Genomic DNA, 126,488 nt, shown 5'->3' on the forward strand with positions numbered 1-126,488 from the left:
TCGCTTTTGTCTCCGTCCACCAATCTTTGCAGCTCGTCGATCAGCCCCTCTGCATATGGCATATCAATGAGTAGTTGAGACGTGACACGCTTCAGTGAAGACGAGCAGTCGAGCTTCATCTTTTCCATTTGGTCTGGGTCGATCCAAACCACACCGGAGTCCATGAAATTGACAAACTCGAAGCTTTGTTCTCCTTCCCGGAGAGGCACCGAGAATGTTTCTTGAGAGGATGGTGTCTCTTGGGTTGGACGAGTGGAGGAAAGGCGCGGGGTGACGGATTGACCGGGGAGCTCCGAGGTCGCTGCCGGAGGACCGCCGCGCGGGGATTGGACTGCCCTGCTGCAGGGGCAGAGATGCTTCCTGGCCTCGATGAGGCGAGCGCGGTTCTTCTTGGGCGCCATGCGATCGCCAAGACAGAGAATTGTCCGGTAACAATTCTTTGACGAATATTTATTACAGAGAATTGTATGGTAACAATTTGATATTTTTGATCCATAAGTTCATAATTTCCTGACTTGTCGGCCGTTTACATGTAATTTTAATTGATCGACCCAATCTTAAGCTAACCGAGCCCGAGCCAACTCAATTCGCCCCAATCAGTGTCGCAGATTGGATCGGTTCTTCAATTCGCCCCAATATTAGAACATTAATATTGTTATTGACAATACTTTATTTAATATAATTATCTAAATATTTAATAATATATAATTTTATTTAATATGACAATAACGTTGATAGAGATCCAATATGTGATGAAAGCATGTAGTCGAGGCTTCATGGGGTATGAGGTTGGGCTTGTATGAAATACCCTTACAAACGAAAGTGGTGACCATGCTAAGGGGCAAAAGCAATAGAGCCTCGTGATAGATTCTCACTGCTAGAGCAATGTGAGCTTCATGAAGAGGCCTTAGGTTGTCATTACCAGATAAAAGTGGCAACTAATAAGACAAAGGTTATTATTATTGAATCGGTTATGTTCTTCCTATGGTTTAGCCATTTCTTATTTGATAGTGGCTCTTCTATTCTACTTAATTCTACTTAATGTCATGTCCAATGAATTATTTATTCATACCCTACAAGTCATTATGATGGAGAATAAAACAAGGACATTGATATTGTTATTGGTAATCCTTTACTTAATATAATTATCTAAAAATTTAATAATATATATTTTTACTTAATATAGCTCCTCAATTATCAATCACATTGATAGCGATCTAATCTAAAATGAAAGCACATAGTCGAGGCTTTATGGGGTGTGAGGTTGGACTTGTATGAAGTGCCCTTACAAACAAAAAGGGTGACAAGGGCAAAGGGCATTGCGATAGATTCTCACTATGGGGGCAATGTGGGCTTCGTGAAGAGGTCTTACTATGGTTGAAGAGGACCTCAACATAACTCAAAGGGGTGAAGGCGATTAAGGGACATAAGTTGTCATTGTGAGATGAAGGTGACTATTGATAAGACAAAGGTCAAGATTAATATTGTTCTTTTATAAAATATTATCTTTTATAAAAATAAGAGGTGCTCTAGAAAAAAAATAAAATTTTAAAGTTTTTCTAATTTACCTAATAATTATTAAATATAAGAAAATTTTAAAATTTTAAAAAGTATTATCATATATATATATATATATAATTTATTTATATATATATATATGACAGGGAGTATACTATTAACTAATCATCATTCGACACGTAGTCACCATATGGAGTCCTCGGTGGGAGGAAAATATCTAAGTCACCTTCCACCCATCTACTCGCATAGACAAGAGTCCAAAGTAGGTCCAAGGTAGCAATTCAAGATTGTCCCCTCAGTCACCCAACATTGGACAAGAGACTAAGAGGGGACTATTAGAGGCAGTTAAAGGCTACCTCCCCATTGAATATTTCATGAAATATTTTGCCCCTTTGTGACCAAGTATAAAAGCTCGTCTTCAGTACGATAAGAGGGGTTTACTTCTTTTGACTACTCATGTCCGAACTTATATACCTTGGGTTACTAACTTAGGCGTTCAAGAGACTGGATCGGGAAACCTCTCTCGATTCTGGTCTTCATGCATAAAGCACCTTGGGAGCTTAGCAATTTCATCTTGAATGCACTCTGGATAACCTTACACATATGAGTCTGGATCATGTTTAGGTATCACAAACATCAACGATATTTTTTCTTATTATTGTGGCACTAAAAGGAGGGCATGACATACTAGAAATGCTCATCCACTAACCTTCTCAATGAATGCTCGAGCGAGAAGGCTTTATCACCCACCCATAGTATATTCACTCGGGAGGGCAACAACCACCCTTTTCATATATGGATGCATCAATTTCAACGTAAACGTCAACATGGTACTCGCATTTGTTCAATGACCTAGGCCTCTCACCCTTGAGTATAATCTTGAGCCACTTACTCGTCCCTATCGAAGTGTTCTTGAATCTCATCCAATATGTGTAAATGCTAATATGCATGATATAAGCTATCGTTTCACTTTTATACTAACTAGCCCAATAAGTGACGCTACTAACTCAATCATAGTCAACAACTCAACAGCCACCAACACCGATACCCATCGAGGTTCCTGCACCCGACGTGGTGCCAACATCGCTAGAGCACCCTTGAGTATAATCTTGAGCCACTTACTCGTACCTATCGAAGTGTTCTTGAATCTCACCCAATATATGTATATGCTAATATGTATGATATAAGCTATCGTTTCACTTTTATACTAACTAGCCCAACAAGTGACGCTACTAACTCAATCGTAGTCAACAACTCAACAACCACCATCACCGATACCTATCGAGGTTCCTACACCCGACGTGGTGCCAACAACGCTGGAGTACCTGAGGCTCGTCGAATTGCTAGTCGAGGGGGCACTTCGCTCCCTAATTATAGAATTTAGTAAATTACACCACCACTTTACCCTATCCAAATTTAAGACCCAATTAGTAGATTCAACATAGGATTTCTTGCAAATCTAACTACGACAGATGAACCAATGCTTGGAGGAGATGCAATAAGAGTTTCAACAATTCAAAGAGGAAGCGATGGCCAACACCACCTTGGGTCGATCCTCATTCATTCAGAAAATGCATGAGGAACCAATCCTAGTGAACTTTCGCCTCCCATCGTTAGAGGCATTTTATTACAGTACCGACCTGATGATTACTATTTTTTGCTCCTAAATTTCATTGTACGACACTTTAGATGTCTTAATATGTCATGCATTCCCACCCATATTAAGAGACCTGACATGAGAATGATACATCCATCTAAAGATTCTATTGTTGGGAAATCTAAGGTGACATCACATATGCAGCAGAAGAACAAAAAAATAAAATATCAGAATTCCTGTAGAAAAGAAGGTTTCATCATCATGTAAAAGTTGATGCACAAAAACTTGCGAAACTGAAAAACTATGCATAAGAGAATTACCTAGGAAGATCGTATATCTTTGAAAACTTACAGATCTATAGGAGAGGATAAATGAGGTCAACTGTCCTCCTCTCTAGTGGTGATCCACATAACAAGGGATACAAAGATACTCCTCAAATCACTGTCCAAAACTTTTCCTCGTGTGTATCACATAATCAAGAAGGGTTTGCCCCTTCTTGTTATCCACACGCCCCAAATAGGAGCTATAGTATGAGTACCTCTAGCCTATGGGTCTTTGGATCCCTCCTATTTATATATGCCTCCTATCAAATTAACCTTAATAGATCCTACCATATTGGGTACTAGATCTTCATCTAACTAACCAAGCCTCTTAGATTAATGGGTCTCTACCCAATAATCCCTTATTTGATCTCATCCATAGGATCTAATAATTCAAGGGCTTATTGGATATCCAATAAGATAGGGGCTCCTGTGGATATCTTATATCCGAACCTTTATTCGTCGCAATACCTAACATATGTGAGTGACCCTCTAGGCTCAATATTGAGCTAGTCGTGAGTTATACATGTTAGAACTCCTTCTAGCTCAGTAAATTATTATCTCTATAACAATTCACTCGACTTATCGATTACGGACATACTAGTCCATTACGCTGCAATCCCCAAACGATACAGGAAAATTTAATCCTTTAGACCTATCTATCCTCAGTTACCATGTATTTATAGTCCTCTATCTATCTAATATCCCGAAGACCGTATACCGGGCATGGTACTATTAGGCCCATACAATTTTTACACGAATTTCACTCTAATCGGATTCTCCCAAAGAACTCTTTCTTTTTCAATTTGAATGACCAAGTCTAGGGATTTGTGAGCAAGAACATATGAGATATTCTTCTCATGACATCGAGAGAAGATGATCTTCTATCGATACTCAATAGCCCTCGTAAGGTTAGCTACCACTCCCGATGACTAGTTGTGCTATGTCTAGAACCTCCAGACTCATATGTTTGGTATTAAAGAGTGGAGTACTCATACAGAACATTCTTAGTGTCTCAAGTCTAAGGACCAGATATAACACTGAGATGGCGGAATCGTTGTCTAATAATAAGACATCATCAACCATCCAACATTTCGTAAGTGGATCAATCAGTAAACTCATTCTCCAATGAGCACCTGTATTATATCCCTAGTATCCCTACATAAGCAGCTATGAGACATACTACATTCATCATACGGACGGGTATGCAGTACACCAATCTGTTTGGTTATCTCGATGTCCCTCTCGAGTAACATATGATCAAGATTATTTAGAATCTATATTTAAAGGTAAATCGATCTCATTATCATGATCTCATTATGATCTGATTCCCATTATACAGATACATGGACATTACAATATATTCATGTAATAAGTAATATAAAATGATAAAATACTAAATAATAATAATAAGTAAAAAGATTGTATGTCAAATCACACGTGTCATCACTCACGTGATTAGCTTTTAGGGCACCTATGACTGGCAACTCTCTATCAGTTCTTTTGCCCAGCTTGCAAGGGAGTTCAAGCTTCACTTCCTCAAGAACATGCACCTGAGGCCATCGATGATAGTGTTTCGCGAACTTAGGCAAGGGGAGGAGGAAATGCTCTTAAACTTTATTACTCGGTTCACCAACAAAATCTAAGGTGTGGAAAATGCCCATCCATCACTCATAATACAAGTTTTCATAATGTGACTCAAGCCCTCTAGGCTTTTCTAGTCATTGGTAGAGAGGCCACCGATGATGATACCATATGTACTTCTGAGGGTCAATCAACACATTACCATTGAGGTAATGGTTTCGGATAAGCATGAGAAGTTACACAAAAGGCCAAGATAGGAGCGACTACAATCCGCCCCGACCCCAAGGTCATCACGGTGAAGGCGAAATGAATGACCCTAGTTGCCTTGCCCAATGTCTAAGTTAAACCCCTGAATATGATTAGAACTGAAGTTTTTGTATAGATAAAAGAGAAGAGAAGAGACTACAAGCCACCCTTTTCGTATATGGATGCATCCATTTCGACGTAAACGTCAATATGGTACTGGCATTTGTTCAATGACCTAGGCCTCTCACCCTTGAGTATAATCTTGAGCCACTTACTCGTCTCTATTGAAGTGTTCTTGAATCTCACCCAATATATATAAATGCTAATATGCATGATATAAGCTATCGTTTCACTTTTATACTAACTAGCCCAACAAGTGACGCTACTAACTCAATTGTAGTCAACAACTCAACAGCCACCAGCATCGATACCCATCGAGGTTCCCGCACCCGACGTGGTGCCAATATCGTTGGAGCACTCAAGGCTCGTCGAATTGCTAGCCGAGGGGGCACTTCGCTCCCTAACTATAGAATTTAATAAATTACACCACCACTCTACCCTATCCAAATTTAAGACCCAATTAGTAGATTCAACATAGGATTTATTGTAAATCTAACTATAACAGATGAACCAATGCTTGGAGGAGATGCAATAAGAGTTTCAACAATTCAAAGAGGAAGCGATGGTCAACACCACCTTAGGTCGATCCTCATTCATTCAGAAAATGCAGGAGGAACCAATCCTAGTGAACTTTCGCCTCCTATCGTTGGAGGCATTCTATTACAGTACTGACCCAATGATTACTATTTTTTGCTCCTAAATTTCATTGTACAACACTTTAGATGCCTTAATATGTCATGCATTCCCAACCACGTTAAGAGACCTAACATGAGAATGATACATCCATCTAAAGCTTCTATTGTTGGGAAATCTAAGGCGACATCACATATGTAGCAGAAGAACAAAAAAGTAAAATCTCAGAATTCCTGCAGAAAAGAAGGTTTCATCGTCATGTAAAAGTTGATGCACAAAAACTTACAAAACTGAAAAACTATGCATAAGAGAATTACCTAGGAAGATCGTATATCTCTAAAACCTTAAAGATCTATGAGAGAGGATGAAGGAGGTCAACTGTCCTCCTCTCTAGTGGTGATCCACATAACAAGAGCTACGAAAATACTTCTCAAATCGCTGTCCAAAACTTTTCCTCACATGCATCACATAATCAAGAAGGGTTTGCCCCTTCTTGTTATCCACACGCCCCAAATAGGAGCTGTAGTATGAGTACCTCTAGCCTATGGGTCTTTGGATCCCTCCTATTTATAGATGCCCCTTATCAAATTAACCTTAATGGATCCTGCCATATTGGGTAATAGATCTTTATCTAACTACCCAAGCCTCTTAAATTAATGGGTCTCTACCCAATAATCCCTTATTTGATCTCATCCATAGGATTTAATAATTCAGGGGCTTATTGAATATCTAATAAGATAGGGGCTCCGGTGGATATCTTATATTCGAACCTCTACTCGTCGCAATACCTGACATATGTGTGTTACCCTCTAGGCCCAATATCGAGCTGGTCGTGAGTTATACATGTTAGAACTCCTTCTAGCTCAGTAAATTATTATCTTTATAATAATTCACTCGACTCATCGATTACAGACATACTAGTCCATTACGCTGCAATCCCCAAACGATATAGAGGAATTTAATCCATTAGACCTATTTGTACTCAATTACCATGTATTTATAATCCTCTATCTATCTAATATCCCAAAGACCATATACCAGGCATGGTACTATTAGGCCCATACAATTTTTACACGAATTTCACTCTAATCGGATTCTTCCGGAGAACTCTTTCTTTTTCAATTTGAATGAAAGTCTAGGGATTTGTGAGCAAGAATGTATGAGATATTCTTCTCATGATATCGAGAGAGGATAATCTTCTATCGATACTCAATAGCCCTCGTAAGGTTAGCTACCACTCCCGATGACTAGTTGTGCTAGGTCTAGAACATCCAGACTTATATGTTTGGTATTAAAGAGTGGAGTACTCATATAGGACATTCTTGGTGTCTTAAGTCTAAGGACCAGATATAATACTGAGATGACGAAATTGTTGTCTAACAATAAAATATCATCAACCATCCAACATTTCGTAAGTGGATCAATCAGTAAACTCATTCTTCAATGAGTACCTGTATTATATTCCTAGTGTCCCTACATAAGCAGCTATAAGACAAACAATATCCATCATACGAACGGGTATGCAGTACACTAATATGTTCGGTTATCTCGATGTCCCTCTCGAGTAACATATGATCGGGATTATTTAGAATCTGTATTTAAAGATGAATCAATCTTATTATCGTGATCTCATTATGATCTAATTCCCATTGTATAAATCCATGGACATCACAATATATTCATGTAATAAGCAATATAAAATGATAAAATACTAAATAATAATAATAAGTAAAAAGATTATATGTCAAATCACACATGTCATCACTCACGTGATTGGCTTGTAGGGCACCTATGGCTGGCAACTCTCTATCAGTTCTTTTGCTCAGCTTTCAAGGGAGTTCGAGCTTTACTTCCTCAAGAACATGCACTTGAGGCCATCGGTGATAGTGCTTCGTGAACTTAGGTAAGAGGAGGAGGAAATGCTCTTAAACTTTATCGCTCGGATCACCAACAAAATCTAAGGTGTGGAAAATACCCATCCATCACTCATAATACAAGTTTTCATAATGTGACTGAAGCCCTCTAGACTTTTCTAGTCAATGGTAGAGAGGCTACCGATGATGGTACCATATGCACTTCTGAGGATCAATCAACACATTACTATCGGGGTAATCGTTTCAGATAAGTATGAGAAGTTACACAAAAGGCCAAGATAGGAGTGACTACAATCCGCCCCGATCCCAAGGTCATCACAATGAAGGAGAAATGAATGACCCTAGTTGCCTTGCCCAAGGTCTGAGCTAAACCCCTGAATATGATTAGTGTTAGGATCGGAGCGGCACTAAGATGGGGGGGGGGGGGGTGAATTAGTGCAGCGGATTAAAACTTCGGTTTTAGAAAAATCTTTCGTACGATAAAAATCGAAATCGGAAGTGATTAACTTGAAAGCGTATTCGCAAAGTTGAGCAGCAAAGATAATGATGAAACAAAGCAAGTAAGAAGGTTTGCAGTAATGTAAATGACAATAAGAAATGCAAACCAGAGATTACGCCATTTTTAAAGTGGTTTGGTCAAGTGACCTACATCCACTTGCGAGGCCCCTCTTCGATGAGGCTCCCACCTTCCACTAGCAAATCTCTTGAAAGGGAAGGGTGAATACCCCTCTTACAATTTTTACAACCGGTTCACTCTCTTACAGATTTTCAGCAAGAAAGAAGGAGGTGAACACTAGCAAATTGAAAACAAGACTATCTAAGACTTTTCTAGGGCCTTTCTCTCAAACACTTGCTGCTCAAAAAGTTGTTATCTCAGTTGAGATTTGAGGGGTATTTATAGGCCTCAAGAGGATTCAAATTTGGGCTCCAAATTTGAATTCTCGTGGAGTTCCCGATGCTGGCGGTGCCACCGCCTGTCACTGTCAGGCGCTGACAGTGCTGGCGGTGCCACCGCCCAACTCTCGGGCACTGGGCGGTGCCACCGCCTACAGTGTTTTCAGCCCACTAGTTGGGCTTCAATCTTGGCCCAAACTAGTCCGAACTCGGGCCCAATTGGCCCCTACTTGGATTATAGGATTAATACCTAATCCTAACCCAAATTAACATGCTAACTATGAATTTAAAGACATTTTCTAAGCTATTACAAAGTCTGTAAGTCAAGACTTCTTCCAGCGAGCTTCTGGCGAACTTCCGATGGTCTTCCGATAAACTCTCGGAAACCATTCTGCGGACTCCCGGGAAGCTCCTAGACTTCACGATTTGATCTTGGCGAGTTCCAACGAGCTTCTTCGGTAAGCTCCGATCTTTCTCGATGAGCTCCGCGTACTTCCCACGAACCTTTCGGTGAGCTTCCAAAAAACCCTTCGGCAAGCTCCCTACTCATTCTCGGCTAGTTCCGGCAGCATTCCCGACGAACCTTCGGACTTTCGTCGAACTCTCGAACTCCCAATGAATCCTTCGCGCTTGACTCCGCACTTTGTTTCGCTTTATGTCTTTCTCATTATCATAGTTATTCCTGCACACACAAACTAAAACTCTACTCCGATGTAGACAATTATTACAACACGAATCGACATTCCGTTGCCCGGCACGTCATTAGTTGGCGCTTCGTCCAATTCTTCAGCGCATCGTCCTCTCTTGCGGCTTGTTGGCCAATCGACAATTGACCTCCGCAATCCCGATATCCTTGGCGCAATTCCGCTCTCCTAGGCCCGATGCCCGACGTCCGAAGCCTTCTGCCGTCCAATATCTTGACGTGATCTCCTCGGGCGCAACGTCAATTCCTCCTGCGTCAACTATCTAATCCTGATCGAGTAGACCTACATCACTCAAAATGCAGTTAAACATCTAAACACAATCAATTAGTTTCATCATCAAAATCCGAGATTCAACAATCTCCCCCTTTTTGATGATGACAACTAATTAATGACTAACGGAGTTAACCTAAACTCCCCGGAGTTTAACCAAACTCCCCCTATCAATATGCCATTGATAGAATACTTTAGATTATCCCAAATCCAAGTAACATTCATCACATGTTATGAAAAACATTTAAACCATCATGCAAATTTAAAATATTCAATTCAATGCATGAAGTCATCAATATACTTCTCCCCCTATGTCATCAACAAAAAGGAGAAGTAGCTCTAGCTATTTTAAAAGATATGTAAGTTTTTGCAACTTGAAGCTAGATTTATGATGTTTGATATAGCAAATTTCTTTATTACAATGATCGAGCTAGCAAGTTCTTTGTTCAAGTGTGCAAGCTAGCAATAACTTTCTCCCCCTTTGTCAATGTCAAAAAGGAGAGGAACCAATGATTTAGACTTTTACACCAACTTTGCATCAATCAATATTTCAATCATCACATGATGCATACAAGACAATAATGCAATGAAATCATTTCACGAAGGATACCAATGTGAAAATTCACTAAGGATCACATGAAACAATCACAAATCATGATATTATTATGCGATACATCATGATATGATAATAGTCTAAAATTAATTTGTGATACATGTGATACATTACGATACACTAAAAAATTCATTGCAATGCTTTTAAGGATATCAACATATTTTTGATACAAAGCATGGCAAGAGCAATTTTGTTGCAAGTTTTCTAAGTTTTACAATTTTTTACTTCTTTCAAGATAGCAATTCTTTGCTTCTCTATAAGCTAGCAACTTTTACGATATGCAAGTTTTACTACATATAAGCTAGCAAATTTAAAGATTTGCAAGTTAGCATATTTGCTTTTTTTGCGATGTGCATGATAGCATTTCTTTGTAATGTTTAAGATAGCAAATTGTACATTATACTAGCTAGCAAATTAAAGATGTTCAAGAAAGCAAGCACTTTCTTCTCTTTTGAGAAGTGTCATTTTTTTTTGCTTCCTTAGCAAAATGTCAACCTAACAAGGGACAATGTTTTACATGAGGCAAGCAAACAATTTGGCAAGTGTTACATTTGCATCTTCTCTTTAGATGTGCAAGAAAGTAAGCAAGTTTTTGCATTTTCTTGACTTGTGCAAGGTAGCTAATTTCTCTTTGAGATGACCCTTTACATCAATTCAAGATAGCACATTAGTAACTCTTTCTCTCCCGTTGTCATTGGCAAAAAGAAAGGAAGATTCAAGTCATGAATATCAAAATAATAATTTTGTCATGAATATTTCGTCATTGCGTGTATCATTATTACATGCATAATACCAAATCATCATATATTCAAAACATATAAACTCATCATTATATGCATGATTCCAAATCATCATTCATATCATTTCAATCATCACTATAACTCATCATGCACAAAATGTAAAATCATCTAACCTGATACAAACATTTATTTTTAAAATATTTATCACTATTTTCATGTATGATAATAAAGTATTCATGATATGCATATATCATCACAATAAAAAACAATTGCATGCATAATTTCAAATTATAAATTTTTCAAATCATGATGGTATTAACTTGTCAAATTTCATCCAACCATTCGTGATCATAACTTTTCATTTGTATGCATCAAAAGAATATCAAGAGTATTTCATGCATAATTTTAATCACCACATAAGGAATATCAAGAAGAAAGTAATTGGGTGATGCGATAAACATTTCATGAATATAAGGAATTGTATAAAAATCATATCATGAAAGATTAGAACATATGAATACCAAAAGACATGATTTCTTTTTGAAAAACCTACTCATAAATAATCAAAAGAAAATCTTAGGAGATCGATTAATGAAAAAATCTTGATTCATAATAAATCTTAATTTGTAAATATCATGGAATCAAGATCATGATTTTGAATAAAACTCATTCAAATTCAAATCATCCAAATCATCAAAATCTCAACATTTCTTTCAAGAGATTCAAAATGGCATAGATAGTTTTATTGGTCTCTTAGGTAGAAATCAATAAGATAGATGATTACATTTCATTTTTATAAATTTCTATTCATGTGATTTGCTTCTTATGAGCATGCCTTAGTCTTTATATGCCAAATCAATATAAGCATTAAAGTTCAAGATGTAAAGGCAAAATCTTATAAGACAACTCATTTATAAAATATTCATCATGTTTATTTTCATGAGATTCATAAGATTGGTAAAATAAATTCATTAATCTCAATAGAATAGAAAATTCATTTCCATTTCATACAATTGATTTCATGTGAGTGTTCAAGTCTTTTTGTGAAAACATTGTATCATCATTTAAGGTCAAAACATAAGTTTCGTCATAAAGCCGTCAAGACCAAACACATCAAAAATAAAACATCATGATATCACATCTATCATCAAAATACACATGCATGGATTAATCCTAAGCATTATCATATATCATATAACTATAATCCATAATGTTGCATACATCATTCAACATTTCAAAACATAACATGCATGAAACCTTAGCAATATACTTTTCATTGATCAAATTTTTAATTTTTTTCAAAGATGCTAAAAAGAAAAACAAGATATAATTTTTGAAAAATCAATTTTTCATTTCCTATTCTAAATTAAGCACTCATGAAACACTTTAACTAATTTCAAAATAATTCAAGAGAGTTGAGTTACTTACCTTGTAGTCGAAGCCAGTCAAAGCCCAATTCGCCGTTTCATTTTTGGAAGTTCTTGATTCATCCTTGGGTGCCTTCCTTTTCTTTGGCCTCTTCCTCCGTTCAAGTTCATTGTTTATTTTAGATTTTTGTTTAATAAACTTATTAAGAGTTAGTGTTCGAAGTTCAAGTTCATCATTGTCCTCATCACTTAAGTCATCACTCATGTGGTATTCATTTGTTCGGAGTTCCAAATCCTTCCTATTCTTTGGAAGGTAGTTCAAGTGTTCATTATGTTCATCATGTGCATTGCGCACCATTTCATATGTCATCAATGAGCCGATAAGTTCTTCAAGTGGAAAATTATTTAAATATTTTGTTTCTTGTATTGCCATAACTTTTAATTCCCAAACTTTAGAAAGTGATTGTAAAACTTTACTAACAAGTTCAAAATTCGAGAAACATTTGCCAAGAGTTTGTAAACCATTGATGACATCCGTAAAACGGGTGTACATGTCAACAATGGTTTCGCTCGGCTTCATTTGAAAAAGCTCGAAATCATGCATTAAAATGTTAACTTTCGAGTCTTTGACTCTACTAGTTCCCTCGTGTGTGATTTCAAGTGTTCGCCAAATATCAAAAGCCGTTTCGCACGTAGAAATCCGATTGAACTCATTCTTGTCCAAAGCACAAAATAAGGCATTCACAGCCTTTGCGTTTAAAGAAAACATCTTCTTCTCCAAATCATTCCAATGGTTCATTGGGAGAGAAGACATTTCATATCCATTTTCGACTATGTGCCATAAATTCAAATCCAAAGAAAGTAAGAAAACTCTCATTCAAGTTTTCCAATAAGTGTAGTCCGTTTCATTGAAAAATAGAGGACAAATGAGAGAGTGACCCTCTTGAAAGCCGTAAAGAGCCATTTCTATTTGAGTGTTAAACCAAGGTAGAAGAACGTGGCTATGATACCAATTGTTAGGATCGGAGCGGCACTAAGAGGGAGGGGGGGTGAATTAGTGCAGCGGATTAAAACTTCGGTTTTAGAAAAATCTTTCGTACGATAAAAATCAGAATCGGAAGTGATTAACTTGAAAGCGTATTCGCAAAGTTGAGCAGCAAAGATAATGATGAAATAAAGCAAGTAAGAAGGTTTGCAGTAATGTAAATGACAATAAGAAATGCAAACCAGAGATTACGTCGTTTTTAAAGTGGTTCGGTCAAGTGACCTACATCCACTTGCGAGGCCCCTCTTCGATGAGGCTCCCACCTTCCACTAGCAAATCTCTTGAAAGGGAAGGGTGAATACCCCTCTTACAACTTTTACAAGCGGTTCACTCTCTTACAGATTTTCAGCAAGAAAGAAGGAGGTGAACACTAGCAAATTGAAAACAAGACTATCTAAGACTTTTTTTGGGCCTTTCTCTCAAATACTTGCTGCTCAAAAAGTTATTATCTCAGCTGAGATTTGAGGGGTATTTATAGGCCTCAAGAGGATTCAAATTTGGGCTCCAAATTTGAATTCTCATGGAGTTCCCGATGCTGGTGGTGCCACCGCCTGTCATTGTCAGGCGCTGACAATGCTGGGCGGTGCCACCGCCCAGCTCTCGGGCACTGGGCGGTGCCACCGCCTACAGTGTTTTCAGCCCACTAGTTGGGCTTCAATCTTGGCCCAAACTAGTCTGAACTCGGGCCCAATTGGCCCCTACTTGGGTTATAGGATTAATATCTAATCCTAACCCAAATTAACATGCTAACTATGAATTTAAAGACATTTTCTAAGCTATTACAAAGTCCGTAAGTCAAGACTTCTTCCGGCGAGCTTCCGGCGAACTTTCGATGGTCTTCCGATAAACTCTCGGAAACCATTCTACGGACTCCCGGGAAGCTCCTAGACTTCACGATTTGATCTTGGCGAGTTCCAACGAGCTTCTTCGGTAAGCTCTGATCTTTCTCGGTGAGCTCCGCGAACTTCCCACGAACCTTTCGGTGAGCTTCCAAAAAACCCTTCGGCAAGCTCCCTACTCATTCTCGGCTAGTTCCGGCAGCATTCCCGACAAACCTTCGGACTTCCGTCGAACTCTCGAACTCCCAGTGAATCCTTCACGCTTGACTCTGCACTTTGTTTCGCTTTATATCTTTCTTATTATCATAGTTATTCCTGCACACACAAACTAAAACTCTACTCCGATCTAGACAATTATTACAACACGAATCGACATTCCGTTGCCCAGCACGTCATTGGTTGGCGCTTCGTCTGATTCTTCAGCGCATCGTCCTCTCTTGCGGCTTGTTGCCCAATCGGCGGTTGACCTCCGCAACCCCGATATCCTTGGCGCAATTCCGCTCTCCTAGGTCCGATGCCCGACATCCGAAGCCTTCTGCTGTCCAATATCCTGACGTGATCTCCTCCGGCGCAATGTCAATTCCTCCTGCGTCAACTGTCTAATCCTGATCGAGTAGACCTGCATCACTCAAAATGCAGTTAAACATCTAAACACAATCAATTAGTTTCATCATTAAAATCCGAGATTCAACAATTAGAACTGAAGTTTTTATATAGATAAAAGAGAAAAGACTCCTAAAAGACCCTCAACCGATAAAGACCTTGTTGGAGAAAAGAGATAGATCCAAATACTATTACTTCTATCAGTATTAGGCCATGACACGATGGATTGTTGCATCTTGAAATTGCATATTGAAGAACTCATATATCGAGGACACCTCGGGTAGTTCGTCTGAAGACACCGAGAACCTTCACCCCAACCTTAGGAGTCATTGGAGAGATAGATTGACATCATCATAGGTGAACCTACCTCGGGAGGAGACAGTTCCTTAGGTTATAAAACTTACACCCGAGCTACAATTAAAAAGTACCTGAGGATGGGGGACGATTGGGAGATAACCTTTACAGAGAAAGAGATGGAGTACCTTGACCCAAACCACGATGATGCCTTGCTAGTCTCTGTGAGGATGATCAATGCTCTAGGTAGCACTATTGATATCCTCTTTTTTGATACTTTCCAAAAACTAAAGGCTCTCAACTAACAACCTCAACCTAAAGCACGAGGCAAAATGTGCTTGTGGCATGTGAGTTAAGAAAACCCAACCCACGTTAGGAGAAACTAACCACAATGGAGGCAGAAGGAAAAATGTAATCGAGGCATGTGAGTTTGAGAAACTTGACCTATGTGAAGAGAAATCTACCATAGAAGAGGCACAAGGCAAAATACACTTAGGTGCATGAGTCGAAAAAATCCTGACTAGTGTGAGGAGAAACCCACCATGATGGAAGCACAAGTCAAAATATGTTTAAGATGTGCGATTTGAAAAAATCAAACTCGTATGAAGAAAATTCTACTATGATAGAGGCACGAGACAAAATGTACCTATGACATATGAATTAGAAAAATCTGACTCGAGAGAGAAGAAATCTACTATGACAGAAGCATGAAACAAAATGAGCTCGAGGCATGTGAGTCGGTAAAACCCAACATATATGAGTAAAAATCTACCATGGTAAAGGCACAAGGTAAAATGTGTCCAAGGAACATGAGTCAAGAAAACCCGAACTATGTAAGGAGAAATCTATTACAGTAAAGGCATAAAGCAAAATATGCCCGAGGCACGTGAGTCGATAAAACCCGGCCAGCATATAAAGCAATCCGCCATGACAAAGGCATAAGACAAAATGTGAGAAAAAATCTAGCACAATGGAAGCATATGACAAAATGTTCCTAAGGCATCTAAGTCGAGAAAGCCAACCCGTGTAAGGAGAAATTCATCATGGTGAAAGCATAAGACAAAAATGTGTCCGAAGTATGTGAGTTGATAAAACTTGACGCGCGTGAAGAAAAATTTGTCATGATAGAGCCACATGACAAAATGTGCCCAGGTTGCGAGAGTCGGGCAAACCTGTCATGCGTGAAGAAAAATCCGTCATGGCGGAAGAATAAGGCAAAATATGCTTGAGACACTTAATTCAGGAAAATTCAACATGCATAAGTTGATTTCTACCATGGCGGAGACACAAATCAAATTGTACTTAAGGCACATGAGCCATAAAAACCAGACCTACATGAGAAAAATTTGTCACAACGAAAGCACAAAGTCAAATATGTTTAAGGTGCATTAGTTGAGAAAACCCAACTCATGTTAGGTAAAATCCACCATGACGGAGGCACAAGGCAAAATGTGATAAAGGCACATGAGTTTCGAAAATCCGACCTACGTGAAGAGAAATCTATCATGGAGAAGGCACAAGGCAAAATATGTCTGATGCATATGCGTCAAGAAAACCTGACTTGTGTAAAGAGAAATCTGTTATGACAGAGGCATAAGACATAATGTGCCCGAAGTGCGTAAATTGAGAAAACTCAACCCATATGAAAAGAAATCTGACACGATGGAGGCATAAGGCAAAATATGCTTGAGGCATGTGAGTTAGAATAACCTAACTTGCATGAAAAGAAATATGTCATGGTGGAGGCACAATGCAAAATGTGCCTAAGGCATATGAGTCAAAACCCAACCCACATAAGGAGAAATCTCTCATGAAGGAGGCACAATGTAAAATATGCCCGAGGCACGTGAGTCATGAAAACCCAACCTACATGAGAAGAAATCTACCATTGCAGAGGCACAAGACAAAATATGCCTAAGGTGCATGAGTTGAGAAATCCGAACTAGCATGAAGAAAAATCCATCACAGCAGAGGATGAGGCAAAATATGTTCAAGGCACATGAGTCGAAAAAACTAGACCCATGTGAGAACAAATCCACTATGATGGAGGCACAATGCAAAATATGGCTGAGATACATGAGTCTGGAAAACCAGACTCACATGAGGAGAAATCTACTATGATAGAAGCATAAAGCAAAATATGTTCGTGTGAGTTGAGAAAATCCGACCTACATAAAGAAAAATCCGTAACGACAAAAGCATAAGGAAAAATGTGCTTGGGGTGCATAGGTCGAGAAAACCTGACCCGTTCGAAGATAAATCTACTATGGTATAGGCATGAGATAAAATGCGCCTGAAGTATGTGAGATGTGAAAACCTAACCCGCATGCAAAAACCTAACCTATGTGAGAAGAAATCTACCACAACGGAAGCACAAAGCTAAATGTGCCTAAGATATATGAGTCATGAAAGCCCGAACCACATACGAAGAAATTCGTCATAACTGAGGTATATGGTAAAATATGTTCAAGATACGTGAGTTAGGAATATTTAACCCTTATGAGAATAAATCCGCAATGGTGGAGGCATAAAGCAAAATATGTCTGAGCTCATGAGTCAATAAAACTTGACCCCTGTGTGAAGAAATCAACTACAATGAAGGCATAAGGTAAAATGTGCTCAAGTTATATGAGTTAGAAAAACCCAACTTGTGTGAAGAAAAATCTGTCACAATATAGGTGTATGGTAAAATATGTCTAAGACATGTGAGTCAGGAAAACCCTAACCTGAGTGAGGAGAAATCTGCAACTATGGAATCACAAGGAAAAATATGCTCAAAGTGCATGAGTTGAGAAAACCTGACCTATATAAATAGAAATCCACCATGATGAAGGTTTGAGGCAAAATGTGCCCGAGGCATCTAAGTCAAGAAAACTTAACCCATGTGAAGAGAAATCTATCATGGTGGAGGCACGAGACAAAATATGTCTGAGGCACATGAGTCAGAAAAACCCAACCCATATGAGGAAAAATCTAAATTAGTACAGGCATAATGCAAAATATGCTTGAGGCATAAGTCGGAAAAATCTGACCCTCATAAAGAGAAATCGACCACGACAAAGAAATAAGGCAAATTATGCCCGAAGCATATGAGCTTGAAAAAACTCAACCTATGTAAAGGAAAATCAACTATAGCAAAGATATAAGACAAAATATGCATAAGGTGTGGAGGTTGAGAGGGCTAACTCTCACCTTTCTCTGAGGTATGGAGGATAAGAAGACCGGCCCTCACCTCCATCCAAAGCATAGAGGTCGTGAAGGGACAAGGAGGTCGAAAAACCCACTCCGCCCAACCAACGTGCACCTTTGATGCCATGAGGGATAGTCGATAATGGATCACCACCAACATCGCTTGGGAGGCAATCCCAAATGCACTTATGTTGGATAAATTAAACGCTACACATTGAACTCCTCTCACAAGAGTCTTGAAGCATGCCATAAGGGTGGGGGAGGGGGTTGTGCAAATGATAAGGACTATACCATCAACTAATCATCATCTGACATATAGCTACCATGTGGAGTCATCAATGAGAGAAAAATATCCAAGTCACCTTCCACTTGGACACCTGCATGGACAAGAGTTCAAAGCATATCCAAGGCAGACAATTCGAGGTTATCCCCCCTAGTCACCCACGTAGAAAAGAGACCAAGAAGGGATCGTTGGGAGCGATAAGAGGCTGCAATCCCACAGAATATTTTATAAAATATTCTATCTCTTTGTGACCAAGTAAGCTTGTCTTCAACAAGATGAGAGGGGGTTTAATTCTTTCGACCACTTGCATCCGTATTCACGCATTAATACACCTCATAATATTAACTTGGACGTTCAAGAGATCGGGTCGAAAAATCTCTTCCGACCTCGATCATCATACAGAAGGCACATCGAGAGTTTGATGTGTCCGCGTTGGATGCATCTCAAACAACTCTATGCATACGAGTCCGGATACATACGTCAACGATATATATATATATATATATATATATATATATATAACGAGATTAGCTATTGAATATACTTGGAAGTTATAAAAATGTTTCGACTGATGAACTTTCACGTATGCAACCCAGAATCTCAATTTCTACAGGCACACAACTACAAGAAGCACCCAACAGTTCCCAAAGCTTTTGATCGAAACGAGGAACACATCCAATGCACTGCCTCAATCTTATGAACACAACAAGAAAACCACCACTGTGCACTGTAACAACATACCCAAGATCAAGAACGCTTGCAACCAACAGCAGTCCATTCATGTCTCCACCAATACCCCAAATCAAGAAGTGCAGATCCCTAGAGAGGGTACATCAAGGGGATCTCAAGTTCTACAGGCACAGAACAAGAACAGAGATCCAGTTACGGAAGCCAGCAGTCATTCGACACCAAGGACAGTTCATCTGTCAGCCGAAACACCGAATCAAGAAGGCGGAAAAGAGAGGATTCAAGTGCTCGTCGGACCACCAGCCTCACCGCCACCAGATGCACCGCCCCCTTCTGTCCCCTGTTGCCGCTGAACCTCCCAGGCCAGCTTCCTCATCGTGGAGCAGTAACCAAAGAGCAGCGCGTCCAGATCGGTCAAAATACGAATGATCGTCTCCATTACTTTCTCGTCTTTGTCTTCTTCCGCCAATCCGTAGAGCAAATTGGTCGCCGAGAATATAGTCGGGACACAGTGGCGTCGGAAGAGCATCTCCTGCTTCAGCGAATGTGGGATATCCAGTGTCATGTTGCGCATGGCCTCTGCAGCAGCCGAAACATCATCCACCAGCCGCTGAGGGCTGGCGGAGCCGGACTGCTCCTCGGTCTTCGAGCCGCTGCCGCAGTTCTTCTTGGGAGCCATGGAGCAGAGCGAGAGAGAGAGAGAGAGAGAGAGAATGGGAAATGGGAGGCTAATTAGGTTGACCAAATATAATTAAATCTAACCCTTTGTAATTTATATGGACAATAGCTACATATTTCAACCTACCAAAACATAAATGAGATGTTTACTTAGTTACTTGCGTTTGAAGCCAAACTCGATTCTGATACATACATTTGTTTCGAACTCAACCCGCACCCAATTGTGAACTCGATTTATGGTACCATTACAAAAAAGAATTCCAAAAAATAATAATAAACCAAAAATTATAAACAACTTAAAATTACAATTTTTGATATATATTTCTCCCCAAAAATTAGAAATATAAAATCATATTTTAAATATATAAAAATGTTAAACCAAGATATCTATTAATAGTCTCTCTCTGTTGTGGGCGTGCGAGCAGTCTTTTCTCTCTTGGCTTCCCATGGCACCCAAGAAGAATAAGAACAGCGGCCACCGCTCCAAGTCGAAGCAGCAGCGCGGCTCCTCCAGCACCGCCGTCCCATCGCCGCCCTCCGAACCTTTGGAGATCCTCGCTGAAGCCGCCTCCTCCGATGCTCCGTCCAGTCCCTCAACCCAACCACCGCCCTCTCAAGAACAACCCCTCTCTTCCACCACCCCTCCCGGCGCAACTCCCGCATGCCCCCCGGTCGCATCCTTCGGCCTCCACTCTCTCTCCGACGCAGACCGAGTCACCATCCAGTACTCCTTCTACATGGCCGGAGGCGCTTCCGCCGCTGCAGACCTCCTCGAGATGTCGAAGCTCGAGGATCGAAGCCTGGTCTGGCTTGAGCAGGGCCTGCGCATCATGAGTTCCACCTTCCCATATTTGACGTTGATGGTCAAAACCCTCAACGGTTTGTGGGACAAGAGAGAGGTCGAGTTGATGATGAGTGCGATCATCCGTACTTTGGAGGACATGGGGATCATTCTCGATGGTTACTCCATGATGACGAAGGTGATGGTGAAGAAGCTCAACCAGGGCCGCGGCGGTTCCTGCAGCCATGGCATAGAAGAAGGCGGCAGTTCATCTGGCGGCGATCGTGGAGGCGGCAGCAGTGCAACGGCCACTTGATCGCACATCTCTCTCTCTCTCTCTCCTCGCTCTCTCGACCTTTTCTTGATGTGGCTGACAGGTGAATCGGGTAATGGGTCCAAGTGTTCTCGATCTTTCTTGGAGCTTTCTTTGGCTCTTTGTTTGTAAAGATTTAGATGTGACGTACATGAAGCTTGAGACTTAATATGCATCTCTGTTCGACTTGCTCGGCTTATATCTCATGATGTTCTCTTACGTGTGAGTACGACATTGATTTGCTTGCTTAACATAACACATGAAGAACCAGTAAAGAACTGTGGATGATCGTTATATTGTTAAAGCACCAATTATAAGACCTTATGTGTGCATGTTTCAATTCTGATGACAGGATAAAAGATTGTAATAGGATAATAAACACTTAAATCCAATATTTTGAAAGCTAGATAAAAGCGTAAATCCAAATTAACAAAATGTTTGATTATAAAAGCAGAACTTACTCTAAGCTCCAAAAGAATTCCGGAACAAAGTACCAATCCTTCAGCTAATACAAAAATACAGAAGGAAAGAGTGCTCGACCTCGAATTCCCCCTCTCCTCCTCCCATGGGGTCGTGATCAGAAGGTCTGCTGCTTAAAGCTCGTCGTGTGAATCGTCATCATCACCGCCATCTGCGCCACCTCCGGGTGCTCCACCAGACCTCTGATACACTGCAGAGATGACCGGGTTGCAAACAGCTTCAACCTCCTTGAGCTTTTCCTCGTAATCCTCCTTCTCGGCACTCTGGTTGTCGTCGAGCCACTCCAGGGCGTCCTTCAGTGCTGCCTCTATCTTTTCCTTCTCTTCGGTCTCGATTTTGTCGGCAAGCTTGTCCTTCTCGTTGATGGTGTTCTTCATGTTGTAGACATATGTCTCCAACTGGTTACGAGCGTCGATCTTCTCCTTCACCTTCTTGTCCTCCTCAGCGAACTCCTCTGCCTCCTGAACCATGCGCTCGATCTCTTCCTGGCTGAGGCGACCCTTCTCGTTGGTGATAGTGATCTTCTCCGATTTGCCGGTGCCTTTGTCTTCTGCCTTAACATTCAGAATGCCATTGGCATCAACCTCGAAAGTAACTTCTATTTGAGGTGTGCCCCTGTTGTGTCATAACAAGAATTTTGAGTTCCCGGCAAGAACTAAGACATCAAGTGTGTAATATGAATGGCAGAAGAAAGGCAAACCTTGGCGCCGGTGCAATGCCAGATAAATCAAACTTCCCAAGCAGTCTGCAATCCTTTGTGAGACTCCTCTCACCCTCGAAGACCTACAGAACAGTGTGTCAAGGAGCAAGAAGAGACGTGCCTGAAATCAAGAAAGGATAAAGAAATCAGCAGTACCTGGATGGAGACTGTAGTCTGCTGGTCTTGGTAAGTGGTAAAAACCTGAGACTTCTTGGTTGGAATGACGGTGTTCCTTGGGATTAGCTTCGTCATCACCCCACCAACAGTCTCAATCCCGAGTGTAAGAGGTGCCACATCCAAAAGAAGAATGTCTGATTGCAAAAGGAGAATGTAATGAAGTTAGCACAGGATAAGAATCAAAATGGGAAAGTTCAAGGATGATCAACAATGATACCTTTGGTTTCTTCACCACCTTCTCCGCTCAGAATGCCTCCCTGCACAGCTGCACCATATGCTACAGCCTCATCTGGGTTGACCCCCTTGTTTGGCTCTTTTCCATCAAAGTAATCCTTCAAAAGTTGTTGGACCTTTGGAATCCTAGTGCTCCCACCAACGAGAACGATCTCATCAATCTGGTTCTTCTCCAGCCCAGCGTCTTCCATAGCTTTCTTCACAGGCCCCATGGTCTTCCTGAATAGGTCGTTGTTCAACTCCTCGAAACGGGCACGAGTCAGAGGCTCGGAGAAATCCAAGCCTTCGTAGAGTGATTCAATCTCAACACGGACTTGGTGCTGGTTACTCAAGGCTCTCTTGGCACGCTCAGACTCCCTCCTCAACTTCCCAAGAGCACGGTTATCCTTGCTGATGTCCTTTCCATGCTTCTTCTTGATCAATTTAATGAAGTAATCCATAATTCTGTGATCAAAGTCCTCACCTGTGACCACAAGGGGAAAAAGTATAGAGTTATGAACAATGTGCATGGCATAGTTTAACCAGAGGACCACTGACTCAATTGGGAAGCCATTTCTTGGTAATCTCAAATGCTTAGCATATCATTCAGTCTTTTCACAACACGAAAATTACTATTTGGCGAGGAAAAGATGATTATGTCAACAAACTACTGCTAAATTCTAGCTTTCAAGTTCCATAATGAATTTGCAGCCGTATCAAAGATCACTATATATGTCCGATTTCAAAGAGTATAATCTAGCAAATACTAAAAGTTCAATTGCAATCATTTCCTACAGACAGTTCATGTGAATGCCAACAGTTTTCATTATCTGCTTGACTTGAAGTTGTGCAATCTATATTGACCTTGCAGATAGAAACAAGTTGTTCAGAGACAAACAAGTACCTCCCAGATGAGTGTCACCATTTGTGGCCAGAACTTCAAAAACTCCATTGTCAATTGTCAAGATGCTAACATCAAATGTTCCACCACCAAGATCGAAAACAAGGATGTTCTTCTCACCACCCTTCTTGTCCATGCCATATGCTATGGCAGCAGCTGTTGGTTCATTGATTATTCTAGCCACATTCAATCCAGCTATTATGCCGGCATCCTTGGTTGCCTGTCTTTGAGCATCATTGAAATAAGCTGGAGCAGCAAATGGATGAAAAATAAGAATCCTCCCAGGGATAAAAACTTAAAATTCAACACAAGAAGGGAAACCATCATAGAATTCTTTATACCCGGAACAGTCACCACTGCATCCTTAATTTTCTTTCCAAGGAAAGCCTCTGCTGTCTCCTTCATCTTTGTCAGAACCATTGCACTGATTTCCTCAGGACTGAAAACTTTAACCTCCCCATCCTTGATCTTGACTTGGATATAAGGTTTGCCATCTTTGTTAATGATTTTGTATGGGACAAGTTTCATGTCCCTTTGGACTTCTTTGTCCTCAAATCTGCAGAACACAAATTTTTAAGCATCTAATAACATAAACCTGTTGGGATTACAGAAAGGATCCCAGGATAAACAATAATTACGAAAACAAACTCACTTTCTTCCAATAAGTCTTTTAACATCAAAAATGGTCCTTTCGGCGTTCACAGCTGCCTGATTCTTTGCAGCTTCACCAATTAATCTCTCAGAGTCAGTGAAAGCCACCCAAGAAGGGGTGATACGGTTTCCTTGGTCATTGGCTATGATCTCCACATGACCATTTTTGTAAACACCAACACAAGAGTAGGTGGTGCCAAGATCTATCCCAATAACTGTTCCCAACTTGATGGCCTCTTCTTTTGCAATTGAGAATGCAAACAAAGATCCTGCAGACATATTCAGAAAAATAATAAGACTCTGCCTAACCTAGGGCAACTATTCATGCTTTTCATATAACAGATTTGAGCAACTATGTGATCTAAAAGAAACACTAAACTGACAGACAGCTAAAGGAAAAAGTTCATGATGTTTAAGAAGACAACAGATTTTTCAGACAAAATTCTTTTGATGAAATCAGCAAGCTTCTGCCATAATAAATCCACTTAGTTGTCTACATATTGTTCTTGGAATTTTGGTATGAGACTTAATACAAGAACTATTGTGTATGATATCTGTGCTTGAATGACCTTCAACGATTGGGCTAGAGAAATGCTGTGTGCGCTATTTCAACACTCCATGTAAGTTTTGACCCAAAAAACACCAACAACAATGGCCACAAAAGATAAAAAAGTAATAAATCCCATACCTGCACAAATGATTGTCAACACTGATCATCTTATGTACAGTAAAGTAAATACCTATATACTTGCATATGAGGTTGTCAACCAGCATGACATAGCCCCAAGGATGAAAAATTGATCTCACATCAAACAAGGAGTTCATTTGTCCTTATGGATTTATAGAGGAAGGGATTTTTGCATATACACTATGTACAAACCTGGAAACATGCAGGACTGATCTGACACAAAAATTCACAAAACTTAATGGCAGAACCCCAAAGGTCCAATAAAGGTAATATTTCCAGCAGCCTATAGCAAGGCAATTTTTCAAGATTGTTTTAATCTATTAAAGTGATTACCTTATTGACAAGTAGAAAAGGCACCAATTAGATATCTCAAGTCCACTAACTAGAAGTACCTATAACTCTATAAGGTAGTAGCACCTTTGAACAACCAAATGATATTATGATACCATCACTCAAGGTAGTCAAAAGGCTTGGGTGATGCCAGACAGTGAACCTTTAGAAGACCTAGAAGGAAGACCTAATCAGGAAGCATTTAGGCATCATGGTTGCCTGGGCATCTAGGTGGCTTCCAAGAAAAATACTGCAATCAATAATTGGAGAAATCACCGATATCTGATAAATTGTCAGAGTTTAACAATCATGCAACATAATTCAAATCTATATGGTTTATGGAACCCCACTTGATTTTATCAACAAGAAAATTTTCCCTTTTATAAAAGGGGAAGCAGGTCAATATTTCTAAATTCCAGTTCAAATTAATTACAATACTTAAACCTGAGATTGCATAATGAACTGAGAAATAATTTATATTAACTTTAAGTTCATTGGAGAGATTCTCAGAAAAAAACTTTTACAGCAAATTGCTGAAAGAGCTAAAACAAGTCAAATCGACAGCAGAATCGATTTGCTTCTACCACCCTAAAAGAAATCATTTCTCTTGGTGCCCGCACCTAAAACTTATGTCAACCAAATTCGCGATATACTAAGCAAGGAACATAAATTAATGATGAGATAGATGTTCAATTCATAACAAACCATTATAACCGGAACATGTCTTTCTTCTAACATTACCCCGATTATCTGAAACAGCTCAAGCAATCATCAGACAATTTCAAGCATTAGGAGAAAAATCCAATGCGAAAGAATCTATCACACATTTCAGAGAAGGAAGAAATTTGAACTTTGTTGCAACCTAAGATCCATAGATCTAAAGGATCAATCATCCGAAACAAATAGAAGATGATACAGTCCACACAAGTAACCTGCTGCCTCGCTGTAGATCTTACTACAGTATGATACATCGAATCGATCTGAGGCTATAAACGAAACAAAGATCAACTCCCTGACATTCGTTCATCACAGATCGAGGCAGCCAGATGAAGATCGGAGCAACGAGATCAAATCAAAAGAGAAAGCGAGGCCTTGAGATCAGATCAGAAGAACGTACCAAGCAAGAGACCCAACAGGATCGCGGACCCGCGATTCCGCAACGATCGATCCATCTCCGCTTTCCCTCGAATGTCTCTCAGTCGCTCGCAACCCTCCCCTTGCTTTGTTGCAGTCTCTCCTCGGGTCGAGAGGGATCCGAGTGTTCTTTATACTGGGGTTGGAATCCAAGAGTTAGGGCCATTTGGATCCGTTTCAACGGGAACATGTCATCCGCGCAACGTGGACCAATAGGAACCCTAGTTTTGAACGAACCAACCAATGGGATACAGACATGTCGTTGGAACGATCGTAGCCGCTCGTTCCCAATCTCACGGCCACGAATCCTTTCGTGATCCTAACGTGATAGACCATCCTTGCCATAAGAGTTTCCAATATCTCCCATATATACACGACAATGCTTCTGACTTTGCATTTATGGCCACTACAAGATATTGTAATCATAATGTCAACAATTTCTCTCTGGATTACTTCATACAAGCTTACTATTAGCTTTCGATATCATCTCATACAAAGTCAATGACAAGAAAATAATAATAATGAAATCAATCCGTAATTTGAAAAAGATATTGATGTCAAATAAGATAATCTGAAAGTTTTGATATAAAGAAACTATTTTAACAAAGAAATGAATTTGTTCATGCATTTAATTTCTGTAGAATTTTTCTTTTTTAAGGAAAAAGTCTATTAAAATCTCAATAATCCACAAAAAGGACATGTTAATGTCATCGCACAAAATAGTAGCCAGGCCCGAGGAAAAGCAATCCATCACTCACAAAAAGTCAACTCTTAGACATCCTATCAACAGAGAATCCTGTTGTCTGTTGCCACCACCAAGAAAGATAAGGCTTCAGATATCATCTTACTCAAAGTATAAAGATGCAATAACCTGATAAAGAAAACCAGAATGTCACAAGCATACAGATCCAGCCCTAACCTATGATGGATCTCTACAAGATGAAGCATTAAAAAGTCAGAAATACAGTCAAGAAAGAAAAACAAAAAACCATGTCCCTGCTTCCAATTTCAGTCACTGCACTTTACACAACCTTAATATAGCATAAACGCTATTGCCTATTCAACAACATGCTTAAACAGTCATACTGACACTCCCTCTATGCCTGTCGGCCTTCCGAAGATGGCACAGGAGTTTCTTTTGAATTTGCGGGTGCTGCTTGTTTGGATCCAGCATTGGCACCAGTAGCACCATCTTTAGCTGCAGGAGGTGGTGGTGGAGGGGGTTTCATGTGCGGAGGGGGAGTGTGTTTCAGCTTCAGCAAAATATGACGCATTCTAGAGAGGTCGGTGGATTTGCCGGGCTTCGGCCCCTGAATGATGACAACTGATGGCTTCTTATCCTGGTCCTTCTTCCCTCTCTTCTTCTCAATGTTTGCTATCTCACGGGGGATCAGCTCCGCAATTGTTTTCCAGTACTGCTTGTCTGCGTTTGCATGGAAATTCTCCTGGTTGGCCAAGAAAAGCTGCCAACAAATCATAACAGAAGTGGGTTTCTTCAGCAAACTATCAGGAAAAGGTACTTTCTCTCACAAGTGTACAATAGATAACATCAATAGAGATACCTTCTCTCTTTCTCTGTTTTGCTTCTTATTTGTCTCACTGTTCAGTTGCCGTTTCTCATAAAAGGCATGCTTGTATTCCTCAGCTTCAACAATAATTTGGTTGCGCAGCTCCTTTTCCTTCCTTTCTTTCTCCTCAAGCAGAATGGCATTTTGGCTGCATGGCATTCGATTGAACAATATTAACACTTTGCTTCAACAAAAATAAAGTGGAACATATATGAAAAAAATCCTGGAAATAAGAGATCCTATTGGCTTATAGTTTCTTTCTTCAGACAGTAATGGAGCTAGCATAAATATTGATCTGCTCTCAATTCAACATTTTTAACCCAGAAAACTTCTCTTTCTCTCAAGAAAACAATAATACATGTTTAAGCTGATTTATAGAAAAACTCAAAAGGAAAAAATATTCCATGTAAAGAAAACACATCAATTATTCAATATTTCAGAGTTCCATAAATTCATAATAGTCTTTTTTTCCTTATCAATTACTCAATATTTCAGAGTTCCATAAATTCATAATAGTCTCTTTTTTTCGTTTCCATTGTCAATGATCCCACAATTTCTTTCCATTATCAGAGAAGCTACATGAACAAGTGGCCTGTTTGCACTTCAAGTAAAATATCACAAGCCAAAAAAAAAGAAAATTTTCCTAGGCAGAAAAGAAGTTTCTTACTTTGGTCTTAACCAATGCCAAACCTAACTGTGTAGAGGCAAATTGTTACCTTAAACTATGATACATGATCTATAACAAAATATTATTCATGGATTAGACATTTACTTCTTATAACTTATCATTTAAATAAGTTCCTAAACAAGTGCCTCGTATTTTTTTATTTGGTCTCAACATATATTTAACAATTAATGATAAAAAAAATTAATTGTACTTTTTATTTACATATGTATAACTATACATTTTTGAAAATGTGCGACCGCATATACCTTGAGCCCTGCCATACTATGGCCACATTTAAAAAATTATCCCTATAATCTTAAGCACCTAAATATGAGTTATCACAACCTAGGGCCTTAAATGAAAACCGCATCTATTAGTTCTACATTATGGTTCCTAAATCATATAAGAATCCAAAGCCATTTATCTTTATGCACTTATAACATGAAAACTCCTATCGAAAGATGTTACACATGTTACAGCATAATCCAAATGATACCAGTCCATCAACTGAAGAGATTTCGATTATAATGATTAGATGAAATAGATTGTAGATCCTTATTTTCTTTTCTAGATGACCTGAAATTAATAAAAAGGACAACATTTGTTTGATCAGTGCAAGGGTCTACCAGAAATGGTTAAGAATTGACTGGGATGAGCTATGATAGACCAAACCTGCCTGAATATACATGCAATCAAGAGGTATCATTGGTCAAAACAGCAAGAACCAATGGAAATCAGTCCAGATCAACTTTAGATCCTTGTCTTCAAAAGTTTTCCAAATTTGTGTGTAACTTCATTTACTGAGTAAGGCAGTTGCTTTTTTGTTGCAAACAGTTCATAGCTATCCCATAATTTTAGACACACTCCCAAATGACCAGTAGAATAATCAGCCCCAAAGAAATTAACTCGCTGATAAAACAAACTTTCAACTTCTACACATAGTAGATGAAGATAAAGTACTTTTAACCTAAATTAAAATGAAAATTCATAATGAAAAAAAAAAATCCTTGATGCATAGTATTAACTATGAAGATTGACATAGAATCAGGCCTGGCTGTGATGTTATCAAAAAGCCTATACACTTTTTCATTTAGATAGGGGGCAAAAAGATTATGGAGATAGCCACAGCAGTATGTCCAATTCCAATTCATCATGAACTAGTCCAATGACATGATCAACAGAAATATTAAGTTTAATCCCCTCATCTTGACAACCATTTCTCCCAAATTCTCTATCTTTTCATGCAATGTCATTTCAAAATTCCAAGAAATATAATTCGTACAACATATGACAAAAGAACAATCAGAGCAAATGTAATTTATAGAAGAACCAACTTTAAACATCAAAACACAGTAGATGCGGCAATAGTGACAGATAACATGTCAAAAAGAACACTCATTGACATATCAAGATCTTCCTAAACGCTATGGAGGGAGACAAAGTAGTAACTCCAACTTCAATCCATCATGTGTAAGCCAAAGTACCAAGTCCAACTTCAATCCATCATGTGTTAGACAAAGGCACCATGAGAAGATACGACATAACCGGATTAGGTTAAGAACTCCTTTTTCCCAAAAATAAATGAAAAACTAGTTCCAGTAGTATGGATGATAAATATTTAAATAAGTGAAGATTTTGCTCTCAATCACTTAACATTCATATTACCATCCACTATATACAAACAACTAGGTATCAAGAGAGACCTATAGATATAAGCAATAAGAAGGTCGTTGCTAAACCCAAAGCATTGCAGTAAGCACTCGATTCCGAGCCACAAACCGCGTGAACCTTCATCACCTTCCCTGTCTTCAGGAAATCAACTTGGACATGTGCAATACATCTCGATAAAAGCTAATCTTTTCATCATTCTTATGCCAATACTCCAACTCTAATCTATCCATGTAATACAAATCCGGAAGCAACCCTATAGCAACAAGAAAAACCGACACCAAAGACCGCATATACGATAACAACAAGCCAATCCAAGATATAGTAGAAAGAAATAGATCTCTATATAAGCACATCGAATAACAAGGGAGGACTAACCGGCGCCATTCCCGCAGAATAAACCCCTCGTCCGGCTGCATCTCCCCGGGCGGAGGCAGGATCGGCCCGTCTGAAGTGAAAGCTCCCCCATCGTCCACCTCCACGTATCCCTGGCCGTTGGAATCCAACATCGAGAAAGGGGCCGGCTCCGAAGTGAACTCCTGGATAGGATCGGCGACATACCCAAAGCCCTCAGGCGAGGGAGGGAATCCGGCGCTGCCGCCGACTTCCACGGTTGTTATGGGATCCTCCTCGATAACCTCGTCGACCTCACCATCGGCGGTGGCGGCGGGGGAGAAGGACGAGAAGGCGTCGAAGCGCTGGGAGGGGAGGCGGGGGTCGTAGCCGACGTAGCCATCGTCATCGAAGGGGCGGGAGGAACCCTTTGGCGTCGCGTCTTCGCCGTCGATAGCATCGAAAGAGGACGACATCGTCCTCCTCCCACGCTCTGCTCTCTCTCACCGATGATAGGGGGCTGCGATGGAAGCAGCGGAGAAAGGAGGATTCTTATGTAAGAAATTGAATGATACAAGTAAATATTACGCCTGCATCTTACTCGCCGGACGGAATTGGTTACCTGTGAGGTCGTAACGTGACCCTCGCATGGGGCCCACTGCTAACCATGGTGGCAATCGTCGGGGACGTGTTGAATACTTTTGCCTGTGAATTCCGTGGTAGGGAATAAGAACCTTTGGCTTCTTCCACCGCCCACCCGATCGCGTCTCTTCGACAATGAAAAGGGTCCCACGTAAGCCACGGCCAGTCACTGAAAAGGTAAGTGGAAGGAGAACTGATTCTCTAGTATGAAAAGTATTGCTCTTAAGCGAAGGGATCATCTCCAGTATACGGATGCAGCAACCGGCAATCAGAGTGTCTCTATTGGAAGCATACGTCTGGGGCTCACTAGTAAAGAATGGGACCCAGAGAAGCATCGGTTGTGATTGGAAATTGCAAGATTAGATTAGAGAATCGCTTTACAGGGGATCGGCGTACTCTTTGTCTAGTTGGATGAATGATTTGACCATTTTACCCTCATCTGGTGGAGGAAATTTTTGGAGGGCGGCTTTCGGAAGCCGATTGCTTCGACGCTAAGAAAGGCAGGCGAGGATCCTCTCCAATTAGGCTTTGCTTGCAACCGTACAATTCCAACATCAAAGCCGTTCACTTGTGGAGATCGTACGGGTGCACAAACTACGTCACAGACAAGTTTCAGAAGGTGTACCCTCGAGCCTACCTGTCCTGTGATTACCTATAGAAACGTCCTGATGCGAGTCGCACTTTGACCTCAGCATGGCAGAGAGAGGGCAAGTCCGCGGGTTGGTTGGAAATGAGTGCAAGGAGAAAGAAGGATTTACCAATTGCTAGACCGATATGCAGATGTGATCTAATTCAATTAACATAAATTAAAAATAAATTAAAAATATGAAGTGAAAGGATTCTGAAAAATAGAATTGGAAAGCGCAAAAAAAAATTTGGCAATTTTTCAGAATTTTTTTTCCCTATTAACATTTTTATCTATTTTTCAAATAATATTTATTATTTTCTAATATATAAAATTACCACTAACCTTTATTGTCTCCATCGCTCATAATGATCTTGACATCATCTAGTGTTGCATCGATGTCATTGTTGCCGGTATGTTTGCCCCTATCCGGTTTTACTGATGCTTACTATTACTCATTGGACTTATTATCACTCGTTATGATCTTGATATCACTACATCATCGTTATTAGAACATTCGTCTTTACTTGACCTCATTGTCATTCATTAGCGACCTTGGCATTGCCTAGTGGCACATCGATGTCATTACTATCAACATGTTAGCCTCTTACCTAGCCTCCCTCTTTAATTGGTCGATCAATGAATGTTGTGACGACGACAACACTAACGAGCAAGCATATCCTAGATGACATTAATGGTGGAGTGAAGTGAATGGGGGGCGAGAGGTCTTTGTGATGCCTCAGGAGTAGTGGACAAGGATAAGGGTAAGGACACAAATGGTGAAGATGGCCATGTACAAGTGAGGGTAGTAGAGAGAAGATGGTGGGGGCTAAGATTAGCCGGATAAAGGTGGTAGGGATAATATTAACACCCTCGTAAAGGCATGGGAACCAACGATTATTAATGACACAGCATACCTCAACTTCCCTAGATACCTCTTGGTTGACATCTCGACTCATGCCTCTACATAAATGGCTGATAGCAAGCCACCCTTATTAATGCATCCAACGTTCAGAGTAAGGGGGGGCCTTGGCTAACACATGATCAGACCGCTCGACGCTCAAGTATAAAAGTCATGCCCTAGGCTAAGCTAAGGAGACAAGCAATAGCCTCTCTACTCTCTCATTTATATAGCTCATACTATTGTCTTCCTCCCTCTCCATCTCTTGCTGACTTAAGCATCGGAGGGGTCGAGTTGGGAAGCTCCCAGCGTAGACCTATTGTGCAGGACTATCGGCAGCTAAGAGATGACCCTACAACAAGACCCTCATTCCTCTACCCGACCTCTCTGTTCTAAGACCAGGTCACCCCCAATGAACCTCCCTCGTTAGTCCTCCATGTCAGCACTAAATATTAGATACGAGGAGACACCTTGTCACGAACAGTCATCGCGCAATCGCAACAACTCCGTTCAACGAATCATTTGTCGCTCACACCTACATGTATAGCTGCTCGACAACATTTTTGTCTTGGTTTTGGGTCATTTTGCTTGTAAAAATGTAAGTTTGAATAAGCTGCAGCGTTACAAAGTGACCGCTCATCGAACCGAGCAAAATAGCCCTAAAACAGCTCCGTTTTCGTGTACCGCGAGCTGATTTCTGGAATCTACCTTCGCTTACCAAAACGTCAGCCATTTCAGTCCCTTGGAACCCCCCGGGTGGTACAGGGTTGGATGGGGCTTCGGTATAGTACCGGGCGTTGAACACTCTTTCACAAGTTCGCACGTTGCCTTGACAGGAACTTGTTGTCACACTCGGGACTCGCTGAGTAGCTGTTTGTGGGCTTGCAGTTATTCGTTCAACCTTCTAAAGCCATTGTTTTCCCTCTCTCTCTCTCTCTCTCTCTCTCTCTCTCTCTTTTCTCTTGTGCACCAAGGTGCTCGCTGATTTGCTTGTAAAGCTTCCCCTTTTCGTGAGACTTCGGGACTTGTCTGTTGCTCGTTCTTTCGAACTAATCAACTTTCTCTTTTACAGGTCCTTCGGGACCTGCGAGAGGTTGCAAGCGGGCTAATCTTTGTGGAGCAATATCGCAAGGGCGAAGCGCGACTTAGGCAACTCAAACTAAGTTCACGGCTTGGCTGCAAGGGTGCCTCACGCTTTAGGCAATTCCAACTAAGGCCTTGACATTGTGGTATCAGAGCGGGCAAGCACTTTGGGCGAGCAGCGAAGGAAATTCGCAACTTCACCATGACAAAGCATCATGGCAAATCAAGCAAGATGGGGCAAGCCAGACCCTTACCCCAAGCAGCCGCAGGTGGGCTGCATGTGCACACTCGCTCTCAGGTTGTTGGAGCCGCTCAAGAGGAGCGCGATGGCGAACATGATGAGCGAGAAGTTGGCTACTCTCCGCGAGCAGAGGAGGCGTAATCTGGAGCGCCAATTCAGAAAAAGGGTCACAAGGAGAGACTCACAATGGCGGAAACCTGCCTGGATGTTCTTGAAGAGAGGGTGGAGGAACTCTACCATGGCCAACAAAGGCTTGTTAGGGTAGAGAGCTCACAAGAGGAAGCAGAGTCCAAGATCGAAAAGGTCGAGGCCCTAGTCGACCGACTGTCAGATGACACCAAAGACTCCGTGCAACACCTGTAGGAAGTTGTGGCGGAACTCACTTCAAGAGTGGCCATGCTCATAAGAGCACTAAATGCGGGAGGAAGCAACACCCGCGTTGTACCATCACAAAATTTAAGGGCACCCGAGCCTCATGGATATAGAGGGGCCAGAGATGCCAAAGAGCTTGAGAACTTTCTGTTCGACATGGAACAATACTTTCGAGCTACGAGGCCCGATTTTGAAGATACCAAAGTTTCTATAGCAGTAATGTATCTAAACGGAGATGCGAAACTTTGGTGGCGAACCCATTGGGAGGAGATCCAACAAGGTCGGTGTTGAGTTGACACATGGGAGGACTTGAAGCGGGAGTTGAGAACTCAGTTCCTACCGGAGAACACAGAGTTCGTCGCAATAAGGAAGTTGAGACAACTCCGCCAGAGTACCACCATCCAAGACTATGTGAAACAATTTTCTGCACTAATGCTGGACATACAGGACATGTCCAAGAAGGACAAGTTGTTCAGCTTCCTTGATGGTTTGAAGCCATGGGCTCAACAGGAACTAAATCGAAGGAATGTTACCGATGTGGTCGGGTCAATTGCTGCTGCAGAAAGGCTCACCGACTTTGTTTCCTTCGAAGACCCAGGGAGAAGGAAATAATCTTCAGGCAATCGCCCTCCAAAACATTCTCGAGGGAAGGAGCTCGGGGGCAAACAAAAGAAGAAGAGTTCCCACAAAGGGCCGAACCCGAAAGCCAATGCCTCAAAACCTGGAGGATGCTTCTTGTGCGGAGGACCGTACATGGTAAGGGAGTGCCCACAAAAACAGGCACTCAATGCTTTGATGGCTTCCATCCATCCCCCCCCCCCCGATCGGACAAGGGTAAAGCTGTTGCTCTTAGTTCGAGCAGTTCTGAATCCAGTAGTGATGACGAGGAGTCGCAAGGACCCCGGATGGGAGCAATGCGTTTGTTGAATGCCATGCGGGGTCAAGTGGGGGAGAACATGAAGACAAAGCTACAAGAAGCAAGAAGTAGTGAGCTGATGTATGTGGACATCAAGCTAAATGGCCAAACGACCCGTGCAATGGTGGACACGAGCGCTACACACAACTTCATAGCCGATCGAGAAGCATAGCGACTCGGGTTGATCTTAGAGAAGAGCCCAAGCCGAATGAAGGCGGTGAACTCAGAGGCCAAGCGAATCTCCGGGTTGGCGAAGGGAGTTCCCATCAAAATCGGAACATGGAGCGGGAACACCAACATGATGGCAGTGCCACTGGATGACTTCCAAGTGATTCTTGGAATGGAGTTTATGCACGCGGCGAAGTTGGTGCTAATGCAGTTCTTGAACTCCCTGTGTATGATGGGAGGTGATGACCCCTGTGTGATTCCTGTCTCTCGGAGAGGAACCAAGGAGCCCCAACACATATCGGTATTACAATTGAAGAAAGGGGTGCGAAAAGGTGAATTAACATTCGTGGCTGCTATGAAGCTAGAGATACTCGACGAGAAGGTCATTCAAGAACCTACTATGGTAGCGAACATCCTGAAAGAGTTCAATGATGTTATGCCACCCGAGTTGCCGAAGACTTTTCCACCACGTAGAGGTGTGGATCACAGCATTGAGCTAGAGCCAGGAGTGAAACCTCCAGCGAGACCACCCTACCGCATGTCCCCGCCAAAGTTGGCAGAACTTAGAAAGCAGTTGGGTGAACTGCTAAGCGGTGGTCTCATCCGCAGCTCTAAAGCACCTTTCAAAGCTCCAATTCTCTTCTAGAAGAAACAAGATGGGAGCCTCCGACTATGCATTGATTACCGAGGCCTTAACAAAGTGACAGTGAAGAACAAGTATCCCATCCCGCTCATCGCGGACTTGTTCAACCAGTTGGGCAAAGCTAAGTATTTCTCAAAACTCGACCTTCGGTCGGGGTATTGGTAGGTGCGCATTGCTGAAAGCGACAAAGCGATGACTACATGTGTGACCAGATAAGGAGCATTTGAGTTCTTGGTGATGCCCTTCGGCTTAACCAACGCTCCGGCCACGTTCTACACTCTCATAAACCAGCTATTCAAAGAGTATTTAGATAAGTTTGCGGTTGTCTACTTGGACGATATCGTCGTCTACAGTCAAACGCTCGAGGAGCACGTCAAATACCTTCGGACAATTTTCAAGGTTCTCAGGGAGAACACTTTGTTCGTGAAAAGGGAGAAATGCTACTTTGCTCAAACTGAGATCTTATTCTTGGGGCATCAAATCGGTGATAGCTCCATTCTGATGGATAAGTCGAAGGTGCAAGCAGTTGCACAATGGCGAACTCCAAAGAAGGTGCTAGAGTTGAGATCCTTTCTTGGTTTCGTCAACTACTATCGACGCTTCATAGCGGGATATTCGAAGTGTGCAACTCCACTGACGGAGTTGCTGAAGAATGAGCAGCCTTGGAAGTGGTCTGACAAATGTGAAATAGCATTCCATGATCTGAAGGCTACTGTTTTGGAAGAACCGGTGCTCATATTGCCAGACTATGGAGAGCCATTTGAAGTCCATACATACGCTTCAGACTTCGCTATTGGGGGAGTACTAATGCAGGAGGATCATCCGGTGGCCTACGAGAGCCGCAAACTCAATGAGACCGAGCGGTGGTATCTAGTGCATGAGAAGGAGATGACAGCAGTGATCCATTGCCTACGAGTTTAGCGACACTACCTCCTCGGGTCGCGATTTGTGCTGAGGACGAACAACATCGCTCTGAGTTATTTCCAAACTCAGAAGAAGCTCTCCCCAAAGCAGGCATGATGGCAGGACTTCCTGGCTGAATTTGATATGGCAATGGAGTATAAGCCCGGGAAGGCTAATGTCGTGGCCGATGCGTTGAGTCGGAAAGTGGAACGCGTGAATGTCGTACAACTGGAGGGCAGAGGCCAAGCAAGTTAGTTGCATTCCAACTTCCTTTCCAAGATCAAGGATAGACTGTATAGTGTTGGGAAATCTTGGGGGTGACATCACATGCGCAGCGGAAGAACAAGAAAATAAAATCCCCGATTCCCAAAGAGATGTTCATCGTCGTGCGAAGATTGATGCGCAAAATCTGTGAAACTTAAAACTGCGTATAAAGTAGATTGTGTTACCTAGGGAGATCGTATATCCCTGTTTCCTCGCAGATTTTTAGGAGAGGGTGAAGGAGGTCAAGCGTCCTCCTCTTTAGCGGTAATCCACACAACAGGGCTACGACGACGCTCCTCAAAACTCCAGGCCTGCTCTGAGGTGGAGAGGGGAAGGAGAATATGAGAGGCAAGCAAAGGCTCTAGCCTATGAGGTTCTGAATCCCTCCTATTTATAGAGGTCCCCTATCAAACCCTAATGGATCCTCCCCTAGTGGGTATTGGATCTGCATCCAATAACCCAAGCCTTTTAGATTAGTGGATCTCTATCCAATAATCTCTCATTGGCTCTTATTAGATCTCGTCCATGGGATCCAATAATTCAAGGGCTTATTGGATATCCAATAAGACAAGGGCTCCGTCGCATATCTCATATCCGAACCTCTACTCATCGCAATGCCTATCATATGTGTGTGACCCTCTAGGCCTAATATCGAGCTGGTCGTGAGTCATACTTGTCAGAACTCCTTCTAACTCAGTGAATTATTATCTCTGCAATAATTCACTCGACTCATCGACTACGGATGTACTAGGCTACTACGCTGTAGTCCCCAAACGATACAGGGGAATCCAATCCATTGGACCTGTCTGTCCTCAGTTACCATGTACCTATAGTCCCTCATCAATCTAATATCCCAAAGACTGTATATCGAGCATGGTGCTATCAGACCCATACGGTTTCTACTCGAGTCTCGCTCTAATCAGATTCTCTTAGAGAACTCTTTCTCTCTCAACCCGAATGACCATGGCCAGGGATTTGTCTAAGCAAAAACACATGGGATATTCCTCTCATGATGCCGAGAGTGGATAAACCTCTATCGATACTCAATAGCCCTCGTAAAGTCGACTACAACTCCCAATGACCAACTGTACTAGATCTGGGATAGCCAAACCTATAAGTATGGTATCAAAGAGTGGAGCACTCATACAAGACATCCTTGGTGACTCAAGTCTAAGGACCAGATACACCACTAGGACTACAGAATCGTTGTCTAACAATAAGGCATCATCAACCATCCAGTATTTCGTAAGCGGATCAATCAGTGAACTCATTCTCCAATGAGCACCTGTACTGTATCCCTAGTGTCCCTACACGAGCAGCTATGAGACCAGCTGCATCCATCATATGGACGGGTATACAAAATACCAATCTGTCCGGTTATCATGATGACCCTCTCGAGTAACCTATGACCGGGATTATTTAGGATCTGTGTTTAAAGGCGAATCGATCTCATTATCGTGATCTCATCACGATCCGATTCCCATTTCCCAAATCCAAGGACATCACAATATATATATGCATATATGCAATAGTTATAAAGTGATATATGCCAAAATATAATAAACAAAAATATTCTATATCAAGTCACACGTGCCATCACTCACGTGATTGGCTTGCTGGGCACCTATGACTAGCAATCTCCCACTTGACCTAAAGCCAATCACCTATGTGTCTGATCCCCATCAGACCCCTGTGACGCTCAAAGACAATCTAAAACAATAGCTTTGTTAGTGGATCTGCAATGTTATCTTCGGATGAAACTCTTTCCACTGCTACATCTCCTCGGGTTACGATCTCTTTGATAAGGTGGAACCTCCTCAGAATATGCTTAGATTTCTGATGAGACCTAGGTTCCCTCGCTTGAGCAATCACCCCGTTGTTGTCGCAATATAAGGAGATCGGCTCCTCACTACCCGGCACGACTCCCAAATCTGTGATGAACTTCTTCACCCAGACTCCCTCCTTTGCTGCATCTAATGCAGCAATGTACTCCGCCTCTGTGGTCGAGTTAGCAGTAGTATCTTTCTTAGAACTCTTCCAGCACAATGCTCCTCCATTCAAGGTATACACATACCCTGAATTTGACTTGTTATCATCGACATCAGATTGAAAACTTGAGTCTATGTAGCCTTCAACCTTAAGGCTACTACCTCCATATACTAGTAAAAGATCCTTAGTCCTTCTCAAGTACTTAAGGATACACTTTACTGCTTTCCAGTGCTCCAAGTCTGGATCCGCCTGATACCTGCTCGTGACACTCAAAGCATGCGCTATTTCAAGCCTAGTACATAGTATGACATACATGATAGACCCTATTGCTGAGGCATAAGGTATCATATTCATGTTCGCTCTTTCTCCTGGAGTCTTTGGGGACATACTCGTAGAAAGCGATATCCCATGTCTCATCGGTATGAGACATCTCTTGGAATTTTTCTTGCCAAACCTTTTTACAATGGTTTCTATGTACCTAGACTAGGATAAGCCAAGCATCCTCTTGGATCTATCTCTATAGATTCTAATCTCCAAGATATAGAATGCTTCCCCTAAGTCCTTCATGGAGAAGTGTCTAGATAACCAAGCATTTACTGTGGATAGCATTCCTACGCCATTCCCAATGATTAGGATGTCATCCACATATAACACCAAAAAGGTGATAGCGCTCCCACTTACCTTCCTGTACACACAAGGCTCATCTTCATTCTTAACGAAGTCATAAGATCTGATTGCCTCATCAAATCTTATGTTCCAACTTCGGGAAGCTTACTTTAGTCCATAAATGGATCTAAGCAACCTACACACCTTATCTGGGCAGTTCTTTGACACGAATCCCTCAAGTTGCATCATATACACCTCCTCCTCGAGGTTCCCATTGAGGAATGTGGTTTTCACATCCATCTGTCAGATCTTATAATCATAGTGTGCTACAATAGCCAATAGAATTCTGATGGATTTTCGCATTGCTACATATGAGAAGGTTTTGTTATAGTCAACACCTTGCCTTTGACGATACCCCTTAGCCACTAGGCTTGCTTTATAGGTCTCTACCTTTTCATCTACTCCAATCTTTTTCTTAAAGATCCACTTGCAACCGATGGGTACAATACCTTCGGGCGTATCAACTAGGTTCCAAACCTTGTTGGAGTACATAGAATCCATCTCAGAATTCATGGCTTCTTACCACTTCCCGGAGTCTATACTCATAATAGCCTCCTCGTAGGTCTGAGGATCAATATCCTCAACATCCTCTCCTCTAATATGCCACACATATCTCTCAAGAGGATGGGATACTCTATCAAACCTACGTAAAGTTGAAATTTGTGTATTATGTATCAGACTCGAGCTATAGAGTGGTGCTTGAGCTTGGTTCTCTAACCTCTCTCAACTCTATCATTCTCCCACTATCTCTGCCAAGAATGTGTTCCTTCTCAAGGAACACTGCTCTCTTAGCTACAAAGACCTTTTGGTTCTCGAGATGATAGAAATAATACCCATAAGTTTCCTTGGGGTATTCTACAAATTTACATCGCTCTGTCCTTGATTCTAACTTATCGGGGTTATGTCTTTTAACGTGGGCAGGGCAGCCCCAAATCTTAACAACCTTAAGATCAGGCTTCTTCCCTTTCCATATCTCATATGGTGTATACACTACCGACTTAGTTGGAACTCTGTTCAGAAGGTAAGCTGTGGTTTCTAGGGCATATCCCCAGAATGAGATGGGTAGGTCAACGAAACTCATCATGGTTTGTACCATGTCTAATAGCGTACGATTTCTCCTTTCAGAGACACCATTGAGCTGAGGTGTATAAGGAGGTGTCCATTGGGATAACATCCCATGGTCCTTGAGGAACTGAGTAAACTCTATACTTAAGTTCTCACCTCCTCGATTTGATCGAAGAGTTTTGATACTCTTTCCAGTCTGGTTCTCCACCTCATTGTTATACTATCTGAATTTCTCAAAGGCCTTAGACTTTTACTTCATTAAGGACACATATCCATTCATTGAGAAATCATCAGTAAAGGTAATGAAGTATAAGTAACCACCAATGGCATGAGTTGACATGGGTCCACATACATCACGATGTATGAGTTCCAACAGCTCAATGGCTCTCTCTCTAGTTCCATTAAATGGAGAGTTGGTCAGTTTTCCACGAAGGCAAGATTTGCAAGTTGCATATGACACATAATCGAATGGATCTAGATATCCATCATTTAGCAACTTTTGAATCATTCCCTCATGGATGTGACCTAGCCTACAATGCCATAGGTATGCACTGTTCATCTCATCTTGTTTCCTCTTAGACACTTATATTCATGATATGTGGAGTAGTGTCTAGCATAAACAAACATTTATGCAATATTCCTCTCTCCAATCTCCCCTCGGCTTTGCTAGAATTTACAATAAATTGTAGATGTGATAAGCAATACTGGTATCAAATACCAATGCACTATCACAAAAATCTGACAATTGGAGATTGATTATGAATGTACCTGAAGCTTTTCCAAGCTTCTATTTCGCCCTCTCTGCAAGGTACTCTTTGCAATTCCTATTCTAGTGCCCATCTTTGTCATAGTGAAAACACTGGCCTTTGTCATTTGTTGGGTCTTTCTTAGCAACCTTTGCTTTACTTGGTCTCTTGCCCTTTCCCTTCTTAAGGGACATTTCTGCTTTCCTTTTCTTTCTGGTCTCACCAGTATAGAGAACTAGCTTCTCTTTCTTAATAGTACTCTTTATCTCCCTCAACATATTGAGGAGCTATGGGAGAGTCACCTCAAGCTTGTTCATATTAAAATTCATTATGAACTGTGAAAAGGAATCTGGTAGGGACTGAAGCACAATGTCCACACACAAGTTATCCTCTAGGACCATTCCTAGACCTGTGAGTTTCTCTATCCACTCAATCATCTTTAGGACATGGTTCTGAATCGGTGTCCCCTCAGTCATCCTAGCGCGGAAGAGGCTCTTGGATATCTCATATCACTGAGTCATTCCCTATTCCTCAAACAATTTGCGAACATGTAGGAGAATGGATCTGGCATCCATCTTTTCATGTTATCTCTGTAACTCAGGAGTCATAGAGCCCAACATATAACACTGAGCAAGAGTGGAGTCATCAATGTACTTCACGTTGCGAGCGATGTCATCCTCGCTTGCCTCTTCTTCGGGCGTAGGCATCATTGTATTAAGGACGTACACGATGTTCTCCACCGTGAGAACAATTCTCAAGTTACGGAGCTAATCCGTATAATTTAGACCAATGAGGCGGTTGACATCAAGTATGCCACGTAAGGGATTTGAAAGCGATATTTTTTTGAAAATAAAGATGCAGCAAAAATAAATAACATGCAGATTTTGTAAGAAATATACTATCAAGATATGAACTTCTATCTTAATATGCTCCCACTATTTTACTAACGAGTCACGCAACACCCTCAGCACGTGAAACGGAAGTCTCCGGCAGACTTCTAGTGGGGATCATGATCCAATCAGCGTCTTAGTGTAACCTCGAAGGACTCGACCAATCACACTAAGCCTAAAAGGTAGGCAACTCTTGCCGATCACAACTCTTTGTGATTCCCGTCCTGTTCGGCCTCTAAATCACTATGGTCTCGAGGGACTCGACCAACCATGAAGCTCGGTTAAGTCAACACCTTCATTACAAGATGAGTCTGATTTGATGATATACCCTCGAGGGACTTGACCAAGCATACCATGTCCTCAGGTCACCGATGACATCTCTATGTCGTAAGCAAGATAGCGAATCGCGATATAGGTGAGTCTCGAGGGACTCGACTAACTCAACCTACACCGGGAATCGGTTCCTACTTATAACGATGGAAGGCCACGTGGGTCAATCTAATTGCCTTATGTTTACCGACTTAATATTATCGAGAGAGATGGTTCTATGATTTAGTCTCCTAATATGACATGTCACACATATACATATTTAATATATATATATATATATATATATATATATATATATATATATATATATATATCTAGTATGTGTATAAGCAATCACACCAGATGATCATGGACCACAACCTAATGTGATTAGGCCCGAGCCAGTAGGTCTAATCACTCATATCAAGATCTATGTGTGCAACGGTGCATCTCCATGCCCTGTGATCATCCATCTCTTCCTCGTCGGTTTCGTTGACATCTTGATGCATCTTCATGCATCGCGATCGTCCGTCTCGTGGGTCTCGCTTTTGCATCCACGCTTTCGCTGTACCTCCTCATGTGATTACAACTTAATCATAAGCACGCAGGCCTGACAATAAACAAGAAATATAATTGAGGCTCGCAGACCCCAATAATAATAATCACAAGTACACACATCACACGGTCCATAATCATCCGTCCATACATCATACATCATATGTATAATTAATCATCATCATGTAGGACTACTAGATAATGATAAAAATAATAATCAACTAAACCTTTTAATTAATTAGTATTTTATGAAATCAGGGATTTATAAGGAATTTTTGAATTCATAGGGGTATTTTCATAATTTAGACAAGAGACAAAAACTGGAATTTCTCAAATTCCGAGGGGCAAAACTATCTTTTGCCCAGAAACCCCTAATGCCCTACTCCCCTTTGATGCTGGCGGCGGCCTGTGCGGTGGGGCGGGGGCGCCGCCCCTTTAGGTGGGCGCCACCATGGGTTGGCACCCTCGGGGTGGCGTTGCCCCCGCGAACGCTGTGCCCTTCCGGGCGGCCACCCCTACGGGGGGGTTTGCTCGCAGGAGCAGCGATTGCAAGCGTTGTTGCCCTGTGGCGCCTCAGCCTGCAGGCGCTGCGGTCGTAGGCGCCTCGCCCTACGGTGCCTCTGCCCGCGGGTCCAGCAACCGCAGGCGTCGCCCTTGCGCGCGGGCATAGTGCCCGCACGCAGATGGCCGCCTTGCCTGTAGCCCTGCCTGTCGGCGCCGTGCGGCAACGACCGCGGGTGGGGCACCCGCGGGCTGCAAGCCCCACCGGTTGCAAGCCTGCTGCAAGCAGGCCGTCGTCCGGCTGCTGTAGGCGCAACCCCTGTGTTGCCTGCCTTCGGCTGCGCTACATGCACATAGATCGAGGGCAACAACGATTGTTGCCCTTCCTTATTTTTGCGTCAACGATTTTGACGTCAAAATTCTTCCTAAACACAACACACGCAGTTCAAAACCAATCATTCGCACGAATAACCTGGCTCTGAAACCACTGTTGGGAAATCTTGGGGGCGACATCACATGCGTAGCGGAAGAACAAGAAAACAAAATCCCCGATTCCCAAAGAGATGTTCGTCGTCGTGCGAAGATTGGTGCGCAAAATCCGCGAAACTTAAAACTGCGTATAGAGTAGATTGTGTTACCTAGGGAGATCGTATATCCTTGTTTCCTTGCAGATATTTAGGAGAGGGTGAAGGAGGTCAAGCGTCATCCTCTCTAGCGGTAATCCACACAATAGGGCCACGACGACGCTCCTCAAAACTCCAGGCCTGCCCTGAAGTGGAGAGGGGAAGGAGAATAGGAGAGGAAAGCAAAGGCTCTAGCCTATGAGGCTCTGAATCCCTCTTATTTATATAGGTCCCCTGCCAAACCCTAATGGATCCTCCCCTAGTGGGTATTGGATCTGCATCCAATAACCCAAGTCTTTTAGTTTAGTGGATCTCTATCCAATAATCTCTCATGGGCTCTTATTGGATCTCGTCCATGAGATCCAATAATTCATGGGCTTATTGGATATCCAATAAGACAAGGGCTCCGTCGCATATCTCATATCCAAACCTCTACTCATCGCAATGCCTACCATATGTGTGTGACCCTCTAGGGCCAATATCGAGCTGGCCGTGAGTCATATCTGTTAGAACTCCTTCTAACTCAGTGAATTATTATCTTTGTAATAATTCACTCGACTCATCGACTATAGACGTACTAGACCACTACGCCGTAGTCCCCAGACGATATAGGGGAATCCAATCCATTGGACCTATCTATCCTCAGTTATCGTATACCTATAGTCCCTCATCTATCTAATATCCCGGAGACCGTATATCGAGCATGGTGCTGTCAGATCCATACGGTTTCTACTCGAGTCTCGCTCTAATCAGATTCTCTTAGAGAACTCTTTCTCTCTCAACCCGAATGACCCTGGCCAGGGATTTGTCTGAGCAAGAACACACGAGATATTCCTCTCATGACGCCGAGAGTGGATGATCCTCTATAGGCACTCAATAGCCCTCTGAAGGTCGACTACCACTCCCAATGACCAATTATACTAGATCTGAGACAGTCAAACCTATAAGTCTGGTATCAAAGAGTGGAGCACTCATACAGGACATCCTTGGTGACTCAAGTCTAAGGACCAGATACACCACTAGGACTACGGAATTGTTGTCAGACAATAAGGCATCATCAACCATCCAGCATTCTGTAAGCGGATCAATTAGTGAACTCATTCTCCAATGAGCACCTGTACTGTATCCCTAGTGTCCCTACACGAGCAGCTATGAGACCAGCTACATCCATCATATAAACTGGTATACAACAGACTAGACTGTCCGGTTATCACGATGTCCCTCTCGAGTAACCTATGACCGGGATTATTTAGGATATGTGTTTAAAGGTGAATCGATCTCATTATCGTGATCTCATCACGATCCGATTCCCATTGCACAAATCCAGGGACATCACAATATATATATGCATATATGCAATAGTTATAAAGTGATATATGCCAAAATATAATAAGCAAAAAGATTCTGTATCAAGTCACACGTGTCATCACTCACGTGATTGGCTTGCTGGGCACCTATGACTAGCATATAGTGACCCCCAGGTAGTCATCCTGATGCAGCTCATCAAAGAAGGCAAGGCCCGACGATTTTAGGTCCAGGAGGGACTCGTGTACACAAAAGGAAATAGGGTTTATGTTCCTCGGGTGGACAATTTGAGGCGTGAACTCCTAAAAGAATATCACGATTCCCTTTGGGCTGGACACCCCGGTATTCACCAAATGTTGGCTCTCGTGGAGAGGGCCTTCTATTGGCCAAAGATGGGGATTGATGTGGAGGAATATGTTCGAATGTGCCTCATTTGCCAACAAGACAAGGCGGAACAATGGAAGCCAGTGGGACTTTTGGAGCAGCTGCCCGTACCAGAAAAGCCGTGGGAGAGCATTTCCTTGGACTTCATATCGAGCTTGCCACTTGTAGGGAGACTCGGATCGATACTCGTGGTGGTCGATCGGTTTTCAAAGTATGCAACTTTCATTGTTGCTCCCCTACACTGTTCAGCAGAAGAGGCGGCCAAGCTGATAATAAAGGATGTGGTGAAGTATTGGGGAGTCCCGCACAATATCATCAGTGATCGAGATTGTTGGTTCCTAGGACGATTCTGGACCGAGCTATTCAAATTGTTGGGGTCAAAGTTATACTTCTCCGCAAGCCTCCACCCCCAGACGGATAGCCAGACTGAAAGGATAAACTCGCTCTTGGAGCAATATCTTCGGCACTATGTGAGTGCCAACCAATGAGATTGGGTGAAGTTGTTGGACGTTGCCCAATTCTCCTACAACTTATAGCGGAGCTCTGTGTCCAACAAGAGCCCCTTCGAGATTATTACAGGACAACAACCATCAACTCCTCACACTATGGCAATTGGGTGTACTGGGAGTAGTCCGTCAGCTTACCACTTCGCAAAGGAGTGGCACCAAAATGCAGATATTGCGCGGGCTTACTTGGAGAAGGCGGCAAGAAGAATGAAGAAGTGGACAGACTTGGGAAGGCGATCGCAAGAGTTCAAAGTCGGCGATTTGGTATTGGTAAAGTTCCAACCAGCATCACTCCAATTCTTCAAGAACAAAATCCACAAAGGATTGTTGCACAAGTATGAAGGACCCTTCCCAATTATCAATAGGGTAGGCAACATCTCCTATAAGTTGCAGTTGCCGGCGTAGTTCAAAATTCACAACGTTCTTCACGCTAGCAACCTAAAAGCCTCCTACGAGAAGCAAATTGAAACTATTCTGGTGGACCGTAAGATAAAGCTACCCAATAGAGCTGAGCAGACAGAGTACTTGGTGAAGTGGCGAAAGCTTCCCCGAATTGAAGCCAGTTGGGAGCCTAAAGATGCCCTATGACATGAAGAAGGAATCATCAACAACTACCAACAATCGTCGACGAGGGCGTCGACAGTTTAAGTGGGGGAGAATGTCACGAACAGTCATCGCGCAATCGCAATAACTCCGTTCAACGAACCGTTTGTCGCTCACACCTACATGTACAGCTACTTGACAGCATGTTTTATCTTGGTTTTGGGTCATTTTGCTTGTAAAAATGTAAGTTCGAATAAGCTGTAGCGTTACAAAGCGACCACTCACCAAACCGAGCAAAACAACCCCAAAACAGCTTCGTTTTCATGTACCGCGAGCTGATTTCTGGAATCTGCCTCCACTCACCAAAACGTCAGCCATCTCAGCCCCTTGGAACCCCCTGGGTAGCACAGGGCTAGATGGGGCTTCGGTATAGTACCGGGCATTGAACACTCTTTCGCAAGTTCGCACGTTGCCTCGACGGGAACTTGTTGTCGCGCCCGGGACTCGGTGAGCAACTGTTCGTTCAACCTTCTAAAGCCCTTGTTTTCCCTCTCTCTTTTCTCTTGTGCACGTAAGGTGCTCGCTTATTTGCTTGTAAAGCTTCCCCTTTTCGCGAGACTTCGGGACTTGTCTGTTGCTCGTTCTTTCGAACCAATCAATTTTCTCTTTTACAGGTCCTTCGGGAACTGCGAGAGGTTGCAAGTGGGCTGATCTTTGAGGAGCAATATCGCAAGGGCGAAGCGTGACTTAAGCAACTCAAGCTAAGTTCATGGCTTAGCCACAAGAGTGCCTTACGCCTTAGGAAATTCCAACTATGGTCGTGACAACCTGGAAGAGCCTGCACCTTCGGTAGTGAACCAAGTGGGCCAACTCACTAGTCAACGATATTTGTGACATATTATTTTGGTACTAGAATGAGAGTCAAATATCACAGGAACATCCTTCTACCACTCCTCCCAATGAACCCTCGAGCAGAGAAGGCATGTACATCATTTCAACAAAATGACGCCTCCACTTCAGCCTAGACATTGGGGCCCTACTCGTGCTTGCTCAATGATCCGAGGCTCTCACCTAGGGTTGGAGACAAACCCCTCACTCATCTCATCAAAAGCATTCCTAAGCCTCACTCAGCAAGTCCCAACTCTTACCAACATGATGCAAACCATCACCCCACTTCTCTCTCAATTGACTTAACTGATAACCATAGCATAACGACTGGCCCTCAAATCGTTGACTACACCTCTTCTTCCCAAAGTTCAATCGGGGAGTCCACGCCTCAACTTCCAAAGATCTCTTCGACCAAGAGGTGCGAGTGACCCCATGCTACACTTTTCAACTATGGAGCACAGTGTTGCGCCAAGCCATATCAAAGCCCTACCAAATTCTAAGGCTCAATCTGACGACTCCAAGGAACCCTCGATAAAAGCTCAACTCCAAGCTATGAACCGAAGGCTGGACGAGGTCCAATAGAACCCCGACGGGCTCTCTCCTAGCATTGCTGAAGCATCAACAATGACCCTCGATGGTTCCTCCACCCCCTTACTATAGCATGTCGCCTTGTCCTCGGTAGTGCCCTTCAGGCCTCCGCGAGTCTCCAACCGACCTCTTTTGCTCGGCCTCAGTGGCCCTACGCCAGTGCCTCATCCTCGGTAATGCCCTCCAGGCCTCCGCTTGCCTCTGCCTGACCTCCTTTGATTTGCCTCAATGGCCCTGCACCACCACCTCATCCTTGATAGCGCCCTCTGGGCCTCCATGATCCTCCACCCGACCTCCTTTGCTCGGCCTCAACGACCTTATGCCCTCGCCTCATCCTTGGCAGTGCCCTTTGAACCTCCACGAGCCTCCGCCTAACCTCCTTTGCGTCTCCTCAGTAGCCTTGTGCCATAGCCTCATCCTCAGCATTACCCTTCGAGCCTCCATGAGCCTCTGCTCGACCTCCTTTGCTCAGCCTCAACAACCCTGCACTATTGCCTTGTCCTTGGTAGTGCCCTCCAGGCCTCTGTTCGGCTTCATTTGCTTATAGGTGAGCCAACTCTAGTGCTTGAGACAACCTAGGGACCCATGCCTCGATGACCCTGTGCCCCCGCCTCGTCCTCAACAGCTCTCCCTCAACCCTTCGCTCGACCTCCTTTGCTCATAGCTAAACCAGACCCATGTCTCAATAACCAACCAGACTCAGGTCTCAATGACCTTACACCCCTTCATTGTCCTCGGTAATGCCCTCTAAGCCTCTGCTCGACCTCCTTTGCTCATAATTAAGCTAGACCTAAGCCTCAACGACCCTACATCCTTGCCTCATCCTTCGTAGCACCTCCTAGAGCCGTTGCTCGACCTCCTTTACTCATAAGTGAAGCCAGACCAAGGCCTCAATGGCCCTGTGCCCCCGTCTTATGTTGGGAAACCATCAAGGGAGTATTACATTTATAGTGAAAAAATAAAACAAGATTGTTTTTTGAATAAAGAGCATCGGATCGTCGGATGATGACTATGAGCATAAAACTCGAAATTATAAAAATCACACCAAGAGGGTGAGATGTTCTCACTTATAGGAGCTCATATATCCCCTAAAATGCATATTCTGGTCCAACGGATGAAGGAGTTCTCGCGAACTCCTCTTTAGAGGTAATCCACATGGTGGTCGACAACGATGACGCACCTCTTCCTTGTTGTAGGTTCTCTACTCGTGACAATGCACCACCTTGCAATAGTAGTAAGCAAGAAGGGGCCAATTGTTTTGTTGTCCTTTTACACCCAATGCAAGATAAATTATTATCTTCATAATAATTCACTCAACTCATCGATTATAGATGCACTATGCCACTACACTATACTCCCCTAGACGGTATAAAATGATTTAATCCATTAGACCCATCTGCTCTCAATTGCTAGTTATAGGTGCCCTACAAGCTAATCATGTGAGTGATGACACATGTGATACGCTGCATAATATTTTTTGTTAATATTAATAATAAAAAATTTTACTTTATATTATATAATAAAGTGGCCTAGAACATATATATATATATATATATATATATATATATATATATATATATATATATAAAGTAAAAAATTATAATTATTATATAATTATTATATATAATAATTATTATTATGGAAAGTATCATCTGAGGACTATGACGTAGTGACATAGAACATTCGTATTCGATGAATCAAGTGATAATTCATTGAGCTAGAAAGAGTTCTAATATGTATGATTCATGACCAGCTCGATATTAGGCCTAGAGGGTCACACATATATGATAGGTATTGAAACGAGGAAAGGTTTGGAGATGAGAAATACGTTAGAGCCCCTATCTTATTGGATATCCAATAAGTCAATGAATTATTTAATCTTATAGATAAGATCTAATAAGAGTCAATGAGAAATTATTTGGTAGAGACCCACTAATCTAATAGACTTATAGTTGTATAGAGATTTAGTACTCAATATGACAGGGTCCATTGGGGTTAAGTTGACATGAGTAATCTTTTGACAACAGTATTTATGTACCTAGATTGGGATAAGTCAAGTATCCTTTTATATCTATTTCTATCGATCTGATTCCCCAAAATGTAAATGGGAGAGGAATGAATTAATACTTACATAAAAATATTATTGATTTAAAAAACTTTATGTGCACCGTGACTAAATACAACGTGTGCCTTCTCATGTGGTGAAAATAAATTATAAGATAATTAAAATCATACACATTTGATTTTAATATTTTTAAATAGAATTTCGATTCATCTATGTTCCTTATCAAATGCTAACTAACCAAAAACTAATTGTTGTGCTACATATTTAAGAAATAATTATATTTTTAGTAATTTTAAACTTTATTTAGCGTATTCAAACCTTTAATTGAAGCCGAATATTGTTGGTCATTAATATAGCGATTTGGCTCGATTACCATTTGGTATGATGATTTAGATGTTACATGCTCGACACACGACAACATAAAACAAATGTGTTGTAAGAATTAAACATGAGTTTTTGGAAAGTAATTGGAATTCTTGGGAATAACCTATAAGTGATTCACGATCATGTATTAATTTGTCTTATAGCTACTTGATACAATAAAATAAAAATAAAATAAAATAAAACAAAACAAAATAACATAAAATATGATTAGAATGCAACCCCGAGCGACGGCGTCTACCGGACAACGATACATGGATGGATCGAACCAGCCGAGAAAACTTCTATGGGTGACGTCGTTTCCACGTGGGAACCGCATCGGATAAGAATGAGACCACACGTCGCCCCTGACTTATGTCGTATTAGTCTCGTGTCTCGTCTGAGCTACCAACCAGGAAGCCTAGCTTTCCTATCGGGTGTCTTTCGGGGTCGCACATAAATTTCTTCAGTAAGAGGACGAAGATCTTGTCCGATGGTTTGAAAGAGACAACAGATCCGAACGACTTACTCTTGCGATGCCCCTATCGAAACCTCACCTCGACGCACCCAAAAGCCTCGGCCAAGAACGGTGTCTCGTCCCAGGCTTCAACTGAGAAACAGTGATTTTCTATTGGCTTTAAAGCCGGTCCCATATCGTAAGCATCAATACCAGCCACTAGACTCCTTCTTGGTGGTTGGATGTTGACAGCTGAGCCGAATCCCTCACTCTTGCGATCTCCAAAATCCAACGTCAACACGGCAAATAAAAGACCAGTCGCCACGTGCCGTTTGGGGGGTGACCTGCGCGCACCCGAAAGCGTCGAGCAAACAGGAGACTTTGTTTTCACCCAAACCTCGGGCGACCGCCGCTGAAACCACCATCGCCGCGGCACTTTTCTCCCCTCCCATCCCCCCTTTCGATCCCCCCATGATTTCCTCTCCAATGCAATAAAGAAAGAAGACTCAACAGCGAAAGCGACTGGTGCGAATCTGAGGTGAATGGCGTCGTTGTTTCGACCGCTGATGTCGAGGGAGGGGGGGCGGTCGTACCCCCGCGTCTTCCTCAGCCGGAAGTCCTCCTCGCGCTACGCGCTCGCCCTGATGATGCTTCTCGTGCTCTCCGTTGTCCTTCTTCTCCTCCTTGCCCTCGGCATCTTCTCCCTCCCCGTCCGCTCCGACTCCGCCCCGAAGTCCCAGGCCGACCCTCGCCTCCGCTCCAGGTCCCTCCGCGACGTGTAAGTCCCATCTTCTGCCCGGTCAGTACTTGTCGTTTTGTGGATTGGTGGCGGATCTGACCGGATGGGCGCAGGGAGGGTTTGGGGCAGCTGGGGCACCAGTGGACGGAGGTAATCTCGTGGGAGCCACGAGCATTCGTCTACCACAACTTTTTGGTTAGTCAATTTTCCCCCCTGCGGAAAGTTCTGAACTTTGCCTCGTTTCTCTGATCTGTTGATGTGTGTGCAAATGTTAGTTAGATCAGTGGCTTTCTCCTCTCTTTGTAGTTTTGTGAGCGGGGATTTTATTTTTTGGTTTCTCCGGAAAAAAAAAAGGTTTGATTTTTTTTTTTTTTGTATTTGTTTCTCTATACTGCTTTACCGTGTGATTTTCGTCCTTTTCTGCGATTGATCTCTCAAAAAAATGTGAAGAATTTTAATTTCCTGCTTAAATTGTGGTTCAATGTTGGTGGTATTAAGCTAGCACAATGGACCGCAGCCCGTAATTTGATCTGGCCAGTCATATAAGCAATTAAATTCAATTTGGCGTTAGCATCTTCTGCGCCAGGTTATCGTTCTCTGACAGGAAAGGGACTTCCGGAGGCATTAATTTCGGCCTTCGTTCTTGAAAACATTTCATGGTTCCATTTTGGATCTTTCTCAGTCTATGTAGACACCTTTTGTTCATGCTTCTTCCAAAAAGATTAAAAAAAAAGAATTGTGTGTGTGTACATTTATAACATCTTAATGTGGGTTGAGTCCTTAAATTTGTACCAAACAATAACATCTTTTCTGTATAGGTTAATAGAAGCATCATTAATTTTTAATTCTGTTCTTCCATCATGATTTTTTAATGACGTTTGATTTAAATCATCAACATTAATGCATGATATGTGATTTAAATCATTCTAATATATTGTCTGCTTTAAAATTTTTGTCACATCAGATTATTTAATAAATTTGCTGAATACTTTGCTTCACTTAGGTCCTTGGATGACATCACCATTAATATCCTCATTTTTTCGGCCCCTCTGTGATTTTAATCAACATCATGGATTGTGGACCAATCTGGTGATATATCTGGATGCTTATTGCCTTACATTTAATGTTTTAACTTGTACCAAAGTGGATCACACTATACCTTTAAGAGCTTCATACCATCTTTATGTGTTATCATATACAGTTTTGGTACTCTTTTATGACATTGATGGCTGTCCATAATATACTTGCATAACCCTCTTGTAAAAATTCAGTCTAAGGAAGAGTGTGAATATCTTATTGAGCTGGCGAGACCTCATATGCAGAAGTCAACAGTTGCTGATAGTGCTACTGGTCAGAGTAAAGACAGCAGGTTGGCATATTTCAGCTATATGTTCATGTTGGAGAATTTTTTATCTGGACCAAAATTTCTCAGTGTTATGCATCTCAATTATTTAGGGTTCGTACAAGCACAGGCATGTTTCTCCATAGGGGACAAGATAAGACAATCAGGGCCATCGAGAAAAGGATAGCAGAATATACCTTTATTCCAATAGGTATCCTACTGGATGTCCTAAATGTGTTAGAACATGAATGTTCACGTATTTTCTGATTTTATACATGTCCTTTCTTTATAATAGATGTACCAGATGTTTAGTTTTGTAGATCAGGACAATTGAAAGAAATTCTCCAAGATTTGGGGAACCACTAATGAATAAGAAAGGAATTAGCGAACTTAAGCTTCTTCTAGTATAACAATTAAATATGTGAAAACTGAAAAGTATATTGAGGAAATTTTGGTAGCAAAGGGAATATAGGAGTTCTCGACCAAAATAAAAAATGGAAGGCCAATGAACAATGTGCGACCAGAAATGAGTTAAGCCATGTGGTGGGTTCAATTTTGGAAAAGATGGTACATATTACACCAAAATAAGTTCCTGTTGCTATGTACACATTTAAACCAATGAAGATCCTGAATAATTACTTCAGAGTTCTGATGTTCGCCTCTGTAATGGGCGTTTGGTATAAATATGAGGCAGGCAGAACTTAGTTTGATGATTACTAGTTAAGTTACAGTAATGGATCTACATATGCACTATAAGATAACTGCATTTAGCAGCTCCTTCGGTGAAGCTTTTTTATACAAACTTTGTCATTGCCCTTTGCTTGGTGTGAAGGATATAATGCTCAATTGCCTTGTAGACTTTGAGCCTTTAATCATTAATTACAATTTTAGATGCTAATCAATTAGTTTTGTGCATGATTTTGAATAACAATAATCTTTATTTGATACTTCCACCTTTTAGCATGTTTTGCACTTCTTTTTGTCTTTATTGTTTGTGAGCCTTTTTTAATTTAATATTTTATAGAGCATGGAGAGGGGCTTCAAGTTCTGCATTATGAAGTTGGACAAAAGTATGAACCCCACTTTGACTATTTCCTTGATGAATATAACGCTAAGAATGGGGGTCAGAGGATAGCTACTCTTCTGATGTATTTGTATGTATCTCCAGTATCTACATCTTTGTTATTTTTGACATTGCTTCAAGATAGATACCTGGAAGCAAAGTGTCATATCATTTTACATTTTCTTGATTTTTTTTGTGATATCTGTATTCTATAGATCAGATGTTGAAGAAGGTGGGGAGACAATTTTTCCCGATGCCAAAATAAGCAGCAGATCATTATCATGGTCCAATGAGTTATCTAAATGTGGAGAGAAAGGTCTTTCTATTAAGCCAAAGATGGGAGATGCATTGCTTTTCTGGAGCATGAAACCTGATGCTTCTTTAGACCCTTTAAGTTTACATGGTTTGTTGCTTCTTATTCCTGGTTAGGGAGTCGGTTATAAATTGACTAATAAAATCTACTTTGCTGTTCATGGTGTCTTCTTTTAGTTTTAAAGAAGTATTTTCAACCTTAACATGCTATTCAATTCTTGATTGATTCTTGCAGGTGGATGCCCTGTGATAAAGGGAAATAAGTGGTCTTGTACAAAGTGGATGCATGTCCATGAGTACAAAGTTTAATTTAAAGGTATCTTCTTGCTTCAACCAGTTAACAAAGTCTCTGTAGTTATACGTTTCATTGATATTTCTCCAAATACTAGTTGTTAAATGGAGCTAAATTGATTTTTCCTGATATGCCTTTTGAAACTGAGCGGTGACCAATGTTTCAATATGTTTCCTTCATCCTGGACTCTTTATTGTTGGAAATCTGGTAGTTCTCCTTCTGAACTTTGGTTCTTATTTGTCTTGGTTATTTCAACAACTATGAGAATATTATGTCTGCAAATATAAAATCCAGAATTGTCAACCTATATTAGTCTGCAAGAGTTGTAGACCTTCTTTTACCATTTAGCTCAGATTGAATTAAGAGCCCCATACACAATTGATAATGGATGTAAAGATTGTTGCCTCACATTCATGTCTTTCTCTTTTGACACTTTGAGATATTTAATATCCTTCTGTCATGGGAAACCTTTTATCATACATATCAGTGCTATGTGACATTAATAAATATAGCATCTACTAAAATTGTGAGAACAATAAGTTCTATGTGTCATTTGAGACTTAAGGTTGGTTTTTCGCTTTACAAAAAATGTGATATTGTGAACTTGCATGGAATGGTTTTGTGTGATTAATCCAATAGTGTCATTCATGTAACTGAAAATTGTGAAATGACATAGAACTGAAATTTTAAGTTCTAAGATGAATTTTCCATTAGGAATTTCATCTATCTTGTGTTCTGAAATATCAGAAAAGTTAAATGAGTGTTAAATGTGTAAATGTTGAAGTTGAGTTACTCCTTTCAGGACCTTCCTTACATTGTTGTCATAACATTAGAGTTTAACCACAAAGGATGGCTTCCATACATACAGGCATCACAACATCAAGCCAATAAGTCTTTAAAGAGCCATTCAACCAGTGACAGTGATCACTAATATGGTAACAGTATCAGAAAGATACTTCGTAAAAACAATTTTAATGTAAACACCAACATTTTCATCTATTAAGCAATATGATGTTATGAAACATGTTGCTAATTTAATCAAGGCATTACCACTCAAGGTACATGAATGCTAATGCACACAAATATTATCATAGTTTTTTGGATATTATCCATCCATGGAAGTCCTGGTTTGGTGTGGGAGTGAGTTCTTTATATAGTCTATATACTGTATACACGAAATGTAGAATGCAAGAACTTGTATCTTGATTTACAAAAAAATATTGAAGATATATGTCTTGGTTGTTTCTTTTTTGTCGAGTAGCCACATATTGTTTGGAGTATATACTGATTCTATCGAAGTAACTGTAAATAGCAATTTTTTAACTGTTATATATGATTTAGCTGTAAAAATCAAACTGTACAAATGTAAATATTATAAGAGTTGAGTAATCTCAAAGTCGGAATCAATATTGTAATATTAGTCTATTTGGTTTCCCATACCTTCCAAAAATGGATTCCAAGTTAATTTTATCCTCTTATTCTTGAATGAGCTGGCAGCTGCTGTTTCTGTCCATGTCGAGTGACTTTGTCTTCCTGTAGAGTCTATGTTTCAATCTTAATTTTTCCCCAGTTCTTGCAACTTGTATCGATTCAATGTCCCTGTACAAAAAGCTTAAGACTTCTAGAAGTTCATGTCCCAATTTGAACCTCTTTTAGCATGAAGAAAATCTCAAGGCACCTACCTTGCCAGTAGATCAGTGGAAAAACCTCACTGTATAAAGGATCTAATAAGCCAACAGTAATATTATAAAAAGCTTGTTTTCCTCTGCTGCATTCATATGTGAGGACTTGTGTTTTCACATGATTTATGTGATGCATGCCTAGATAAGAGCCAGAGAAACATGTTCATTGAGATTTAGTCAATGACGGAAGCTGAAATTTGTCTAAAGATCAGATTCCAGTTTTCAGAAAAGCTAGATGAAGAGAAATTTGTAATTGAATGCAATATCTAACTGTTATATCTACGAGTGAGATACATCCTGACTGGAGATGAGGTCTTGTATCTCAGAAAAGCTAGATGAAAAGAAATTATTCTCTGATATTTCTCGCTTGTGATTGTAACTTTGTGGACGAATGTAATATCCAACTTTTATATTTACCGGTCGTATGTATGCTGACTTGTCATTATTGTATGCCGTAATTCCAGGTGCTGATTACCGTTCAAATAGTCTACATTCCCAATGGTTCAATGACAATTTGTCAGCTCCACACAGCCTAATCAGACTAAAACATTCTTCGGTTGTACGAGCAGCCAGCAGCAGTGTTCATACACTAAGCATAGAATAAGCAGCTCTCTTTCTACTTACAATTAACATCCAGTCTGGTAGTTTTGTTAACGTAGTTATGAAATTTGCAATCCATCTGTAAAATGAACTCATTTTGCTCGAGCATTTACGATTGTGATGTGTTATTGTAATTTTCTTCGAAAACATAGTTGAAGTGGTTCTCTTTCAGCGAATGGCTGTATCTACTTGATTTATATATCGTTCTCAGTACAGTAGTGGGTGTTTAATGATTATTATCGTGAAAGCAATTTGTGGTCTAACCGAACACACTACTAACTTGGCCTACTCTCGAATTGGCTAAATGACAATAGATTGGGTTAGATATTGTTGGATTTGGTGAGACTGTATAAAGCCAAAATAAATATCAATTTTTTAGCTATACAAATGTAAGCTATTTTTTCTTTATTATATGTTAATTTATATTGCACAATTATGATGGTTTTTATCAGGTTAGGTTTAGTTGCCTTTTGCTTATATTTAAATTGAACAATGCTGGATTACAAATTATTGCGATTCCTAATCCCACTTCTTTCTAAGCTAAAAATCCAGAAAAGAAGAATATATATACATATCATAGTTAATATATGTTGTTTATTAGTTGTTGGTGATGAAAAGCTAATTAACAGTAACACCCCATCAAATTGATTGACTTCTTTGGGGCTTCATTTCTTTTAATGATATATAATATCTAAGATAGCTGTGATCAATAGTTGTCAATCAAAATTTATTGAATAAATGTTAAGGACAGCTACATATTTGCAAAATCTATTATCATGGCTCCACCTATGTGTCTTCTCCTCACTTTCTAATCGTCGTTCTTGTTCTCTTGTTGTCATGTATTTGAAGAGGGCGAAGGAGGATTACCTACATGTTCCTCCACGTATACGCCTTTGCACCCGGTCACCTTCACATATAGACCCCCTATTACTTTTATCTTTGTCTCATAACGTCATCTTAATCTTCTTGTATCATTGCCCTAAACTCTCCTCTCGTAATGAAGACGATGAAAATAACACGAGGAGAGAATGGAAGTTATCGATGATCGAAGGATTATAAAAAACGATATAGGGCTTATACACGGAGGCACAGGTTGTCGGGGACAAAAGTGCATGGGCAAAATCATCTTTTATAAAAGATGAGATACGTTCTAAAAAAATTCTTAAAATTAAGATTTTTTTTTCAAAAAAATTACCCATATATATATATTATATGTAATCAATAATTGCCAAAGTGGTTGTGACTACAATGCGACTCTCTAATGCACATAGGAACATTCACCTTTTCCTTTTGTGAATAATTGTACTCATTGATGCAATTGACTTTTGCCATTTATTTTACTATATATATATATTTATTTACGTTAACTCACTTGATATCATGATGGAGCGGAGATTGAACGCCCTTCTATTCTTGTTGATATGACTTTCCAAAGTTAGCATTTGCTTTTCATGTTGTCCTTTTTAACTCTTTAATTCTTTGTCTCGTACCAAACATTTTGTTTGATGCCTCCTCTCTTTCTCTATATTCTCTCTCTCTCAACATCAACTCAATTGTCTTATCGATCGATGCATGGATATGTTACTATCAAGGAAACAACATGACACATGAAGAAGTCACGTCTTCCATGCCACGCCAAAGCCTTTGGCTTCACCCCAACTTCAATTCCTAAGCCTCCATTGGCTCACGTAGGCCTACCTCACTTTGGAGCATATCAAACACCATGCGATGCTCTTTTTTTTCTAAGGCTAATTTGCATCATCCAATAATTGTCACAATCTGATTTGATAGGATCATTGATCCGTTAAACTGACGGGTCTAATTTATTGATAAAAAAAATATTTAAAATTAAATTCATAAAAATAGGTTCGTCTAACACTTTTATATCATATCGCTCAGCTCGTAATATATTGTGGTGTTAAAGCTCGTTCTTCCTTTTTATTAATCATAATTTCTTGATTTATTCTAAGCATTTCAGTGAAATTATTACGTCGATAAGTAACTAATTGTTTGAAAAATCTTCATCATGGAAACTTAGCTCACAAAGTATTTCTAAGTAAATGTTGAGTACAGTACAACTGATTAGTTGTCATAATCAATCAATCAATCTTAGCATGATCGATTCAATTCCTCACAAATTTCATTAATCTTGTCATCTCATCCATCCCATGTGACATTACAATAATTATATCATCCTCGAGAGAAACTCCAAATCTATGATGCAATCTTGCATCCGACCAACAAACCAACAGCACAGCATGTCTTTTCATTTGGTTTTCATTGTCTTGTCCAACTATATGTTTTGGCCAGTCTCTCTGTTCTTGTGATCATGGAGACATGCACGGCTCTCCGAAGGTGGTGGTTGCCATGTCGCACAGCAAACCCCAATCATGACCAGTTTCATACCCCATCATCATATGTGTTGTTCGAACAGCTAACTCACCGACACAGCTTCGATGTCAGTGGTGGCGAGGAGAACACAAGCATCTTTCATCCTCTAGTTCACGATCCAAGGTTTGTTCTGGTGTCAGAGAAAGCTACAGGAGTTCATCACTCGTCACTGCAACTGTGAGCAGAAGTAAAACCTGGGCAAGCATGCCTTTCGCAGCTTGATTTATGTGTCGGTGTAGGATAGTTTGATCATACGTGAAGAAAGTATTCCGAATCATAGAATCTTCCATCCTGTAGTTCACAACTTAGGGTTTGTTCTGGTCTCAGAGAAAACCACAGGAGTTAATTAGCAGAAGTAAAACTAGCTAATTAAGCATGTCTTTTCACAGCTTGATGCATGTGTCAGTATAGGATAGCCTAACCACAGGTGGATTAGTAGACAATAGATGTCATTGGTTTAAGCTAACTTTAATTAGTTGACCTTAAACTCTTAAGTCAAACAGAGGTCTCTCATAAACTATCTGAAGGTCACCACCAACCACAAGAAGAATGGTTGAGTAGAACCTGAAAGTGGCAGTCTGACAAGTTGTGATGGAAACTGAGTGCCATTAGGCCTGTCAGAGATGAATCATACTCCTCTTGAGAGCTCATATTTCCAAGTGTTTCATCAGCTTCAAATAGAAGAGGAAGACAGATGAAAGTGCTGTGGTTTCAAGTACAAGACATTCTGCTTAGTGTTGAGATCCACAACAGCTGATGCTTGAGAGATGGAAGAAGCATGTGATGATACACAATAGATGTCATTAAGAAGTATTGCTGATGATTGATGATGCATGAGATGGTCCAGCAGTCATTTCAGCTTCTTTTCTACTCTTGGTTGGAGGACTAATAATACTACAGGCCAACAGCATGTGCCATTAGATCATAACCCAAAACTTGAGACTTCTCTTTGTGATCATCCTCAATCAATACCATCTCCTCCCTTTCATCCCAAGGAAACTTGAGAAGGTTCACTGCTCTCCAATACCTCTCTCCTCTAACCACAAGTATGAACATTTATTTAGGTGACACCCCACTTGACACTTCCTCTCTCTCTCTCTCTCTCTCTCTGTGATCACCCCTCAATCAATAACATTTGGTTGTCTCTTTCATCTCAAGGAAACTTGAGGAGGTTTAATGCTCTTCAATTCCTCCAAGAACAAGTATGAATATTCTCATACTAATACTCCACTCCACAGCTTTGTTCCTTGCTTTGTTACTGCATCATTAGCTGAACATGGTCACAGACAGATGCATGTGTTGTGGAGGTGCTCTCTCCAATAAAATAAAGAGGGTTGGAGATGAAAGGATGAAGGAAGATCTAACCACAAGGGTACTATGGTTTGGTGATGGGGACTCTACAACAACAAGAGGGGCCCTTTTGTAACCTAATCTTTTCTTCTTCCTTTCCTAATGATCTCCACATGCAAACATGTTTAGCCCTTTGCAAGTCCACCACATCATGCAGATCTTGTGAGCTCATGTTCATGTATGTCTCAGCACAGTGAAAGTTCCTAAAGGTGAATCATATATGTAAGTTGATAATACTCAACAAAAATTTTGCCATTGTTTCTTATTTGTTCAACTTAACCATGATAACATAAATGTAATCACTGCAAATTATCAAGCCATGCATTGACCAGGGATGACTACTGTGTCCTGTTCTATGATTAAAGTCAACCCACCTTGTCAGAATCCATGATCACATCACCAAATCTGGGTAGAAGTCCTCACTGTCAAAAGAAAAATATTCATAGAGCAATAATTAAAAACAAATCATGAGTTTATTATTTAAATTACACTCTTTACCTACTAGAAAATCAATTTCTTCACTCATAAATATCCCTAAATTAACTCAAGTCAAAGTCCAAACACAAATCTATCTTATTGTACACCCTAGTGATAGATCCCAAAGAATTTCTCATTTTTCCTCTCACATTCTTTATCATTATCACATAAAAAATTAGAAACACTAAGAGTATTATGTCACATCATCCCAACAAATATTTAGATATATACATGAAATATTTAAAATTAATTAAATCATAAATAGGTTTTATATTTAATTTTTTTATAATATTAACATCAAAATTTAAAAATAATTATCCATCCCAATAAAATTTATGTATAGTGACACTAAGGCAAGATAAAAAGCCCACAACACATTATCTATCATTCCCTTAATTACTTGGGAAACATAAACCAAAAGGTTTAAGAATGCAGCACAACTGTATAAGTTATTATAGAGGAAAGGGGAACTATTTTTTAGTGGTAGTAAGAAGGAAAAAAATGTTTTTTTCTTTGGGGAGTGCAGCACAACTGTACACAGTTATGAGAGAAGGGAAATTATTTTTTAGTAGCAGTGGTAGTAGAAGAAGGAAAACGTTTTCTTTTTGAAAAATGTTTTTTCTTTTGAGAGAGAGGTGAGAGGAATTGGGGGGAGAGAAGGTTTATTAGTCTTATATTTCACACACAATCCCTTCGTCAAGAAATCTTCATTTCCTCTTCCCTCCCTCCCTCTTCCCCAAGATTGCACCTTTGGCCTTTCGTCGCAGGTTTATAGCGCGGTAGCGGTCGTGGGAGGTGCCACGGGCGGCGGCGGCGGCGGTCGGTTGTGGCCTGCGGTGGAGTGGTCTCTCGCTAGCGTGCCGATTGGTCGCGGGAGATTCGTCGAAGAAGGAAATGTTGGGGAGTCGGCATTTTGAGGTCCGCCGCGGGCTGGAGCGGCCCGATCTATGATGTGCGTGGTTGATTCCGCCTCGCAGTTCGTGGATTGTTTGGTCGTCCGCGCAGGGAGAAGAAGAAGGGGTTGCGGTTTGGTTCTCCGACGCCAGCTTCATGGCGACCACCAAGCGCGCCTACAAGTTACGTATCCTTTTGTTGCCCACCTTCTGTTGAATTCAAATTTTTTTTTTTTCCCTTAGGGTATTTTTCGTGGTAATTAGGGGAAGTCCATCTTTGGAATCAAAATCGTTTTTTTTCTATTTTCTTTGATTTTTCGAACATTATTTTGGCAAGCCTGTTCAGTCCATTCTTGGTCATTCGATCCGGTTAACTTGCTACACTCATGTTCGTAAGATCTTATTCTGTTTGAAGTTTTGGATCTCTGTGATTTATAGAAGTGATATTTGCAAGTCTTGACAAGAGTAAATCTAGAGGAATTTGTGGCACATTCTTCCAATGTCAACTGCCTAAAGATTGGAAGGAAGACTTCGAGGGTTCTTGTTACTGGAGGAGATGATAACAAGGTCAATATTTGGGCTATTGGAAAACCCAATGCCATAATGGTAGGTGCCCCTCTAGCTCGTCCCACCGGCCCAAACTTGTCTTACCTATCTGTATGTTAAAGTGTTCTACTTCTGATGTCCACTTGTTGTGTACCTTTTTGATCATTTGCAGAGCTTATCTGGTCATATGAGTGCGGTTGAGTCAGTAAGTTTTGATTCTTCAGAGGTGTTGGTGGCTGCTGGTGCAGCTAGCGGCTCAATAAAGTTGTGGGATTTGGAAGAGGCAAAGAGTAGGACACCTTATTTTATTTTAGCAGTATTTAGATAGATGATTTCAGAAAGATAAGCAAGATGTTTTATACGATTGGTTCTTCTTGTATTTGATTTGTGCAGTCGTTCGCACGCTAACTGGCCACAGGTCTAACTGTATAGCTGTTGACTTTCATCCATTTGGAGAGTTCTTTGCTTCTGGGTCACTGGATACAAATCTAAAAATATGGGATATCAGAAGAAAAGGATGCATCCATACATACAAAGGTCACACACGAGGGGTTAATGCCATTAAATTCACCCCTGATGGGCGGTGGGTTGTTTCTGGCGGGGAAGACAATATTGTGAAGGTTTTGCCTCAACCTTATGGTTCACATCTTTGATTGCGCTAATGAAATTCATAAGTAATACTTTCTTTCCACTTATTTGATTGAAATTTTTGATTAAGTGGTCACGTTTGGTGAGCATTTGAACTTATCATGCTGGAGAAGTACCTTAACCTGTTGCTTTATTATGATAATTCTTTCTTTATTATCATAATTGATTTGACTTGTTTACATATACATAGGCGGAATAAATTAAAAATCATAAGTACCTTAACCCCCCTTTATCTCTTATCAACAGCTTTGGGATCTTACTGCTGGAAAGCTTTTACATGATTTCAAGCTCCATGAGGGCCAGATTCAGTGCATTGATTTTCATCCTAATGAGTTTCTGCTGGCAACAGGTTAGCCTGAGTGTCAAACTGTGGATTATATTATGAAGAGACTGTGGACTTTCAAACATCTATTGCTTGCAAAATTGTATATAGATGAGTGTGGACTTTCAAACATCTGATATCTCATGCTAATGTCATCTTCTGCCTATATCTGATGATCAGGGAGCTTGAATTAACATATATGTATGTATTAGATTGTTTTGGTTGAAATGGATCTTCAAACATGTGGTGTGAGCTTTTAGTGGTTTGGCTTATTTGAATCTGTGGCCTTTCTCAAATCCATTAGTTACTGTTGTTTGGTTGGTAGGATGGCTCATTCTTGTTGTGAACTCTGTTTTTGGAGCGTTTAGTTATTCATTGTATTGGAAGAAAACTGTTTGTGTTGCATCAGATAAGCGGCCTTTGGTGCTCACTCCTATGGTACCTCTGCTTTGTGCTTTGTTCTGATGTTCCAAATCTCAATTATGAATACCTTATTTTTCCTCTTCATATTAGGTAGCGTTGTTTATTCTATTTGCTATTGCAAATACTGTAAATGGTTCTGAATTCAACATAGAGAAAGCAATTGTTGTATTTTGATGACGCATCTCCCACCAATTGAGATCACTAGATGTCACCTTTCTTTCAATGAAAATATTAAGGACATTGACCAAAACTTAAGGACAATTGATGTCAATTAATACAGTTTTAATGAAAAGTATGAATGTTAATACTACATGGTTAGACTGACTCTACAGTTTTTTATGGGCTACTAGGTAATTAGGTCATGAATCTTCCATCTATTGCAACTTTGTTGAATCATCTTATATATTAGTTGGATATACTGCATTGCATAGGCATTTTCTTGTTTTGTCAGCTAAGTGCTGCTAATAATGGTTTTAAGATTAAATTTTTAGATACATACATTTTATGTAGTTTACGAAGATTCTTTTGTACATTTGCTAATTTTTTGTTGCATATTCTTGCATTTGTATAGTCTTCTTTAATCTGCGGGCATATCTTTTGCTTGTGGATGAAGAATTGCATGATATACAACTTGAGCAAGATCTGTGTTGTAAATGTAGTTAGTTATTGTCTATGTTTTCAATTGTCACAAACTGAATTTTAAACAAATATTTTACAGGCTCAGCTGATAGAACTGTTAAGTTCTGGGATCTTGAAACTTTTGAGTTAATAGGGTCTGCTGGACCTGAGGTATTAAAAATTTACTGATATTTTCTTTTGGTTTTTCACCGAAACTGTTTGGTCAAAGTCCTGTATAATATTTCGTTGAAGCTCTGTTGACTTTTTTCTAATTGGACCCGATTTGATATCTTATTCAATGTATATAATTTGAATATTTGTGTCGCTGACTTTTTGAATTGGTTATACCTCTTAGGCATGCCGTGATGTACAGGGAATCGTGTGGTGTCAGGTCTCTCTGCTGATACAGTAGAAAGAGTCAATCCAGTACAACTTAAGCTCAGTCCATTCAGGGCTTGGTTTTAGTTTGTTCATTTGAAAAATAAGATGAGGCCTAGCTTGATTTCTCATACATTAGACTAGCTAGGACATGGGTTTGACATGCCTTGCTGACTAATGTGTGAGTCTGACTCTGAAAAGGCTGGTGCTTTCTGAATTGGACCTTGAACACACTAAAAAATTTGGGCCTAGGGTGTATAGTTTTCTGCTTGTCCACCTAAGAACTTCCATCAAGGCATGTAACTGCAAGTTTCCTTGTCATACTTGCTTTTCTTCTTGGAATCGTTACCATTCTTTTTTACATTTTCTTATATATTTGCCTTAAGGGTGAGCCTTGACATTGTGGTAAGATTTCTTTGGCCCATGTGATCAAAGTTCGTTCAATTCTGCTTGCAGAGGTAAGGCTGCATATTTTGACCTGTCCAAACCTCCCCGACCCTGCATTTACAGGAGTCCCTTGCTAGTTATGAATTATAGTAGACATCCTATCAGTTGTTCCCGCTTTCTGTGCTAGTGCTGTCCTCTTTGCACTAGCCTTTTGTCGTTCAACAAACTAATAAATTATGAAGCATTTGAAAACCACTTGGTTATCTTTTTTTTTTTTGAATAATTGATTTCATAGACTTCAGTATGGTTGTGCCATGTCCTATGCAGTTTTATTTTTTTCTAAGTGTAGTTAACTGTGCTGCTCACTTAATAAGATTGTCTCCAGACTTCTGGTGTGCGTTCTATGACATTTAATCCTGATGGGAGAACTTTGCTTTGTGGATTGCATGAAAGTCTGAAGGTAAACTCAGTTGTTTCTTTTTTTTATGATAAATCTTTTTGCACATGTAATTGGTGAGCTTTTACAGATCCTAACCTTAGTTATATCCAGATTTTTTCTTGGGAACCAATAAGATGCCATGATGCAGTGGATGTGGGATGGTCTAGACTATCAGATATGAATATTCATGAGGGAAAACTTCTTGGATGTTCATACAATCAAAGCTGTGTTGGAGTATGGGTTGTAGACCTCTCTGTGAGTTCTAACTCTTCATTCTTAATTTTCTTGTGTTCTATTGTTTATCATTTTTGGAGAAATATTGAGCATGGTACCTGGTTGTGTATGTAAATTGACAAAAGTAACACAATGTTATAAATTACAGCGTATTGAGCCATATGCAATTGCTAGTGCTGTTATAACAAATGGTCACTCAGAATTAAAGTCTACATCAAGTGGTAATCTGTCTCTGCAAGCTGATAACAACATAAAGTCTAGTATGGGGAGGCTATCGATATCGCAAAGTTCAGAACCAAATTCTAAGGAGACAAAACAAGTAGCATGTGGGTTTCTGGTCTTTTTTTATATATCTTTTGTTTAATTGTAAAGCTGCCATACTGAATATGTTCAAAGCACTAGAATATATATGGAAGAATTCACAATTTTTATGCTTTGAAACTGAAGCAGCTGCAGTCGTTCCTGGTACTCAAAGAATTGCAACAAGTGCTGGCCAAAAAGCAACTACAATAACAACAGCACCTGTTGTTACTTCTGTAAAAAGAAGTTCATCAAAAGCTCAGGCTACGACCAATCTTCCTACCATCAACAAATCTGAAATATTTCCTGTCGTTGTCCCAAGAACTAGCCCCAGATTTGAGCTGTCCTCTGATTCTACCAAGAGCACTGGGGTTGGAAGAACAGTACCATATGATATCCAATCAAAATTTGCTAATTTTCAGAAGGTATCAAACATCAGAGATGATTCAGACAAAGCAGATATGTCCGTTCAGTCTGTGGGTACTGAACATAATGAACTTTTGGAACAAACTGCTATTTCTTCTTGCAATGCTGTAACTCAACCAGTGATTGCTGGAGAAAATAACTTGAATGATATTAGACGTGTTAGAACAAGGAGGTTAGGAGCAAACCTATTCAGAGAATCAAGTGCAAATTATGATCAGGAAAACTGTAAGTCTGAATCCTATTGTTATATGTTGTGAGAGCCCTTAATCCTTGATCTATCTTTTATGTGTTACAGCTAGATATTTTGTATTATCATATTCTCTGTAGCATTTTCGTTTTTGCTTGTTACATCAAATTTTGTTGTTTAGTGGTGTATGTTGTTAATTCTCATGTATTCTCAAGCAACACACAGAAGTTATGTACCTTTTTTGCCTGGAATTAATCCTACTCGTAACTTTGTGTGTGATAAGTATGACAAGTGACACTTTAAACTTTTATCATTTTTAGTAACAGCAAATGTTCATTTTTAGTTTTCATTACAAGGTTTGCATGTTGTTGGTTGGCAAGGTATTGACAGGGTACTTGATCATTGATGCATGCTTATGTGTTATGCCAAGCACATAGCCTTGTGGCACATGTATACTATGATTGATATGAAGAGGCAACACATATGTATAATAAAAAATGAAATCATCATTTTGTTTTCATTATTTCATAACTTGGTACCTAGTACTAACTTCATAAACAAATATAAATGTATATTTAACTGCTCACTATCAAAGTTGTACTATCAAAGAACCAACTGGGGGTCAAAGTCCTCTCAGGAAGAAAGATCCACAATCATTTTGGTATTTCATAAATGGCATTGCATGGTCAACATTATGATGTTGCATGTACCCTGTATTGGCTTAAATAGCCTTTGCTATAATACAGAGGAGATTTACCAGTTCATGTCCCTAATATATTTCTAACAGTTGATATAGGTTTTTGATTATCCAAAAACAAACAGTGATAAACTAACATTGAATTTGGACATTTTATACTAAAGATGTTAGGATTTTTTGCTTCAAAAATATTGGTTTTAAGGGATTTTGAAGAGGGATTTTTTCCCTTTCCAGTTTTGAAGGGACATTTCAATCTTTATGATCAGTGAGGAACCCTCTCCTTGTATATGCTGACATTTCAATGTAATGCAATAACCAATTTATTTATTGAACTTATGCACAGTATATTGGATGTGTGATCGGTACTTATATAGTTTTTTTGTTATATCTAGATAGCATTAGAGTCCATAAGCCAAAGGAAGCCTGCTCTTTTGATGCTCCAAAAGGAGGTATATATGACCTGCTTATTCTAAATGGTGCTTATATAATTGTGTTTCATACTTTGTATAATTTTCTGCACTTGTAGGAAGAACTAAGTCACTTGTTGCAAACTGGGAAAGGAGGGAACGTTCTCCAACCTATGATGGACCAAGACTAAGTAGTTCCTCTGAGACAATGGCCGGTGCTAACTCCTTGTATTCTTTGGTAAAATTTTTACATGTCACTTTCTTTAAGTCTAGAGCTTTGGTTGTGCATCTGAATTTGACTTCTTAAACTTTGTATCAGATTGATTCTGCAAGCTTTAAAACTTAAAAGCATTTTTATGCATGAATTCTAAAGTATTGTTGATGATTCTTATCCTTCAGCTTAGTTGCATTTGTTTTATCCTCATAAAACTTCTTAGTCATTGGGGGTTGAGAACCAACAGGCTATGCCTTTATGCATCGGTCATTTCCTTATATTTTGTTGTACATTCGACCTAGTAACTTTTCCAGCTTTTTGTCTTATCTATTATTTCAGAATTTGGAAAAATAAAATTTTGAGTTGTTCTCAATCCACTGTTCTAATCATCTCTTTTCTTTCAGAAAAAAATCTAATACAGTATTTATCTTCATTGAATTGAACAGAGGGGTCACAATCGAATTGCTGAAAAGGAGATTGTACCTGCTTCTGATGAAGATGCTATTTCTTTTGTATTGGAAAAACATGACCAGTTCTTAAATGTGGCACAGTCTCGATTGACCAAACTACAGGTAAAATTTTTTATGTTGTTAATTTCTTATGCATTTTTAGTGGCTGAGAATGCCAATGGCATAACAGTGAAGATAATATGCATTATGTAGTCTAGTCAACTGAATTATAATTTTTTTACCTATTATCCCTCAGGTTAATGGAAATCTATGATTTTGCTGGCTCAGCTGCTTGATATTATGCACCTTGGATGTCATTCTTTTACTTGTTATATGTGTATAACAATTTTAGCCAAAAACTCATGTCCTATGTCTCCTCTTTTTCCTTTTATTGGTTGATTTGGCTTCCTAACAAGATTCTGAATCAGGAAAGGTAAAATAGATAGACATCACCAGATTTTTCGCAAAATTGATGATCCAACCAATTCTCTAAGAAATCCCTATTGGTTCTTGGCTGCTTTTTGGCTAATTTCCATCCACTTTCTGTTGACACCCAATTTGTTGGGATAGATTGAATTGCCTTTGGTCGGTCCCAATTCGATTTGGCAGATTCAGATCCAAATCAGTTATGAAGAAAAGTACATGTTGTTGTGTACTACAATTATTGCAATGTTCACTGTCCAATCACCATGTGAGAGACAAATAAGGAGAGGGAGAGGAAAGGGAAGGATAGAGTATAGATCTTAATATCGTTTATTCGATTGTATCATAAAAAGGAGAGATGCCATATGTGTATATATATATATACACACACACACATCACCCGACACTTCATCGTTGTTATCTTCAGTATTATAGGATGATAGATTTTGTATCTTCTATACTCAATAAGTGGAATAATTATCTCCATCAATATGATTATCTTTTTTTTTAATAAGTATTTTTAATGAATTTTATTCGTTTTTGTTGTTATAATTTATGTAATTTTTAGTCTCCATAATTTCATTACATGTATTTTTTAAGTTGTGTTGTGAAATGAGGATTAAAGAATATTTAAGTACATAATGTTTGTGTTGCCCAAAATTTTATTTTTCTGATATTATACTATTTTAATTCATTTTGAAGTTATTTTCTTGCCTGATCTTGATCTTATAAATCTAATCAGATTGATCTTGCCAATTCTGCTCATACGACCCTTAGCTAATCCTTATCCCAATTCCGATCTTGTAATCTATGAATGTACACCAACCTTGCTCTCATTGTTTGGACATCGATCTTGTTGTTGAGGTTCTTAATCACATCAATCGTCATGGTGGCCACTGTATTGGTTAAGTTCTGCAGGTACCGTACCACTACTGTGACTTCTCCGAAGGTTCCTGGCATTAGGTTTGCAGCAGACACCTTATCAGATCAAGGCCCTTGTTATCAGCATATACTAGTGCAGCCACTGTTGGCATGACCATTTTATTTAGGAAGACAAAATTCCAAGGCTGAATTACGTCAGTTCCTCACATGTGAGTTTAGCATGGCCTGGCTGGCGAATCTCTTCCAGCATGAGTAGAGTAAACCCAAAAAAATTCTGCACAATCTAGGCTTTGACCAAGACAAGCTAATTTGTCAGCCACCTTGTTACGACTACATAACCCAGCAGGCCATCGACATGGCCATCCGCCGCATGGTTACTGTTGCAACTCGCCCGTTTGGGTCCAGCTAGCATCCGCTTGTTATGAATAACTAGAACATGGTTGAGTTGACTGATAAAATAATATCTTAAAGCAAACCAGGTTATATTCTCAATGATCCTAGGCTAACAATTTGAGATGATAATTTTGCTAATATCTAACAATACAAAATGAGGGATGATGATAAGGCAAAGATTGTAGTTGGATTGCACTATTATGTTTACTGATGAGTCTATCTGAGATGTATATCATTTTGGGTCTTGATTCTGTTTTATGTTGTATGCGTTTGATTGTATAAATTTGATACTCTACTACATGAAAATTTTATGGAAAATTCTATCCTATTAAAACAAAATTTTTTAACAGTATATTTGTGAATTTATGCTAGTGAGCTTGATTTGGGTTCACGGATTTGAAACCTATAAATATGCTAGGTTTCCACCTGCCACCACATGCTACTTGCAACATTACTTGTCACCTTCATTGGCTTCCCATGGGTTATCATGAAACTAACAAGCCTAAAATTTTATATCTTAGTTAAAATGATTTGTGTCTTGTGATTCTGTAGAGCAGGCTGTGTGATAACACTTTGGGGTACAAGCAAACAACAACAACAATCTAGAATGTGTCCCAACTATATGGGGCACAAGGAAATTGTACAAAAACCTCTCTAGATCTGTAACATCTGTCCTCACACTGAAACTCCCATTTCTGCTATAAGAAACAATTGGAATCATCGATCAATATTGATCAATTATTGGAATCTTTGATCAAGAGTCTGTGCCTTGGGTAATCAGTTACTGACCTGAAACAGTTTTGTTGCTCATGTTTCTCACTTATATGATTCAATAAAGCTGTGCTTGTTCTCATCAGCCCCAAAATGTACATGGCATGTTTCTTGAGTTCTGAATTCCCAATACTCTAAAAGTTTTCATTCATAGAAAAAAGGACAGCCCGGTGCACAAGGTCTGCCCTTTTGAGGGTCATGTAGGTAGAGAGACTGTTTCCCTTGACTCACCCTAATTATATAGATAACAAAGGAGCAACCTACTTTGGCATCTAAAGATCTGTCCCCTCTAAAAGCATTCATGCATCAAACAGTTTTATGTTTCAGTTGCTCATATTTTCTTGAATAAAAAACGGATAGAACCTGCCATATGATTTTACACAAAATTGTATCTTTAAGTGAGGGCCAATTGCTTTGATCCGATTAAACTCAAAGGCACATTTTCTTTTTTATTTGTTTGCAAGATGTCCAAAATTGTGACTGCCCTATTGGGGACTTTGTATCACTGGAATATTTTGGTTCCATGGACATTACAATATGTGATACTTTTCATCGTCACTGGAAATCTGCTTCTTAGCACCATATTGTCATAAATTTGGCTATTTGTATTTTACTTGATTTACAAATTTATAAAGATTTTTTTGCATTTTATTTTGTTGGTTCTTAAACTAGGATATTTGTTGGCCATAGTAACCTGTCATGAAGCCTCTTTACATTTATGCTTATTCAGTCATGCTTGACTTCCGAAAAGTAATATACAATTCTAGATATTAAATGCAATGGAATATTTGTGCTTCCTAACAACAGAAGTTAAATTGATTTCCTATATTATTGACGGAACACCTCAGCTCTTTTTTCTCTTCTGTTAGGAACCCTTATCGTTTCCCTGTTTGTTCAGTTTGAAACAACGAAGGCACAAAAAAATATAGAAACTTTCTTGGCATTTGCTGAAAGTTGTTCCAAGTTGGCAGCATCATGTTTGCACAAAATTTTTTCATTGTTTTTAAAGTCAAAACTTATTTTTTAATAAGCTATTCAGAATTTTAAGAAGTGATTGAAAATGAGTTAACCATGTGCATGATGTCCAAGCTTTATGTACAACTCGCAGATAGTTTACCGACTTTGGGAAAGAAATGACATCAAGGGTGTTATTAGTGCAATCGAGAAGATGTCTGATCATGCTGTATGACCTCTACTCTGCTGTGTTTTCAGATATCAAAGTTCTACCTCTAACGGTTTTGATAATAAAATGCAGGTCTCTGCTGATGTATTAAGTTCTCTAATGGATAAAAGTGATATCATCACTCTGGATATATGCACAGCTCTATTGCCTCTCCTCACTAGCCTTCTTGAAAGTAAGATGGATAGGTATGCTTCCATCAGTTCCTTGTGTGGCTATCTTGCTTGTATATCCAATAGTCAATAGTCTCAGCGTTGTTGTATCTGGGAGCCATTCATTGATTAATTACCTAGACTTCTCTACTATATTTTTTTATTTATGTTATTCTGCCTTAAATTTGGCTTGCTTTTAGGGCATCCTAGTCCATTGTCAACCTTTGGTAAAGCAGATAGTTTTAGGTATTTCATGCCTCAAGACCAAGCATTGAGCTTGAGGATGGTACTTGTACTTGTGTCTAGATCCATCTACTGTATGCATTGAGGTTGAGGATTAGCAATTTTGTTGGTTTAGTACATTGTTTCCAGCGCAAACTAATTGTGATAACATCACTTGCCATCTCTCTCCGTTGCAGGCATCTTGGTATTTCGTTGGAAATGTTGCTGAAGCTTGTCAGGATCTTTGGTCCTGTGATCAGCACAACCTTGTCAGCAGGTCCGTCTGTTGGTGTTGATCTTCAAGCAGAGCAGAGGTTTGTTTTCATGTGGTCTTTTTGTTTCGTTGAGTTTACCAACTTCTAGAGCTCTGCTTCTACAACGAACCATTAGTAATGTGCTTCCGTAACCATTTTCTCTATTCACTATAGGCTGGAACGGTGCAACTCGTGCTTCATTGAGCTGGAGAAGGTCAAGCATAGGATTTCTTTGCTGATAAGGTGATCTATAATCTTACTTTTATATGATTACTGCCGAAGTAACAAGAGACGACTAACTTTGAAATGTAAAATATACTGGTATGAATTGGAAAATACTCAAAACTTTACACCCAATGACCAAAAACTGTTGCTTAGATCGATTAGAGATGAAATCATGACAGATTATTTCTTGCCATTCTTTTTTCAGTAAAATTTAATCTCCCATATATAAAAAAATCTAAATGCATTTGGCTTGGACTTTGACAGACGAGGAGGGTCCATTGCAAAGTCTGCGAAGGAGCTGAATCTTGCCCTCCAGAACATGTTGTGACTAACATATATGTACACTTGTATAGTGGATTTGCCATTCTTTAGACCACTTGCCTCCCCATTACAAGCTAATCATTGGGCGCATACAACGGGCCTTACAGAATTGGGTGCCGAAGCTGCCCTTAAGCATTCTAACTGTGATCTGACATCTATGCAATTAGCGAAGTTGAGTCCATTCTGCAGCATGTGAAGAGAATATACCTACGAAAGCAGTACAGCAAGGAAGTTCCACAATACTTCAAGAGAATCAACTGGAACACAACTGCTGTGTCATCATAAGAGTGGGCTTTGCTGTCCTCTACAAAGGTTGGCTGCATATGAGGTGTTTGTATTTTTTCATTGTGACAATCGCTCCTAGTAAAGTTTTTATTTGCTTGGAATTGGATTAAGTTGCCGAGGCCTTCAATTGTTAGGTTGAGAAGGCTAAGAGGCGACTTTTTCTTTATTTCTTTCTTGTATCATGATTTGAACAACCAAAGAAAAAAAGAAAGAGTGAAAGCTTATCAACAAATTTGAATCAGAAATTGCTCTTCTTGTTGCATCTTTCAGGTCTGCAAGATTTGTTGGTTGCAAGTCCTGTGCTAGGTAAAATGCAAATTCTGTTTAGCTGCTGCTTCTGCTGTTTCCTGACTTGTAGTCAAAGTAACCATTGAAATCAAAATGCTTGAAGTTTTAACCCTGAATGAAGCAAGAACTCAGGGCTGGCATGTTAAAATCTTGAAACATTGTGGCTCATGCTACACTTGCAAATCCAGGTATTGATGTCTACCTTTAGCTGTCACCAATGCTTGATGACTAGTGTTTATGTGAAAAATGATCATCGAATTATGTTTTCTGTGATGATGATTGTGTTCCATCGTGGACTGATCTGCTTGTCTGCCTCTTTCAGTGCATGTTATTGATCCCTGCAAAGTGATTCTGATGACAAACTCAGTTCTGTGTCAATTAATCTGTAGAGGTTCTGCAGAGGCAGCCAACCTTTTTATCACTGTGATCAGAAGCAAATAGATTGATATTGATGACAATATAATTTTGCACAGACACTCATCAAAATAATTTGCGAGTAACATGCAATCACAAACTTCAATCTTCATTAATTGCCTCTTTAATTGCTTAAAAAGCATGGAATCCATGAAAATACATGAAACAAGATGTAACTCTTCAAGTAAAATGGATCCCTCTAATTCCCAACTCATTATGACAAGTAAGAACTTGCCTGTAAGCTGTTGCTACAACACATAAAGGCAGCAAATTGATAGCAAAATCATCAGCAGGATAAGTTGCAGTAGTTTTCTAACATTTGCGAATCATTTCACGATGCAGATCTTTATGACAGATGCAATGCCAATGCGGTGCAGTGCAACAACTGCATCTCCTGGCTTGCAAAGTCGTTTCTCCACTGCTGACCTGAGTGCTGCCTCCAAGATCATCTCTGTCGACTCCGAGTCAGTAGCCTTGGCAGAACCCTCAGCCAGCAGGGGAACAAGACCCCTATAGATAAGGCTGTGCCTTGCAGGGCCCTCATCACTGACGCTCCAGTCGAATGAATCGGTCGTCAGCACTGGAACCACCACTGATAGGATTGGAACTCTAGGTCGATACTTGGCAACCAACTTGGCTGTGGTGCCACCGCGAGTCAGGACGACGATCAATGTGGCTCTCGCTTTGTTAGCTGTGCGAACTGCAGATGAAGCAAGGCTCTCCAATGGGCTCATAGGAAGAGGAGTAGATCTAATCATCTCCTTAAAGATGGCTTCATAGTCAAGGGAGGACTCAGCCTCGATGCATATCCGCGCCATGATTTTTACTGCAAGCTCTGGGTATGCACCGGCTGCACTCTCACCACTGAGCATGACACAGTCCGTGCCATCTAGAACAGCATTGGCAACATCGGTGGCCTCAGCACGAGTTGGGCGAGGGGACTTGATCATGGATTCGAGCATTTGAGTGGCTGTGACAACAGGTTTTCCAGCAAGATTGCATTTGTAAATCATCATCTTCTGAGCAAGGAAAATTTTCTCGACAGGTATCTCCATCCCAAGATCACCTCGAGCAACCATGAAGGCATCTGTCTCCCTTAGTATATCATCGAAATTAATCACACCCTCCTGGTTCTCAACCTACACAAACCAATAGCAAAATCAAATATATGAATCATTAATATTTCACTACGATCTATTCATGATAGAAGATTGTAAAACAAAGAATTATCAAAGCTGAGCTCACAATATTATCAGTCTAAGAAGGAATAACTTAAGGAACCTTGTACACCAAGAAATCATGTCCATGCATGAAAAACAGATGCGATACTGCCGGTTAATCTGAAAGCTGATTAATACTAGCACCGAAAGCAAGTGTGTACAACACCTAATGCTTCCAGATATTTGAATAAGCAAGACATGTCTACATCTATAAGAGACAATTGATGCTTTCCGAAATAATTGGCCGAAAATTTAGGTATACCAGTGCGATAAGAAGCTGCATGACAGTCTAGGTTTGGAATACAGACCTTTGACATTAATTTTATGCTTTTTGCAGTTGGTCCTAGAACCTTCCGAACGGTAACAAGATCTGAACCTTTACGGACAAACGACAGTGCAATCATATCAATGTTGTTAGGAACACCCCATCCTAGGATGTCTTCCTTATCTTTCTCTGTCAGTGTGGGGAGATCCACCACAACACCAGGCAAATTGACATTCTTCCTCTCACCTAACTTTGCAGTATTCTCACAGCGGCATCTCACGGTTCCAGCACCTGGGTCACATGACAGCACAGTCATGGTTATTGTACCATCCGCACACAAGATGCTGTTCCCAGGTTTCAAGTCTAAAGGAAGCTTCTTATAACTCATAGAAATCATGTTCTCATCGCCCTTGATGCTGTAATCCGTGCTAATTGTGATTTCTTGACCCTCTGTAAGTTGGATAGGTTTGCCATCCTTCAGGAAGCCAGTGCGAATCTCAGGCCCCTGTGACAACACAAACAGGTTAGCAATATGCATGGCATATTAATCAACAGACTGAAAAATCAAAAAGAAAAAATCTTGCAAAAGAAGATTAAAGAATTGGAATCAGCACAAATTAAACGAAACACTTCTACTACATAGGAACCCCACTACCTACGAGATAAGAAATAAAGCTGAAAGATCAATCATTATCTAGTTAAGAGAGAGCTTGAATATATTCAAATTATTTACGGAAATTGATCTGATCAAATCTGAAAAAGAAAACTATAATCTAGATAAATCCTAATTTGCAAACATCTCAATTTGGATTCTGCCCATCAATGATTCAATCAACCTCGGGCTGCATCATATATACCATTAAATAAGCATTTTGATCCACATACTAGTTCATAGGAATGCTTTGAAACCAGAAAAAGGCCCTTTTGGGTCAGCCAGGTTGATCTGTCTGAATGGTGACTGCGTAATTGGTTGGGCCATCAAGGACTGGTAAATATCAACACAGAATAACAACAATCAATCAGAGATTGCAAATGATGATGATAACAATATCCTGATAATGGAATCAGAAACCAAAAGATGTCAACTAGATAAACATATGGCAGTCTCAAGCAATTTCAAAATATTCAACGTTGCATTGTGCAATTATCCCCAACCATGAGCATGATCCTCTAAGTTCCAGAACAATGGAACTTCTTAGCAGGTTGATCATCAAGGGAAACAAAATGTTTAACTAACATTTACATGCATAGCAGGTTGACCATCAAGGGAAACAAAAAAACTATAACCAACATTTACATGTAGAGCCAGAATACATCCCGATTGGCTCATTAAATATGATCAACCACGTTCAATATCCATGGACCATTTAGAAAAGAGAGCAGAAAATGATATGTGTTCAAAAGGTAACACATCAAAGAGAAGGGGCTAAATAGATTAGCCATACTAAATTGTATGCCATACCTCTCATGCAATGACAAAATTTATAGTCTACTCATAGATGGAGGAATAACTTCATTTCTTCTAATGAAGTTGTAGTTCTGTGCCTAGCTCTGACAGGACTAGTTGTATTTTACTTGGTCAATCTAGTTGGGTAATTAATGAGGTCTAAAGTCTTTATAAAGGATTCACTTCAGACGGCAGGATATCCAGCAACAGCATTAGACCACAAGTATATTACTATACTGCGTATACATGACTAAGCAGATTTCTAATATGAAGTAAAAGGATTCAAATGAACCTATTTGGTGTGATGGTTTGAAATTCATAGGTGACAATTATCGAATGGATCTTTGGTTCTCACTTATGGAATCATATTTTCCTCCTGTTCATGGATGGATAACGAAAAGACTCCAAGATCTGGCAATTTGTCTCAAGTCTCCAGTGGAGAACCATAATAAGATCATGGAGCATTTTCATGAAAATTAGTAATAGCTATTGGAATCATGAACCAGTAGGCTAAATCCACCAACTAAATGACATAACAGTCAAAGTGAGCTCGCTCATCTTGGCAAGAAAGCTCAAAGGATTCCAGATCTCTGATCAATTTGCATGAATATATATATAATGTCAAAGTGAGAGGATAAGTAAAGGTATCTGTGAACTTAAAACAGACAAATTAAGTATCAAAGTAAAATGCTAATACAAACAGAGCAAGTGAAAATCTACATTCGTCATCACCAATTTGCAATTCAACAGCAAAAAGTCTGCGTCAGCTGAGATACCCAATATGATTCCAGGGAAGTAAAAGAAAAAATAAGCAACTAAAATCAGAATAGTGAGAATATTCAAGGCTTACAAAACACTTGCCTGAAGATTATACAAGGCTAATTCAAAGTGACAGGGGATGAGTTAAATAAACTTGATCAGCACATAAGTAGCAGGACATGACTTATCACTAGAAGGTGGCAATACATGTGCAAGATAAACAAAACAACCACAAGATGCTATCATGCCAACACAGTGTCATCATGGTCGCATGCGGCAACATGGCAAACCTGCATTCTGCATCAGTTAGACCAATTGATACTCTATAGACCATTTCTATGCGATAAATTAGCAATAGATGAAGGATCATAAGAGAACGGAAGACGACCTTGGTATCGAGCATGACGGCGCACAAGATCTGGGTGTTGTGCATGGCGACCCTGAGGTTGTCAAGGGTCTCCTGGTGGTACTCGTGTGTCCCGTGCGAGAAGTTGAACCTGGCGACGTTCATGCCCGCCCTGAGCAGCTTCTCCAGCATCGGCACCGACCTCGACGCCGGCCCGAGCGTGCACACGATCTTCGTCTTCGGCACGCGCCCGTCGCTTGGCAGCTCCTTCAGGATCCCCTCGATGTCGATGTTCGCCATCCTCCCGCAAAATCCCCAGACGAAATCCCACACAAATGAAACCGATGATGTCCGACTCCAAGGCAGCGGAAAACCGATCAAAGGTGCCAACTTTAAGGTAAAAAGTGCTGAGTTGGAGATCCAACTGATCGGAGAGCAGATCGTAAACGGATCAAAGATCAGAAGCAAAAACAAGAGATCAACTTCTTCACCATATCATCAATCCATTAGCAGAAAACGAAGGCAGAAATGGAAACCTAGTAATGCGCTCCCTCCTCCTCCGGCGTTCTCTTCCACTTCACCGTGGCTTCGTGCGGAACACGATAGACTGGGGCGCCATTTAAGTTCGCCCTCTCCGCGGGAATCGTACGAGAAACGCGAATGTCTAAATCCGACGGCGGATGCTTTTTGGCTTTCGAATGTGATCCGGTGACGGGCCCAGGGGCCTCAGCCGTCCGATACGTGTGATGTGCGGTCCGATGGACACCGTCACGAGAGGCACGAGAAGGCATTCGATTACATCTCCGCGGGGCTGAGAAACGCGCATCTTCGCACCCATGGTATTTTAAAAGCGAGGAAACGTCTGGGCCGTCCGATGTGCAAGACGTACGGTCAGATGCACTCCGTCGCGAGTGGCAGAGCACACCAGTTTGGGAGGGATAATTCATTTACCTACTCATGAAGTTACACGGTACCGTACCTGTCTTGTGATTCATGAGAAAGGATGGATCCCACAAATAGGAAGAAATGAGCCCTGAAGGAACCATGGTCGCCCACGGTGTCGGGCGACGCGTGGGGCGCAGCGCGTGGGTTTACAATGTGTGCAAAGCAGGCTGCCGGTTTTGTCTCAAGAATCGCGTCGCGCCGGACGACGAGTTCGTTCGTTGTCCGGCTATAACCGGACAGGTGCGCCGACCAAAGCGACAGCATGCATTACCTGACGGTTTTACATTTCTATCCTCGGATCTCTTTAAATGACAATTTTACCCCTCAGAACATTACAGCTACAGATCTAACATATATTTTTCATACATATTTAACATATATCACTTATTTTTAACACTCAAGTATCCTTTATTACTTCATTGAATTAGTTGAATCCTCAATATTTTTATTTTATGAAAATAATACTAGTTAATTTAAGCTTAAAAAATTGGCATATGGTTTTTAAGCTGTTTAACTTTTCAGGGGTATGTATGGAAAAAAATCAAAAGAAGAGGGTAAATAAGGGAATAAGAAATTTCGTAGGGGTGAATATGTAATTTTGAGGTCCTACTGCGCTTGCCGCTTGGTCAAAGATTCAATGGGCGTGGGTGGATTCTGACAGGAGACTTTTAGCCCACAGCTTGGGATACTGTGGCACAGGGAAATTTTGGTTAGGTATTTTTAATAATTTCTCTATTTTTTAGCAAAGTATAATTTCTGATGGTTTCCATTGTAGATGAAAAAGGAGGTTTTCATGGGCCAGACAAATCAGATCTAAGTAGAAGGTTCTTGAAAGTTCTGGTCCAAAATTTGTATTTCAAGAAGACGTCAGATTGCAATGGAAAAGAATTGTATTTCTTGATTTTAAATGGGCATACTTGTTATACATGGTTGGCCAGTTCTTGTCTGATGTGTTGCAAGAAGCACAGGATGTTTAGGTTTCTGTAAAAGCTATCATAGTCCCAAGTCAAGATTGCATTGACCATTCTCTTTGGCAGCTTAAGCTCAATCAATCTTCCTTCAAATGGGATTAGATAGGGTCTTATTCAAGTTTTAACTCCACAGCAGGTGACTGCAGGATGTTGGATTCATCCATCATATCTCCTCTTTGGACATAGAAGATTAAACAGATCTTTTACTTGGAAAAGTTCTGTCTTCTGTTATACTTCCTCTCTTGTTTTCACTGAGGTCAGATGTTAGTTTACATGGCTGAAGATATAAAAGCTAGTTGGTTGTTTGGAGTAAGTCTGAAGTCAACCACCAACACATGTAAGATGTGTCATACTGATGCTGATACACTCCATCCACTTTAAAAAGGATTAGACAATCTAATTAAATTAAGGGTTGATGTGATATGGTAGGAAAATGAAATCTTCTTTACTCTTTGATAGGCTTGTCTTTGTTGTATTTTGACTGTGATCTAATTAAATAATGTTCTTTGCTCTGCATGATGCAAACAGTTTCAAGTTATTGTGCTCAATCCATCAGTTTGGTGGCAACAGACAGAAGTAGCACAAGTGGATCTACAATTGGAATCTTGGCTGTTGTGGTCTTTATGCTTGTGCTTCACATGATTCCTGCTGTGTTTGTCTTGTTGATATGGATTGGTTGAAGTTTTGGGTTTTACTGCAAGGCCAAAGGTAAAACCTTGCTGTATTTCTCTTGATGATATTGGATTGGTGGAGGTTTTGGTTTTTACAGCAAGGTCAAAGGTAAAACCAATTGGGATATTTTGAGAGGTTATCAGCCTTGGTAATCTCAGGAGCTGAAGCTTTGAACAGGACCTATAAAAACTGTTTCTTTTGTACAAAGCAAATCCATCAGGCTTTGTCTCTGGTTGTTCTGGTCTCTCTCGGTTTCCCAGACCAAACCCTAACTCCCCTCTTGCTGCCTCTGTTACCAGGTATGAGTGCTTATCTTCCTTCAATTTTTTATCTTGTTTCATCAGGTTGGTTCTTGTGGGCTTGATTTAGGCCTTCCCTGTAGTTTCAGAAAGCTCCATCTTCTTGTTGCCTTGGTTTTCATTCTCTTCTTCTTGTTCATCCTCTTCTTTCCTCACTTGGTCATACAGCACTTCAGAACCCCTTTTTGCAGTATTTCTCACCTTTAAATTACCAAGCAGGCATAGATGCTATTCAAGCACCTCGAAGTGTGACTTCAGAGTCCATCTTTGCATGATTTCTCAGTTATCAATCATCAAGCAGACATATTTGGAGTGGTAGTCCAGACTCAGTTTGTTACAGCTGAAGAGAAAGTGTTTCTGGTCATCTGTTTGAGGCAGAGGAAATTTAGGACGCAGGAAAGCACCTTCCTTTTGTGAGTTGCATGCTCAGTGGACAGAATTGGCAAGATGATAAAGGAAGAAGAAAGCTGCTGTTCTGTGTGGACCAGAGAGCAAGAGAAGGCCTTTGAGAACGCTTTGGCAACTCACCCAGAGGATTGCGGTGACCGGTGGGAGAAAATTGCAGCTGGTGTGCCTGGGAAGTCCATCGAGGATATCAGGCACCACTATGAACTTTTGGTGGAGGACATCGATGACATCGAATCTGGCCGAGTTCCAGTACCATCCTATCTTCCTGTCGAAGGTGGTGGGGCTAAAAAGGGAGGGCACTCACATGGTGATCCCAGTCATGGTGGAAGAACATCAAGGTCAGATCAAGAACGACGAAAGGGAATAGCATGGACTGAGGATGAGCACAGGTGAGCTTGTTATGATTCTGCTTATCTTGAATTTATGCTGATGTGATATTGTTGAATACTGATTACTGTCTTATTTCTCTGGGGTTCACTAAAAAGTCATTTTTAAGTAATGTTAGCTACTTCATTCATACATGAACATGCTTATAATACAAAGATTACCTTTATAAAAGAAAATTATGTTAAAACTCAACTTTTATGAGTACTCTTAATTCTTTGTTCCAACTCTTTGCTTTTGGACCTTAGATGTCTTCTAGCGTACTTTGTGTTTCTTGTGACAGGTTAAACATGCCTAAATGAAAAATAGCTTTTTCTGGTATTCTGTGTCAAGGTAAAACAAAAAAAAAATCAAAATATGTTGAGTTCTAGAGTTACATCCCCATGTAGTCATCTGAGTGAAGAGCTGTGTGGTTACTCCAATAGGAATAGAGTTGGCCATACTCCCAAGTCTTGTTTGATCTATATGGACATTAACTGGGTTTATCACGGCATCTTAGATGTATTACTTAAACTTGCATAGTTTCCGTAGCCTATTCAGTGAGGTCTTCAAGATGTTTAGGAGAATAATTCTGGAAATTTTTTATTCAGAAGAGCATTTTGCTGTAAATGCATCATCACAGGCTGAGCTAATATAAGATTGTTGTTGTTGATGATGACGATCTCAAATTGAAGTGACTAAACACTAGAGTAAATGTTTTTTCGATCATTTTTTTTTCTTTGCAATTTCAGAGTTCAGAGCATTGTTAAAAATTGATCAGGGTAAAATTAGAACATGAATTTTCTACAATAGAATGCATTTTTTATTTTGACTTTTCCAGAATATCAAGTGTTCATTACTTCTAAATTGACCTCCATTTGCAAAAATGTCAGATACTGTCACCATCATCTTCGTACCCATTCTGCGCTCTTATTTAGAACAAATAGACCAGCTGCAACCTGCAATTGACTTGTTCTCTAATTTCATAGTTGTTGGCATCCCTAACCAGAGCCAATGGCTGCATGTGCAATCTAATCTCTTCTCCTCTTCCTTGCCATACACCACAGTTTGATGCGTCGAGAACTTCAGGTAATTTGCTACATTATCATTGTTCCTCAGTTCATCTTCCCATCCTTTCTAACTTTTAAGTAGATAAGTTCAAGATATAACTCTCCTATCCAAGATTCACTGTACCATACCGTACCGACGTTTCGACCCAGGTTTGGTACGGTACGGTACGGTACCAGTGTACCGGGCGGTACATCAAGGCGTACCGAACTGTATGCCCTGGTGTACCGAATATTTTTTATATTGTAGCAGTGCTACAGTATAGTGCTATAGCACTGTACGGTACCGGGCGGTCCGCGTACCGGTAATCTGTCGGACCGGTACGTACCGCCCGGTATGGGCGGTACGCTTCGGTACAAACAAACCTTGCTCCTATCTCTCTTCCACAAGATTATATCAAACTTATTGCTGCTTCTCGACTAAGTGTCATAGCCCCATATTTTTCCTGATTAATCTAAGACATTTTTATTTCAGGTACTTTTAGTTGATATTTGTGAAGCATGAAAAATAAACCATTACAAAATCTGAAAATTAGAAAAGGTCATAATAATTCATATGTTACATCTGTGAATTTAATGAAGCAATATAAAATTTAAGGTGCTTTGCGGCAATATACAGTTGACACAGATAATACATGCCAAAATGCTAATTTAACTTCATAATTGATACAAATTCTAGTCCAAGTTCAAATCTAGAATGACTTAGAAACTTCATTGGTTGTGGGATGCTGGATGTTCCTTCTCAAACAAATCTCTTCAAGGTATTATGGCAGGTCTAGTTTCTGAAAATATTTTGTTCATTAACTGATATTTTCATCCTATTTTTGAACTTCTTCATGTCCTTGTTAAGGACAAGTGAAAAATCATATCAAAGAGACAGGTTAGCTTTGTATATGGTTGATGTCAAGTTCACACACACCAAATTTGAGGCAAACACACAACTTTAATTCTTAATAGTTAGATAAAGCATGTAAGGTTGATTAAGCATTTGTAGATGGAGTTGGAATGATTGCTCCTTTTGTTGTTTGGTTAAGCATGGGAAATTTCATACTGAATGGCTAGAGAAGGTTGAGTATTGCACACTTTGAAGGTACTGACTCAATGGTCAGAGAAGGTTGAGCTTTGTCACAGTTTAGAGTAGCTGGTATATGGAAACATAAATAAGAGCAGACACATAAAACTAAGCTTCTTGCTCTTGATTGGAAAAACTTGGAAGTTATGGCAAATAAATTGCCTTTTCCTTGATTAAAGAAATTATTCAACCTAATACCTTTTTCTTGATTTAGCAGTTCTGGTCTCTAAGAGAATATTGAGAGACAGATATAAATGCAAAGATGTTGCAAAGATGCATCTTTAGACTTCCAAGAAACTATGTTGTTTGAAGTGTTTGAACACAGTATCATCCACATTTGCAAAGTCATTGCTGGTGCTTTACATGATTCAAGTAAGAAATGATGATGCTTCTTTGCACCATATAGACATATCCATCTGATAGCTTCCTGTATTATCTCAGTCAGAGTCAGACCAAGTGTTTTAGATGATGGAAGTCCCTTTCAACTTAAACACACCTTCCTCAATAACAACTTTTACCTTTGAATCTTGCTTCATATTGCAACAGAGATGTTCTTTTTTGTTTTTCTTTTCAATTTCTGCTAGCATGATGTCAACCATTTCAACAGCAAATTGCTAGACTAATTATAATGGGTTTTTTGGCCAATGAATGAATTCTTCTGAAATCATTGCCATAGTTTTAGTAAATAGTAAATACTTCAGAACCCCATCTTTGTTTATCATAATATGTGATCACATAATCTCAGCTATTATGACTATCATAATTGCAAGTTCTGAAAGCCATAGGACCTCAGCAGCTTTTGAATCATTGCTTTTTTTTTTCCATAATTTTGCCTCCTGCTTTTGCACTTAGACCTGTTATTGGTATGAAAACATGACACAAATAGATGTTACACAAACTGTGGTAAATCATGAGCAACACAAAGCAATGGTTGATGATCTTTCCAGATGGTGCCGTCGCTTTGAATTTCTTCAATGGTTGGTATAAGATTTGGACAAACTGTGAAAATGCATAAAATTGATGCACATCAATTATAATGTGAAGTACTGGACAACACCTGAAGTTTGTGCATCCAAAATCAAGCATTCATCATTCCTTTAAATCGAGGTTTTCATTCTTTATCTAAGAGTTCTTGAAAATGCAGCATCCTAAATTCTATACCTATTGACTGGTTTTTGACAGATTATTTCTTCTTGGACTTGATAAATATGGGAAAGGAGACTGGAGGAGCATATCTCGCAACTTTGTAATATCAAGGACGCCCACACAGGTTGCAAGTCATGCACAGAAATACTTTATCCGTTTGAATTCAATGAACAAGGAACGGAGAAGGACGAGCATCCACGATATCACCAGCGTCGGAGATGGAGATGCATCAGCCCCTCAAGGGCCAGTCACTGGTTTGGCTGGCGGCAGTGCTACAGTTAATCGTCCAGAGCTACAGTTCCCAGTGCCCCAGTAAGCCGACGACACCATCAGAGAATCTGTTAATGTACAAAGCACAAGTGATGTTTATTGGATATAGGTAGAAGTACATAGATATGTTGTTTATGTAACATAATTAGAGCTGAAACTGCTATGGTTATATGCTGCATCTGTTCAAAGTAATCAACCACAGAGGAAAAGTAATATATGTAAATGATGTGTGTATGTTTGTTGCTTTAGGGTGACTGATTCAGTATGGAGAAGATAGAATATCTACCGATAAGACACTTGTGAAGATTGTTATCTGGTGTTCTCAAACCATTTTCTTCAACAAATCTACTGTTTTACTCCCAAAATAGGGATGGAATTGGTACTGGTTTTTCCTGTAATTATTACTAGGGTTCTTCTAGGGAAATAATTAGATGCTTCCTTTTATGATTTCATGAGCTCCTTCTAAGAAGATTGTCTCAGACATGGTTCTTGATAGTTGGAATAATCTTGATGTAATTGCTGCTCATTTGGAAGCATAAACAATTTATTATAAGAGGCTTCTGTTGTATTCTCATAGAGAATGGATCTGATTTGTAACTTGGGATCACTGCTCAAAATAATCTCTTTAAAAATATTATACAAATAATCTCTTTAAATCTTTTACTTTTACGTAGATATATATATGTGTATATACATACATACATATATATGTATATACATGTATATATGTATATGTATGTATATACATGTATATACATACATATACATATATATATATATACATATACATACATATACATACATATACATACATATACATACATATACATACATATACATACATATACATATATATACATATATATACATATATATACATATATATACATATATATACATATATATACATATATATATATATATATATATATAAACATACATATACATACATACACACACACACACACACACATATATATATATATATATATATAACTTTTCCCTGATCAGGTTTGATCAACCACATCCAGAATATATTCACAGAGAAAAGCCTCCTTGAAGTCTTTTGCTACTTTAAATCCTGTAAACAGTGAGATGCTTAGTTCTGAATGTAAAATACTAGTAATTTGCTCTCTCCAAACAGTACACATCACTGCAGCAACATAGCATCTCCATGTCTTTCACTTCTTTCTAGTTCTCATCATTCTCAGTCCAAACTGATCTCTAAGTTGGAATTGGCTGCAACTGATGAATGGTCTGTCTGTCTCCTCCAAGTCCATAACCTGGTATCCATTGCACAAATAATAAACAGGTGGTTCACAATTCACCAGAAACAACATTTTTGGATCCCCATTCCAGTTTCTCAGATCAGATAACCTTTGATTGTTCTTGAATAAACATCAGATCATGTGTGATCGTTCGTGACAAAGAGATTGATAATTTCCTTCTAGTTCACCATAACAAAGTTGACAGCATTACCTGTTTCATCTACATATAATTCCATTGTTGAGAATCCAGATATGTTCAGCTTGATACAACACTTGCTAACTCACGCTAGCAAAATCCAGATGAACAATGATCATACAGAAGCTCATGTTATATACAGATATTTCACATATTGTCTTGAAAAAAATATAGTTAACTACAATGTAGGAAAAGACATAAATAGCTTCGGTAGAAGGGAACATCCGGTTCACTGGAAGAAATCATTCCTCAAGATCCATCCACTTTCTCTTGTTGAGGATTTAGAATAAAAAAATGTTTAATCAACATTTGAAGGAATTCATCAAACTTTAAGAAGATTAGATCACAGTAGTAGAATCTAGTGAACTTCAAAATATTCTCTTTAGCTTAATATTTGTCATAGAACTTTCCACTTGATTTGCTGGATTTTCCTACCATCGTTGGAGAGTATTATAGCTGACAGACCATGAACGTTGTACTCTTCAATCAACAGGGGATCTGCAACATGAGAAACCTTGACAACCTTTAATTTTTTGCATTGCATACCTGAAGTAATTCACAATCCAGTCAGATTACACCAATTTTTTATCCAAGGATAATCTGACACAAGATTATCCAAATACTGGTGTGCATTAATTGAATCAAGAACACTGGTAAATCAATTTCTGCAAAGCAGTTGGTTGGCTCATGATACAGAATTGATAGAAAATGTACAGAACTCTTAAAATATATGCTTGCGATATTTGAAATTTCATAGTTTTTAGATACTGGAACCCAAATAAAGAAACAAGCAAGCATTGAAATATCTGGCATTGCAGGTAATGAAGGAAACACAATCCTTACATTCATAATAGAAGTTTGTACCTAGTACCTGTACTTAAAGATTAGTCTATATTTCAGTCTAATAGGCAGTGTTTCATTGAAATGGACTCAGTTGCACATTTGCGACAATAGGTAAACACGTATGAGAAAGATAAACTTAACGTTGCTCTTACAGCTTCATAAGACGCCTTAGGAGACAAAAAGGGATAATCTTCTCATTTTAATACATGTCTTACTCATGAATACAGATCCAACACAAGGATACTGAAATAGGTCATATAGGTGAGTAAATGAGTCCAACCCTCAATATTTGGACTATAAAGAGTTTAGGATGTAAGAATAGATTGTTTAATCTATTTAAGGACTTTCTAATTATCCCAGGAGTACGAGCAATTGATGTCTATAATCACATAGTTATATAATTCAAGCAAAGTAATAAAATTAAACCAACAGCCATCAAATATGCACACCCTCACAAATTTTTCTTCTACTTCTCATTTTTTGCTTTGACATGGCATAGATAAGATCCATGCTCTATCATCTTGATAACAGAGAGATGATTAGGTTCAAACAAGTTGCAGGTTCAGAATCATCAACAATCAATGATAAGCAATTATGAACCAACTCCATATTGCCAACATTTAAACAAGGCACTTGAGCTATCAGCAATAGAACACAGGATTCACATCCTTGATTGAAGGAGGACTAAAAAGACAAAAAATAAATGAGATTGAACACATGATTGGTTTGCATAATATATTATAGTGTAGCTACATGGGAAGGATTTGTTAAATATTTTGCGAACGACTTGTTGCTTGCTCTGAACCCTCAAGATATGGCAGTGTGATCATGACCACGAAAAAGTTATGTATATGGAAAAGGTTCTGAAGCACTATTTCATCTTAAGCAGTCCGCTAATCAAGCTCAGGACTCTTCAAATCGACACCTTCTTGGAACTTATATTAACTGCGAAGAGATAATAAGCCCACCAAATGCTAGCATGCAGTTAAATTGGAGAACAGAGAGAAGCTCAAGTCATTCCAAGAGGAAGAACCAATGTCATCGTCTCCTTGGACAGTACATAACCGTCCTGCGACCAATCCATCAACAAATTACCCCTAAAAGCCATCACTTTATGGAATTATCGGTCTGAAACTTATGATCGTGCGTCGAATTTTGTACATTCAGTCATGAATTGGCATCAAATAGGGATAGCAACCTGCATAACATCCAAACCTCTGGTTTCAAGACTCCTAAATAAAGCAATCCAATTGACTCAAAATACTCTGAACTTAACTAAATATATGATTTGTTACAACTCCAAATAGATGAAACTTACAGCTTTATTATTGTTGTTGTAATTGACTCAAAATACTAATTCGAAAATAAGGATACCCAAAGTGGGGTGCGGGTGCTGCAGGAGGAGGTCGGCTAGTGGTCGAACTTTTTGCGGAGGTACTCTTTAAAGAACTGGCGGCGCGCCTCGGCGCGGGCTTGCTGGGGAGCAATGTTGGCGTAGGAGAGGTTTGATCCGACGGCGATCAGCACGACGCCCATCCCAAACACGCCCGCCGTGGCCGCCAGCTGCTTCGGCGTCGGTGGGAAGTTCCACACCATCGTTTCCGTTCCACGGTGACCTACGCGTGCCGTCAAGTGTTCGATGAAATGCCTAAAGCAGCAGGACTCGACCAACTCCCTTCTCGATGGACCGAACCGGGCCTGATTGTTCTTATTGGGTTTTCTACTGAACTCAAAAGGGTAGGGATTATTCCTGAAAACTTATGTCATCTGAATTTAAAAATAGTTTAGTGACACAAATATTTTAAAGATAATTTTTTCGAAAAAATATCAACATTTTATTTTATTTTTATTTTTCACATAGCACTCATTTTGCTATATTTTCATAGAGCATCTCTTATTTCATAAAAGATCAATTTATCCTTGACTTTTGCTTCTATCCGATTATTTTTACTTCATATTGTCCATACGTTTTTATTGTCTCTATGCGATCTTGATGTCCTCATCTTATACTCTTCTATTTTCTTCTCGAGAGTACAGACAGAGAGTTAATGTTAGAAGGTATTAAGAGACAACGAATCTCGTAACGGGATGAAAGTAACAAGGACAACGATAACAGAGGTAGCCAGCAATTTAGCAATCGAGCTAAGACCATGGATAATTTTTTTAAAAAAATAATAAATATTTTACAATAATAAAGCAAATAAGAAGTGCTTTAGATTTTTCTAGAAGATTTATTCATATTCTAATTTTATTTAAAACTATATATGTAATGCATAAAGCACTTACCAACACATCCAAATTTAGTTTAGATAATTGTTTTCTCATCCCACCTTATCTTAAATCTATTAATACGCAGCACCATGTCTTAAATAGATTCCAAACCATTATCATCCTTAATCGTGTTATAGGATTATTTATTTTTTCTCAGACCATCATCATCATTCTCCGAAGTGGAAATCTCAATACCAAATATATATATATATATATATATATATATATTAATTCACGAGTTTTGTTTAGATTTTCAAGAATTAGTAAAGTCTGAGTTCCTTAAAAATAAATTAAACAATAAATTTTCTTTATTTGAATCAATTAAAAAAAATCAATAACAAATTTTATTCCGTCCACATTCGGCTAATAATTTAAGTATTTAAATTATATTAAATTGAATCCGTTCCAATCTCGATTAAAGGGTTCCGTCTCTATTCACAACTCTTAAATAGATGTTGTTCTCAGATTGGGTCCTGATAAGCTGGTTGGGTTCAGCCAACTCGATCCAATCCGTGTCAGCGGTGGTTCTATATGGAACGCGTTTCACATGTACCTTCCTTTGTTAGATGCTTTGATCTCATCGTGACTCGCCACTCCTAATCCCCTTCGCCCACTCGTCTGCGCCGTTCGAAATGCTCGCGCTCCGCCGCCCGACTCCCCCGCCCGTCCCCCGCCGCCGCCCGATCCTTCCGCCGTAGCCCTCCGTGCCGCCGCGGGATACAGCGGGAGAACCGCCCTTCGACCGGAGCCCTAGGGTTTCCTTTGCCTTCCCGCAGTCGCTTTTGTCCGCAGGCGGTGGTGTTCCTGGAAGAGGGAAGCGCGTTAGGGTTTGTGGGCTCGGCACCATGCCTCCCGGGCGGAGGAGAGGTGGGAATCGGGTTAAGAACTTGGAACAGCTCAAGCCGGGGGATCTCGTTCTCGCCAAGGTGAAGGGGTATCCTGCTTGGCCCGCGAAGGTCAGCTCGATTTATGTGTTGTTCTTTCCTCTGGTATTGTATGTAAATTGGGCTTTTGATGCTTCTGTGATTCGGCGTCTGCCGATATCTGTGTTGCATTTACTTGGATTGTTCGGAACCGGGAACCCAGGGTTTTGGATATTGGTTATTCTGTTGTGTGTTTCTTGGTTCAGTGGTGCTGTTCTTATTGGGGTTTTTCTACGAACGTTGTGTTTTATTTCTTGTTAAGTGCGATTTATCCTTTCCCTTCCGTTGATTTGTGTGGTGGAGACATCTTCCATGCTTTCCCTTTAGCGATTCATCGTTTATCTCAATATTTGTTAATCTTTCATTTGGTTCTTCAAGATGATTTAGCAATTGTAACTGTGCTTTTCTTTTCCTCCATCCACCCCTTTTGTTGTGCTGAAATCCTCTGCATTTCGTGCCTTTTCTTAATATGTTTAACTTCGATTAAAACGTTGGCTACCTTCTCGTCAGATAAGCAGGCCAGAAGAATTTGATCGATCACCAGATCCTAGGAAATACTTTGTTCAGTTCTTTGGGACTTCTGAGATGTAAGTCTCATTAGTTATTGTCGTTTTGCTGTCACCTGTTCTTGATATTAATTTGCTATATTCTGCCTGATGATCTTTGATGACTAAACTCATGATTTGAGACCATTGTCTACTTTATGGGGACAAAGTGACCACAAAGTCGCTTTTATGGTTAATGCAAAAAACTGAATTTGTAAGCTATCTTTATTTTTCTTTTTGATTCTTCATTGATAAGTGAGCACATTTGCTGAAGGATGCTTAAAGCTTAGCCGACCCACTTAGAGCAGCATGCTGGCCGACTTGTAACACTATTCTTATATCGGAAAAGATGCAGAAATTATCAGAAACTCAAGGAGGATCACTAAGCCATTTTGAACTATAAAACAGGATCTTCATGTTAAACCATGAAACTTCGTGTTATTGCCTTGAGGTAGTCAAGATGAGTAATTTAATTAGTGTATTTTTTGTGAAATTTTAAAGTCATAGTTAGAGATCATGTAAAGGGGCACTTAGTGGGTGTTCCTTGAATTTTGGTACTTTTTTCATTACTTCATATCCTCAGGTAGCTTTGAAATTTGGATAACCAAATTTGGTGTTGTTTTAAAATTTGTTAGTTAGGTAGTGCTTGCTTATGCTGTTTTTTAAATTTTTTATTAAATATATGCAGCTTGAAGTTGAAGGATGTTGTGCTTTTTTATTCTTAAAAAAATTGCACCACTTCCGTTTTAAGTTTTAAAGTTCAAATCTTGGTGGATACTGATATCAGTTGTCAGCTGAACCAGTATGGTACACAAATCGATCCTTGTCAGTATGATCATGTACCGATCTATACTGGTTGGACCGTTGGACCCACCATGATATCTAATTTTATTATAAATTTATATTTTTTTTTTTTTGTCTCCAAGGCTGATTGTAAAGCATATGTCAATAGGGTATGCATAAATACCTCTTAAAAGTGCTATAGTGGGCATCTGATACATGTATTACAAATATGTACTTGAAATAATAAGTTCATGAAGTACTTGTAAGTATGTGGATCTAGGTTAAACTAGATTTATGTGGTTCTAACCTAGATCTATGTGAATCTTGGTCATATTCAGTCATTTGGCTGAATCCAAATGGATCTAGGCTGGACTGGCTTGAATCTTGTTCAGATTTGAATGTCTTGGTTGGATCCAAATAGGTCATGTGTGCATGAATCTTGTTCAGATTTGAATGCATCTAGGCTATATTTGAGTGGAATCAACTTAAATACAAGTAGATCTATGCTAGATTTGCATAGGCCTCATTGACCAAGAAATTAGTTTCTTGAAACTAAATTGATGAATATATCTACATAAGAAAGCCAGAATACAGTTATGTAAAGATTTTATGTTCAAGATTCAACTAAATTGTTGTAAATGGAAGAACAAAACTCAAGCCACCTTTGAACTTAGTCTATATGTTACAATTCTTGGTTTAACTATTAATTCTAGAGATAGATACAACCAAGGACTGCTTTTGCAATCTCGTACTGGGATCCTATACCAAGCTGGACTGGAATGGGTACTTCCTGATCGATAAAACAGTGTATCGACACATGGTATACTAGTATGTACTGAAGATTCAAAGAGGAAGAAGAAGAAGGAACCGATGACAGTGGAGGAAGAGGAGGAAGAAGAAAGAGAAAGGAGAAGGAAGTAGGAAGGAAGAGGAGGTGAAGGAAAGGAGGAGGAAGAGGAAGAACGAGAGGACATGGAAGCATGTCCTTGACATGATTGCGAAACTTGAGTAGACTCGGATGAAGAGGCTGTGGAGGAAGAGGAGGAAGAGGAAGAGAATGGAGTAATCAGGGAAGAGAAGGAAGGAGGAAGAGGAAGAAAGAAGAGGAGACGGTGGAGAAAGAAGAGAAGGAAGAGAAGAGGAAGAAGAGAGGGCAGTGAGGTCAGTGGATGATAGCCAGAAGAGTGGAGGTGGGTGGCAGTGGACAGCAACGAGAAGAGCAGAGATAGGCAGCGCCGGATGATGACAAGAAGGGGGGAGGTTTATGACGATGGATGACAATGAGTGCCCACGGAGTAGAGGGCTTGTGATCACGAGCCCTAATCAGCCTTTTAATTAGACAGGACCAGACTGCCTGAAAAGGTGGTGGTCCACATATCGGTTCATGTTTGGACCAGTATGTAGTGACTCTGTGTATACGAGTTCAAGCAAAATGGAGTTATGTAGATACAACCTACAGCTGCATCTATTTACATTAATATAATTGATCTATAAAACAATATTTGTGTTTTTGTTTCATGTTTGACATAAAAGAGGCATGTTCACAATTTATTTTGAACTAATCTTTATCAAAAGACTATCTGATCTCTCTCAAGATGTATACCTGACAGAACAGAAGTTTGTTTGTATTTGTGATGCTCCCTTGACTCATCGACAAGTATACACTTCAGGATTGATCATGACTGGTCAAGAATATGTTTTTTGTTCCATTTACTTCTCACTTTGGAGTGAAGTAATAGTTCCAATCGAACTTGAGGCTTAGTATTTTCCTGAAAAACTAGTTGTCCTCTGTCATCAGTTCACTTTAAGTTCTCATAAGTTAAACCAAAATCAACTCTTGGTAAATTCCAAAATTATATGCCAAATATAAATTCTGTATGTCCCTTAATGTGATGCCCGCAAGAAAAACAAATAAAAAAAAGGAAAACAGACTTACCTCTATGCAGTGGGAAAGGGGTGTGGCTAGTGAATAGCAAGTCTGTAGCTGTTCCTTTTCCTGTTTTGGTTATGTGCAATGTGCCAAATGCCTTGTGCATTTATTATAAATAATTTGAGAAACGTGTATTTTGTTTCAAATCAAGCACTCCATTTTGTTTTTGAATATCTTTCTTAAGCTTGAAAAGTAAACATGATGGAGATTTATCTTCTAATCATATGATGGAGATTTATTATAAATCATTTGAGAAACATGTATTTTGTTTCAAATCAAGCACTCCATTTTATTTTTGAATATCTTACTTAAGCTTGGAAAATAAACGTGATGGAGATTTATCTTCTAATCATGGATACAATACTTTCTATGCTAGACTTATCTTATGTGGTTATGTTCTGTACTATCCATGAATTAAATGATTGCTTACTCTGTGGACCTATGGCCATCACCTTCTTTGACTTTCTTTTTGCAGTGCCTTTGTTTTACCAGCTGATATTCAGGTGTTTACTGATGAGTCAAAGGGTAAGTTAATAGCTCGTTGCCAGGGTAAAACAGTGAAATATTTCACTAGTGCTGTGGAGGAGATATGTGAGGCTTTTGAAGAATTGAACAAGAAACATTCAGGAGAATCAGGGCAGGATATTGTCAGGAATAGTTCTGCCCTTGCATCTCCCTCGGTTAGTGGTTTCGAAGATAGCAAGCATCTAAGGGAACATCATGAGCCATCACATTATAATGGAAGAGGTGAGAATGACTGCTCGAATAATGAGCTGCATGTGATGGAGCTGGGTTCAAGGAGCCAGGAGGAAGATGTATCTTCTGATCTGACTTTAGGTGGACCTGGATCCCTCTTGAAAAGGAACAAAACTTCAAGCGAAGGTGTTCAAGTTCCAAAGAAAGAAAAACTTGCAGTTTCCGAGTCAGCTTCTCATACTTGTTCTGGTACGGAGGAAAAATTAATGTGTGCTAATTCTGATGTTAGTAAGAGAAATGAACCAGAGACGTTACCCAAAACTGATACTATAGAGCCACTTCCAAAAATCTATTCTCATGATGGACTTGAGGATTCCAGTGATTCTAAAGATGAAAATGAATCTCAGGAGAAAAATGCAGGTAATGTGCTGAAGGTTCTAGAAAGTGATCATCAAACAACAAAGGTGACTGGAGAGGATAGCAGAAGGGTGACTTCAAGAGACACTGACTTGAGAAATTCAAAAATATCAAAGAGTCTGAAAATATCTGAAGAACATTCCTTTGAAAAGGAAAAAAAGCATAGTGACCTGCGCAAGGAAGCCACAGATGTTTCTGTAGAACATGGCTATAAAGGGTCAATGTCTTCTGGTGAATCAACAGTGAATATTTTCCAGGTTAGAAATAAAAAGCGTACTTTGGATGGAAGCAAAGATTCATGTCCAGTTAAAAGATCAAAAATGGTAGAGGAGAATAGTGACAAGTGGAAGAACTCAAGACATAATGACTTATCTAATATTGATTCTAGAAGTAAAGGTGGTAAAATTGTAAAGACAGAAAAATCTGGAATCTCCATGAAAACTGAAAATCAGTTAACATCAGAAATGAAAATGCATCATGGTGGGATGCCTATAACTTGTAACGAGGTTGTCCTTTCGATGACCAAAGGTTCTGAGGGCATGGATGCAGTGGCTACTACTGCCACTAAAGCCACTGCAAGTACAATTCAAACTGGTTCTTGGTTTGTGAAAGATGGAACGATTGATAGGTCCTTGAGTACACACATCCGCTATAGACGTAGATCACGTAGGCTTAATGATGTTAAAGTGGAGGAAGGGCAGAAGACCCCATTTCATAAAGATTCTACTAGCAACTTGGTTTTAGCACATTCAGGCATCTCTGTTTCTGAAAAGAAGTTTCATTCTGTGATGGAGGGTAACAAAGATTCTCCATCTGGTTATGCTGTGGCTGAAAAGCCTGATCTTATCAGGGATGAGAAGCCTTCAGATGATGTGACATTGCTTGTCAAGATGGCTGAAAAGTACAAGGAGAGGAGGGTAGAAAAATCAGAAAGCCTGCAAGCTTCTCAAAGTCCTAAGAAGCAAGAATATCAGAAATCATCATTTGGTGATTCTAGACCACCCATTGTATCACCCAAGACTCCTGTTGCTGTCGATGATGCAATGAAGTCAATAGATCAAACATTTATAAAGCCTGATATAAAACCCTTGGGTTCTTATTCAGGAAAGAAATCTCAAAATCATCCATCCAAACTTTCAAACCACCAAACTGAGAGGTTGAGCTCATCCCGAAGTCAAGCTACACCAGAAAAAAAGAAGGCATCAAGTAAATCAGTTAGCGTAAAGGCGACCTCGAAATGCAATATGCACACTACTGTGCTTACTGGAAATAAGCTCAATAACAAACACCCTGGGGGGCAGAATTCTCAAAAGGATGTTTTAGGACATAAAAGGTATAAATTCATTTTTTAGATAGATGTGCCATGTTAATTTTGTGGTTTTGGAGAGAAAAGATGTTTTGTTTTTGTGTGAGTTTTGCTTTGATTATTTGCTGGTTGTTTCATTATTTTACAGATCAGAAGCTTCTAAAGAAGAGAAAGTAGCGAGCTATAGCGAATCTGTGTTTACTGATACCACTAAGTCAATGAAGCACCTTATCGCAGCTGCTCAAGCAAAAAGGAGAGACGCACAATCACGATGCCTGCCTCCTGTAAATGCTATTCCTGTAATATCGTCTCCAAATGCACTCTTTGGAAGGAGCCCAAGTCCTGCTACACCAATTCCCTTTTCATCAACAAATTCTGCTCAAAAGGATATTAAAGAAACTTATGCTTCAATGCCATTTGATTCTCCATCTGCAGCTCCTTGGGAACTTCCTTCAACAAACAAAGTGGAAATCAAAGAATGTGAGCACAGGACTAGTCCTGATCAAAGGCCACTGGGGGTTTCACTAAGTGGTGGTACTGAAGCAGCTGTTGCACGTGATGCTTTTGAGGGCATGATAGAAACACTTTCAAGGACAAAGGACAGTATTGGACGTGCAACTCGGCTAGCAATTGAGTGTGCCAAATATGGCATTGTTGGTGAGGTGAGAATACTTGCATAATCATTGCTGTATGGTATATGGCTTGTGTATTTTTCATGTTTTAGCAGTTTTTATATGCCCTGATCTGTATTTACCATGTATTTTTGATCATTTGTTTGTTTGATAGAATAGTTTATTGCAGCCAGTGACAGATTATAATGGGTTATAGATATGACTGTCTGCAGATTGTGGAGCTACTTATTCAGAAGTTGGAGACTGAACCCAGCTTTCATCGTAGAGTTGACCTCTTTTTCCTCGTTGACTCTATTACTCAGTGTTCACATACCCAGAAAGGTAGTAAGTCCATATTTGGTAGAACTCTACTCTCCTTTTTTTTTTTTGAGTTTATGGTAGAATTCAATTAATACAGTAAGCACTGTTCCACTATTCCCTTGTTTGAGTTTTTAGGTGCAATAAAATAGAATGTGGATTCAGTTCTTTGGTGCTGAACAATAAATTGTGTCAATGAATTTAGTTATGGGGGTGTTTTTCTGTGTCATATACTCTTATCTTTCTGGTCTATTTCATGTTCTAGAATTGCTGCAACTATAAATGTTATCTTCACAAACTTCTTTTTATTCCTGATATCTTGATAACCTGCAGGGATTGCTGGGTCGTCATACATTCCTACTATACAGGAAGCATTACCACGCTTATTGGCTGCTGCTGCGCCACCTGGGTCTGGTGCTCGTGAGAATCGTCGTCAGTGTCTCAAGGTAATTTTGCTACTTTCTCATGATTTGATTGTATTGTAGCATTGTTAGAAGAAGTAAACTTTTATTCTCAGGTTCTGAGGCTATGGCTTGAAAGGAAAATTATGCCGGAATCTCTTCTTCGTCGATACATTGATGACATAGAAGTTCCTAATGTTGATGTGAATGCTGGATTTTTTCCTAGACGTCCATCTCGAGCTGAGAGGTCTGTGGATGATCCAATCAGAGAAATGGACGGCATGCATGTTGATGAGTATGGAAGGTATAGTGTGACATCTCAAATTTGTTGTTTAATATTTGGTTTTGTAGGCTCTGCCTGCCAATTTTTGAGCGGTCTTTCATTTTTATTGTTTTATTAACATTTATTAATTTTTATGTTAATAATTGCATTCTGTTATGATCATAAATAAATAAAATTACATATTTTGGGTAACTGACTTTTGAATATAATGATACATCTAGAAATCTCAAGTTTCTTAAACTGTGAATTAGAAGAGTTCGTCTTTGAGCAACTAATTTCCGATACAACTAAGAGGTGTACCTATGTCCTGCAAATACACTATCCTATCTCATCTCAGTACCAAAATCGTTTTTTGCATCACTTTGACCCTTGTATCTCATATATGGTTCCATGATGCTGAATTATCTTTGTTAATCACTTCAAAATTCTACTTAAATTATTTTGGTAAAACCAATCAATTTTGTTTTGCTGGTATAAATTTGGAGACCAAACACATTGAAAGATAAAACTTCGTGCAATCAAATATGTGTCAGCAAACTTCATGAAGGCATAGCTTGCACTTCATTGGTATCTTGCCAGTGCCATGAACAAAAAGGAACTTGCGTCTTAGATTTTAGTGACCTTAGATTGGTTTGGAAGGTTCTTTTACTAGGAAAAGGGTATATCTGTTCTGTTTGGCTTGGTTATTGCCAGATGTTTGAACTTTGAAGTTTGAAACTAACTGTTTGGATTTTTCATTTTTTTATTAACTTATAATTGTGTGAAGTAGAAGAAAAGACAGAACTGAACCAAACTGAATTTCTTATTTTGGTTTAATTTTTGATATTGGTGTGGAGTCATCAGGAAGGAAAGAGAAGAAGAGGAAAGAATTACCTGACAAAAGGGTTTTGGTGAAAAAATAAAATTGAATTCCGAGGTCTTCTATTTGGCAAAGAAGGGTTTTGGGCTGTAAACTATGCACAATTTAGCTCATTTCTTAATCTCACTATATGTATAGACATGTCGACTCAGTAGAGTGATGATGTTAAGGATCACATATTTCTGATTTTTTTTGAATTTAGGTTTAGCTGTTCCTTCAAAGTCCAAACTGCTTGTCCTATTGCTGATTTCTTACTCTCGCTACATGAACAGACTTGTCGTCTTCTTTAAGGTCCAAACTCCATACTACCTTTTCCCTTAATTAGTCTTCTACTAAACAATAAAAAAATGCTTGTCATCTTTTTTGAAGTCCAAACTAAGGGACTATGTATCTACGCAATTCTTAATGATCTATATTGTAGTTTGAACTTCTCAGTCATGTTTGGGTAGATCAAAATCAAGATTGGGTGTTGCATTTAATGGACTGGGAACTGCATAGCAATGCAACCACTTATATAATATCTTTTTTTTCTTTACTTTGACATGATATTCTCTTACTCTTTGTGTTTCATTTGTTTCTATTTTCTTTCAGTAATACAACATTTCAGTTGCCCGGATTGTTGTCTACTAATGTATTTGAAGATGAGGAAGATCACCCTACCACCCTTTGCAGAGATTCTGGCAATGAAATGCCAGTTGGAGTTGGCAGCACTTTAGAAGAATTAGACACTTGTTCTTTGACGCCGAGTGACAGACATCATCATGTACTAAAAGATGTAGATGGTGAACTTGAAATGGAAGATGATCCTTTGTCCAAAGATGAGAAGGGCATAACGAGAAATGATTATCAAAAAGTTGAATTAAAGTATCAGGAATCTAGCATAACTTTGGAAGCAACATCGATTAATCCAGATGAACTGCCCCCTTTACCTACTGCTCCTCCACCTCCTTTGGATTCTCCACCACTACCGCCACCTCCTCCACCCTTGTCTCCCTCACCCCCATCGCCGCCTCCCCCACCTCCACCATCATCACCATCACCACCTCCACCCCCACCCCCACCACCCTTGCCAATATCTGGACAAACATCTCTTCCTTCTGTTCCAATTCTACCAACAGTGTCACCTTCTCCACCGTCTATATTTTATGCCCCTGTGCAGGAAGAGCTCAGGACGCAAAATGTATGGGTTTCTTATAGTAGCTTGTCTAGTGACTTAAATGTGTTTTATGTTTAACTCTTGGCATCTGTGTGCAGGGCAACAAACTGGTTGATATGGCTGGTAATGCTGCAATTCAGGGCCAGGAAACTGCTTTAAATAGTGAAGTGGTTCTACAGCAGCATCCAAGCTCTGTGGCAAATAGAATGAGCAATACACAATGTCTAAGTAACTTTACTTCATCTAGGCAATTTGAATATGGACATAACGAGTTGTATTTAGCCCCTCAGAATTCTCATCACATTCACCAGTTTCAACAAGGCAATTCATCCTTTCACCAGAGGCCTTACAATTCTCATCCCCCTTCACAAACTCCCTCCACTTATCCTCTTCCAACCGCACAAATGCCCACTGGCCATTTTCCACATGTTACTCCGATGAGTCAACAACCAGTGCTTCAATCTCACAATCCGTACACATTGACATCTGTTCCAAATGGTCAAAGACAACTTATGTCTGATGAACAAAGGAAAGTGCATGCTAGTGATTTTAGCCCTGATAATCAGCATGCTGCTTGGGTGTCTGGAGCAAGACCATCATGCTCAGGCGCCCCTATTGTTCAGGATGGTATGTGGTTATATGTTGCAGATAAATGAATGTGGTTATCTGTATTGTGAACCCTGTAAAGGAAACTGAACCTAGGATGGTGAGATTCTTAACAATCAATTTTTGTTGGGCAGGATTTATGAGGTCTACCAGGGAAAGACCTTTGTCGAACCCTATGGGATTTCAGCTTCCTGTGCATAATCCAAGGCCTTCTGGAGGTTCAGTCTCAGGTTGTGCTGACTTGGAGGAAAGATGCTCCAACAGTCCCAAGATTGATAATTTGATATTCATCATACCTAGACTAAATGGGGTCTTTTCATTCCTGCAGGCCATGGTTTTCGCCAAGTGCTGCCAGGCAGATCAGATGTTCCTGGTCTTAATTGTTGGAGACCAGGCTAAAGTCAGCTGTATGCACATGTTTAGATATGGTAATATTTGATCTTGCTTCTATCCTTAACTTTGTCAGAGTAATTTTCAGATTTTTTTCTTTATCTTTCACCTAATATCCTCATATTATAGATTTTGCTTGTTTTTTCTTGAATTTATTTCAGTTTTATCCTAAGACGTCTGAGAATTTGAGACCCGAGCTGCAGTCAATGTGAGATGCTATCAAAGAATCAGAGTTGTGATACTTGGTTTAGTCTTTTGACAGGAATATGTACATTCTAATTGTCTTAGCAACTGCATCGAACATACTGACTTCGTTAATGTAAGTCCATGTTGTATAGGCAACTGGTAACATTTTTTTGTAAAATCATCGTACATCTTTCTAATCATATGTAATGTCCAATTCCATAATTTGTGAAAAATGGTTGAAATGAGGTTGATTCCATTATATTTGATATCATTCTCTGAATATGGAATGTTAAAATTAAAAGACAAGTAACAAACTTGGAAATTCTGCTTTTTGAGAAAGCCTTGGTATCATAGATCTAAGTCTTCAAGCTTGTAGCGGGATCACTTATGATTGAACAGAGGTTTCAAACGTCGGTTCATACCAGTTTCTGATAACCTATTGAATTGGTTACGAACTGCTACACCAGACTGTATACTGTTCTGTGCCACCCAATTGTATATACTGGATAAGATAATAAAAACTAAAAATAAATCGTATATGCACCGGTTCGAAGTATACTATTTGGTGAGACTAGTAAATACTGGACCATGCATTAATAATCTAACCGGTACTTAGAGACCTTGGGTTAAAGTAATTGGGTATGGATAAACTAACTTTAATTAGTCTGAGTGAAGTTATCATGTTGATGAATGACAAACTAGCCTGATGACTAATTGTTTAAATTCATTTTAAAGAATTTTAGTGTATGTTATTTGCTTATTGGATGTCTGAAGATTGATGAACTTAGTAAATATGATTATGTGTGATGGCAAGAAAATTTGTGACATGGCATTCTTAAGTGAAGATCACATTACAAATCAGGGAGGAAAATTTTCACCCCCTTGAGTCTATTCCATAACTAATATGATTCTGCTTTACAACAGTATCCAAGGGAGGAATCATTAGGTTCGTGAGAGCTTAAAGTTTGAGAGTGACCATAAGAGCTCAGCTTACAAATAAAAATGTTTCTTATTCAATTTTATCTTGTAATATTGAGCCGTTAGCGTGAAATGGCTGTATAAAAAAGTTGATGCAATTAATCAAGACTGTTTTTTCCGAGATTATTTGGGATCAAGTCCAAATCGAGCCAGCAATAGGTGGTAGGGTTAAGTCAATGTGTCTAAACGTGTGAAATATTCTTTTCTAGTTTTATGGACTTTTAGATTTTTTTTAAATTTTAGAGAGTTCATTATGTGATTACTTACTAATGGCTATCAATGGCTATTTTTGTTTGGATAAGATAATCAATCCGATCTCCTTTGATTTTGAATAGTCTGGGGAAATATATTTATGTGTAAGTTAATAGTTGTGGTTCAGATAATTGTAGCTTTAGGAGTCAGTTGAACAAATCAAATAGGTATGATTATGATTCAGAATATGGGAGGTTTATGAGGCATGTGTTACATCAAATTAGATTTAATTAGTCTTGGTTATCATTTTGTGGTATATAGAAGCCTGGTTGTTGCCAGCGTGTAACAGGATCGCGGTTGCCTTTTTTTCTCTCTTCCTTCTTTGTAATTTACTAATTTTGTTGTTTTTTAACCTTTGATTCTTATCAACCACTCTGTCCTTTAGTTCTTTAGGTGTGATACTTTCTTTATGCTTCTTCCCAACATGCACAAATATGGAGGAAAAACTAAATGACTCCTTTGACCCACCATGTCAGCCTGAATTGCATCAGAATTAGCTAGGTAGTTAACAATTTTGAAATAAGACATTACTGTGAGCAAGATAGGTCCCTACTTTGTGGTTTTTTATGATAGTCAAGGGATTCAAATAATTACTGGAAGTCCTAGCTTTGAGGTGATACTGGTGTTTTTGGAAATTTAGTAAGCATCATTATGTATTAATTAACTATGATTCTAGCTTCGCCATGATTTTTTTTTTTTTCTGTTGACTGTTTATTGTTGGATATTATCTTGCATTACAACTACAGACTCTTGGTAGGCTCACATTTAGTTAGAACTTTTTTGTTTCCATAATTTTTTTTTTCTAAGTTCTACCAATTTGAACTAATCTATAACTGTCGCAGGTGATTCACTAGATAAATGGTGGTTTATATGGATACGTACTTATATCTTGGATTCCTTTTGGGGACTTTGAAAAAGTTCTTAGAGATTTTGTGCCAGATAAGCCACTTCAAATGCTGAGGTATAAGTTATATGAGAAATTTGTACAGTTCGGTAACTTCTCACTGGGCTTTTGATAGCTCCAGCACTGGCATTTTGATAAACATAACTTGTGCCTTGCATTCCATTTGTAATGGTCAAAATGAATGAACATTAAGCATTATTTTTTCTCAAGTGTTTGTGTATCTAACTAACTTTTTGTTATGACATTTGGAAGAAAAAGTTGAAGCTTATTGTTTGTTGAAACTATCAAACTGATGATTGTTCAGTTTTATTCATCTTTATACCTGTGCATTGCTTACTTCTTTTATTTGGAGTTGAGACTGTGAAGTTGTTTTGTATGCGCTCTGGGGGATAAATATTTCTTAAATGCTCATGGTATGTAATCAAACTCCATATTTTTTAGTCGTAAGGTGTGGTAACAGTATAATTTTGATAGTTGTTGGGATTTTTTGTATATCTTTGTTGCATGTTCATGTCTCATCTATATTTTTATAAGATGAGGAGTGACAAGAAAAAAAAAAGGGGAGCAGTGGGAAAACAAGGCAGGAGAAAAAAGGAAACACAACTAATTTATTTTAATTACCTATGTTTTGCATAACAAATCACAGGCAGGTACCTGTATGGGACAGGTGACGAGATTTAAAACCATGATGTGAACTATTAAAACCAAGTTGACAAGAAAGAAAGCTGACTGTGTCTACACATCTATTCTTACTAATTATATCTGGAATATATCTGAGCAGTGCAAAAAAGGAATTTATATCTGGAATGTACTGAGACTACCAAATCTGTAATTTCAATGTTTTTTTATTGGTCTCCAGTTTATGTTATAGATCAATAACTTATACAAGACTAGCTTGTACTCAATACAGTGATTTAACAAGCGTTAGGCGTCAAAAGACGTCAAGGTCCAAAAACGCCCGAGGCGTTAGGCGCTCGCCCGAGCGAAGCGAGACGCTAAAATATAAAAATATATAATATAATTAATAAAATAATATAAAAATATAAAAATATAAAAATATATAATATAATTAATAAAAATTAATAATTTTAAATTAAAATAATATATTATTAATCTATTAATAATATTAAAAATTAATCATTTCAAATAAACATAATAATATTAACATTTAACAGTATACAGTATACGTATACTGTTAAAAGGAAGTGTAAAGGGGTGCTGAGCCGGCTGACTGAGAAAAGAGGAAGCGGCGAGCGGGAGCGGCGAGTATTGGGAGGCGCGAGCGGCGACAGCGGCAGCATTTGCGAGCAGTGGGAGCGGGAGCAGGAGCGGCGAGCAGCGGTAGCATTTGCGAGCGGCGACAGCGGCAATGTTTGCGAGCTACGACAACGGCGAGCGGCGAGCAGCGGGATCGGGATCGGCAGCGACGAGGGTTAGGGTTCGTTTGTCACTTATATCAGTTTTAGTTGGTTCGATTGAACCAACTAACCATCATAGACCGAACTAGACCTAAAATCTTGGTTCGGTCGCCTTAGTTAACCCAGGCGCTCGCCCGAAGTGCCCAGCGCTTGGGCTCGGGCGAGCGCCCAGGCGGCGCCTGTTTGAAGCGCGTTGCCTGGGAGATTAGCGAGGCGCTCGGGCCTCGCCTCACCTTGCCCGAGCGCCTTTTTAAATCGCTGGTTCAGCACCGTCTATTCTTACTAATTAAGAGCATCATTGACTTATGAATTTATTTTATGCAGAATTCAACCAGCTACCCAATAGATTTCTGTAAGCAACAAGACCTTTTCTGAATTCTGATGGTCTTTGATGATGTCCGAATTGATATTACTTCGTTTGAATTTAGATTTGTGATTAAGCAAGCATCCTCCACAGCAATAGCATAGAGAATAGTTGTTTCCTCCTATTGCATTTCTTTTGGACCATGCATCTTGTGCCCTCTTTTTGATGGTGATTTGACTGTTCTCCCTAAGATTGCTTTCGATTTTGATCTTCTTCTGTTTTTGTGTCTCTCTTGTAGTTTTTGTTCTATGACTTGAACATTATGCATTAATGTGTTTCTCTCTCAAAATGACAATCTTTTACTTTCCTCCTCAATTTGAGTGGATCCTTTTCCAACTACACAGACTCTGATCTAAAAATACTGGTTTATAAAGTCTGTGGTCCTCTGTACAGATTCAGGTTCTCAAAAGCTCCATATATAAAAAATTATTATACGAAACTGTATTCATTTAGAAGCTGATTTCAATTGATATTTGTATCACTAATTTTACCATGTCATTGTTTTTCTCACATGTGTCAGCCAGCAGGTGTTGAGCTTGTGCAATGTCTTATGTCGCCATCTAGAAGTAGTAGCCAAAACCATAGGAATTCTGCAGCTGTCTATATCGATGTGAAGAATGAAGAATCTCCATGGAAGTTTTGTGGGCATCAGAAACACTAATGTATTTATTAACCACACCTTGTTTACTTGCTCATGGCTTAGGATCTTTGACAAGGCAACATGTGTGTTAGATATTGTTAGGTTCTTTAGACAGTAGCCAGAAACATTTATTTATAGTTTCTAATCTCCATATCTGAGCACGAACGCTCATGCTAACAAGACTATATTTATCTGTTTTCATTGTATCTTCTGAGCACCAGCCATGCTGTTTAGTCTCTGATAATGTTAGTGTTAATTAATCTATTAATAAAGATAGATCTATCAAACTCAATTTTTTTTTTTAATAATCATAGTACCTTTTCGAAGGGTGGTAGTGATTAAAGTTTAATTAATCACTAGAGGGATAAATATAATTGTCATTCATTTGCCCAAAAGCAAAGGAAAAGAGAATGGGAAATCCATTGGATTTTGGTCGGTCACCGTCGAAGACACCAATCGGAGGCAGCAAAATCATGCAAGAGCAGCTAAGTTTACACCCAAACCTGCATTGCCTATTCTTGACGCTGAAAACATATTGATTGATGCAACACAGTCGTGCATGCAAATCTCGCTCGGCTCTGCTATCGCTTCGAACGTTTCTTCCGAACGAATTGAAGTGATCCATGTTGGAGTTGTGTTGCGTGTGTTTTCATGTCCCTATTTAGTCCCATACTGCTACGGTACGAAATGACACTATAACTCAAGAAAGAGGAGGCAGAACCAACCTATCGAGCGATGAGGAGAGGCATTCGTGCTTGGGGTACCTGCACGGCTTACTGATCTAAATTTAGATGAATAGTGCCTGTCTGAGCTCTCCAAGGTTTTTGTTTTTCTGATGCATTTCACTTTTTTTTCTTTAATTTTTTTTTCATTCTACTTTTTCATTTGTTTTCCCCATTCTGAGATTGTGTGACTAAAAAATTCCGAGATTAATTTTGAGATATTTTAAGTTGAAATCAAATTAATATATATATATATATATATATATATATATATATATATATACCATTTTGCTTTTTTAAATCAAATTTATTTATTTATTTGGATGCCATGCTGTGTTACGTCTTCCACAGCGTGCGAGTCTTATCCACAAAGCATTGAGAAGCCTCGACGACACCAGCGTAGCTCCTCCCACCACCACACGAGCAGAAACTGAAGGCGGGGATGCGCTCCCGCTGCTTCCATCTCTGACAAGCTTAAGACGAATACCTGAAAGAGAGAGAGCGAGAGAAGGAGATAGCAACTCCCTCGCTTTCCTCCTCCACCCAATAATGGCGACCCTCCAACTCGCGCATCTCAACCAATCTCTCCTCCCATCCTCCTCTGCCTCCCCTTTCGCCGCCTACACGAGAAAGACCCCCGGTCGCCACAGCAGCCGGCGTCTCCTCCCCATCGCCTCACTCCCCTCCGGCCCCGCCCCCACGACTCGCCGCGAGTTCATCTTCGAGACCGCCGCCGCACCCCTCGCGCTCGCCGCCCTCGCCGGAGCCCCCGCCCCCGCCAGGTCCGAGGAGCCCGCCCTCTCTGAGTGGGAACGTGTCTACCTCCCAATCGACCCTGGCGTCGTCCTCCTCGACATTGCCTTCGTCTCCGACGACATGAACCACGGTCCTTCTCTCCCTCTTCGTCTTCGTTTCGCGATTTAAGCTGCCTTGAACTGCTTGAGAACTTGGAACGCAACATCTGGAATGCATATTAAGTGTGCTTTCATGATTGGCAAGTAGTTTCCCCCAAAAAGCGTTCATAGCAGAACAAAAAAATGATTGCTTGTGTTCTTTCTTTTATATTAGCTGATGTTTTCCCTTAAACTATGATCTCTTTGTTCTCCAATTTGCCACGCATCTGTTGGACTGATTTAGTTCTGTTCTTAGTTGGGATGATACTTATCTACACCATTAACCTTAATTGGCTCAAATAGATTTCAAATTACGTTAACTGGAGTTGCTTTTATTACTGTCTTCATCGAGTGTCTTGGCGTTAGGTACTATTGGTAGCACATTTCCATCTTGGAAAGCCGTCGCTAATAGCAAGAGACATCGACTTTTTCCTGAGATACCACCTTTTTCTCTGTTGTCTGTTAAGGTTCTTTGACAATTTCAACTCTAATTTTGTTCTTCAATCCATGAGTTTCTTGGTGTTAGGTACTCTTGTAGCACGCTTCCATCTTGGATAGCCTTCCTAATTGCAGGAGATATCGACTTTTTCTTGAGATATCACCTTTTCCTTTGTTGTCTGTAATTGGTTCTTTGGCAATTTCAACTCTAGTTCTGTGCTTGAATCTATGTTTGATGGACGCTTGAATCTTTGAGCAATGTGTTACTATGGCTACCACAGCTTGTAGTATTATGTTTCACATTAATAACAAAGAAAAGTATTTTTTCCAATATTTAAGAACTCATTGTTTGTTTCTGTATGGCAATGCAATTTCTAGCATTAGCTTTCTCTAAAGAAAAGCTCTTTGTGTATTTGTTAGTTTGTTTGTTAAGCGACATATGGCCTTTCTCACCATTATTTTCTTAGCCTTTTAGTTTCTTGTTCAGTTGTATATAGAATGATTCTAGGTTCTGTGAAATGTGAAGGGTATATGTTTTACATATGTGATAAAAAGATAGTCAATATTCTCCAGGTTTTCTTCTGGGAACAAGGCAAACAATACTGGAGACAAAAGATGGGGGAAATACTTGGGTCCCACGATCTATATCTTCTGCAGAAGATGAAGATTTTAATTACAGATTCAACTCCATTAGCTTCAAAGGAAAGGAAGGGTGGATTGTTGGAAAACCTGCTATTTTGTTGTACACTTCAGATGCAGGTGAAAGCTGGGAAAGAATACCTCTTAGTGCTGAGCTTCCTGGGGATATGGTAATAAAATTCTACTCGAATCATGCTACTCTCTGGGTTGTATAAGAACAATTCCATCTATTTCGTGTTTATAGCTAAGAAGCTATTACAAGTTTTCATTACTTCTGTATTTCTTGCTGCTTTCTTTATTTGAAATGCATTTTGTTAGATCCATTTTGTATCTCAAGATTCCATTAATAACAATTTCTTTAAAACACTGGCTATTCTAAATCAATCTTCTTGATTGCAAATTATTAATTAATCTCAACTTTCTGGTCAAAACCAATAAAGGAATGATCATGCTGGAAAATTCTAAGTGTTCCCACATGTAGGCAATTAAATTGTAAATTGAGTGGACTGGCCTAATTCTCTTTTTTTTTTCTCGTTCAAAATTTGACTGACCTGGTCCATAGTCTACTCCATTATCCTATTACTTCTCTATTTACATGGGCTTAGTTTCATGAACCACTTTGGACACCAGCAAATGAGATATTTGGAGTCTAGACAGTTCTGACTTGTTTAAGCACAACGATCAACTGATAAAAAAAAAAGCAGGTGTCAAGAATTCCCCAAAAATATTATTTGATTAGAAATTTGATATAAAATTATCAAACTATTTTTTTGGAGGACGAAACCTTTTACATTTAGTTGGATCCAAATGCTAGCACTGCAATATATTCTTGAAAAACTAACTGTTAGTCTTCCTAAATAAAGAAGTTGCTGCAAATGCACACAATCCATCTACAACATAGAGAAAGCAGGAAACTTTGTATTACATCAATTTAAATGATTGTGATGTTCAGAGTTGCAATCATCAAACATCAAACCTGACCAACTGTATTCAACTGACAATCATTTCAGCTTTTTCGTATTCTAGTTTTATGTCACATTTAAAAAGATACTTTACTGCTGGTGCAGGTTTACATTAAAGCAACAGGGGAAAAAAGTGCAGAGATGGTCACTGATCAAGGTGCAATCTATGTCACATCAAATCGAGGATACAACTGGAAGGCTGCTGTTCAAGAGACTGTATCAGCTACTCTTAACAGGTATAATTGTGGTTTTTTAGCTAATCCACCCTCAATTTAATCCAAACACCTTGGGAAATATTTAGTGTAATCATTGGTGGTTAGTTATGATTTGAGACCTTAAAATTTGAAAAATAGAAATGATTTCTTTGGTGCAACTTGCACGTTTAGATTTCTTGTATGGTGGGTGTGCTAAACCATTTAGTGAGATGCAAGAACTTGGTACTGTTGCTTCCTGTTTATTGAAAGTTGTTAATCACTATGGTTTTTTTTTTTTCAATATCTAATACTGGATTCTATTTTGGTAGGCTAGATATTGATATACTGTGATTTTCTGTGTCGATCAAAATAACTTTTCTTTAGATAATTTTCTTTACAGAGTAAGTCTTGGATCCATGGTAAAATTGCTTTGCAACCTACATAATCAGTATTCGAGTCACAAAAAGTCTCTTTACTTGTAGATGAAACACTTTATGTTAACACTCCCAAACCCTACATTGGCTGAAACCTACCTGATGAAATATTTACCCTTATATCAAAATACCTTTCTTAAATGTTCCATGTGAATATTGTTGAGATATGTCAAATCTGCTGTGATTTGATTTGATATGTCAAGATCTGCTATGATTTGATTCTTGACATGCTACCTTATTTGAAGTGATAGACTAGGATATGATTGCTGATTCATTCGTAGATGTGTTACCTTATTTGTATACATTTGCTAGTTGTATATTTCATAGATTAGCACCTAGATTTATTTAGATAGCTCTTTCCTTTCTTTCTTTTCTCTTGTTTGACTATATGTACTTCATCCTGTATACAAACAAAGGAGAGACATAAGAAACTCTCTTCTTCTATTGTCTTGTTCAAATATTGTCAGGCAAAATTTTGAATTCATGATCTTAAGTGATACAATATGTTGTAATTTACATAACATGCAATCTCCAATGTTGCTATCTTTCGTTCAGCATCACCATCAAGTTTCTATTGCCAATGACACACAGTGACTAAATTATTTCTGTTTGTTTTTCTTGTCATGGTTATTTATTGTGCAGAACAGTTTCTAGTGGCATAAGTGGTGCGAGCTATTATACAGGAACCTTTAACACAGTGAATCGCTCTCTGGATGGCAAATATGTCGCTGTCTCAAGTCGAGGAAACTTCTACTTAACGTGGGAACCTGGACAGGTTTGCTTTTGAACTTTGATTCTTATGATATCCCCACTTAAAATTCTACACACCAACATAATCAGATAGAAGTGCCTTACTATGCTCATTGAATAGTTCTGAATCAAAGATGTTTTATCATGACTTCTAAGGTAGTTACTGTTCTTTAACTCTAAGCATAACATTGACATTTTTTCTGTCAGCTGAGCATATGTTATTATTAAGGTTTTTAATCTCGTATCGTACCGGTGTACCGAGCTTTGATTGGTACGGTATGATATGACGTACCGAGCTGTCACGGACAAACTTCTAAATAGGATGTTGGATGTAATGCTTATGTATGTCCGTGTCTTTTGGCATGTTCATGCCTTGTAGCCTCTTTAGGCTTGTAAATAAAGGTCGTGTCATGTGGACACGTGCGAGAGATTCTTCGGTCTGTAATGGACCATTTTACCCTTTGTTGTGCAACTGTTCAGAGCTTGTAAAGTCTGTTTGTAATTTGCATTGTCTATGAAGTGTTTTTTTGGACATGTTTGCTTGTGGATCCCGATTGAGGCGTTCTTTTTAACCCGTTCTCTCTTTTGTTGGTCCTAAGGGACAATGGGAGACTTCGGGGAGGCTGACCTTTGCGGACGGACACGCGAGGATGCCGCACGACTTAGGCAAAACCAGCTAAGTCCGTGACAGATGGTATCAGAGCGGGACAAGCACTCATAGAAACACTTGACATACAAACGTGGGGGGCCTAGCGGGGCTGCGTTGAGGGCAGTCAGCAACGCGCGACCGTTTGAGGGAAAACGAGCATGGAGATGTAGGGAAAAGAGTCGCTCAGAGGAGCGGGCATCTAACATTGGCATTCAGAGGAATGGCCAACCCTTCGCACAAGAGGCACCACGAGAACAGGCAAGCTTGGAAGAATGCGGAGCGCACAAAGGTTGGGATGGCTGAGTTTGAGCTACGGCTCAACGTTGACAACTATACTTGATGGTGCTCAAGGCAAGCGAGGCGCTTGGCAAAGGATGAGACCATGCAAAGTGGAATGAGTTGCTCAGCGATCAAAAGAGTTGTGCAAAGCTCATAGAGGTGAGGGGAATTGCTAACTCGAAGAATTCGGTACTCATGCATGGGCTTGTATGCGGACGATAGAATGTTCGTGGCCATCCCAAGGCGGTCGAGACTCGGCGCCATGAAGCATTGAAACTTTCTCTTCGGTATGAGAAGGATACGTCCGGAGGAGGCTGAAGTGTGCAATGAGTTCAGCATGTTGCTAGGCCTTGAGGGGTGCAGCGGTGGCTGTATTGACGTGGAGGCGCAATCTAGCAAGTGCGTTTGCAAGAGGCAGAACAATGCACAGTTTGTTCAGTAGATCGGAGTAGTCCAAGGGGATGGTGGTCTCCGAAACGAAGAGAGATGTTGCTCCAACGGGACAGTTATCCAGGAGGGATAAGTCTCGGCTCTCCAGAGGGAGAATCATGTGAGACGAACTTCACATGTTGAGGAGGAGTACCTCACAAACAACAACTCCACGAAGCTCAATGGACCGAGTAAGCAGCGAGGAGTTGTTGCATGATCTCGCTTGAGAGAATGCATTGGTGGATGCATTGCGAGATCAAGTGGGGGAGCGACCTGAAGCAACTTAAATGAAGGCATACTTAGAGTCGATATGGAGATCGGACTCAAGGGAGGGCTGACCCGTGGAATGGTGGGCGCGAGGGCCACCATCGACTCAATGAAAAAACGAGGAGCGGAGCAACTTGGGTGTAACTTGGCGAAGTACCCAAGCTGCATGAAGGGAGCCAGCAGAGAAGTTGGAACATGGAGCAGAGGCACAGTACTTTCCTTAGACAAAGGTCAAGGACATGAACTCTTGCAGAGGCAAGAGCAGGATCATGTTGTTCCATGGGTCCTTCATTCTGACGGAGCGGACTCATCTTGTATGGTGCCAAAGACGAAGGGAGCTTCTGGGCACATGCACCTTATCTCGGAGGAGCATTTGATGGAGGAACTAAGGCGACTCAATTTGCGGAGGCGAAGTTGGGTTCAGAAGGCCTTAGTACGGGGCAAGAGGATGCAGAGGCAGATGCTCTTGAAGAATATGCCACAGTGTTGCCATTCAAGTTGCTATGAAGGAAGCGGTGCGCAGCGGAGATTGTGCTGGTAGGGGCAGAGGCCCAGGATCCAAGCAATGGTGCACAAATTACAGCGAAGTCGGTGGACTTCGGGAGCTACTAGGCGACGGACTGTCCTAGAGCGGTGCTTCATCTAGGTGTGACCCAAGAGTGGGTGGATGAAGGTCGATTGCCAAAGGAGCGAACAAAATCGAAGGTGGAAGAGACCCTACGATGTACTGGCAGAGGCCACACATGGAGGGTTCACAATTCGAGTTTATTCTACAAGGATCAAAATGCAATGGAGATGTCACCAGGAGGCGACATGGTGCAGCGGATCGTGGTGGAACAGTTCGTGGCAATGCGATACACATGATAGTCCCGTGAGGGACTATATCATACGGAGGTATGATCGGGAGCTACTGGAAGCTCCACTTCGGTGAACAACACGACGATAAGAAGGGCTATGGATTCAAGGAGTGAAGGCCATGGTACCGCAGAGGCGGGTCTTCCGGGCGTGCATCGAATTTTGTATCGAATGAAAGCCTTGGTCATCAGTATATGTGGGCTTTGTTCCACCAAGGGAGAAGTTCGAATGCAAGTACTAGTGAGTCTCAAGGGAGGGACTTGATCATGCAGAGGTATGATCGAAGCAGCTGGAGAGTTGGACTGCTCCAGAGCTCATATTCGCTTAAGGGAGCCCGACAAGTCAGAGGACAAGGTCGAGTAAGCGAACGTTGCTACCAAGGAAGCTAAGGAGAACAGAATCGGTGCAAACCCTACAACGTGATGGCAGAGGCCATGCATGGGAGTTGCAGTCTGTCTTTTCATCGACCAAAAAGTCTGCTTGGAGAACACAGAGGTGTTGAATCAGGGGGTCGAAAGGGGCGAGGAAGCGACGATGAGTCCAGAGGGACTTAGCTACCCAAAATCAAGCATCAGTTAGAATGGAGGTGGACTCAGAGGAGTGCCACAGAGACATATCTACTGATTGTGAAGAAAAGGGATACAGAGGCGAGGCGACAGATAGTAGTGCCATGGGCATGGTAGCGCCATGGTATCGCAGAGGCGAGACTTCCGTGAAAGTCATTGATCCCTTGCTCTCACGGAGGGAGAGCGCTTGGTCATGAAAGGGGCCGAGGAGGTGGAGCATGCAGAGGCAATCTCCAAGTACCGAGACAAGGCTGAAGGGCAGAGGCCAAGAAACTTCGTAAGACCGGTGTCAACAAGTTTCTCATCAAGATAGCCGTAAGTGAAGGGCTTCGGGTCATGCAAGAGTGCACGACCAAGGAACGAAGCAGGCAGTACGCGGTGCTGTACCTTTGCTACTCAGTGGAGTAGGCGGCATGGTTGATGGAGAAGACGGTACAATCCCAGAGGCGACCTCATCTATCAAAGAACTACTCCAAGTTAGGGTGAAAACTTTCCGCATTCCAGAAGTTCGATGGCATTGAGAAGGTGAATCACAGTAGCTAACTCAATGCAAGGAGTGCAAACACTTCAAGTGCTTCAGAAGTGTGAGCAAAGAGCAGGCAAAGGCCAGTAACCAGCTCGATGCATGAAGTACAACCTCGAGGAGGCGGGCGAAGTCAAGTAACCTTTGCCTTCTCAACTCTTAAGAGAATGGGCGAAACCGAGTACCCCAATTCTCTTATCTATCCAGCAGAGGAGCTCTGCACAAGTTCAAAGACCCTTCGAAGATAATGAAAGACAATGGTTGTCAAATCCTCACCAACAGTGATCAGTGCTACTGAGAGTAGATTGTCCGCTTCATTTCCCAATGAAATACCAATCGAAAGCGGAAGTGATGTGAACCTACTTGGATGTGACAACTAACTGAAAGAAGAGTCAATGAGCAGATTTTGTGGAGGAAGGACCCAAAACTTCAAAAGTTTGCGAGACGATGCTCGTTAAAGCTCCAACAAGCATCCACCCAGTTCAAGCAGCATGGGGAATTTCTGAGAGACTGGCGCAGTAAGGATGGTCTTTTCCTTCATCTAGCGGATCCGCAAGAATCAACAAGGATCAACACAACTTAGCCAACCCTACACCAGAGTCAGAGTCATTGGCGAGTTGAAGCAGCATGGCGGATCAAAGATTCGACTACTCAAAAACAGCAGCGGAGAGCAGCTGGGAGCCAGAAGCGCATTGCAGCTGGAGCGGAAGATTGAAGACTCAGCAAAAGGCGAGGAGTTGCAGTGTTCACAAAGGCTTCGACGAGGACGTCGAAGGAATAAGTGGGGGAGAATGACACGGACAAACTTCTAAACAGGATGTTGGATGTAATGCTTATGTATGTCCGTGTCTTTTGGCATGTTCATGCCTTGTAGCCTCTTTAGGCTTGTAAATAAAGGTCGTGTCATGTGGACACGTGCGAGAGATTCTTCGGTCTGTAATGGACCATTTTACCTTTTGTTGTGCAACTGTTCAGAACTTGTAAAGTCTGTTTGTAATTTGCATTGTCTATGAAGTGTTTTTTTCGGACATGTTTGCTTGTGGATCCCGATTGAGGCGTTCTCTTTAACCCGTTCTCTCTTTTGTTGGTCCTAAGGGACAATGGGAGACTTCGGGGAGGCTGACCTTTGCGGACGGACACGCGAGGATGCCGCACGACTTAGGCAAAACCAACTAAGTCCGTGACAGAGCGGTACGCCTAAAATAAGCATAAAACCCTTTGAAAATACCTGAAATATAGAAAAAAAAAATTAGGATAAGATTTTTAAGTTAGAAATAAATGTACATTCAGTATAGTTTTAACAAAACTAATGTAAATTAGGTAAGAATAGTGCTTTATAATTTTTTCGAGCTTTAAGGAGTAGCCTTGTACAAAGTTTGCAGTTTCGGTCCGTTCCGAATCGTCCTTCCATTAATATTAAATTATCTATAGAAAAATTATTTGAATTGTTAGATTATTTTGTATACAATTTAAATTTTAAGATTCAAATGAATTAAGTAATCACATGTATAGATATACCTGATTCTACCACCAAAATGAATGACGAGCCTCCACGGGTGGTGGATTGAGATCCTCGATCCTATATATCTGTATATCAGTATGATATATTTGTTGGACTTAATCCTGAAATTGATCCCACGATATAATATATTGATACACCGTATGCCATTGGTGAATCATTGTGGTGATGGTCGTAGGTTCATCGTTGTGAATCAATGTCCGAGGTGACTCCTGAGGCATGTATTGGTGAATGTCAGAACTTCTACTTTCGATACTGATCTGCTGCTCCGTATTATACCTCTTGATTAAAAAGTTCTTCATTTTAATCCTCTCTTAAATTTGATCCAATCCACAAATTGTTGCTTTATTAAGTTTAGGAGAGTGAAAATATAAGAATAAGAGAGAGATTGTGAGTAAAAATGAATTTGAGAAAGTTTAAGAAGGTGTGAGAGTGAAATGGATTGAAAGAGGGAGGAGAAAAGGGTTTAAAAACTGTTTAGAATGTCTCCAATGATCAAATTGACCATTTGAAAACCGATATGAATCGGTAACTGTCGAAATCGACCGGTAACGACCAGTATAGGTCGAAAACAGTCGAAATTTCGACTGTTACCACTCAGTACAGCCCCATATCACCCGATACGGGGCCAAATACCTAATACTGCCCAGTCGCGAGCGGTTCGCATGCCGTTCTACTAGCGGACCGGTACGTACCACTTGTGCTGAGTGGTATGGTACAGTATTCAAATCCTTGGTTATTACTGGATATTATGGATGTTTTCTACATTTGATGTGAAATCTATCAGCTCAAATGACAGGGCATAATCTGATAGAAACAGAGTCAAAGGGACATGCTCTGATTTTTGTTTCCTTTCATACTCCCTCTTAGTGCTGAAAATCCTGCAAGGAAAATTTTGCATAATTGGGTGCAACAAAGAGGTTTGAACTGTTATATACTAGTTGGGATGACATATTTGTCTATCTTGGAGAATGACAAACTTGTGTATGTTATGTACATACTTGAACAACAATTTTTTTGCCACGTGTCTTCCTTTCGACTGGCATTTGAGGACTACATGCCTGCATAAACATATTTAATTAATTCCTTGCTTTTACACCTGTGGTCCTTGGAGTGCATGTGTTCTCCAAACTCATGTTCACCCATGAGAGAAATTATTGATGGAGCATTTATCAACAATTTATATAGTTATCAAATTTAAATAAGCATAATGAGGCTTCAATTATTTTATATCTTGGTAAATGCTATGTTAGACATGAAAATAGTTTTTCAACATTTGTGCAGATTTGAAATTACTTATAACAATTGTTTCGATAACTTGTTTATGATTATCACCATATTGCAACTAAGCATAAGATATCAACTTTTTATACTTGCTTTGTAATTCTTAGTATATGATGATGCCATATATCAACAACATTTAAACACTAAAATTTTCTTTTCTCCATTATTTCTTATATCTCCAGATTTTATTAATGCTGCTTAAGAATCCACAACCATATTTATCCTTTTTCACTTGGAAAAACTTGACCTTCTCTCCAGGCATTCTGGCAACCCCATAATAGAGCAGTTGCACGTCGTATTCAAAATATGGGATGGAGATCTGATGGTGGCCTTTGGCTTCTTGTGCGTGGTGGTGGACTTTATCTCAGTAAAGGCACAGGGGTAATAAAAATTATGTACAGTTGAAATAGAATTAAAAGAGAAAATGAGCCTATCATGAGTCATTTTATTTTTTATCATTTTATGCTTGAGGATTGGGATATGCAACTTTCTATTGCAGATGTGAGAACGTAGGTGATGAAAATAAATGGATTTTAACAATGATACTGTTGAAATTATGATGTAAGAATTCAGATTAACTATATTATACTAAATAGATGAACTATATCCAATAATCATCTAAATGAAGAACTAATTGCAACATCCATCGTAATCATCACCAAAATGGTCATGATATAAGATAAAAGGGTACAAACAGGAAGTGTTCTCTATGAATCTCAGAATATCCGATTTAAACTGTGACTTGAAAATTTGGATTGTTAAAACAAAGTACCTTCACTTTCTGTGAAATACTTAAGGTACATTAGTATTCAACATAAAACCAATCTGATCTGCATTCATAATTTCTGCATCAGGGCCAAGATACTACAAATTAATTTCTGCAAGTGTTCTTTGGCCTCTTTCTTTCTTAATTAACTCTTTTCCATCCAAACGCTTTCTGGTCCTATTTAAACTATGTTTCTTCTGGACTCGAGGAAAAACCTTGTTTACTTGAGAGTTAAGTGGTTGATAACTACATATCCTGATATCTTTGACATTATCTTTGTGGCAGGTTGATATGTTATTTCACGTTTAACATTAAACATTTCTCCTAGTAAAAGTCAGAGTCATTTTTCCAGTAAAATGTTCAAAATCCATTGTTATTCTTTGATTCCTGATTCTGATCAATTGTTTCTTAGTGATTCCTGATTCTCTTGTTGCCTTTTAATTATATCAGGAGCAGAATTTTCTTAATGTTATATTTAACTACTTGTCGTGATAAACGTGTATCAGACTTGTTGGCAAAACTTATTCACATGACTTGTGAGTTTGTAATCAGAAGTATTCATTACATGTTGCAGATAACGGAGGACTTTGAGGAAGTTCCTGTCCAGAGTAGGGGTTTTGGTATTCTTGATGTTGGCTATCGCTCAAAGGTAAATATCATGAAAACATTAATTTCTGGGAATGTTGTCTTTCATTATTGTTTCTAAACAAAACTAAGCAAACTAGCTGCCTATTACATGTGCAATTAGAGTTATGCATAACAAGGTACAGTTCTTGATTGTTCAAAATGTTTGTTAATATTTTCATGTTTCTTCTTTTGCTAAACCATCTAGTTGTTTTGTTTAATGTGGAGGAAAATTGTGAGTAATTCTGTGGATAAGATTTGTGGTCTTTCATGAATAAAAAAGGGTGACCCAGTGCATAAGGTTCCTGTCAATAGGAAGGGTCAATATATGCATTCATGAACACGGAAAAAATCTTCAGTTATTTGGACTGACAACTGGATTTTGTTTCATGTGCTTTCTCACCAAGAAGCCTTGTCCACATATCGGATAGGGAAGGGATTCAACAAAACAGATGTTTTTTTCTTCAGTTCTTTGGGTCTGTGAACTCGAACTATTTTTGTTGAAGTGACCTGAAGATCTTAATATGCACTTAATCCAAGTTATTTGGGTCCTCTCTGTCGAAATTGTAGGCATGACTAGACGGACTGGTAAGGTAAAAGGTTGAATGCAGTCCAAAATATTGTCAAATGCTAAAGTTTTATGACACTAAAAACAAGTCTATAATTTTTTGACAAGCAAGTCAAATCTGTTGTGCCAAATACCATTTACAACAAGTGGATATAACAACACTATTTGTCAACTACAACACCAGGATGAAGCTTGGGCTGCTGGAGGAAGTGGCATCCTTCTGCGAACCACAAATGGAGGAAAGACATGGACCCGTGATAAGGCTGCAGATAACATTGCGGCAAACTTATACTCAGTAAAGTAATATTTCTACACTGTATCGGTTCTTATTATTGCATCTATTCTCTCTGTCACCGGCATGATATGCCAACTTATGGCTTCCCGTCATAATATTCCATCGGTAGATGATCGAAACAAATCTGATGATCAAGTAGATGTAGAAAATCTTCGCACCCATGCACATCCTAGACTTGGAAATTAAAATGGTTCCTGATGAGCCCTTTTTTGTGCAGATTTGTCACTGATGAGAAAGGTTTCGTTCTGGGAAACGATGGCGTCTTGCTTCGGTACCTCGGTTGATAGTTGATGTAGCAGATCATTTGAGGAGATTCTTCTAGCTTTTGTAAAGATGGATACAATATGCTCATTTTCTCGCTGTGAGATGCATTATGTTTCCACCACAAGTTGTACAAGATTCTACATCTTGCTTAAATCAAGAAACCCGACTCTAATTTGGGTGATTGTAGAGTGAGGTTTTGCATGAATTTTGAACACAAACTTTTCAGTAAATATTCTCCTTTTTGTTTTATGTCATCCGTGTATATGACTTGTATCTATGTCAAATATACAATGCAAGATGGGTGCTCTATGCACAATTCAAAAAGAATTCCTTGTATTGCAATTACCCCAACCCTGTTCTTACTCTCCACATCCATCTACAGCACTCTAAAATTTTCCAGAATTAAAGCAGTCCATAACAGTTGATTAGTCTGCGGCAAAAAAAAAAGGTATTTAAGCTTAAAAAAGGGCATCTACTGGTATAAAATACTTCAATTACCGTATCTTTATAAATCATTCTTAATTTTAACTCTTAATTTCGATGTGGAATTAAACCTACGTTATTGTTGTCACTCATATCAGGTCAATTAAAATTGCAACGGAAATCAACTCGATCGAATATTGATTTAATAATAATAATAATAATAATAATAATAATAATAATGATGATGATGATGATGATGATGATGATGATGATGATTATATACTATGATAAATATAAAATGCTTGGATCATATTATAAAAATATTTTTCATAACACAAAGATAATGTTTCTTTGATAATGAGAAAGTAATGAATTCCTTCTTATATAAATATTTTTGAAAAAAACTTTGATAATAAATAAAAAGATGAAGGCATTTCATTCTGATAGGAAATGTCATATCAAACATATGGTTGCCACTAAATCACCCTTATTCAAAGCAAAAAATACAATCATCTTCCTAATATATTATGACATGGAAAATGATTATAAGTTTCCTTCTTTTTTATTATGATAAGAAAGACAATTACATGGTTTTCTCATTTATTATGATCATGAAGACAATCACAAACTCTCTTCTCATTCTCCAAAGAACCAAAGACTCCTTTTGAACTATTCAAACCCATATTCGGGACTTCAGATTACTAATTTAAATATCAAAGGGATCGAGTTAGGAAATTCCTCTCGACCTTTGTTTTTGTGCAGGTGCCACCTTATGAGCATAGTATTTTCACCTTAGAAGCATGATATTTTTACCTCGGAGACATCTTGGACATTCCTATGCATACGGGTCTGGACCATGTCGGGTTGACCAAGACGTGAACGATATTTTTTCCTAACATTTTGGCGCTAGAAGGAGCACCCAATGTCGCAGAAACATTTGTCTACTAATCCTCTTAATAAACACTCGAGTGAGGAGGCCCTACCTTAAACCCGTAGTACTTTTGCCGCGGGGCGGGAGTGGGGGGGGGGGGGGGGGGGCGGGGGGAAGAGGACTTGAAGCCCGCTATGACGAGAGGACCTGAAATTTGTCAATGGGAATCAACATCATCCATAGGGGAGAGAGGACTTGAAGCCTGCCATGGCGAGAGGACCCGAAATTTGCCACAATGACGGGAAGACCTAAGATCGGCTACAACAAAGAAGATATATGAAATATGTCATGGTGGAAAAAAAATTTGAAACCCGATACGATGAGAAGACCCAAGATCCACTATGATAGAGAAGGGATATGAAATCTATCATGGTGGAAACAAGATTTGAAGCTCATCATGGCGGGATGACCCAAGATCCACTACGATGAAGAAGTGACATGAAATCCACTATAGTGGAAAGAAGATTTGAAGCCCACTATGATAGAGAAGGGACATGAAATTCACCATGGCAAAGAGAAGATTTGAAGTCTGCCATGCAGGATGACCCGAGATCCACAATAGTAGAGGAAAGATATGAAATCTATAATAGCAAAAAGAAAATTTGAAACCCGTCATGACAAGAAGACTCAAGATCTGTTACAGTGGAAAAATGACTTTAAATTCGTTACGATGGAAGTATAAGGTCAGAGGTGCTTGAGATACGTAAGTTGTAAAAACTCGACTTATGTCAAGAGAAATCCGCTATGACGAAAGTGTAAGGTCAAATATGCCCGAGATGCATAAGTCGGGAAAACCTAACCCATGATAAGATAAATCTGTTATGACGAAGATGCAAAACCAAATATGCCCGAGACGTGTGAGTCGGAAAACTTGGCTGCATTAAGATAAATATGTTATGATGAAGATACACGGCCAAATACATTGAGATGCGTGAGTTAGGAAAATTTGACCCATCCGAAAAAAAATCTGCTACAATAGAAACATAAGCCCAATGTGACCAAACCACCTTAATCGAAAAAACATGACCCACAAGACAAGATCTTGAATGTTCCCATGTCAGACGAACTAAACAATGCACTTCAAACCCCTCTTACAAGAGCTCCAAAACACGTCTTCATGGGAAGGGGGAATAAAATGTGAGATTCAAGTCACCCTCCACCCATCTACATACATAGTTGAAAATTCAAAGCAGGAAAACAATCATAAGCTTCCTTCTCATCCATTATAATAAAGAAAAAAATCACAAGCTTTCTTCTTATCTTATGATAAGGAAGACAATCACAAGCTTCCTTCTCATTCATTATTGACCAGAAAGGTAATTATAGAGTATCTTCTCATCCTTTATATATAAAAGGATATTTTAAACCCAATGCAAGGGACTCATTTTGAACTACTTAAACTTACATTTGGTGATTTCATATTACTAATTAGAATATCGAAGGGATCAGGTCAAGAAACCCCTTCTCATCTCTATTTTGGTGCATGTGATATCCTGAGAGCATGATATTTTCACATTGGGAATATATTATTTCTACGTTGGAGACATCTCAAATATATATATATATATATATATATATATATATATATATATATATATATATATATATATATATATATATATATATATATATATATATATATATGAGTCGAGATCATATCGGCCTGACTAAGTCGTCAACGATATTTTTTCCCTCTCACATTCTTATTTTGAATTTTGATTTGTATAACTATTTTGTAGATTCTAAGATGAAGTGTGACCACATGATGATAGTTACACGGAGACAAGATGTACAGAAATACACCCCAACATGAGTTGGATGGATCCACACGAGAAAAAGATTTGGAAGAAAAAGGTTGCCGACTTCTTCTTCTTCTTCTTCCTCTTCTTCCGAGCCAATAATTGTCATCATCCAAGAAACACACAAATTTGCATTCAAACATGCATGGAATCAGAATTATTGTTTGCTCCAAACGCTCACCGACAATGTAGCCAGTAATGTTGAACTGTTGAAGTCAATTCTATCTAATATTTCCTCATAATTAGTCTTACATGTTAGGATATGATCATATTACTTTGTAACATGGGACAAAATGAACAAGTAGAGTTACTAAGATATGAGTAATGATGATGAAACTTATTTTTATTTTTATCTTTTGTCACATATTAAACTTTTAATTCCTCTCTAAAGAATAAATTACTTCTCCTAACATCATCATTTTTCTTTCTTTATGCTTCCCATGTCCCTTGTTTTCTGTTTTTCTACCATATGATCTACATATTTGATGAGATGGATTTAAACTTCTTTTGGTGGATTTCATGTGCTTGTTTGCACAACCATTCTGTCAACTATTTCCTTTATCAAAGTTTTTCTAAAGCCTATCACATATTCATTGTTTTTATGACCTTTTGAATTCTTTATCCTTCTTTTTCTTCTTCAAACTTCCTCTTCAGTCTGCTCCTAAATAATAGCTTACTTTTCCTACCATTATTGAGTTTCTTCACATATTTTCTTTATGTTCCTCATGTCCCTTAATTATCTTTTCCTCTACCTTATAGACTACAATTGATGAAATTGATACAAACTTCTTCTTGTGGAATCATTTTCTAAATCAAAGTTTTCCAAAGCCCCATGACATCACAACTGATCTATTGACATCTCTCTTGCTTTTGAACAAGTTGTAGATTTCCTATTCAAAAAGGGAAGAACATATGGTATATCTCTCTCTCTCATAGAATCTATGTTAACCACTTGTTGATTATAATGCATCCTTAGAGCCTTAAATAATTCACAACAGAGACTGACAGTTTCTGCACTTAGCCCACTACTTTTGGTTTTTATCACACACAGCTTGTCATGCATTGAGATGCCCCTTTGTTGCACATTGTGATTGTGATGTTTTAACAACCTACACATCCATCTAAAAAAGGGAATCTAATAATATTATCTCATTCATTTGTACAGTAGCTTGTGACTTGTAATAGGACATTTTGATCATTGATCTCAAAATATTTGTTTGTAAATAGCTATTCAGATGTGGCTTTCCAAATGCAATCATTATTTTTACAATTTAGAGGAAAATTGTATGGCTTTCCAAATGCAATCATCAATTTAGAACTCTGAGTCATTTGATCTCAAGAACTGTACCCCTGCTACAAACATTATCATACTGTAAGATTCTTAGTTTAGTTTAAATGAGATTTTGAATCATAGCACCCAATGCAACAATTATGTCAGCTTTGTAGAGATGCTTGAAATCCCAATGCATTGAAACAAGCAATGCTTTAACCATGAAATCAAAGGTGAAGAACATATCCCAAAACAATCAATAATTAGGACAGCTGAAGGATTTATAAGATTCAACAATCCCCCTTCAGTTTCAATCATCTCACATACTTCATAGTGTAAATTCACCAGATGTACAACCCTCATGACCAGCTCATGTATTATTATTCATCAATTGTCCAAAGGAAGAGACCCAAAAGAAAAGTAAGGTGCAGAGGCCCTATGGATACATCACTTGCTTGTCTTCTATGATATGATATTTTCTGTTAGTTTGGTTTATGTGGATTAAACATTGACTTATCTATTTATTCAATGATCCTCAAGAGTATAAATTGGAGGTAAGAGAGTTCAGAGCACAAGACATGTTGAATACTTAGAGTTTATGAAGGAAACTTTTCTCAATAAAATTTTAGGAAACCACTTGGAGAGTATAAATTTTATATGTCAAGCTAAATGGAAGATGTGGTCCATTGGAAACAAACACATTTTCCACCATCTTGTCTATATATGAAAGCATCCTAATTGTGATTATTTCTTGGATTCTTCAACAACCTACAAATGCATCTGAATATGGAACATAATCTACTTCACTTTTCGGTAACTTGCAGT

General features: G+C 39.5%; 8 protein-coding genes across 16 annotated transcripts; 5 read left to right on the forward strand and 3 right to left on the reverse strand.

Annotated features, from left to right (window-relative positions):
* Nucleotides 1-21,574: 21,574 nt before the first annotated feature.
* LOC103998784 (luminal-binding protein 2) lies at nt 21,575-26,606 on the reverse strand. Its single transcript, XM_009420367.3, has 8 exons — nt 26,450-26,606; nt 24,316-24,583; nt 24,005-24,219; nt 23,667-23,909; nt 22,767-23,246; nt 22,529-22,683; nt 22,373-22,455; nt 21,575-22,287 (listed from the first exon to the last, which is right to left on the reverse strand). Exons 1-8 carry the CDS (start codon nt 26,502-26,504, stop codon nt 21,786-21,788), a joined length of 2,001 nt encoding a protein of 666 aa, XP_009418642.2. The 5' UTR covers nt 26,505-26,606; the 3' UTR covers nt 21,575-21,785.
* A 704-nt stretch (nt 26,607-27,310) lies between these two features.
* On the reverse strand, nt 27,311-31,253 carry LOC135650160 (clathrin light chain 2-like). The gene is made up of 3 exons (XM_065169348.1): nt 30,748-31,253; nt 28,029-28,182; nt 27,311-27,929 (listed from the first exon to the last, which is right to left on the reverse strand). The coding sequence occupies exons 1-3, from the start codon at nt 31,176-31,178 to the stop codon at nt 27,564-27,566; spliced, it is 951 nt and encodes a 316-aa protein (XP_065025420.1). The 5' UTR covers nt 31,179-31,253; the 3' UTR covers nt 27,311-27,563.
* A 21,067-nt stretch (nt 31,254-52,320) lies between these two features.
* On the forward strand, nt 52,321-58,101 carry LOC135648856 (probable prolyl 4-hydroxylase 3). 2 transcript variants are annotated; one of them, XR_010501122.1, is made up of 9 exons: nt 52,321-52,678; nt 52,753-52,834; nt 53,911-54,008; nt 54,095-54,192; nt 55,006-55,135; nt 55,260-55,447; nt 55,592-55,671; nt 55,776-55,855; nt 57,795-58,101. XR_010501122.1 is itself a non-coding variant. In XM_065166835.1 (8 exons), the coding sequence occupies exons 1-7, from the start codon at nt 52,443-52,445 to the stop codon at nt 55,663-55,665; spliced, it is 906 nt and encodes a 301-aa protein (XP_065022907.1). In that variant the 5' UTR covers nt 52,323-52,442; the 3' UTR covers nt 55,666-55,672; nt 57,795-58,101. The 2 variants fall into 2 exon arrangements, 1 of the variants encoding a protein (XP_065022907.1); XM_065166835.1 differs by lacking the exon at nt 55,776-55,855 and having other exon boundaries at nt 52,323-52,678; nt 55,592-55,672.
* A 4,705-nt stretch (nt 58,102-62,806) lies between these two features.
* LOC135585011 (katanin p80 WD40 repeat-containing subunit B1 homolog KTN80.4-like) lies at nt 62,807-75,068 on the forward strand. 3 transcript variants are annotated; one of them, XM_065169306.1, is made up of 18 exons: nt 62,807-63,229; nt 63,517-63,647; nt 63,760-63,877; nt 63,981-64,207; nt 64,482-64,584; nt 65,699-65,769; nt 66,749-66,823; nt 66,914-67,057; nt 67,185-67,362; nt 67,487-67,987; nt 69,039-69,095; nt 69,173-69,291; nt 69,714-69,839; nt 73,294-73,368; nt 73,441-73,553; nt 73,937-74,053; nt 74,168-74,236; nt 74,483-75,068. In XM_065169306.1, exons 1-18 carry the CDS (start codon nt 63,199-63,201, stop codon nt 74,544-74,546), a joined length of 2,319 nt encoding a protein of 772 aa, XP_065025378.1. In that variant the 5' UTR covers nt 62,807-63,198; the 3' UTR covers nt 74,547-75,068. The 3 variants fall into 3 exon arrangements, with proteins under 3 accessions (XP_065025378.1, XP_065025379.1, XP_065025377.1); XM_065169305.1 differs by having other exon boundaries at nt 62,808-63,229; nt 67,484-67,987; XM_065169307.1 differs by lacking the exon at nt 73,294-73,368 and having other exon boundaries at nt 67,484-67,987.
* A 637-nt stretch (nt 75,069-75,705) lies between these two features.
* LOC135648723 (pyruvate kinase, cytosolic isozyme-like) lies at nt 75,706-80,243 on the reverse strand. The gene is made up of 4 exons (XM_065166632.1): nt 80,100-80,243; nt 79,606-79,987; nt 77,055-77,516; nt 75,706-76,665 (listed from the first exon to the last, which is right to left on the reverse strand). The coding sequence occupies exons 2-4, from the start codon at nt 79,861-79,863 to the stop codon at nt 75,853-75,855; spliced, it is 1,533 nt and encodes a 510-aa protein (XP_065022704.1). The 5' UTR covers nt 79,864-79,987; nt 80,100-80,243; the 3' UTR covers nt 75,706-75,852.
* A 2,066-nt stretch (nt 80,244-82,309) lies between these two features.
* LOC135648940 (transcription factor SRM1-like) lies at nt 82,310-87,228 on the forward strand. Of its 2 annotated transcripts, none has more exons than XM_065166973.1 (3): nt 82,310-82,450; nt 82,670-83,247; nt 86,543-87,228. In XM_065166973.1, the coding sequence occupies exons 2-3, from the start codon at nt 82,898-82,900 to the stop codon at nt 86,820-86,822; spliced, it is 630 nt and encodes a 209-aa protein (XP_065023045.1). In that variant the 5' UTR covers nt 82,310-82,450; nt 82,670-82,897; the 3' UTR covers nt 86,823-87,228. The 2 variants fall into 2 exon arrangements, with proteins under 2 accessions (XP_065023045.1, XP_065023046.1); XM_065166974.1 differs by having other exon boundaries at nt 82,339-82,450; nt 82,734-83,247.
* A 4,701-nt stretch (nt 87,229-91,929) lies between these two features.
* LOC103998792 (ENHANCER OF AG-4 protein 2) lies at nt 91,930-107,535 on the forward strand. 5 transcript variants are annotated; one of them, XR_001975642.2, is made up of 14 exons: nt 91,930-92,310; nt 92,788-92,864; nt 96,011-97,981; nt 98,103-98,616; nt 98,799-98,907; nt 99,217-99,329; nt 99,401-99,588; nt 101,018-101,606; nt 101,681-102,209; nt 102,323-102,418; nt 102,517-102,616; nt 102,740-102,897; nt 104,837-104,955; nt 107,201-107,534. XR_001975642.2 is itself a non-coding variant. In XM_065166972.1 (12 exons), exons 1-11 carry the CDS (start codon nt 92,200-92,202, stop codon nt 102,585-102,587), a joined length of 4,368 nt encoding a protein of 1,455 aa, XP_065023044.1. In that variant the 5' UTR covers nt 91,930-92,199; the 3' UTR covers nt 102,588-102,616; nt 104,837-105,217. The 5 variants fall into 5 exon arrangements, 1 of the variants encoding a protein (XP_065023044.1); XR_001975643.2 differs by having other exon boundaries at nt 107,208-107,534; XR_010501141.1 differs by lacking the exon at nt 102,740-102,897 and having other exon boundaries at nt 107,201-107,535.
* An 875-nt stretch (nt 107,536-108,410) lies between these two features.
* LOC135649912 (photosystem II stability/assembly factor HCF136, chloroplastic-like) lies at nt 108,411-121,489 on the forward strand. Its single transcript, XM_065168876.1, has 8 exons — nt 108,411-108,928; nt 109,947-110,182; nt 111,080-111,210; nt 112,245-112,377; nt 118,982-119,104; nt 120,064-120,138; nt 120,866-120,981; nt 121,194-121,489. The coding sequence occupies exons 1-8, from the start codon at nt 108,592-108,594 to the stop codon at nt 121,258-121,260; spliced, it is 1,218 nt and encodes a 405-aa protein (XP_065024948.1). The 5' UTR covers nt 108,411-108,591; the 3' UTR covers nt 121,261-121,489.
* The last annotated feature ends 4,999 nt before the right edge of the window (nt 121,490-126,488 follow it).

Source organism: Musa acuminata, chromosome BXJ3-9 (assembly GCF_036884655.1).
Source record: "Musa acuminata AAA Group cultivar baxijiao chromosome BXJ3-9, Cavendish_Baxijiao_AAA, whole genome shotgun sequence".
In the NCBI taxonomy this organism is placed as follows: Eukaryota; Viridiplantae; Streptophyta; class Magnoliopsida; order Zingiberales; family Musaceae; genus Musa; species Musa acuminata.

Excerpts from the sequence above, each read along its gene's own strand:
- LOC135648856 (XM_065166835.1), top strand. The coding sequence starts at position 52,443 with ATGGCGTCGTTGTTTCGACCGCTGATGTCGAGGGAGGGGGGGCGGTCG. Across the intron at positions 52,835-53,910 it reads TCGTCTACCACAACTTTTTG|TCTAAGGAAGAGTGTGAATA; the intron begins GTTAGTCAATTT and ends GTAAAAATTCAG. Across the intron at positions 54,009-54,094 it reads GGTCAGAGTAAAGACAGCAG|GGTTCGTACAAGCACAGGCA; the intron begins GTTGGCATATTT and ends TCAATTATTTAG.
- LOC135648940 (XM_065166973.1), top strand. The coding sequence starts at position 82,898 with ATGATAAAGGAAGAAGAAAGCTGCTGTTCTGTGTGGACCAGAGAGCAA. Across the intron at positions 83,248-86,542 it reads TGGACTGAGGATGAGCACAG|ATTATTTCTTCTTGGACTTG; the intron begins GTGAGCTTGTTA and ends GGTTTTTGACAG.
- LOC135585011 (XM_065169305.1), top strand. The coding sequence starts at position 63,199 with ATGGCGACCACCAAGCGCGCCTACAAGTTAC. Across the intron at positions 73,554-73,936 it reads CTTGAAAGTAAGATGGATAG|GCATCTTGGTATTTCGTTGG; the intron begins GTATGCTTCCAT and ends TCTCCGTTGCAG. Across the intron at positions 74,237-74,482 it reads AGGATTTCTTTGCTGATAAG|ACGAGGAGGGTCCATTGCAA; the intron begins GTGATCTATAAT and ends GGACTTTGACAG.
- LOC135650160 (XM_065169348.1), bottom strand. The coding sequence starts at position 31,178 with ATGTCGTCCTCTTTCGATGCTATCGACGGCGAAGACGCGACGCCAAAG. Across the intron at positions 28,183-30,747 it reads ATTCTGCGGGAATGGCGCCG|CCAAAATGCCATTCTGCTTG; the intron begins GTTAGTCCTCCC and ends AATGCCATGCAG. Across the intron at positions 27,930-28,028 it reads AAAACAGAGAAAGAGAGAAG|CTTTTCTTGGCCAACCAGGA; the intron begins GTATCTCTATTG and ends ATTTGTTGGCAG.
- LOC103998784 (XM_009420367.3), bottom strand. The coding sequence starts at position 26,504 with ATGGATCGATCGTTGCGGAATCGCGGGTCCGCGATCCTGTTGGGTCTC. Across the intron at positions 23,247-23,666 it reads TGGTGACACTCATCTGGGAG|GTGAGGACTTTGATCACAGA; the intron begins GTACTTGTTTGT and ends TTGTGGTCACAG. Across the intron at positions 22,288-22,372 it reads GGCATTGCACCGGCGCCAAG|GGGCACACCTCAAATAGAAG; the intron begins GTTTGCCTTTCT and ends ATGACACAACAG.
- LOC135649912 (XM_065168876.1), top strand. The coding sequence starts at position 108,592 with ATGGCGACCCTCCAACTCGCGCATCTCAACCAATCTCTCCTCCCATCC. Across the intron at positions 108,929-109,946 it reads CTCCGACGACATGAACCACG|GTTTTCTTCTGGGAACAAGG; the intron begins GTCCTTCTCTCC and ends AATATTCTCCAG. Across the intron at positions 110,183-111,079 it reads CTGAGCTTCCTGGGGATATG|GTTTACATTAAAGCAACAGG; the intron begins GTAATAAAATTC and ends CTGCTGGTGCAG.
- LOC103998792 (XM_065166972.1), top strand. The coding sequence starts at position 92,200 with ATGCCTCCCGGGCGGAGGAGAGGTGGGAATCGGGTTAAGAACTTGGAA. Across the intron at positions 92,311-92,787 it reads ATCCTGCTTGGCCCGCGAAG|ATAAGCAGGCCAGAAGAATT; the intron begins GTCAGCTCGATT and ends CCTTCTCGTCAG. Across the intron at positions 102,419-102,516 it reads TTCTGGAGGTTCAGTCTCAG|GCCATGGTTTTCGCCAAGTG; the intron begins GTTGTGCTGACT and ends TCATTCCTGCAG.
- LOC135648723 (XM_065166632.1), bottom strand. The coding sequence starts at position 79,863 with ATGGCGAACATCGACATCGAGGGGATCCTGAAGGAGCTGCCAAGCGAC. Across the intron at positions 77,517-79,605 it reads CCGTCATGCTCGATACCAAG|GGGCCTGAGATTCGCACTGG; the intron begins GTCGTCTTCCGT and ends GTGTTGTCACAG. Across the intron at positions 76,666-77,054 it reads GCATAAAATTAATGTCAAAG|GTTGAGAACCAGGAGGGTGT; the intron begins GTCTGTATTCCA and ends TGGTTTGTGTAG.